The sequence below is a fragment of the Malus domestica genome, chromosome 05 (assembly GCF_042453785.1).
Source record: "Malus domestica chromosome 05, GDT2T_hap1".
Classification (NCBI taxonomy): Eukaryota; Viridiplantae; Streptophyta; class Magnoliopsida; order Rosales; family Rosaceae; genus Malus; species Malus domestica.
In genome coordinates this window covers 29477942-29617632 of record NC_091665.1, presented here as the reverse complement: position 1 = coordinate 29617632, position 139691 = coordinate 29477942, and the positions used below count along the sequence as shown (strand labels likewise).

General features: G+C 39.0%; 15 protein-coding genes and 4 long non-coding RNA genes across 31 annotated transcripts; 9 read left to right on the top strand and 10 right to left on the bottom strand.

The window, feature by feature from the left end:
* Positions 1-858: 858 nt before the first annotated feature.
* On the bottom strand, positions 859-2923 carry LOC103435833 (cytochrome b5). Its single transcript, XM_008374251.4, has 3 exons — positions 2575-2923; positions 1637-1703; positions 859-1502 (listed from the first exon to the last, which is right to left on the bottom strand). Exons 1-3 carry the CDS (start codon positions 2659-2661, stop codon positions 1246-1248), a joined length of 411 nt encoding a protein of 136 aa, XP_008372473.3. The 5' UTR covers positions 2662-2923; the 3' UTR covers positions 859-1245.
* A 30293-nt stretch (positions 2924-33216) lies between these two features.
* Positions 33217-33782, bottom strand: LOC108170349 (uncharacterized). The gene is made up of 2 exons (XR_011581025.1): positions 33584-33782; positions 33217-33467 (listed from the first exon to the last, which is right to left on the bottom strand). It is a non-coding gene; the product is annotated as an uncharacterized lncRNA (long non-coding RNA).
* A 3406-nt stretch (positions 33783-37188) lies between these two features.
* Positions 37189-40490, bottom strand: LOC103435836 (uncharacterized). Of its 2 annotated transcripts, none has more exons than XM_008374253.4 (10): positions 40103-40490; positions 39433-39777; positions 38970-39042; positions 38729-38841; positions 38547-38631; positions 38334-38406; positions 38062-38117; positions 37913-37978; positions 37465-37530; positions 37189-37383 (listed from the first exon to the last, which is right to left on the bottom strand). In XM_008374253.4, the coding sequence occupies exons 1-10, from the start codon at positions 40270-40272 to the stop codon at positions 37303-37305; spliced, it is 1128 nt and encodes a 375-aa protein (XP_008372475.2). In that variant the 5' UTR covers positions 40273-40490; the 3' UTR covers positions 37189-37302. The 2 variants fall into 2 exon arrangements, with proteins under 2 accessions (XP_008372475.2, XP_028958338.2); XM_029102505.2 differs by having other exon boundaries at positions 39433-39780; positions 40103-40412.
* Positions 40491-43225: 2735 nt separating this feature from the next.
* LOC103435834 (uncharacterized) lies at positions 43226-46860 on the top strand. Its single transcript, XM_029102504.2, has 3 exons — positions 43226-44525; positions 44758-46100; positions 46536-46860. The coding sequence occupies exons 1-2, from the start codon at positions 43880-43882 to the stop codon at positions 45858-45860; spliced, it is 1749 nt and encodes a 582-aa protein (XP_028958337.2). The 5' UTR covers positions 43226-43879; the 3' UTR covers positions 45861-46100; positions 46536-46860.
* A 3341-nt stretch (positions 46861-50201) lies between these two features.
* Positions 50202-54936, top strand: LOC103435837 (phosphatidylinositol/phosphatidylcholine transfer protein SFH9-like). Its single transcript, XM_008374254.4, has 17 exons — positions 50202-50608; positions 50847-50896; positions 51003-51303; positions 51396-51495; positions 51702-51968; positions 52076-52153; positions 52239-52340; positions 52412-52461; positions 52576-52675; positions 52772-52858; positions 52947-53045; positions 53260-53353; positions 53473-53538; positions 53658-54049; positions 54160-54234; positions 54403-54582; positions 54689-54936. Exons 2-16 carry the CDS (start codon positions 50890-50892, stop codon positions 54457-54459), a joined length of 1875 nt encoding a protein of 624 aa, XP_008372476.3. The 5' UTR covers positions 50202-50608; positions 50847-50889; the 3' UTR covers positions 54460-54582; positions 54689-54936.
* Positions 54937-55150: 214 nt separating this feature from the next.
* Positions 55151-57363, bottom strand: LOC108173411 (uncharacterized). The gene is made up of 3 exons (XR_011580589.1): positions 56645-57363; positions 55992-56549; positions 55151-55899 (listed from the first exon to the last, which is right to left on the bottom strand). It is a non-coding gene; the product is annotated as an uncharacterized lncRNA (long non-coding RNA).
* A 369-nt stretch (positions 57364-57732) lies between these two features.
* On the top strand, positions 57733-59249 carry LOC103435977 (trihelix transcription factor ENAP1-like). The gene has a single exon (XM_008374404.4). It carries the CDS (start codon positions 58201-58203, stop codon positions 59074-59076), a length of 876 nt encoding a protein of 291 aa, XP_008372626.4. The 5' UTR covers positions 57733-58200; the 3' UTR covers positions 59077-59249.
* A 631-nt stretch (positions 59250-59880) lies between these two features.
* On the bottom strand, positions 59881-73599 carry LOC103435838 (chromatin modification-related protein EAF1 B-like). 9 transcript variants are annotated; one of them, XM_029102503.2, is made up of 24 exons: positions 73127-73516; positions 71594-71795; positions 71450-71504; positions 71273-71370; positions 69705-71163; positions 69498-69617; positions 69117-69392; positions 68244-68435; positions 67688-67768; positions 67369-67426; positions 67190-67267; positions 66756-67084; positions 66585-66638; positions 66283-66343; positions 66004-66200; positions 65803-65856; positions 65619-65699; positions 65362-65499; positions 65106-65222; positions 64410-64510; positions 64057-64263; positions 63564-63939; positions 60944-62763; positions 59881-60408 (listed from the first exon to the last, which is right to left on the bottom strand). In XM_029102503.2, the coding sequence occupies exons 2-23, from the start codon at positions 71734-71736 to the stop codon at positions 61024-61026; spliced, it is 6015 nt and encodes a 2004-aa protein (XP_028958336.2). In that variant the 5' UTR covers positions 71737-71795; positions 73127-73516; the 3' UTR covers positions 59881-60408; positions 60944-61023. The 9 variants fall into 9 exon arrangements, with proteins under 9 accessions (XP_028958336.2, XP_070677189.1, XP_008372482.3 ...); XM_070821088.1 differs by having other exon boundaries at positions 66283-66340; XM_008374260.4 differs by having other exon boundaries at positions 66756-67267; positions 73127-73214; positions 73340-73496.
* Positions 73600-76809: 3210 nt separating this feature from the next.
* Positions 76810-78186, bottom strand: LOC103435839 (uncharacterized). 2 transcript variants are annotated; one of them, XR_011581465.1, is made up of 4 exons: positions 77993-78186; positions 77822-77883; positions 77466-77576; positions 76810-77209 (listed from the first exon to the last, which is right to left on the bottom strand). It is a non-coding gene; the product is annotated as an uncharacterized lncRNA (long non-coding RNA). The 2 variants fall into 2 exon arrangements; XR_011581466.1 differs by having other exon boundaries at positions 76810-77180.
* Positions 78187-81739: 3553 nt separating this feature from the next.
* LOC103409173 (uncharacterized) lies at positions 81740-83668 on the top strand. The gene has a single exon (XM_008347980.4). The coding sequence runs from the start codon at positions 82409-82411 to the stop codon at positions 83492-83494; it is 1086 nt and encodes a 361-aa protein (XP_008346202.3). The 5' UTR covers positions 81740-82408; the 3' UTR covers positions 83495-83668.
* Positions 83669-84911: 1243 nt separating this feature from the next.
* On the top strand, positions 84912-86236 carry LOC103409174 (uncharacterized). Of its 2 annotated transcripts, none has more exons than XR_011580587.1 (2): positions 84912-85203; positions 85296-86236. It is a non-coding gene; the product is annotated as an uncharacterized lncRNA (long non-coding RNA). The 2 variants fall into 2 exon arrangements; XR_011580588.1 differs by having other exon boundaries at positions 85056-85203; positions 85300-86164.
* Positions 86237-87245: 1009 nt separating this feature from the next.
* Positions 87246-90918, bottom strand: LOC103409175 (purple acid phosphatase 15-like). Its single transcript, XM_008347983.4, has 7 exons — positions 90510-90918; positions 89935-90126; positions 89435-89768; positions 89114-89331; positions 88808-88998; positions 88090-88380; positions 87246-87646 (listed from the first exon to the last, which is right to left on the bottom strand). The coding sequence occupies exons 1-7, from the start codon at positions 90793-90795 to the stop codon at positions 87503-87505; spliced, it is 1656 nt and encodes a 551-aa protein (XP_008346205.3). The 5' UTR covers positions 90796-90918; the 3' UTR covers positions 87246-87502.
* A 2161-nt stretch (positions 90919-93079) lies between these two features.
* Positions 93080-96794, bottom strand: LOC103435979 (protein XRI1). 2 transcript variants are annotated; one of them, XM_029102495.2, is made up of 9 exons: positions 96413-96794; positions 95464-95519; positions 95248-95370; positions 94987-95126; positions 94511-94574; positions 94324-94426; positions 94188-94228; positions 93996-94079; positions 93080-93750 (listed from the first exon to the last, which is right to left on the bottom strand). In XM_029102495.2, exons 1-9 carry the CDS (start codon positions 96430-96432, stop codon positions 93476-93478), a joined length of 906 nt encoding a protein of 301 aa, XP_028958328.1. In that variant the 5' UTR covers positions 96433-96794; the 3' UTR covers positions 93080-93475. The 2 variants fall into 2 exon arrangements, with proteins under 2 accessions (XP_028958328.1, XP_028958329.1); XM_029102496.2 differs by having other exon boundaries at positions 94324-94399; positions 96413-96780.
* A 2186-nt stretch (positions 96795-98980) lies between these two features.
* LOC103435841 (ER lumen protein-retaining receptor) lies at positions 98981-101929 on the top strand. The gene is made up of 6 exons (XM_008374263.4): positions 98981-99282; positions 99733-99998; positions 100145-100260; positions 100561-100634; positions 101477-101540; positions 101643-101929. Exons 1-6 carry the CDS (start codon positions 99192-99194, stop codon positions 101677-101679), a joined length of 648 nt encoding a protein of 215 aa, XP_008372485.3. The 5' UTR covers positions 98981-99191; the 3' UTR covers positions 101680-101929.
* Positions 101930-101991: 62 nt separating this feature from the next.
* Positions 101992-103027, bottom strand: LOC103435843 (small ubiquitin-related modifier 1-like). Its single transcript, XM_008374264.4, has 3 exons — positions 102736-103027; positions 102319-102468; positions 101992-102220 (listed from the first exon to the last, which is right to left on the bottom strand). The coding sequence occupies exons 1-3, from the start codon at positions 102838-102840 to the stop codon at positions 102164-102166; spliced, it is 312 nt and encodes a 103-aa protein (XP_008372486.1). The 5' UTR covers positions 102841-103027; the 3' UTR covers positions 101992-102163.
* A 2184-nt stretch (positions 103028-105211) lies between these two features.
* Positions 105212-108171, top strand: LOC103435980 (putative xyloglucan endotransglucosylase/hydrolase protein 1). Its single transcript, XM_070821864.1, has 6 exons — positions 105212-105227; positions 105965-106129; positions 106273-106373; positions 106586-106786; positions 107057-107255; positions 108008-108171. The coding sequence occupies exons 1-6, from the start codon at positions 105212-105214 to the stop codon at positions 108169-108171; spliced, it is 846 nt and encodes a 281-aa protein (XP_070677965.1).
* Positions 108172-109505: 1334 nt separating this feature from the next.
* Positions 109506-111278, top strand: LOC139195944 (xyloglucan endotransglucosylase/hydrolase protein 2-like). The gene is made up of 4 exons (XM_070821640.1): positions 109506-109734; positions 110179-110282; positions 110408-110607; positions 110730-111278. The coding sequence occupies exons 1-4, from the start codon at positions 109566-109568 to the stop codon at positions 111142-111144; spliced, it is 888 nt and encodes a 295-aa protein (XP_070677741.1). The 5' UTR covers positions 109506-109565; the 3' UTR covers positions 111145-111278.
* Positions 111279-118670: 7392 nt separating this feature from the next.
* On the top strand, positions 118671-122059 carry LOC103435981 (xyloglucan endotransglucosylase/hydrolase protein 2-like). The gene is made up of 4 exons (XM_029103653.2): positions 118671-118861; positions 120411-120514; positions 120642-120838; positions 121524-122059. Exons 1-4 carry the CDS (start codon positions 118690-118692, stop codon positions 121888-121890), a joined length of 840 nt encoding a protein of 279 aa, XP_028959486.2. The 5' UTR covers positions 118671-118689; the 3' UTR covers positions 121891-122059.
* A 1466-nt stretch (positions 122060-123525) lies between these two features.
* Positions 123526-125502, bottom strand: LOC103435844 (uncharacterized). Its single transcript, XM_008374265.4, has 4 exons — positions 125058-125502; positions 124756-124941; positions 124409-124513; positions 123526-123892 (listed from the first exon to the last, which is right to left on the bottom strand). The coding sequence occupies exons 1-4, from the start codon at positions 125356-125358 to the stop codon at positions 123843-123845; spliced, it is 642 nt and encodes a 213-aa protein (XP_008372487.1). The 5' UTR covers positions 125359-125502; the 3' UTR covers positions 123526-123842.
* Positions 125503-139691: the final 14189 nt, after the last annotated feature.

The following is a 139691-nucleotide window of genomic DNA, read 5'->3' as shown; positions in this document are numbered from 1 at the left end:
GTAAAGATAACCAGTTGGGGACTTGAGGATTATTGTGCTCAAAATATCTAGTGGTGCGCAGTCAAAGCAGAGCCTCAAGAGCAAGATATTTTTTCATGTGCCCCGAAACACTAGTTGATACATCATGTGTCATTATATAAATAATGTTTTGTACTAAAAAAATTAATTACATAAAAAATAAAATTTTCACTACTTATATAATAATATGTAGTGTACCATTATATAATAACATGTAGTATATCAATTGTCTTACGAAACAAAGAAAAATTTCTCCTCAAGAGCAGCATAAGATTGGACGAATTTAATAATGTGTGGCAAACAACATTATGATCCAATGGAGGTGCCTCGAGATCATCGGCACCCGTTGACACTGATCCTACTCTTTTATTGTTTCCTCTTCCATTATTCCACTAGTTCCAGTTAAATCAAACTTGTCTTGTTTTGCCTTCTGGCTTTTGCTACTTATTTCCTTTTTTTTTCTTTTTTTTTTTCTAGCTTTTTTCTACTTATTTAATCAACGGATTATCCAAAATTGGCCCTACCTAAACCAAATAGAAACTTTCCAAAAATGGATAGATATCAAACCAAGATTTTGGTCATAAACACTCAATCACCCAAACTTCAAAGAAAAAAATTGTAAGTTAGAAGAAAAACTGATAATTAAGTATTATAAAAAAACTCTTAAAACATAGTTTAATCGGGGGAAGGAGCTCATTGGCTATTCACCTTTTATATATCTAATTGATTCTTAATTGTGATATTTCTTTTGCAAAGTTAGCTCAATATCTTTCTAAGTACTTGTCTGAAATGTTTCTCTTTAAAGAGTAACGTAATAGATGACTAATATGCATAAAGAAAAAACAAAATAGAAGTCATGACTATTTGATAGCAAAAGCCTGAAGGAAAAACAAGAAACAAAACATGCCAGAAGCATAATTCCACTACTTCTACTTAAATCAAAGTTGTCTTGTTTTGCTTCTTGTTCTTCCCTTATGTGGGCCCCTGAATCAAGCCCCAACAACCAGTCACAATTTTGTGTGTATTGGGCCTTGATCAGTCCCACGACATGTATCAGCAACCACAACTCATAATTCAAGTGAAGTTTGAAAGCGAAGGCATAAACTCATTACCTCCTAACATCCCTTCATCAACAACATTTCCAAACCCAAAAACTAACAAAGGGTCTTTGCGACCCTGTCATAAACTTATTCGAAAGCATTCTCACTTCTCCTTCGGCTTCTACGTTTATGCCGTTGACGATTTGGTGTAGAAGCGAACGCCAAAGGCTAAGCCCAAAATTAGCAGAGGAACAATGAACTGGAGGAGTTTGATGACGAAATCAGTTGTCTTGTCCTGGTTGTAGTGAGGCTGCTTGGGAGGAGTGTACATCCTCTTCGCGGGGATGGATGCTGAATCAATGTCTCCAACGTAAAATTCGTCCATCATTGCTCTAGCAGTGGAACTGTGACCAACATCTTCGAAATCATTACTTGCGTCTTTTCCTGCAAACCAAAGATCATATTAGGACCACGAATCACATCGAATCAATAGGTTTCTGTTTCGGCCTATATATTGTGTTGTGTGCATATGAAAAGGGAAACAATTTTGTTTGTTTGAGAGTGTCACTGTGTTGTACCTGTGGCTGCCAATAAGACCTCATCACCACCAGGATGGTCCTCCAAGAATTTTGTTACATCATACACCTGTAACAACACGTTTATCACAATATAAATAATCTACCTTCACTTGACAGCAAATTTCTTCCAAATTGCTACTCCCTCCCCAAATGATTGGCAGTGAACACACACAAAGAGCAACACATTTTTCCTTGAGATACAAATAATTGACAAACGGAAGCATTATTACAGTCAAATTTTGTAATATAGAACTGAGGGCACGTCAGTTGGTAATGAACGTGAACACAGTGGACCGAACAGATAATCTACGCTTACTAAGAAGGGAACCTGAACTATGCCAAGTTAAATCAGCTACACTAATACTACTTCAACGAGGAATCAAAGAGGGCTAGCCGGCTAGGAATTGGCTTTGTAAAGTCCATCTGCAACATTTGCACCATTTTTTATTTGCTGTGCCTTCATGCAATAATTTCATTAGACTTAATCAATCATTTCACCCCCAACTAAAATCTTAATAATTAGCTATTCTCCACAAAGTATCACCCATTTTAAGAGAACCAATGCGCAGTATAAGCACAAGCTATCGCCTTTCGAGGCGATAAATTCACTAAAAAAACAAAAGAAATGCACATCCATCAGCAGTTGAATCATGCTCCTATAAGTTGAAATCTATATCTCAACCAATGTCTATCAATCTGACTCGTACCAATCTATAAACTTGTAATTTTCCTTGTTTTTATAGCAATCTCGAACACATTTCATCCTGATCTTAGTCCAACATGCAGTCAGAATATGAACCAATATTCAACTATACCAGTCAAAACCCACCAACAAACACTTCACCTAGATCCAATCAGAGCAAAACCCAAATTCAATCACACACACAAATCCCAAAATTTAACTGAAAACTGCAGCTCAGAAGAAGCAAGAACATTACCTTTCCATCGATGACAAGCCAGCAGTCCTTGCGATCACTGTGAGTGGAGACCTCAGCCAAAGTATAAACCTTTTTGTCTCCAGCCATTGTCGTCGGAGGAGAGTCAGAGGCCGGTCTGCTTCTTCACCTCTAAGACCTGTAAATGCAGAGATTTTGAAGATTTCACAGAGTTTGATTTGAAAGGGAAAGAAGGGAAAGGTGGGGTTGGTGGTTTGATTGTGCGGGAGTTGGGAAAGTAAAAGGGTGGGATGGCCTCGTCGTCCACCAACCACAAACTCCCTATATATTTGGTGGTTTTTTTATTTTTTTGCATAATCGCTTTGCGGAAAATGTTCATATTCCACGTAGTAAAGCTTGCTTGTTTGTTTATTTGTTTATTTATTTTTCTGAACAAAATAAAGCTTGTTTGTTAGTTTTATTTTCCTCCGTCTTGTGTTTTGATCAACTTGAGGGACATCAAAAGGTTGTGCAGGCTTGTAGCTCGAGTAGTAAATATCTTGTTCACACATTCATGCTTAATATTTGGTTGCGTAGGTAAAGTTTTCATTAGTGAGTCGACTCTACAACTTGTACAACGGTCATATCTTTTGTATTGCCTATTTGTGATCCTTTAGTATAGAAAGTTTATTCTACACAGTTGCTCGTATGCAGAAACTCTCACATCAATGGGATCACAAGATACCTTAGATGCTATGAAAACATAATGACTCTCTATTTGGTGAGTGGTTGCACATACTTATGATCTTTTGGTCACACACTAAAATTTCTCCTTAGACCGAGATGCATCTAAACTTTACACTACACTAAAAACACATCATATTGTTAAGGAAATGCTTGGTAACTTATCATCTAGCACTCACTTTCATATCTAAATCACTCCAAAAGAATTGTTGTGAGGAAATAGGATTTGGTTCACAAATTTTCTGTAGTGCACATCAAAAGAAAGTTCATTTCCGAACAATAGTGCAGTAGAGAAAACCTCTTGGTTCTACCATCCACAACAACAACAACAACAACAAAGCCTTTTCCCACTAAGTGGGGTCGGCTATATGAATCCTAGAACGCCATTGCGCTCGGTTTTGTGTCATGCCCTCCGTTAGATCCAAGTACTCTAAGTCTTTTCTTAGAGTCTCTTCCAAAGTTTTCCTAGGTCTTCCTCTACCCCTTCGGCCCTGAACCTCTGTCCCGTAGTCACATCTTCGAACCGGACCGTCAGTCGGCCTTCTTTGCACATGTCCAAATCACCAGAGCCGATTTTCTCTCATCTTTCCTACAATTTCGGCTACTCCTACTTTACCTCGGATATCCTCATTCCCAATCTTATCCTTTCTCGTGTGCCCACACATCCCACGAAGCATCCTCATCTCCGCTACACCCATTTTGTGTACGTGTTGATGCTTCACCACCCAACATTCTCTGCCATACAACATCGCTGGCCTTATTGCCGTCCTATAAAATTTTCCCTTGAGCTTCAGTGGCCTACGACGGTCACACAACACGCCGGATGCACTCTTTCCATCCAGCTCGTATTCTATGGTTGAGATCTCCATCTAATTCTCCGTTCTCTTGCAAGATAGATCCTAGGTAACGAAAACGGTCGCTTTTTGTGATCTTCGCTAGATTGCTCCGGTCATTAGTGTGGATAAGTATATAAATGGATAGAGATAGGAAAGCAAACACAAGATGTACGTGGTTCACCCAGATTGGCTACGCCCACGGAATAGAAGAGTTCTCATTAATTGTGAAGGGTTTACACAAGTACATAGGTTCAAGCTCTCCTTTAGTGAGTACGAGTGAATGATTTAGTACAAATGACATTAGGAAATATTGTGGGATAATGATCTCGTAATCACGAAACTTCTAAGTATCGGAGTGTGGTGTCGTCTTGACTTGCCTTATCTGTCTCATAGGTAGATGTGGCATCTTCTCTGGAAGTACTCTTCCTCCATCCAGGGGTGGTATCTTTAACTGGTGGAGATGCACAAGGTAATGTATCAATTTCACTTGAAGCTTACTTGTAGTTTCAGGCTTGGTCAAGCGCGATACAAACCATGTAGTAGGAGTCCCCCAAGTCGCCGAGCTAGGGGGTCTGCTGAAAGAGGTGACAGACAAGGTAAGCAATCAGAGCTCCGACTGATTGTTCACCTTCTCCCCATCTTGCAGCAGCATGAAGGATAAAGAGAAGAAAAATGAGAAGAGATGATATGAGATACTTTTGCTTTTGAAGAAGTAACTTTCCACAGGCTTATTCTTGAACTGAGCTGGAGGGTTTTCTGGTTTCCTCCAGAGTATAAGGCCGACTGAAGAATTTGAGGGTCAAAACAAGTCCATCAAATCTAGAGTACGTTCCACCCTGCTGATATGGGATACTTTTGCTTTTGACAGAGTAATGGATGTATCGGCACGTGTGCTGTTACGCTTGTCTCCACATGCTTCCTTGTATCCTTCGCACTTGCCCTATCTGTTCCTCAAGCAGATGCGGAATCTTCCCTGGAAACATAAGATGATGAAGATGAGTACTCGAGAGCAATGCCAGGTAAGTAATCAGGTAAGGGGTTCCAGGCAGTCAGTTCCTGGCTGGAAGCTTGATTCCAAGTACTGACTGATTGCTCTCTTTCTCCTTGTCTTGCAGGTAAAAACAAGGCCAAAAGAAAAAACAGGGAAAAAGCATGATATGGGATACTCTTGCTTTTAACCCTGATGATATGAGATATTCTTGCTCTAGTATAGCTTGTTTGCAGAGGTATTATCGGGGGGAAAGAAAGCTGAATATTTCGAAAGGCTTTGTTGGGAGTGCCCTCTCAGATATGATGAAGGGTTGAGCATTTTTGCAGGTCTGCCTGTCCGTTGGGGATGGAGGTCGACATATATAGGAGTCTCCCTAACAACAAGTAGTAATGCTATTCCTTTACCCTGCTTGGTCATAGCACGGTAGTGGGAGCTGCCAGTTTCACATGTTTTAACTCTGTCAGAGCACTTTGAAAAAGTGGTCTGTGGTATCTGGCTCTCGAGATTCGGAGAACGATGCCTCTTCGATTTTTGAGAAAGCAATCATGCTGGGGGTCTGACTCTCGAGATTCGGAGAGCAGTGTCTCTTCGATTTTTGAGGAAGTAATCATGTTGGGAGTCTGGCTCTCGAGATTCGGAAGGCGGTGCCTCTTCGATTTTGGAGCAAGCAATCTTGTTGGGAGTGTTGTCTCGAATGTGAGTAAAGGTTGGACATGTTTGCTAGTCTACCTTGCCACGAAGCACAAAGGTTGACACACAGGGACTTTCCAATTATCCAGCAATGGTACTGTTCCTTTACCCTCTCTTCGATTTTGAGAAAGTAGTCATGTTGGGAGTCTGGCTCTCGAGATTCGGAAGACGGTGCCTCTTCGATTTTGGAGCAAGCAATCTTGTTGGGACTGTTTTCTCGAATGTGAGTAAAGGTTGGGCATGTTTGCTAGTCTACCTTGCCACGAAGCACAGAGGTTGACACACAGGGACTTTCCAATTATCCAGCAGTGGTACTGTTCCTTTACCCTTGTGGGTAATAATATGGTAGCTAGACCTTCAAAATTTATGTGTCTAAACTTTGTTAGTGCTGTTTCTTTGCTATTCTTTTACCTTTCTTGGTCAGAGCGATGTAGTGGGAGCTGCAAGCTTCACGTGCTCAACTTTGGCAGAGAACTTTGGCAAAGTGATCTGTGGTACCCATGAGTTATTGTTGCGTGTGGGAAGTGGGTGATTGAACAGTAAGATTCATGTGCTTTCTACTTCACCAGAAGTCTTCGACAAAATGCCCATAATTTCTGCAAAGCTGAGTGTGCGTGTGACAGGTGCTGACAAGGCTAGAAAAGTAGGTGCCTCTTCGATTTCTGAGATCGGCCCTCGTGGTCTCTGAGCAGCCCAGCTTTTGAGAAAGCGAGCGCCTCTTCGATTGATTCGGAGAACGGTGCCTCACCGATTTTTGAGAAAGCAATCATGCTGGGGGTCTGGCTCTCGAGATTCGGGGAGCAGTGTCTCTTCGATTTTTGAGAAAGTAATCATGTTGGGAGAGTGGCTCTCGAGATTCGGAGGGTGGTGCCTCTTCGATTTTGGAGCAAGCAATCTTGTTGGGAGTGTTTTCTCGAATGTGAGTAAAGGTTGGGCATGTTTGCTAGTCTACCTTGCCACGAAGCACAGAGGTTGACACACAGGGAAGTGGGTGATTGAACAGTAAGATTCATGTGTTTTCTACTTCCCCAGAAGTCTTTGACAGAATGCCCATAATTTCCGCAAAGCTGAGTGTGCGTGTGACAGGTGCTGACAAGGCTGGAAAAGTAGGTGCCTCTTCGATTTCTGAGATCGGCCCTCGTGGTCTCTAGGGAGCCCAGCTTTTGAGAAAGCGAGCGCCTCTTCGATTTCTGAGATCGGCCTTCGTGGTCTTTGAGCAGCCCTACTTTTGAGAAAGCAAACGGCTCTTCGATTTCTGAGATCAACCCTCGTGATCTCTAAGCAGCCCAACTTTTGAGAAAGCAAACGCCTCTTCGATTTCTGAGCAGGCGCCTCTTTGATTTCTGAAGCTCCGTCGAGTGCAGATTTTTATAGAGGCTGGCATTAAGTTCCAAAGCACACTTGAATCTCCACCAGTAGAAGCTTCATTCTTGCACTTCTAATATCTTGATTTGTCCGACCTCTTCTCTCTTCAACACCTTTGAAAATGTCTGGCCCCTCCGACCGTCGTTTTGACTTGAACCTTGTTGAAGAGGCAGCCCCGCCTTCTCCAGACAACATATGGCGCCCATCCTTCGTCTCCCCAACTGGTCCTCTTACCGTTGGGGATTCCGTGATGAAGAATGATATGACCGCTGCGGTGGTGGCCAGGAACCTTCTCACTCCCAAAGATAACAGACTACTTTCCAAACGGTCTGATGAGTTAGCTGTTAAGGATTCGCTGGCTCTCAGTGTTCAGTGTGCAGGTTCTGTGTCTAATATGGCCCAACGCCTATTTGCTCGAACCCGCCAAGTTGAATCATTGGCGGCTGAAGTGATGAGTCTTAAACAGGAGATTAGAGGGCTCAAGCATGAGAATAAACAGTTGCACCGGCTCGCACATGACTATGCTACAAACATGAAGAGGAAGCTTGACCAGATGAAGGAAACTGATGGTCAGGTTTTACTTGATCATCAGAGATTTGTGGGTTTGTTCCAAAGGCATTTATTGCCTTCGTCTTCTGGGGCTGTACCGCGTAATGAAGCTCCAAATGATCAACCTCTGATGCCTCCTCCTCCTAGGGTTCTGTCCAGTACTGAGGCTCCAAATGATCCCCCTCCGGTGCCTTCTCTTTCTGGGGCTCTACCGACTGCTGAGACTTCTCCTAAGCAACCTTTGTGAAGGCTCCCTCTTGTGTGTTTATTTTGACTCATGTATATGTACATATTTGTAGCTTATCGGGGATATCAATAAATAAGCTTTCCTTCATTTCAACGTATTGTGTTAAATACACCAAAGCCTTCTTCGCTAAGTTCTTTGAATTTTCTTTTGTTGAAGCTTGTATGTTGAAGCTTTCTGAGTGGAGCATGTAGGTTGGGGTAGTGTTCCCTTAATTTCCCGAGTGAGGAAAACTTCTTGGTTGGAGACTTGGAAAATCCAAGTCACTGAGTGGGATCGGCTATATGAATCTTAGAACGCCATTGTGCTCGATCCTGTGTCATGTCCTTCGTTAGATCCAAGTACTCTAAGTCTTTTCTTAGAGTCTCTTCCAAAGTTTTCCTAGGTCTTCCTCTACCCCTTCGGCCCTGAACCTCTGTCCCATAGTCGCATCTTCTAATCGGAGCGTCAGTAGGCCTTCTTTGCACATGTCCAAACCACCGTAACCGATTTTCTCTCATCTTTCCTTCAATTTCGGCTACTCCTACTTTACCCCGGATATCCTCATTCCTAATCTTATCCTTTCTCGTGTGCCCACACATCCAACGAAGCATCCTCATCTCCGCTACACCCATTTTGTGTACGTGTTGATGTTTCACCGCCCAACATTCTGTGCCATACAGCATCGCCGGCCTTATTGCCGTCCTATAAAATTTTCCCTTGAGCTTCAGTGGCATACGGCGGTCACACAACACGCCGGATGCACTCTTCCACTTCATCCATCCAGCTTGTATTCTATGGTTGAGATCTCCATCTAATTCTCCGTTCTTTTGCAAGATAGATCCTAGGTAACGAAAACGGTCGCTCTTTGGTATTTCTTGATCTCCAATCCTCACCCCTAACTCGTTTTGGCCTCCATTTGCACTGAACTTGCACTCCATATATTCTGTCTTTGATCGGCTTAGGCGAAGACCTTTAGATTCCAACACTTCTCTCCAAAGGTTAAGCTTTGCATTTACCCCTTCCTGAGTTTCATCTATCAACACTATATCGTCTGCGAAAAGCATACACCAAGGAATATCATCTTGAATATGTCCTGTTAACTCATCCATTACCAACGCAAAAAGGTAAGGACTTAAGGATGAGCCTTGATGTAATCCTACAGTTATGGGAAAGCTTTCGGTTTGTCCTTCATGAGTTCTTACGGCAGTCTTTGCTCCTTCATACATATCCTTTATAGCTTGGATATATGCTACTCGTACTCCTTTCTTCTCTAAAATCCTCCAAAGAATGTCTCTTGGGACCCTATCATACGCTTTTTCCAAATCTATAAAGACCATGTGTAAATCCTTTTTCCCATCTCTATATCTTTCCATCAATCTTCGTAAGAGATAGATTGCCTCCATGGTTGAGCGCCCTGGCATGAACCCAATAAAAAGCCCAATTACTGGCTCAATTCAAAACATCATTAGAAATGTTCAAAGCCCAGTAGTTGGCCCAAAAAACAATGCAGGGCCCATGGTTAACAAAAACCCTAGCTGTGAGAGAGAAGCGAGTGGTGGTGACCAAGGACCTTCTCAACGGCCAGCCGACCGCAGTCGTGCGCTTAGCAGATCGCCATATCAGAAGGTTTGGTGAGGCAGAAGCTGAAGTACATGAAGTTCCTCAGGAAGCGCATGAACACCCAACCCTCTCCCGCCAAAATCTTCTGGTGCAACGTCCGAGGTTAATGCCGTAATTTCGTAATTCACACTCTGTTCCTCTGTGTCTCTGTTTCTCTACTTCAAAACTCACAAGTGAGCATGGTGGTGGTGTGACTTTTTACTTTTGTTTTTTAAGTGTTTGATGAATTGCTTCAGTGAATTGGGGTTTGTGATCAATTGTGAAATTAGGGATTTGAGGCTTCTGAAGGGCCACAAATACTGCTTGTTGGGTCAGCTTTCGTCTGAGGTCGGATGAAACCATTATGACACCATCGAGACAACATGAATTTCAACTCAAAAGATTTATGCTTTTTACAATTTGTGTTTAATGATGTTGAAATTTGTTAACATTGCCTTTTATTTGTTGTAAGTAATTTGAATGTAGATTGTATTTTCTTGTAATTTGAATGATGTAGATTGTTGTTAGCCACAGCAGAGTCGATACATTTGTTACCTTACGGAGTTATCTTCATACTTCACATTTTTCGCTCATTTCACTTTTTTTGTTGCGGATTACATCTCTGTGAGTTTCCTTGTGCTTTTATTCGAGATTACATCTTAGTGAACTTCTTGTCGGGCATCTCTTGTTTTGAGGAATCAGATCTTTTATTCTGATAATTTTAAATTAGGAACTTGTTTACCTGTCTTTTTCACAGTACAAATAGAGGACTGGACATCCTACAGCAAACTGCATGATAACAAATATCTTTGGAGTGTCGTCTCATTTACACGAGGGAATTTGAGCATTACCCTCATTTCCAACTCGGTGCTAAAAAAATGCAGACCTCGACTGTTTTTGTGGTGTTGATGTTTGCCTTTCGGACAAGCCTTGGTTAGCATATCAGACTTGTTCTTGTTGGAATGTAACTTTCCAGCTTCAACATTTTCCTTCATGCACATGTCGGATCTAGTGATGCCTGATTTTTTAGTGTATTTGAACTTGGAAGTGAAAACTTGGATTCGACTTGAATCTCGAAATCTTTAGATGATGACTTGACTCTAGAATGTACATTCTTAACTTGGAAGTAAGAAGTTGGATTGGTCTTGAATCTGGACGTTGGTGATCAAATGTAACACATAGAAGTTAGCAAGAAATGTAGAAAACAACCTGCAACTTGTTGAAATGATGGTAAAAGGTGTGGAAGTAAATATTTAAGACATAAAACTTGATGAATAATTTGGTTGGACAAGAAAGTACCTCTGACGTTTAGAATGCGAGAAATCTCAGGCCAATATTCAACCTTCATACTCATCTTAATCAACTAATTAACCAAAAAAGAGGTTTGTTCAATACTCATTACTGAAGACGAAGAAGAAAAGAAAAGGTGAAAGAAAAGGAACCCAATTCAAGATATTCTAGATTGATGAGGCGTTGCATAGCTTGGGCGGAAGGCATAGACTTGAGATTCTTGCAATCATAAATGTATAGTCGGTAGAGAGATGTAAGGTCACCCAACCACTCTGGAAGAGTTTCCAGTCCATCACAATTTCCTATAGTCAAGTATTTTACAGGACTAGTTGAGTGATGAATTACTTGAGGCAAAGACTTGAGCTTAGGCCACCCGAAGAATCCTAAGATCTTTGATGATGGAATTTCCGAAACCGGAAAAGAATCGAGCTTCTCCCACAACTCACCTATCCTCAATCTCTCCAGACGAGTCAAAGTGTGTAGACCCGTCGGCAAGTATTGTAATTTCTTACAATTACGTATTCTTAACATGGAAAGAGATTGCAAGCTAGTTACATCGGCATCTGCCAGAGATATCAAATTTTCACAGTTTCGAATTTCCAACCTGATAAGGGACGTGCAATTGCGTAAGGAAATCTCCTCAAGAGTACTGATATAGTAGATGTTCAATTCCGGTCCACCGTAACTTGCAATAACCAATTTTCGGAGGGCGGTCAGCCTCCTTCCCTCATTGGCAACTGAACTCCAACTTAACTCAGGATAATTCATTATACTCAACTCCTCAAGAGATCCATAATCACCTGACAGGCTTGATAGTTGAGCACAATCTTCCATGACAAATTGTCGAAGGGATGGGGGGAATACAATGATTGTAAGTTTCGACTACCTATTATTTTCAATCTCTCAAGTGCATTGCAATTTTTCAACTCACTCGGTAAACGCGAAAGCTTCTCACAACCCTCAATCACTAATCCTCGAAGACATGGAATGATTGGAATGAATGTTAGACTAGGACAATTCCTTATAGTCAACTCCTCAAGAATAGTGAGTGTGTCTAGCCCATCAACTGAAAAATGGCTCAGCCTTTCACAATTGTAGATACACATTGAACCAAGGGATGTACAATCCTGTAAATACAACTCCTCCACTATAGTACTGCTGCCGGTAGACAATTCTGATTCACAACTTGCAATAAGCATCAGTTTGCGGAGGGTCGTTAGACAGTGATTGGAAATGCATATTAGCTTAGGGCAGTTATAAATGGTCAGCTCCTCTATAAGAGATATGTCTACCCCATAAGCTGAATACTGCCCCAATTGTTGATAATCGTGGACACGCAGCGCACGGATAGAAGTACAAGATTCAAGCCCACGCCATACACAAGTTTTTAATCCATCACAATCTTCAACAGTCAATTCACAAAGGGATGTGCATCCATGTAAACCTAAAATTGACTCTACACTTCTGCACGACCTTAAAGACTACACCTTTAGAGGAATATAGCATTCTGGTAGACTTTGCAGGTCCATTGATCTTAATTCACCACATGAATTAATTTTCAATCCTCGAAGGGATGTTGCACCGTGAATTGAAATGGATATCAGACTAACGCAGCGGCTTGTTTCCATGGACAACTCCTCAAGAGATACTCGGGTGTACAGTTCTGATCCTCTATGTAGATTCGTTGATGTCAATCCACCACCACCACCACATGAACTAAACAACAATTTCCGGATGGATGTCAAACCAAAAAGGGAAAGGGATCTAAGTTTGTCACAGCTGCTTATTTCCAGATTCTGAAGAGAGGTACACTTTTCTACCAGACTTGTTAGGTCTGATAGCTCGTGACAAATACTCATCTTCAACTTACGGAGGGATGAAAACTGATTAGGAAAATTTCTCATTTGAGGACACTCCACGAGCTCCAACTCCTCAAGGCAAGGAAACACTGTTATTTGTTCCTCTTTCCTCACTGGTGGCTCAATCCATTCGATCATGTTTAGGAATGCACAAATTCTGAATGTCTTCAATGTTGGAAACAAAGCCTTTGTTTTTATTGCATCATCAACACCATTATAGCCATAAAACTCAACTCCCAAACGTTTTAGATTATGCATTGTATTAAACTCAAGATGCATAAGACTAGGTAGATGGCCAAGCATGGGCGCTTCTTCACATACGTCGCATTGAAGTAGTCGAATCTTTTTCAAGTTGTTGTATGGCTTCCACAATGGAAATTGAGCACCCATGAAATTGCAAATCTCCAAAATTTCCAAATTAAGGTGTGGCTGGAGGCCTTGGAGAATATCATCTTCACTGTTGTTGCATGGCCTCATTTCCTCACCCCATACAAGTGATAACTTATGTATGTTTCTCTTCCCAACTAAATTTGATTTCTTCGCTTCTTCTCCATCTCTCACATGTTCCAAATCATAAATAGCTAGTTCACCTTTCAAGTGGTTTAAGCCAGCCAATTCCTCAATACTACGATTAGTTTCATCAGGACTCACAACAAAATAAGGCCTCGTTCGAAGATTAATCAATTGCCCAACCCCAGCAAGAGATTCCCTATACCAACCAAAATTTGCAAGTTTCTTTTTTCGGACTGGACCAAAATAGACGTGTCTCAAATTGACCAAATTTCCCATTTCCTTAGGGAACACTTTCAGACGTCTATAATACTCCATTCTTAATGTCTGTAAGTTATGGAGCTTGCCGATAGATTTGGGGATTGCTTTGATCTCTGTTCCAGAAACGTTTAAATACCTCAACTGTTTCAGTTTCCCAATTGAAATCGGTAGCTCCTTAATATTTGCGTTGTAAAGATTCAAGACATGCAAACCTCTAAACCTTGGCAACATGGTCCTAGGAACTTCATTATTAGAAAACAATGAGCGCAATCCCCTTAAAGTTTTCTTTGGAATTGATTCCAAAACTGAAGTAGGAATGTGTGAAGCATGTCGAATCTTCAGTGTGCTGACCATCTCATTAGAACCCGAAGTCACGCTCTTAGATTTTGATACAAGTTCTGCAAAATCATGCACAATAGCATGCATCTTGCATTTGGCAACGACACCAAATTCATCCTTCGTAAGATCTTGAAGTAAGGAGTTTTGCAACAGAATATGAAAATACTCAATGCCTATATCCTCCATCCCTAGATCACTATTCTTGGAAGAAGGGTGAAGCAATCCTTGAGCCATCCACAATTGTATTAGGTCATCCCTTTCAATTTCAAAACCTTTATTGAACATTGAGCAATAAGTGAAGCATTGTTTCAAAAATGGGAGTTTCAAATTATCCAGACTCAACTTCAATTCCGACAATATAATCTTTTTTGCTTCTGGAGAGTCCCATATTTTACTTTGTAGAATTGCTGACCATTGATCTGCACCATTCTTAGAACGCAATATTCCTCTGAAAACCTGTTGGTTCATATATGGTTAGATTTCCTGTTAAATAATTCATATATGGTTCATGAGTACTATATATTTATTTTTGAATAGTGTCATTTGGAAGGCATGAAAAAAGAATGTTGTTACTTACTTTCTTAATTTTTTTGCGTTTTCCCTCTTTTTTTCTCTTTTCTACGAAACAAAATGGATTCCATTATTTGGTATCCAGAGCCTAGTAAAAGCTATTGGCAATATAGCTACTCAATGTCCAAGTGCATGATGTACAAAGCTCATGTTGCTCTAGGGTTTGGAAACAAGAAAATGGAATTGGTTTACAAAGCACAAACTCCACATGAGTGTCTAATCTTCCACTTGAGGCAGTCTTATCTTCCCGTGAGGAAATGAGAGTTTGGAAAGTCTACTCTATTATTGGATTGTCCAATGATGGCATCTCTATCATCCAAGATAATCATGTCTTATTTGACACCTGTAGTCTGGATATGAGCTAGCCAATATTATATGTAGCAAAGTCGTCCATGCACTGTGGGAGACCGAAAGACTTAAAGAAACCTTTACAGTGTTAGATGAGAACAAAATTTATGAAAGTATTCATGATACTAGACTTTGGCCATTCTATTTAAAGATAATTGTTTCATAGTCAAGGAACTCTTACGCTGTTTGGGCTTAAAATATTATGTTTGGGCTAAGAAGAGATAAGTAAAAATTGAAGGTCGTGGCTCTCAGCCCAATAGTGATCCTTAAGGCCATATGGCTTTCTCAACCCAAAAAATGATGATTCAACCAAGTTCTAATGGAAGTGGGATTGCTAAGGGATCAGACTTATACATGAATGGGTTGAGCTCGGTCGTGAGTTGGCACGCCCACATCCACAAGAAAGATATAGGTAGCATAGTAGTTACTCGGCATGCGGGTCACTTAGGCTTTGTAATTTTCAAGGTCAACATTTTGGCACGCTCAGTGAAACCAAGTGCTAAAAACTATGAAGTTCATGACGACTAAAAGTCACTTTGTCAAGAAGAAAACAACAATGGGGAAAGCATCGACAAATCAAACATCTACAAATCAGGCAATTGTGTCATCTGACATAAAAATTGCACATGATCTTCTCGTTGCCGTCAAGCCATACCCTACAGCACACCTAGAAATTGAGATAATCTCCACAACCAGAAGCTAGCGGCGATGATTATCGCGATGACTACTAAGCCCACCGATTTTGGGTCTTCATAACGGATGGTTGAGGAAGACAACGATGAGCCTCAGATGATGTACTTCCTAAAACTTTCATTTGATGTAGGCTCGCCAAACATACCAGACATTTAAATTTACCTTGGAGAGTGAGCTCGGCCAACTCAGTTTCAAACAAGATATAGTAAATCAATACCATGAGGAAGTATAATGATCTCATGAGGAAACGAACTTTTGTTAACATAATTGTTCACTAAAATTTGACAGTCCAAATGTCACTGTTAAAAAGCAAGAGCCAAGTGCAGTACCTTCCAAAAGAAAATTCTTAGTAGTATATCAACATTAATGCTGCTGGAATTATCATCGAAAAGCATTATGTATCGAAAAGCATTATGTGTGTAAGGCATTGTCCCAAACCAACAGGAAAGATGTCAAAACGCGAACAACTTCGGCCGAGACTGCAGTCAATACTGCAAAAGTTTGCACCTTTGAATCACCAGGGCTGATGTTATTTTTTATCAACTCTTTGCGAGAAAAATGATCAAGCTTTGTCTAGGCCATGTCATACTTAAGGCCGGATATTTGACGAGAAGTGTCTATTGAGTGCCACCACTCCAACATGTATGCCACCAATAACTGTGTAGTGTTTCAAGATGCTAATGGCTGAGGGCTAGTACCTAACCACTTTCCAGTGCCTCGACCACTGACATATTCTCTGTGAGGCACTTATTGGACTTGTAACAGTACTAGTAGAAATGAAGGTCTCATGTTCCCCTTGTTTGACAGGTTCATCATCTTTGCCAACAAAATTGGTGTTTAACGTGTTATAGTTGAGGAAGTTTTCTGCAAACTTGGCGATGTTTTCCTTCAGCCAATTTTTCTTACAGTCCTTGAGCTTTAAGACTCCTAGGCTTTCTCGTTAAAGATGGCCCTCAAGTCCAAGTTGTACTTGCGTGTTGACAAAATGAAGTCAACAGCGAGGTTGGTTAGAGATGTACCGAGGATGGTGGTGACATCCAGTATAGTAGGGCTCATAGGGCCGATGGGGAAAACCATCATGTTAATGGCTAGGTACCAAAAATTAAGGGTCGCCACTAAAAGTTCTCAATCCATGTTCATATCTACTATGAAGATCTTGATGGTGTCGAAAATGCCCAGATGTCACGCATTGCTAAAGTGGGGCACCATTTAGCGGACCCATGAAGCCCAAGCAGTAGAGGCTGAGGGCTAAACGATCTGGGGTTTGGCGACTCCCAACTTTGAAAAGTGATGTGAGTAGATTTTCCTTCACCGGTGAAATGACCGAGTCTAAGATAGTGTTCTTGATCAAATGACCAAAAACCTAAGACTTGGCTTATTGCTCATCAGGATATCTGAAGAGCTTGATGATAAGGCAGTCAATGAAGCTTTTAATGTTTTGAAGTGAGCTATTCACAGAAGCTTAGAGGTGTTTGAGTGCTGGCCATTTGAAAAGATGGGGTTTCGAGTTGGAGAAGTTAAAGCGGTTGGTAAGAAAATAGAGGAAGCTTGAGAATTCTAGGAAATTGAAGTTGCAGAGTTTCTAGAGGGTTTTGAAAGTGTGAATGAGATGAAGAAATTTCTGAGGGTTTTTATGGGCAACACATAAGAGAAAGAAATGATTGAGTTATTAATTTTGAATTTCAAAATAGAAAAATCTCGGATGTGTTTTTCACTCATTGCAGTTTTGGCAATTGAAGCGACTTGGGCCAATTTTCATGCCACCTAACCCAATATGAGAATTGATGCTTTGGTTTTTAAAACGAGTCAATCAAAATGGGACGTTCTAATGACTAGGCTGTCTAAAAGAGCGTGGCGCATGAAAGGCCAAATCTAGAGAGTTATGGTAAGAACTCAAAGTGTGGCAGAAGTAATTAGGTTGGGTCAGTCGATGCAGAGTTAGCGTGCACACCTGAGTAAAGACATTTATTACAAGCCAATGGAGGTGGTTGAAGAATATTCGCTTCTTCAAAACCCTCCGACTATATGTCTATGGTCAAAGATTTCACAAGCAAGGGGCAATGTTTGGGCCTGAAATATTGGGTTTGGGTTGAGAAGATAAGTCAAAATGGAAGGTTATGGCTCTCAGCCCAATAGTGATCTATCTGGCCAAATGGTTTTCTCAGCCCTGAAAATGATGATTCGACAAAGTCTTAATGAAAGTGGGATTGCTAAGGGATTAGACTTAGACGTGGCTGGGTTGAGTCATGTTTGAATTGAAATTGTTAAGGGTCCAAAAAGGTTTTGATAAGACTCGAATTATTCCAAGATGAAAACCTATGCCTAATCAGATAAGAGTGAATTAAGTGCATAAAAAGGCTAGGTTCAGAGTCCTAATTCAAGTCAAATAGGCCGAGACCTAGTAGAGATAGAGTCCCGGCATAATAGGAGGTTTGGTGAGATAATGTTAGGAATATCTGAATATGGTCCAAGAAGTCATAGTCCTATTAGGACTTTACTTCGACAGACTTGGCTATCACAAAACGTACCTCTATAAATAGAAGTGGTTTTGCAATGCAAACAGCCTATTTAACTCAACAAACAACTCAAAATGCTCTATGCGAAACCTTCTCACACCCTAAAAAAATACTAATTATCCTAACCATTTTCCAATGCACCTTTAATTTGGATTAACAACACTGTGTTGACAATCGACAACATATTTAGTTTGGATTAACATCACTGAGTTGTAGAATCAGGCGATCAAAAACATATTCAGTTTGGATTCACATTACTGCTTCTAGTTGGTTTGCTATCTATCCAAGTCTCAGCCAGCAAAGATTCTACGATTCTTTTGACAAACAAGGTCTCATCAGCTTCCCAGCAAAGTGAGTTGTTCTATGAGTGGTTATTCCTAGGTGGATTTCAGAGTTAAGCATTCAGTCGGCCTAACAACATTCATAGTAAAGACATTCATTCATTTGAGTATCTTTGCTCTTACAACCTAATACTGATTCGATGCACCTATATTTTCACAAATATAGTTGAAGCTACCGAATCTGGTGCGGAGAATTGAACTTCATAGCTGAAGGCATAACCTTGTCTTTAGATTCTAGAACCCTAGGTTGAGAGTGTTCCATCGCCGATCGTAGTCGCTTGGTGCATAAATTAATAGTACGTTCGACACCACATGATCACGTCTATTCTACTTGCCTGACCGAGCTCGGTCGCACGTTTGCACGCCGCATCCACAAGAAAGACGTAGTTAGCTCAACTATTAATGACTTGCGCATCACGTGGGCTTTGTAATTTCCAGAATCATTATACGTGTGACAGAAGTGATACAGTATTGTGATTATAATGCCAAATCGTCTGATTCCTCGCTACTTAATTCGAGAAGGCAAGATTATTATTGGATCAAGACAAAGTTTGTTGATACCTATATGCCGTATGTATCAAGGACTACAATACAATTGATGAATTGAACAACTTTTTGGGTCTTTGTTTAGTAGCATTATATGCATCAGCATCATGAAGGAAAAAGTTGTTCAGTTGGAGGCTAGTGTGCTTGTGGGATGCTAGGAGATTTGGAAATTTTGCATTTTCACCAAGGTTGTATTTGGGGAAATAATCAGCAACTAATGACAAGTTTGCACTTGTTTTGGTTGCAGCTACCATGCTAATATTTGAATATCCAATGGTTTGTAACTGGGTGAACAAGTTGAGACAACCCTTTTCATTTCTACATGACAGATTGCTTGGAAAGGGTGTTACTTGGACAAAAGCAGAGCATATTGGGTCTAACTTAGCATATCTAGTATTAGGGCACGGAGACATGCCTTTATTTAGGGGGTAGGGTTGGGATTATAAGGACCCTAACAATATTAATGAGGCAATATCTATAATAGGGTTAATGGGTCACTTAGACCCACTAAGGAGATTACCATATATTTAGTAATAGCCTCAATTGTAAGGCAAGAATTAAGCATATTATTATTATTTAATTTCTTAATTTTTTTTAGCATTTTCCCTTTCTTTCTTTTTTGGCGTTTTCCCTTTCTTTCTTCTTTATACGAAATTGGTTCCATTATAGAATCAAAGGACAAAATAAAGTAGAGACATACAAAAGATACAAAAGGTACAAAAGGTCAAAAGAATGTGCGGAAATTATAATGATAACAAATAAGATTCCAAACAAAATAGTATAAACTTCAAATAAATAATACTAAATTAACAGTCATTACCTTTGCCACAGATGGTAAACCTGCACACTTTTTGGCAATCTCTCTTCCAACTTCCTCTAGATCAGGATCTGTAAGAGCAGCAATATTATCTACAAATGCTCTTTCCTTCAATATGGACCAGCATTCGTCTTCAGATAGAAATCCCAAATCATAGCAAGGAAGTGTTTTTGTAATTATTGCAACTTTGGAACTGCGTGTAGTGACAAGTATGGTGCTCCCCCGTGCAAAATGGAGTTCTGACAAACAACTCATCAATTTGCTCCATTTTTCAGAATCTTCATTCCAAACATCATTGTAGACATCGAAATTTCGATGAAATAAATGTTGACCAATAGTTACAATTTCAACGCTCACGTGTCATATAAATTTTACACGTAGCATGTGACTAAACGTAAAATCAAAATAAATCGGAAAAGTCATCAAGCAGGACACGTGTCAACACCTGGCAGAAATGATTTATTTCATCTGAATATCATATTCAAAATTAGGCCTTGGAAAATTCTATAAATATAAGCCATTTCATTCATTTAAAGGGGAACCAAGTCATAACCAATTCACCTCACACCAAAACCTTGAAGCTTTGAAACTCCAAAGCTCCCAAGAAAATCACAAATGATCAAGAAAGCTCTCTTCGTTCTTCGTCAACCCAACCTTCAAGATCAAGCCCCAACTGCCCTTTGAAGGAACTTCCTCCAATTCAAGATCAAGCCCCGACGGTCCTTGAAGGAAGCGTGCATCGTTCATCATCCGTTCATCCTAAGATCAAGCCCCAACGGCCCTTTAGATCAACAACATCAACAAATCCACATATCTAACCGTTCTTCAAGATAAAGCCCAAAAACCCTTGAAGATCCATTCATCAACTGTTCATCAAGATCAAGCCCCAAAGGCCCTTGAAGATCCATTCATCAACAATTCTTCAAGATCAAGCCCAAAAGCCTTGAAGATCCGTTCATCCATCAACCTTCAAGATCAAGCCCAAAGGCCCTTAAAGAAACTTCCATCAACCTTCAAGATTAAGCCCCAACGGCCCTTGAAGAAAACTTTCGACCGTTCATCCAAGATCAAGCATCGACGGCCCTTGGATCAATCGCACATCCACAAATCAACACCTTACGGAGATCGAATCAGAGGATCAAATTTGGGAGAGATTGTAACCCCTAAATGATTAATACAAATATTATTTTGTACACGTGTTCTTGTCTCGTTTGTCGTAGGAAAATTTCGTGTTTACAAATTTGGCACGCCCGGTGGGACAATCTCTACCTCTCATCTCTTTGTCCGTTCAAGGAATCCAAACATACCTCAAAGTCAATGGCATCAAGCAAGGGACAAGCCGTTCTCGCAACCACCAAGGGAAGGATTCTGAGCACTTCTGCCGCGACTGGACAATCCATTGGCGCCACAACCATTCCTCAACATGCCACTTCAAAGTTGGTGCTGTTAAAGGAGCAAGGGGAGCATTAAAGGTGCGAGTCTGTCATCAACTTGACATCGTTGGGGGCACCGAAGCATGCTACTGAGGCACACAAGATGACATCCTAAAGCAGCCAACGACGTTCTTCGTCAGCATCCTGGATGTCTAAAGGAAAGTCACGTCTATTGGTTGCACATGTCATGACCATCGGCGTTACCTCCATCGAAGAACAACTGGCTCAAATGAATAAAGCGATCGCAAGGCTAACACGGATTGTTGAAGAAAAAGACTTGCAAATCGCTGTACTCGTCAACCGACTGGAGCCACAGGACGGCGAGAACCCTGACCCAGAGGATGATCCACTAAAGAGAGGAGCTGGCGAAGATGAGGAGCCTCCGGTGGAGAAGATCGATGTGAAGCCGGAGCCAGACAAAGCAGCGGTACTCATGGGATCTCTTTCTATCCAGCAGCTGCAGGAGATGATCACCAACACCATCAAGGCACAGTACGAAGGGAGCTCACATACCTCCTTGTTTTACTCGAAGCCATACTCCAAGAAGATTGATGCCCTGAAGATGCCAAGGGGTTATCAACCACCAAAGTTCATGCAGTTTTATGGAAAAGGAAACCTAAAGCAGCACATCGCACATTTCGTCGAAACTTGCAACAACGCGGGGACGGAGGGAGACTACCTCACCAAGCAGTTTGTGCGCTCGCTGAAAGGAAACGCCTTTTAGTGGTACACGGACCTAGAGCCTGAGTCCATCAACAACTAGGAGCAATTGGAAAGAGAATTCCTTAACCGCTTCTACAGCACCCGCCGCACTGTAAGCATGCTGGAGCTGACAAGTACAAAGCAATGGAAAGATGAGCCAGTCGTGGACTACATCAACCGATGGCGCACTTTAAGTCTTGACTGCAAAGACAGACTTTCGGAGACCTCCTCGATCGAGATATGTGTTTAAAGCATGCAGTGGGGATTACACTACATCCTTCAAAACATCAAACCATGGACCTTTGAGGAGTTAGCCACCCACGCCCATGACATGGAGTTGAGCATCGCCCATCATGGGGAGAAAGAACCGATCGCCGACTACAAGAGCGACAAAGTTCTTAGGACAAAGATGGAGAATGCTGCGTGGAAATCCACCAAATAAGCAATGACGGTCAACACAGCTCCCGTCAAAATCTCTACACGAGGTAAGGCGATTCAAGCCGAAGCTTTTCATGATCAAGAGATGCGTAGACGTACTTTGAAGGAGCTTGAGGAGAAGACTTATCCATTCCCCGACTCTGATGTGGTTGCCATTTTAAAAGACTTGTTTGACAAAAAGGTGATCGACTTACCTGAGTGCAAATGGCCAAAAGAGATGAATCATACTGACAATCCAAGGTACTTTAAATTCCACCGTTTCATAAGTCATCCAACGGAAGAGTGCTTCGTACTGAAAAATCTCATCATGAAGCTGGCTCAAAAATGAATCATTGAGCTAGATCTTGACGATGTGGTGAAGTCAAATTATACCACCATCACTTATAGCTCTGTCGACTCAAAATCTTCACCTCAATCGCTGGGGGTATGCTCCAAAACCATGCCAGTCAAGCAAAGTAAAGTTGAGTGATGGACGCATGTTACTCCAAAGAAACTGCACAATAAGCATACGTTTCCTCCACAAGTTCACCAATTGGAAAAGGGGCAAAGCAGCTATCGTCAACCTCCAAAGCTACACGAAAGTGTTGAGGATGATGAAATTGCGACACAAAAATTGTCTGTTGCCATCACGATGCTTGATTTCCTCCCCGAAGACTTCTTCAAACACTCGATCAAGACTCATTGCTATGAGGATTGCAAGGAATGCCTCTCCAAGATCTTTTGACAAATTCAAAAGCTCCTTGTTCACACGAGCCTAAAAGGGGACAACCAACGCTCCTGGTCCGCACGAGCATAAAAGGCGACAACAAACGCTCCTAGCTTGCATGAGTTGAAACTGGAAATGGCACCAAAAGTTCCTTGCCTGTACGAGTTGAAACTGCAAACGAAAACAAACGCTCCTTGCCTGCACGAGTTGAAACTACAAACGGCACCAAAAGCTCATTGCCTGCACGAGTTGAAAATGCCTATGGCACAAAAAAAAAAAGTATTTAAACTATGTTCTGACTTGATCTCTTTCTTTGGAAGGGTACGTAGGCAGCTCGAGCATTCAATTTCGAGTTCAGTCACATCAAAAAAAAAAAAAGGGGTTTGATTAAAGTTCATTGATGAAGGTCAATGTTATTACAAATTTATTTTGTTAAAAAAAAATTTGCAATTTTCTTTGTACAAAATTAAATTACAGTTTCTTCAAAAAAAAATGAATACATATGTTATTATGTATTTACAAAAAAAAAAGGGAAAGAAAAGAAAAAGAAACATACATATATATATATGTATGTCTTGGCCCAGTTACAAATCAGGCTTCCTTCATTTCACAAGCCCAGTCTGACCACCAAGCAGCAACAAGCCCATCCTCACTTGTGTCTCGGCTCAACAACAGAAAGCTCAATTCACAAGCCCAAGTCACTCACGGCCTTGGCGTTCGCTCCGTCACCATCCGTGTCTCCTGCACTCCCTCGGAGCACCTCCAACACCGTCTTCCACAACCACTCCGACATCGCCACCTGGGTCGACTCCCTCTTCTTTGAGTTCAACCGAAACGTCAAGCCCTGGCTCATCGTCCTCTCCCAAACCACTTGGTCTCCCTAAAAGACCACCGCACGTGTCCAAGTCTTAGACCCGCGACTTCACCTCCGACCCCTGCAACTCCGGCGAGTTTGGACCAAATCCATCAAGCTCCTTCTTTTCTCCTTCCCGCTGCCCTGTGATGGTTAGTGAAGAGGCTGACGTGGCGGATGAGACGAAGCCTGAACCGCAACCATTGTTGACGACTCTGCTTGCTACGAACCGTTTCATGTGCGAGATTTACAGCTTCGTCACCGACGAGACCAGAAAGGTCTTTAAAAGCTTCGACTCTAACGGCAATGGCAAGATCTCCGTAAAACAACGTCCTCACGACCCTCAAACTCAAAGTCAGGACTCTCACTCCATTTCATAGCTCATCCGCCAAAGGTCATGACAACAAGGAACCATCATCATCGTCGTTGAGTTCTACACGCCGTGGTGTGCCCACTGCAAGAAGCTCGCTCCCTAGACTATTCCAGCAGACGACGAAATATGGCACAGACGGCACCATGAATATGCTGAACGAGACTCGGACCGACAGGAAGAGGGGGTTCATCGAGGTCATCACCTACAAGGCATACCCAGCAAGCGACGAAGTGAAACTGAAAGTGAGGTTTTATGTTCCGCCATTTCTCTTCAGCTCCACTGCTTCCTCATTCCCCCATCAGCCTTACATGCTCTCTGTAAGCATCATATGCCCTCGTCCTCCTCACCGCAGGTAGACACCTGAGCTCTGCTGCTTTCTTGGTCTAACGCATAAAATGCCAGACCCTGTTGAATCAATGGTCAGCAGAAAGAAACACAGCGGGCCCATCATCCTCTGCGGCTAGCAGCACTTCCCTCACCGGTGCCTGATCCCTTGCTCATCCTCCGACCTTGCATCCATATCTTCTCCATCTTTTGCCTTCTACAGCTCATCGTCCGTCTTTTCCTCTGCAAGGCATAAAAAAATGCAGTGGCTGTGCAATGGCGGCGGTGTAAGGCAACAAGAATGCAGTAGCGGTGCAATGGTTGTGTAGTGGCAGTGGCAAACAACAACGGCGAAAGAACTTCAATAACTGCCGTCAAAGGACTAGCTAGTCATGAAGCCTCGAATGTAGCTATCTGTCTGTGGCAAACAGCAATGGCGAAGAACTTCAATAACCGCCGTCAAACGACTAGCCGGTCATGAAGCCTCGACTGTAGCTCTCCGTCCGTGGCAAACAGCAATGGCGAAGAACTTCAATAACCACCGTCAAACGACTAGTCGATCATGAAGCCTCGACTGCAGCTCTCCGTCTGTCTTCGTCCTTCCTTGCAAATTCCCCAACCCATCATAAAAATTTATACAAAAAAAAATATAATAAAAAATGAGATGGTGGAGTAAAGTGGTGTTGGCACATGAAAAAAAAAAAGGAAGATAATGATGGAAGCTTGCTGGATGCACGACATAGGAGGAAGAAAGAAAAGAGAAATGGAGGGTGCATCCAGCACCGAAAGTTAAAGAAAATAATATATATGTTTTAGGTGGTGCATCAGCACCAAAAGATAGCGGAGATTATAACTATATATGTATATATGTCTTGGGTGCATCCAGCACCGAAAAAAAAATAAAATAAAAAAAGGGAAGTGGTGGTGCATCTGGCACCATAAAAAATGGTGGAGCATCTGGCACCATGAGAAACATATGAAAAAAAAAATATATATATATATATATATATATATATATAATGCATTAATAGAAATAAAGTCCATCTTATTTATTTTTTCTGGAAATTTTACATAAATTTGCATTATACATACCTTAAAAAAAAGTCAAATCAAATTTACAGGAGGGGATCTTCAAGGATGATCAGGTGGCGCCTAATCACTCGGAGGAACTTTAGGAAGAAGATGAGCCGGAGGTTGATCATTTGGAGCTTCATTACGCGGTACAGCCCAAGAAGACGAAGGCAAATGCTGTTGGAACAAACCCACAAACCTCTGATGATCAAGTAAAATATGACCATCAGATTCCTGCATCTAGTCAATCTTCCTCTTCATGTTTGTAGCATAGTTATGTGTGAGCCTGTGCAACTGTTTATTCTCATACTTGAGCCCTATAATCTTCTGTTTGAGACTCATCACTTCAGCCGCCAATGATTCAACTTGACGGGTTCGAGCAAATAGGCGTTGGGCCATATTAGACACAGAACCTGTACACTGCACACTGAGAGCCAGAGAATCCTTAACACTCATCAGATAGTTTAGAAAGCAGTCTGTTATCTTTGGGAGTGACAAGGTTCCGGGCCACCACCGCAACGGTCATATCATTCTTCATCACCGAATCCCCAACGGTAAGAGGACCAGTAGGGGATGTGAAGGATGGGTGCCATATGTTGTCTAGAGAAGGCATGGCTGCCTCTTCACCAAGGTTCAAGTTAAAACGACAGTCGAAAGGGCCAAACATTTTCAAAGGTGTTGAAGAAAGATGAGGTCGGACAAGTCAAGATCGTAGAAGTGCAAGAAGGGAGTTTCTACAAGCAGAAATTCAAGTGTGCTTTGAAACGTACTGCGTGTCTCTATAAAAATCAGCACTCGACGAGATTTCAGATATCGAAGAGGCAAGCTCAGAAATCGAAGAGGCGCTAGCTTTCTCAAAAACTGGGCTTGCTCAGAAACCACATGCCAATCTTCTTTTCCGAATTTGTCTGCACTTGTCACATGCAACCTCTGCACTCGACGGAGCTCAGAACTCGAAAAGGCAAGATCAGAAATCGGAAAGGCATCTACTTTTCCAGACGTGTCAGCATCTGTCACATGCACACTCAGCTTTGCGGAAATCACGGGCAGTTTGTCGAAGCGCCGATTCCAGATATCGAATGGGTGCTTGCTTTTCCAAACGTGTCAGCGCCTGTCACATGCACACTCAGCCTTGCGAAAATTACGGGCAATCTGTCGAAGATTTCTTATGAAGTAGAAAGCATGTGAAGTTTACTGTTAAATCATCCAACGGTTGCCGACAAGAGTAAATGAATAGTGCCGTTACTGGTTGTTGAAAAAAAAAAGATCCTATATATGTCGACCTTCACCCTTCATAGCAAGGCAGACCTGCAAAAATGCCCAACCCTTCCTCATTTCCGAGAGTACACTCCCAGCAGAGCCTATTGAAATACCCAGTTTTCTTCCTCTCCTAGAATACCTCTGCAAACAAATGACACCAAAGCAAAAGTATCTCATATCATCAGGGTAGAAAGCAAGAGTATCTCATATCACACAATCTCTCTATCCTTTTCTTTGTCCTTGTTCTTACCTGCAAAGACAAGGATAAAGAAAGCAATATGTCAGAACCTCCACTAAAACTCGGGTAAGGAATCGACTACCTGGAACCTTTGCCTGGTTGCTTACATGGTATTGCTCTCGAGTACTCATCTTCCACTCCTGCTGTACTTCCAAAGAAGCTGCCACATCTGCCTGGAGAACAGATAAGGCAAGTGAAAATGATACCTTGCAGCATGTGGAGACAACGTGCAGAAGAAACAAGCAGAGAATAATGCAACCTGCACAATCAACTCAGCAGAATGAGTATGAGTTGAGGAACTCAAGAAGATGCCACATTTGCCTGAAGAACAGATAAGGCAAGTGAAAATGATACCTTGAAGCATGTGGAGACAACGTGCTGATTTCCTTCAAAATCAAGTTTCCCCTTCCCTGCACAATCGACCAACCTAGCAGAATGAGTCTGAGTTAAATCCAAGAACTCGAGAAGCTTCAACAACATATTGACGGCACCATCACCGAATAGCAAAGCCTCGCTGTGCAACGCTGTCAAATCGCCACCACTTCTTCGAAAGCAAGAGTATTTCATATCATGCTTTCTCCCTGTCCTTTTCTTTGTCATTGTTCTTACCTGCAGGACAAGGAGAAAGAAAGCAATCAGCCAGCACTTGGTATCAATCTTCCAATCTAGAACCGACTACCTGGAACCCTTCCCTGATTGCTTACCTAGCACTGTTCTCGAAGTACTTGTTGTTTCAACATTTTATGCTTCCACAGAAGATACCACATCTGCCCGAAGAACAGATAAGGCAAGGGAAAATGATACATTGAATCATATGGAGACAAGCACAACAAAGCACGTGCCGATTCATCTGCTACTTCTTCATAAGCAAAAGTATCTCATATCATCAGGGTTGTAATCACTCTGGGTAGTGGACTTGTTTTGACCCTCAAATTCTTAGGTCAACTTGCTAGGCGTTGTGGGCTGCACGTGCCGATTCACCACCCTTGAATCAAATCTTTAAAGATCAAGTCACCAACTGGAAGAAGAGCCCATCAATCTTGAAGATCATACCATTGACCAAACTGCTCAGGTGTGAATTAGAAAGATTGAACAAAGCAACAAGTCGTCACCTTCACCTCGTGCCTGCTTACCATGTGTTCGAGTCAACCTTCAAGAATCAAGCCTTAACGGCCCTTGAAGAAGCTTCCAGCCAAATTCAAGATCAAGCATCGACGGCCCTTGAGGAAATCACAAGTCCGATTCAAGATCAAGTGTCTACCACCCTTGAATCAAATCCAGTTCAAGAATAAGCTGTGGAAAGTCAACAATTGGAGGAAGCCAAAAGGTCCTCTAACCCAGTTCAAGAACAAGCTGTGGAAAGTCAACAATTGGAGGAATTCAAAAAATCCTCCAACCCAGTTCAAGATCAAAGCTGTGGAAAGACAACAAGCGCAACAAAATACGCGCCGATTCATCCATTACTAAAGCCAAAGATCATCTACCACGTGAAGCTTCTTGTGGTCCAATTTCAACCTTCAAGATCAAGCCTCGACGACCCTTGAAGAAACTTTCAACCCAATTCAAGATCAAGCCTCAACGGCCCTTGAAGAAATCTCCATCCTGATTCAAGATCAAGATCAGGCCTCAACGGCCCTTGAATAAATCTCCAACCCAATTCAAGATCAACCTTCAACGGCCTTTGGATCGACATCTACATTAAGGGACTTCAAAACGCATCTCCTACACGCGACAAGCACATGTATATGACGCGCCTTGAAGTGGGGGCATTTGTAGACATCGAAATTTCGGTGAAATAAATGTTGACCAATAGTTACAATTTCAATGCTCACGTGTCATATAAATTTTACACGTAGCGTGTGACTAAACGAAAAATCAAAATAAATCGGAACAGTCATCAAGTAAGACACGTGTCAACACCTGGCAGAAATGATTTCTTTCATCTGAATATCATATTCAAAATTAGGCCTTGGAAAATTCTATAAATAGAAACCATTTCATTCATTTAAAGGGGAACCAATTCATAACCAATTCACCTCACACCAAAACCTTGAAGCTTTGAAACTCCAAAGCTCCCAAGCAAATCCCGAAGGATCAAGAAAGCTCTCTTCGTTCTTCGTCAACCCAACCTTCAAGATCAAGCCCCAACGGCCTTTTGAAGGAACTTCTTCCAATTCAATATCAAGCCCCGACGGCCCTTGAAGAAAACGTTCATCGTTCATCATCCGTTCATCCTAAGATCAAGCCCCAATGGCCTTTTAGATCAACAAATCCACATATCCAACCGTTCTTCAAGATAAAGCCCAAAAACCCTTGAAGATCCATTCATCAACTGTTCATCAAGATTAAGCCCTAAAGGCCTTTGAAGATCCGTTCATCAATAATTCTTCAAGATCAAGCCCAAAAGCCTTGAAGATCCGTTCATCCATCAACCTTCAAGATCAAGCCCAAAGGCCCTTGAAGAAACTTCCCTCAACCTTCAAGATTAAGCCCCAACAGCCCTTGAAGAAACTTCCCTCAACCTTCAAGATTAAGTCCCAACGGCCCTTGAAGAAAACTTTTGACCGTTCATCCAAGATCAATCATCGACGGTCCTTGGATCATTCGCACGTCCACAAATCAACACCTTACGAAGATCGAATCAGAAGATCAAATTTGGCAGAGATTGTAACCCCTAAATCATTAATACAAATATTATTTTGTACATGTGTTCTTGTCTCATTTGTCGCAGGAAAATTTCGTGTTTACAATCATCGAGTACAAGAATACATCTTTTCTCCATCAACTGTTCTTGGAGGCTTTTAAGCACTGCCTCTTGACATTATGTATCAACCGTTGCACAGTCAACATATTTTAAGATTCGACCCAAAATTAAAGCGACATCAAATGTATTAGATACATGTATCCATATTTTCTTATCAAAGTGTTTACTTATCTCATCTTCATTATAAACTAACTTGGCCAAAGTAGTTTTTCCCAAACCTGGCATTCCCAGAATAACCGAAAGAGTTTCTTGGTTGACTTCGGAACTGGTCAAGTTTACAACTACATTTGACAAGACCTCATCTCTGCCAATGATGATTTCATTGCCAATTGATGAATTGGTTTCTCTAATCGATCTCATTGCTTAAGAAGTGGCATCTATATTTTTGGAAACTAGTCCCATAATAGACGCCTGATTCTTGAGATCCACCAACGATGCGTTGATGTTCTTAATTTTATATGCTGCTTTAAGACGAAATGCAACCGGATTAGAGAGTGAAATGAAGTTGAGTACCTTTCTCTTCAAATGGTTTTGTATCTGTAGCCTATGGTGTAGAACTTCATAGTCAATTTCCTCCAAAACATCATCGGCATCATTAGTTACGTCTTTAAGTTTCTGCGCCCACAACGCCACTGCCTCACGCGGATCTTATAGTTGCTCAGCAGCTTCACGCGTGATATCTTGAATCAGGGATAATGTTTGATGCAGGCCTGTCAGTTTTGCTTCAAGTCCCCAAGAACAGATGAGCGGTTCAGTGGCAAGTGAAGCCGCCTTTGCAAGTATTTGTAAAAAATTTACAAAGTGATGGTGGTGGAGAGTACATTAGCTCTCAATTTAAACATTTTCTCACTACAAATGGTATACTTCATCACAAATCATGCCCACACACTCCTGAACAGAACGGATTAGCTGAAAGAAAACATAGGCACATTGTAGAAACTGCCATTACTCTACTTCAAACTGCTAAGTTACCTAATCTCTTCTGGTTTCATGCTTGTGCCACTGCAGTATATCTCAACAATCGCTTGCCCTGTGTCATTCTTAAAATGAAGTCTCCTTATCAACTGTTATATGGTCATCTTCCACACATTAGTCATTTAAAAATCTTTGGATGTGCATGTTTTCCTCTCTTGAAACCATATAACACTTCCAAATTACAACCAAAAACAGCTACATGTGTTTTTCTGGGCTATGCAGGAGATTATAAAGGTTTTCTATGTTTAAATCTTGCTAAAAAAAAAAATGTACATATCAAAACATGTGCTTTTTGATGAATCCAACTTTCCTTATGCCAAGTTTTTTGTTTTTGTCAATACCTCACCTTTGGTAGTCTTACCTCCATCATTGCTTCCTTCTCCGTCATTACCATGCATTACATTGACTAATCAAGTCACATCATCACTTCATAATCATGCATCCTCATCTCATAACACAGATTCAATACGTTCAAATGCATCTAGTACTCCAAATTCCTTGCCTGCATCTAGTGCTTCAGATTCCTTGGCTACATCTAGTGCCTCTGATTCCTTGGAAACACATGCATCTGTCCCACATTTGAGTTCATCTCAACCTCCAAGTGTTGACATACCAATTACCACGCCTACACAGTATCTCATCCATGTGGATCCTGATTTCCAACATGATCATCTTAATGTTGTTCTCTCAATACCAATGAATGTGCATCCTATAGTAACACGTTCCAAGAATGGTATTGTCAAACGGAAGGCTTTCTCAGCTAGTATTGGCTCTCAGTCACTTGTCTCTAAGCTAAAAACATTCAAGGCCGCTTCTAAAGTTGTAGAATGGCAAAGTGCAATGCAGGAAGAGATCGATGCACTTCATTCTCAACAAACATGGTCCCTAGTTCATCTTCCAAGTGACAAAAACTTGGTTGGGTGTAAATGGGTGTATCGAATAAAGAAGAATGCAAATGGCACTGTGGCACGATATAAAGCACGGCTTGTAGCAAAAGGGTATAGTCAAGAAAAGGGTGTCGACTACGGTGAAACATTCAGTCTGGTGGTTAAACCTATAACCATTCGACTTATTCTTGCCTTGGCATCACAGTTCCACTGGCAACTCCGGCAACTTGATGTAAAAAATGCCTTCTTACATGGCATTTTACAAGAAGAAGTGTACATGGAACAGCCTCCAGGATTTCTCAGCACACAGTATCCATCTAATTATGTCTGTAAGATTCACAAGTCACTCTACGGGTTAAAACAGGCTCCAAGAGCGTGGAATGACAGATTTACAAGCTTTCTACCAGCCTTGGGATTCCAGTCTTCACATGCCGATCCATCGTTATTTGTTCAATCCTCTCAACAAGGCATTGTTGTCTTACTGCTTTATGTTGATGATGTTATTTTAACTGGAAGTTCTCCTCAGTTGATAGCTCAGGTCATCAAAGCTCTTACTACCGAATTTGAAATGAAGGATTTAGGTGATCTACATTACTTCTTGGGGCTGCAAATTAGTCACACTGCAGAAGGTTTATTTGTTTCACAATCCAAATACATCAGTGAGTTAGTTGCCAAGGTGGATTTACAGGAGTGTAAACCTTGTGCTACTCCTTGTTTACCATATCATCGACTCTTAAAAGATGATGGCAAGCCGTATCACAGTCCCGATCAATACAGAAGTGTCGTGGGAGCCCTTCAATATCTCACATTTACAAGGCCTGACATAGCCTTCTCCGTGAATCAAGCTTGCCAATTCATGCATAATCCTATGGAGTCCCATGTCATTGCAGTAAAACGGATCATCCGATATCTCAAGGGCACACCAGATTATGGGATACATTTTAAACTTGGACTGCTATCTCTTCAATCCTATAGTGATGCCGACTGGGCTGGGGATCCAAATGACAGACGATCCACCTACGGATTTATAGTTTTTCTTGGATCCAATCCTATTTCTTGGTCCTCAAAGAAGCAGCATACAGTATCACGGTCATCCACAGAAGCTGAGTATCGAGCTCTTGCTATCACAGCTGCTGAACTATCCTGGATTCGACAGTTGCTTTGTGATTTACATATTCCTCTCTCTCAAGCCCCAATGATTCACTGCGATAACATTTCAGCCATTGCCCTTTCAACAAATCTTGTGTTTCATGCGAAGTCCAAGCACATTGAGATTGACTATCATTTTGTTCGTGAAAAGGTGACAAGAGGAGATCTTCACGTTCAACATGTTTCTTCTGCTGATCAGTTCGCTGATATTTTCACAAAGGGTTTATCTGCACCCTTGTTTCAACATCACTGTGGCAATCTCATGCTCAATTCACTCAAGCATGAGATTGAGGGGGGATGTAAGAGTATAAACAAACACAAAGATGAAGATTAAGGACAACAAGCACAAAGAGCAAAATCCAAGTGAAAGCAATTCAAGGTCTAGATGAGGACAAGTGTCACAAGATCCAAAGGAAGTTACAAGGTTGTTAGGATATGGTGCTAAGGTTGTTAAATTGATAGAATTCATATCTTAGCTTATGGAGCAAGGAATGTAATAATATAAATACACATAGCTAAAGGTGTAATCACTGATGCAATATACAAGAAATACAAAAGAAAACTTCTCTCAAATCTCTCTATCTCTCTCTCTCTCTAAACCTCAGTTTCTTCATCTACCTCCATTGGAGCTACTGCTTCAATCTTCACAGTATTCCCTCAGTAGTGAAACTAAATATCTCTGGCATATCCTTCCTTTGGTACACAAAAGAAAGAGCAGATTAATACTCAGCTAGTTAAGGAAAGTAGATGAAGAAATCGAGACTAAGAATCTAAGAGCCTTCAACAACAATTTGTGATTTGGAACTAACCTGGGTTTATGATCTGAATTATTACACTTAACGTGAGGAAGGTCGGGGAGAGGCCTAACCAGGAGGCCTTGGACTCGTGGTTGTGGAGAAATAGATTGAGTTCTTGGCGAGAGAGAGAGAGAGAGAGAGAGAGAGAGAGAGAGAGAGAGAGAGAGAGAGAATTGACGTGTGGGAGTTGCAGAGAGAGGACAAGGAAGGTAATGAAAATGTTGGGAAATTTTCTTTGAAGTAAAGTTGGAGGAAAGAGAAAAGCAAAGGTCGTTACTCGTTAGTAGTTTGCATGGGAAAGGAAAGAATAAATTAAATTTGGAAAATGACCAATTTTTATTTCCCTTCCAACTCTTTTGTAATCTTATAAATCCAACCAAGAAAGAGGTCAAAAAGACTTAAATGACCTTAACACTTACTGCACAGAGATGCAATGCCAGATAGCCAATGTCCAGTTCGTGAATCGTGATGCATGGCTATTTTTACGAAGAGAGATTATATTCACACATCTTAAATTTCTTTTTTCATACTTTATTAATTTTTTAATATTTTTTACACATCACTAACCCTTGATAGAAAAATATTAAAAAAATAAAAAGGTGTGGGACAAGTAATTTAAGATGTATGAATATAATCTTCCTTTCCCGAAAACTCCTCCCCATACCAAGCACGTTTTATATTTCTATATTTCTATACGAACTCTCTTTTCCATTTGAACATTCCTTGACTTTTGGCAAATTTGTCCTTATTCAAACTTCAAGTTTTAATGAAATCGGAGTAATGATTTTAAGGAAAACTAACGAAAAGTCCAAAAAAACTTCCATTTTAATGAAAAGCCTTTTTTAAAGGTATAGTGAATAGTACTAGAAAAGGTATAAATGTGTTTTTTCGTTAAAAGTGAACAGTACCGAGAGTGTTTTGTTAAAACTCCCATGATTTTAATGTCAATCAATTTAGGTTTTTTAGCTAAAATAATTTTTGAGATTGGAATAACTTTTCACTTTAGTCCTGAAATTTGAAATCGATAAAAATGATCTTTGAGTTTGTCTACCGTCAATCATTTTAGATTAAAATTAATTTATGATTGTTTTTAATGTTATGGGTCTTGTTTTGTTCAAAAGAAGAGAACTAGTGTCATGCTCAGAAAAGTTGGTCAAAATTTCAGCAAGGAGCCCTGAAATTGGCTATATGCCAAAGGTAGAAAGAGAGTGAAAGAAACAGAGGAAAGGAAATAAAGGGAAAGAGACGAGAGGGAGGAAAGGAATACAGACACAAAATATAAGAAGAAAGAAGACAGAAGAGAGAAGGGAGAGGAGTGGGAGGAAAGAAAGAGATAAAGAAGAAAGAATAGAGAGGAGTGGGAGGAAAGGGAGGAAAGGGATAACGGAAATCAGCTCATGTTTTGATGACGGGGTTTCAAAGTTTCAAGGAATTTCATATTCATTTGTTAAACATTACTTTATAAAGATATTAATAATGAACTAATGACGACAAAGCGACGACTCAATTATTACAAAGACACAAGCCATTGATTAGATGGAGTGACTATAACAAAAGTCTAGATACTATACATTTCAGAGATCTTTCGAATGACACCGTGAAGTTTTTTTGGTTGAGGATTACATCTTGGTGAACTTCTTGCCGTTTTATTGGGGATTACGTCTCGTTTTGAGGAATTAGGTCCTTTATTTTAATAGTTTTCAATGAGGGACTTGTTTACCTGTCGGGCATCACCAAGGGGGTGTTTGTTGCGCCGGACTATCTTGGACTGGACTAGCTTCAATGACTAAGCTGGACTGGCTTAGACTCGACTAAGCTGGACTAACTTAGTGAAGCGTTTGGTACAGTGTTGGACTAAGAAGCTGGATAATAACAAATTCTAATATTATATTATTTAATATATAAATTATTAATATTTTATTATGATCTAGGTGACCGGAGATGACGAGGAGTCTATCGGGAGTGGTTGTTGAGCATGACGAGGACGAGAGATGATAGTCTTTACTAGTCCCATGGTTATTAGGGGGTCTCGCTAAGACCTCTTAGTGAAGGGTTTTGTCCATGCTAGTCCCCTTTAGTCTCATTAATGTTAGTCCCAGCATGGAACAAACACAGTATTGAACTAACAGCTAGTCCAATCCAGTCCCACTTAGTGAGGGCAAACAAACGCCCCCCAAATCTTTAGAGATAACTCGACTCTAGAACGTACATACTACTCATGCAGATAAATGCAGACCTCCTCATGTTCCGGGGTGTCATGTTTCCCCTTTGGTTCCGGACAACCCTTGCCAGTATATCAGGCTTGTTCTCGTCGGAACGAATCTTTCCAGCTTCAACATTTTCCTTCATGCACATCTCGAATCCGTTGATATCTGATATATCAGTGTATTTGGACTTGGAAGTGAGAACTTTGATTCGTCTTGAATCGCGACTCTGCCTGATCAAATGTAACTCAGATAGCTTAGCAAGAAGTGTTTAAAATAACCTCCAACTTCAAATGATGGTAAAAGGCTCGGAACTCATTATTCTTTGACACTCTGGTCCAGTATATCTGGCGCACCTTTCCTTCAGAATGGGACATCCATAAATCAATAACAAATCTAATTTGGTGAGGTGTTACATAGCTTGGGGGGAAGCCGGAGAATTGAGATTCTTGCAACTCCCGATCTTCAGTTTGGTCAGAGATGTAAGGTCATCCAACCACTCTGGAGAGTCGCCCTTCACAATAAGATATAGCCACCTCTGTTACAGGACTGGTCGAGTGACGAACTAGTGGAGGCAGAGACTTGAACTTAGGCCACCCGTAGAATTCTAAGACGTTTCATGATGGAATTTGAGAAACCGGGTAAGAATCCAGCTCCTCCCAGAACCAACAAATACACAATTTCTTCAAACGAGTTAATAGTGTGTAAACCTGTCGGCAAGTATTGTAATTTCTCACAAAACAGTATTCTTAACTCGACAAGAGATGTGCAGGATGAGAGCCCACTCAGCAGACTTGTCAGTCCATGACATTCTTCACTGGTCACAACACGGACGGGTGTGAGGTTGTCTAAACTCGGAATTGCCTCAAAATTATGGCACCAGGATGTCCTCAAAACTTCAGATAGAGGAGGTTTGGAGTGATAGATGCCTCAAAGTTTTACAGTCGTGCATTATCAGTTGGCGAAGGGATATGCAATCGTGTAAAGAAATGTCCTCAAGAGTGCTGATGGCGTAGAAGTCATTTCCGGTCCACAGCTTGTAATAACCAATTTCCAGAGGGCGGTCTGACTCTTCCCATGGTTTGCAACTGAACTCTTCCATAGCTTGGGGCAATTCGTTATACTCAACTCCTCAGGAGATGCATGACCGCCTTGCAGGCTTGATAATTCAGCACAATCTTCGATTACAAATTGGCAAAGGGATGGTGGGAATGCGTCTGAAATTGGAATCGATACTAAGCTGCGGCTACCAGTTACTTTCAATCCCTCAAGTGCGTTGCAATGTTTCAAGCTTGAAAGCTTCTCACAACCCTCAATCACCAATTCTCAGAGACATGGTGTGATTGGAATGGATGGTAGGTTGGGGCTACCACTTATTTTAAACCCTCTCAAGTGAGTTTGCACACTTGTCACTAATTCTCAGAGACATGGTGTATTGAATATTACTCCAAAAATAATCACAGTAATTTCTCTGTAAATACAAATATGTTATAACTTCTATCCTCTATTTCTGGGAATGTATTCTGACTAGGTAGAGTAGCGGTGTCTCAGGTAAAGGAATAATGCCGTTGATGCAGCCACAGCGTAAGGGAAGATGGTCCAAATGCCCTGGAAAGTTTTCAAGTTAGATTCATGAAATTACAAAAAAAAAGTGATAATTTCATTCATAGATTTAGAGTTCCTGCATACAATTGCTGTTGCAACAGTAGCGAGGGCAAAGACGGGGCGCTCCCTCAGGAAGAATCCTATTAACAACTGAGATCAGAAAGCAAAAGAGAGTAAGTTAGGCTAGTACTCGAACGAAGGTTGGATATCAATTTCTACACTTGTTTTTTCCAGCATCGAAAATATTACTCTTCAAAAGCCAAGAAAATCTGAAACTTCTAAAAAAAATTCACTCCTTTTGACAAGCATTGCAACGAGTGACGAATTGCGCTCAAACTGGCTGCATATCAATATAAGTTCTCTAGTTTTTCTTTGATCTTTTAAAAACAACAAGATTTTAATCATAGATCTACCAATTCCTTGCCCCAGCCCACCAAAGTGCAACTTTAGCTAGAGCGTGTCCCTGAGATGTGTCTTCTAGTTGTACCTAGTTAAGTATAGATTTAAGTGTTTTTAACAGAACTAAACTGACCTGGAGGGGAAGGGTGATCAAACCGCCACAACAAACTCCAGCAAAGAAACACTCTGAAGAAATGCCCTGCACTCGGGTAAAAGCGTGTCATTCCCAAGTCAATCGAAGCAAATACCAACAAAATGTACGATCAATTATATCAGACTAACCAAGGTCCCCGCTAGAAAAGCCGTTGGATTTCTCACTCCAAGCGAAAATCGTTCAACTGAAAGCCAAAATGCACTGAAACGTCACTATCTAATACCAGAATTCAAGCATAATGGATTGTTATAATCTTCTGATACAACACTACCTCAAAATTTTTACATATATTGGCCTATGGGAGTACGTCAACTCATGACTAAAACTTTGAATCATTCATAACTTTGCACATTCAAAACATAATAAAAAGGATATAAAACAAATAAGCTTTAGAGCTTACCGAAACCGATGAGGTTGCCATATTTTTGCACTGCAGAGGTTATGCTTAAAGCTTTCTCTTTTCCAATCCCTAACTGCATCCAGCATCAGGTTAAACTTCATTAAAACACAAAATTGGTGCTTACCACTTGCAGAAAATAGGTATGTGCATCATGGGAATGAGCACTGCAGATGTATAAGAACTCTGAAGCAAGAAGGTAGGAGTAAGATTAACCTTCGAGAAAACGTCATCAGAGGCCCTGGATTTTCTAAAAAGCTTCCCGAGATAAAATGGTATTAGATCACTGATGCACACTCCCCTGAAATATGAAAACATCAAAGTAATATTCCCATCGTCAATATTATAAGGCGTATAGACAGACAATGCTAGAAACTAAAATGGTGTGACCATATTACCAATACACCCAAAGAATTGTGGATATGATATATGGAGCATTTCTCGAAAAAGATTCAGCAAACATCTGCCATGTCCCGTCCAAAGACAGCATCCGAGCCAAAGATATGCCAACCTAAATTGTTTTCAAAAAGATTACTCACAACTTCAAACCGGCTTTGAAACCATGGATATAGAAACAGTGATAAATTCAAAGTTAAATATTTAAGCTTGTGAAATAGAATACCAGAAAAGAGGACAGACCCAAATATTTAGAGCTTCTTCACTAATGCAAAGTCCACAGCCTGCAGCCATAAGCAACCAAAAGTAGATCCACCTACAACCATGTATAGTCATGACTCATGCCCAATTCAGAAATAAATAAAGAAACCAACTACCCCATGAGGTGAAGCAAACTTCATTATGGAGTCCTATGCTATAACATCTAAAATAATCTCTTTCTATTTTGCTACAATGATCACGAATCACCACTTGTACTATGAAAAATCAGCAGTAACAAAGTACTATTCTATTTGTCTCAGCTGCTTTTAAAGGTAAAGAGAGTTTCCATTTGTACTATGAAAAATCAGCAGTAACAAAGTACCATGAAAAATCACCACTTGTACTAGAAATAACACAGCAATGTCTTTCAATTAACTGTAACCAAAAAAGAGTAAAGAGAGTTTCCATCAGGCATGTTTAAGAAAAAAAATGTTAAGAATATTACCCCGGTGCAAATGCTGGGAGAACAATGCTGTACCCAAAAGCTTTGATGGTGAAACTGACATTGGCTGAAGCCATTACTGAAGAGGATGAACTATCTGGAAAAATTTGAATTCCATTCGATGACCCAATAGCGGGTGCACCCTTGATGCCAACCGATATCAGAGTCACTGTTGCGGCAACGCCTAGTGCAATTGCTATTTTAGCAAGAAATGAATTTTCTGTACTAATTTCAGTATTCACAACATTTCCAAGCAGCTCATCCGAAATCCCATCTTCCCCATCCAGAATGTCTTTAGATATTTCAACCTCATTATTTCCTGCATCCTCCTCATAAAAGCTTCTGATCCTGCTAGTACAAAAATTAAATCAACAATGAAAAAACCGACTAAATACCGAAAAACCAGTCAACTAATACCATCAAATTTGAATATCTAGAACGTCAAGGATCAATTTCTGAGCTGGTAAGGATAGAAGCACTCGTGACAAAGAAAAAGCCTCAACCTTGCAGCTCCTACTTCAAATATTAGCTTATTCACGAGTTGGGTTTTCAGTTCCGACACCCTTTAACCATGTTTTCACATCTTTCAAAGTTTCCCTCTTTTTCCCTCAGATTTTCTCCGCAACCAAACACCAATACAACAACAAAAATTACCCAATAAAGTTTAACTTACCTGAAAGTCTTGGGAGTGAAGAGTTCGGAAACCTGCACGCATTCGTTCCCGTCCGTCAGCAATCTGCGTCTGACAATGATAGAGCTCGAATACCCAACAAGTTTCCGATTTGACGATTTGGGTGTCCGTGTGGGTGGGGGTAGATAAAACCCATGAGCCAAAACCGCCATTGGAGACGTCTGCCTTCTCCTCCTCCCTGTGTTTGTGGAGGCAATCAGCTAAGTGGCATTTGGAAGAAGGACTGGCGGCTCTTGTTCCATTTGCTTGGATGTGAGTGGTCAGTGGGGAACTAGAGTCTTCAGAGGTATACCGTATATGCTTGCTAAGAGGGGCTGAGATCCTCAGTGAGCCATGGTAAAAGACGAACTTGCTTGCGTTTAACAAAATTGGATCTTTTGGTCGTGGGCTAGGCTTTAGGCAAGGTAAAATTATCTTCTCAAGTTTGACCTACATCTTCTAAATTTAACCGTTGAATGACTTGATTTTGAAACTTGTGCAAAAGTAGTTTGAGTAAAACGTGAAATGCTAAGAAAATTCTTTCAAAAATAAATTTTTTTATTAATTTTTTATTATTTTATATTTTTAACATAATTCTTGTGTCAATATTATAAAATATTGTATTAAAAAAATAATAAAACAGATAATTTATAGAGAGTCTTACTTCGCATAAATTGCTAGCTCGATACTAATTTATTCTCCTATTTCTTATTCCTTAACGTAATATATGTTGTTTCAAAAAAAAAAAAAAAGTAAATAGATTAAATAACACTTGTCCAACTGCATAAGAGCATCTCTCATAGAGATTATAAATGGAGTCCCTACAACCATATAGTCTCTAAATATAGGGACAAATGACTTCCAATGGCCCAGAATTGAAGTCTTCAAAATATCTCAATACAGAGAGACTCGCCGGATACCTCAACAAAATTCTCAAATATAAGGACTACGTATAAGAACTCAAATAGTGGACTCCTTATTATTTTTGAGTGGGAATGGTGTACTCTTTATGTTTTTTTTCCTTGTTTTTTGAACCCACCCAAGTGAGTGAGGCAATTTCTCATATGCCTTTTTTTTTAATTCTTGAAAAATCAATGGTAGAGATAGTTTTTTATTTTTATCAATGGTTACAATACTTCAATGAAATGAATAATAATTTTTTAAATATTTTAGTCCCTACATTTAAGGATTATACTATAAGGAATTTCCATTGTAAACAATATTCTTTTAGGGACTCGAATATTCTTCTAAAGCTTCTAAATGAGTCCTTAAAAGTGGTGGCGAGAGTTTCTAAATAGGAACTTTTATTGAAGATGCTCTAATAATGTGATGGTAATAGTCATTAACACTTATAGTAGAGAGCAAAAATACACTCAACAACCAGCCACCTTAGTTTGATCCACAAGAAACACTTACAATTGGGCACTTTTGACCAAAAAAAAAAGAAAAAGCAGATCTGGGCCATTGAAAAAAGTCGGGAAAAACGTAGGCCCAAGCCTACCTGACGAAACAGTCAACCAATTTGTGCCCGGCCCATCCCCCGAGTGTGATTTGAAGTAAGGGCTGACATCCATGACCATGTGAAGTCAGCCATGTGTAAAACTTTTCTGCGTCAGGCGCGTGCAATACACATGATGGGTTTCCTACGGTCATATAATCTAACGGTGTTTATTAATTCAACCATTTTTGGGTTCGAAAAATTTTAAATATTCAAAGTGACTGTTGTGCCCACACGGCACAATCTGGTATGCTGAATTTAAATAATCAAACGATTCATATTAATTTGGTTAGAATTTTTTTTAAATTAACTTATACATATTAAAATTAATTTGGTTAGAAAATAATGTTAAAAATAAAAATACAAAAAAAAGGGAAAAATAAATAAATATGTCCTATAAATATTCAACCATACTATTGTAGAAAAATTGTAAATTTGGATAGGGGTGTGATATTCACACATACCATTTTAATTCTCACACACCTTTTTTATTTTCGATCGTCGAATCAGATGAATTGAAGAAGATCAACGAACATAAATTATCAAGAGGTGTGTGAGAAGTAAAATGAGGTGTGTGGATAGCACACCCCATTCGGATAATGACACATGACGTGACAAAATTGGTAATGCCAGTTGCTCATAAAATTTAGTTACAAAGTAAAATGCAATCGGATAGTTACTATTCACTAAGGCAATAATTGCCTATTGTCCTATAGGTGGAAGTGCTCTAGAAGAGTCAACTCTAAAACATTTGTCTTGATTCAAAACCCAAATTACGAGGGATGTTCGTGGCACCAAGGTTTTGCCTTCTTTCCTCTTTGGTGTACACTGACTTGTTCAAGAGTATGAATAACGATAGGTGATATTTTATTTTTAAAATAAACGATATTATCTAGGCTAAGAGGGAATGGTGGGCTTAGCCTCACAATGATCTAATAATAATGTGATTCAAATTCGTATTTACAAAGAATCGAACCTAAGACTTCTTACTTACAAATGAAAAGAAATATCACTAGACCCTAATAATTATCATGTTCCAACCATATCATAATGACTTTAATTATTAGGCGGATCATTCATTCATGTTCTTGTGAAACTATATGGTTGGTTTGGTTGGCTCACACTTCGTTCATGATTTAACAAAAAAAGCACACCCTTGCATTTTCTCATTTTATTTTAAGTCTTTGATTGTTCAATTTTCCTTAAAAGTTGGGTTAGATACTGGCTTTTCCTCCAAAAGTTAAATGAATCATTATGGTTTTTTTGCATCGCACTTTATTTTTACCGTCAAATTAATTAAGAATTCCTTTAAAATGTAGTACTACAACATTAATAATGTAATATTACAACATTAATGATGTAATAATATGATTATGTGAAAGCACGAACAATGTAATAATTCATTCATTAAAAAAAAAACAATGTGATAATTCATAAAATTAGATATATGTATTATAATTATAGATTGACAAAACCAAGTGACACTGTAGTAATCACATCAATAAATTATTCGTATGTATAGCTCAACATGCTTGCAAGCCCATAAACGACACTAAAAGGGATGTCGTAGTACCCTTGACCTTGAGGGGAATTTGGCGCGCAGCACATAACAATACAATACAGTTGCCAAAACATGTGCGAAATTTGGCGAATACCAGAAAGTAGCTGGCTTTATTATACGAAACAACAACTTAACAGATGACACCGTAATTGCCGACAGCAGCCAGCTACGAGCTATTTCCTCGCTTTCTTCCCCAACTGAAAAAGCCGTCTCTTTCCAAAACTCTGCGAACGAAGCTGCTCCTCCGACCTCGCGGCTCAAAAGTCCAAACCCATCACGATCTCCCCAAATCCTTGCTGGGGTTTCCCTTTCAGCTCTCCAAGTTACCAATTTCCTGTAAAAGTTGAGATTTTTACTTATTTATTTTTTCAGCTCTTTTTATATATTTTTATATTCACCTTCCTTATTTGCTAAGCTTTTTCGTGCTTCATTGACCTGTACCTAGTTGGTGTGTAGGCCATGATTATTAGCGCATAAATATTGGATTATTATTTTTTTTCCTTCAAGGGTGTTTATAATCATGATGCACTATTTTCAATTAGAAGCTTAGTTTTAGCTTTTTCTCTTTTGATATTTTAATGTGTCTCCAACTGAGTTGGTTTTGGTTTGGTGAATTCTTTGCGCCCATTTCAGCAAAATATTCTTAGTTTATTTGGTATGATTCTTCAGTTGCTTCCCACAATTCAGTGAAATCCCAGAATTTTGATTACTTTGAAAAGGGATGGCTTTTGCTTGCCGGGAAGTTCAGCCATGGACCTTTACTGTTCTTTTGGGAGCTTTTATCGACCTGGGTTTGGCTTATATCCTGCTATGCGTGTCTGCTTTCGTGTTTTTCGCTTCCAAGTTGTTGGGGATTTTCTGGGTTTGTTTTCCATGTCCATGTAATGGGGTTTTCGGGTATAGAAACCCTGATCTTTGCTTACATAAGTTGTTGCTTATTGATGGGCCTGTTGGGACGATCCGTGCTGTCCATAAGTTGGTGAATAGCAAGTTCCCGTTTGATGTTCTTTGGTCTAGGGATCAAAGGTGCAACTTGAATACGAAACTGATCAGAGATGTAAATTGTGAGAATAGAGTTCGTGAGTTGCAAGGTGAAGCAGATTCTAGTCCATTTTCGAGTCCCAGATTGCAAAACCTGGTTGATAGGGAAAGTGGGTACGACGCTAAGGGGAAGAGGGTTATGGTTCTGAAGAAAAGGACTGGAATTCGGTGCTCTAGGAGGGCGGCTCCTGAATATGGAAGGCTTCCTTCTTACTATCCAAGTGATAGTTCAAAGTTGGTTTCTCACATATTCCCCTTTCCTTGCGATGACAGAGATACAAGAGAGATGTCAGGTGAAAGCTCAATTGCCATAGCTGGTAGAGAAGGTGAGGAATATCTAAACTTGGTTGGTTGTTTTCAATACTTGATTTCATATTTTTCTATATTAGAGGAACCTTTTTTCTTTAATGTGTGGATTTATATATATAGTAGAATGTAGTGTCAATCAAATTTATTGCAATTTTTCGAAAATCTTTTAAACTAGAATTGCTTATGAACTTATATTTTTACTGTATTGGTAATGATTTGCTCAGTTTTGCGGATTTTCTTTCGTTTTAGATTATGTGAAAGCACCAACTGGAAATGATATGGCTGAGAGTATATGCCAAAGTTCTGAATTGAGTGGATCATTTGGTGAGAGTAAAGACGTGGACATTAGTTATACGCAAGAAAAGTCTCACGTTGTTGGAAAGGAAACTGATAAACTCAGGATGTTGCAAGAAGCACTGGAAAAAGAGAAAGCTGCTTGTGCTGCTCTTTATCTAGAGCTAGAGAAAGAGCGAGCTGCTGCTGCAAGTGCTGCTGATGAAGCGATGTCCATGATAGCACGTCTGCAAAAGGATAAAGCATCAATAGAAATGGAAGTGAGGCAGTATCAGAGGATGATGGAAGAAAAATTTGTTTATGATGAAGAGGAGATGGGTGTTCTGAAAGAGATTCTTCTTAGGAGGGAGATGGAGAACCATTTTTTGGAGAGGGAAGTTGAATCATATAGGCAAATGAGCTTCTTAGGAAATGAATGGTCTGATGCTGATTTGAGTGCTATGTTGTGTGAATCGGGAAAAAGGCCTTCACCTTCTGTTAAGTCAAATACAGATGCACTACTGACGCTGCAGCAGACTGCTGATAGTAAATCTAACTGTATGGAATTCGGAAATATTGCAAATAGTACTTCTCAATATGACGCTTCATTTGTTGAAAAACAAATTCATCCTAATGAACAGGATTCACTTGAGAAATGTGTACTTTCAGAAAGGGAAGAAAAAGTACACACGGATAATGTAATGTGCCAAGAAATAACTCCTGAAGCAGCCCAAGCTCATATTGGTACTGAGGAAAACTTACAATGTGATGGAGTGCGATGGCATGATGGGGATCTTCAGAGAAATTTGCATGGTTCAATGCTTGATATTGAGCCAGCTTTTTATGATGTTCATGTCGTTGATGGTAAAACTGAACTTTGGAAAGAAGAAAGTAGATCATCATTTTATACTGCATTGGATGGATCCCAAGATTTTGCTTCTACATTTGGAGCTACCGGGGTCAGGAGCAGTGAGTTATTACAAGGTTTTCCAAGTACAAGCCAGGTGGATACTGAACCTAAATTCATTGCAAGTTCTTTGGATATGCATTGTGGGTTACCATTGATGGATAACTCCTGATGCAAAACCTTGGTGATAGACTCAATCATTGTCCACAGTAAATAATGAAAGGTTGAAGATTGACACTGAGGATGATTTGCTAATGGAAAAGCTACAGATTCTAGAAGAGAGAAAAGAGAACCTGACTTCCTCTTCTGAACATGGGGAGAGGCAAGAAACCCCATCATGTTTGGAGGAGATCGGGAACCCACTTTGCAAGATTCAGCAGATAAGAAATCCTGCGCGCCATTGTCTTCTAAGGTGAATCATAGTGTTTCCTAATTGTCTTTTTACATTGTTAACTTCTTATTGCATGTTTTTGTCAGAATCATCCATGTCTTGTGCTGCTAGGATCATTGTTTGTACTGTAACTTTGATTTCGTCATCAAAGAAGCAACATGGTTTGCTTCTATTCTACCCTTATTAACATATATAAAGACAGAAACGCCACCTATCAAAAATAAAATGCAACGATGCAGTGGAGTCATTAGACTTGAGACAAAACCAATGAATGCTATCACTTTAGTTATAAACACAGTAACACACACAAGCGCACATGAGAACTCATACACAGAACCATGACAGAAGGGAAATACAGAAAGGTCCATGTTTTGGGCTCATAATCATATAATGCTTTCATTTCCATTGCTGTGTTCTCCGAATAACGAGTGCTGATTGTATTGATCTCATTTTCAGGTGAGTTTGAATAAAAGACGCTGCCTAAATACGCCCTCAGAGGCACTCGAATGTACAAGTTCCTAAAGCATGTACAATTGTACAGTAATTCCCGGACTAGTGATTTATCGGAATCTTGTTGCTTCAAGTCCTTTTAATCTGATCTATGGTTGGAAGGAATCTGTAAACCAATTTGTGTATTCCCACTACAAAAGCTCTGTAGTTAGATTGTAGCTGCCGATTGCCTACTCTTGATCACTTTTGTGCTGTGTGTATTAAATTTTGAATTTGGACAAAAAAAAAAAAAAACAAGTGGGGGTTCACCAGTCACAACCATGTTCCTCAACTGATCTGTCCCACCTTGTTTTTGCTTTTGTAAATGATATGAAAAGGAAAATGCCCCCCCAAATCATAGCCACCATAACTTATGGGCCTGAGGGTTGCAGATGGATGTACTGATTGTCCTTTTAGCTTCTCATGTTCTTCTCACTTTTCTCATTGCATTTTCATCATCTTAATAAGAAAGATTTCGCTACAGTTTCCGACTAACGGTGAATCTTTCTTTATTCAGAGAATATTTTCGGAGGCTTGTAACTCAAGTGGTAAAGAATGATTATTCCATGATCTTGGTCAGAGTTTGATTCTCGTCTTTTTCGAATTATTGAAATGAAATTTGTGAAGAGGGAATCTCTGATAGTTGGACCCGTGACAAATGGAAGTATTTCTAAAGAAACTAATGTAAACAAAGCTTGACAATCCAAAAGGACAACTCTTCCAGGTAGGTGAGGGATCAAGTATGAAGATTAAGTCTCATGTTTTGCCACCCTTGATTCCTTGACTTGACTCAAACTAGGTTAATAAAAACAGACAGAATCTTCGGAGCAATGATCCTGTCAAAGAACATGTTTGTTTAACAGGCAACTTGGGTTTGAATGAGAGAATATTTTTCAAAACAAAATATTGAGAGAAGGGGAAACCAAACACATCGTGGGTGCGGCGACAAAACTCTTAGCCGCTTGAAGTACATGTCCATGGTGATTTCGAGATATTAGAGATAATTGGAGTTGTAGTCTATGAACTTTCGTCTGAAGTTTGGTCCATAAACTAAAAATATGTGAGTATTGACAATCTTTCTTCAATATTTCGGACTACTCAGTAGTACGGAAAATAAACAATCAGGTTTGAATTGAGGAAATAATATTTTTACTTATTTGCTAATTTAATGGATATAAAGTGATTACCGAGTAATTCAAACTATTAAAGACTTACCTGAGTATTGGCCCATGAACTTGTTGCCATATGGAGCAACGATCTTTTTGGGTAACTCTGTTAAAACATTCATCCCTTTTTCAGCTCTCTAAACCCCTTATTTTGAATGAAATTTCTAACCGTGTTAAAGTTAATCTAAAAGACTATTACTCAACATTGTGACAAATTCAGATACCAAAACTTTAATAGGGTCAAATTCAGGAACCATTGTTTCAATTTTTTCTTAACAAAGAGAGAGATGATAAATAAGAAATATGACAAATATCATATGACTTTATTTGGTATCTAAACAAAAGGTATATATATTAAAATTTTGGCACCCTTTCATGTCACATGCATAAAAGCGGCCTCCTTTGGTTTGGGAATGGATTTTCTTCAGATCTTTTCCACTAAGTTCATCAAGTCTATAAATTCAGACCATTGAAATTTGATCAAACGATTACAAACATGGATTCACTTTAAAAATTGTAATAATTTTACCGTTGAATTAAATTTTTAGGATCTGAATTTATGGACTTGATGAACTTTGTGGAAGAGATCTGTAGATGATCTATTTCCCTTTGTTTCTACCCATGAAACTTGTGTGGCCGTGTACTCCTTGTCTCCATGTGCCACGTGACATCAACTCTATTAGGTCTTGCGGTTAGGTACTATTTGTTAGGATATACTAATCAGCTGGTTGATGTTAAACGTGTAAAAAGGGCGTTTCTAGATGTTCAAAAGTGGAAAGAAAAACTAATGATTCTTTCTTTCTTAACTTAGACAAAATAAAAAGGTTAACTTTTTTCTTCAAAAGATGCAATCTTAATTTTCATTAAATGTTGTGGATTATAAAATCATGAGTGAAAAAATGATATTTCCGCAAATCATCAATCATCAAGTACATGTATCACAACCATTCTAATCTATAATTTGTGTTCGTTTTTATTTACTTTGTTGTCACCTAATGGTCACATGACAAATGCGATAGTCCTTCTTCAATGCATTTTCATTATTGCACAGTATTACGATGTGTGATCGTATAAACTCCCTTAACCTACACCAAAGTTGACGCCAATTTGAGCGTAAGCTAATGGAATTAACGGTGTCAAACACCATAATCTCATGAACTGATGCAAATGTCATTGAAAAAGAACCCTCGTGCTTGTCACGTGATTACAAAAAGATGGATGAAATTGCACAAAGATGTAAAATAATCATTAAATCCAAGCTCGGATAAAGGAGGAAGAGGAAGACGTCAGTTAGTCAACAGCCGACACTTATTTTTACGTCAAATCTCTATAATAAAATTAAAACAACGTAAAGATTCAAATAGCATTTATGCAAATTCTCCAATAAAATAGAATAGAATTTTCATACGAGGAACTTTCTTACACAAATGACTCAACAAAAAGTTAAGATTTGAAAGGGAGGTGTGCGTTGTAGTAGGTACACGAGGGCCGACCTTTGCTTTGTTTCCCCTCCCGGTCCAAAGCGTGGCATCTTATTCTTTCGAATCAGCATCCAATTTTGAGAGATTGAGAGCACCGTCACATCACCGACGCCCCTCCACGTGTCACCTACCGTGTGGACGATGACGTGGCACCCACACAAATATTACGCACCGAAACTCCGTCTCCTCATGCGTAGCGTAAACTCTACAGCACCTAATCACCAATGAACCCCTCCTCCGTCTCCCGTTAACAAACGGCGCCAACCAACAATAAACTAAAGAGTAAATAAAATAAAGGTCAAAACATGTTTTTTGTTCTCGTAGTTCGACCCTACCAAAAATAAAATGTTCTACTTCGGCCCTTAAATTTTGATTGTCACGATTTGACCATTGTAGTTTATTAATTATAGAAATTTAAAAAATATAGCTCAATTGCATACCTGGATGTAATTATATTTGTTAAACTAAAAGCGCTCATCATATATGCTTAAGTTCGAACACTCTTTATACCGTTTATTATTAGGTTAAATTCAAAAAAAATCACTAGCAATAAGAAAACAATTTTTGGTCTCACAAATTGATCTGAAAAGTTTAGATACAATACGAAACGACACGAGAAATATAGAATTCGATTTAGCCCATAATGAGTCTTATTAATAAATGGATAGACATGTTAACTAACATATTGTGTACGTGTCGAACACGACTCTAAACACAAAAAACAGCTTGTTTGTTAAGTCTACTCATGAATGATATTTGGAAATTTCAAATTCTTTTAGGTGTAAAATTACTAAACATACCTTGGAAAATTGCATAATTAAACTATCCTTATTGCAACAACCTACAAAGTTTAAACTTTTGAGTCGAGACTGATATAGTGAGGTTAAGTTCAACTCTTTCTTTTTAGGGTAGATAATAGATAATACCCTTTGTTAATAAAATAAAAAATAAAATAAAAAAGACGACGGAGCTAAAGCGGCCGTTGTACGCTACGTCTTGTTCTAACGCTTTTGAAAACGACATGCCTCTCTCTCTTCCTCTCCGATTCGGCTACGTTCCTTCTGTCGTCTCTCTCTCTCTCTCTCTCTCTCTCTCTCTCTCTCTCTCTCTCTCTCCTCCCTCTGCCTCTTCGTCTTCAGAATCACAGTTCGCTGCTTAGAGAGAGAAACAATTAAGAAAAAAATGTCATCTTAATCCGAAAGCAACCTCCATTTCGCTTTCTCTTCCTCTCTCTCTCATCACCTGTTATTTCTCAGAGAGAGAGAAAGAGAAGCAGCATCAACAATTCAATTCTTTCCGAAATTCTCCGCCACGCCCGCGCTCGATTCCGGCGAATGTGCTTCGCCGGAAATTTGCAGTTGCGCTTGCGATTCAATCACCTGATCAGCTTATGGTACGAATGCAATTTTTTTTTTTTAAAGTTTTTTGTGGCTTTGAATTTTCGCTTCTGGATGCTGTTTTCGGATCCGTTTCCCGGTTTTATCGGAGATTGTGATAGAATCTTGGTAGATTTCGTCGTTTTCTTGAGCTATTGAGTATTTTCTAAGAAATTTAGGTTTTTATTCGTAAATTTGATGATTTATTTATTTGATTTTCTCTGTTTTTGCTGTTCTTAATCTTATTCGATGCAGATGTAATCTGAGCTCGAGCTGTAATCCGATTCGATTAGCAACAATGCCAGGTACATTAATCCGATTCCTCAGTAAAATTATATACAAAAATCGGATCTTAATATTTATGTTTGATCCAAAATTTTCATTTTTCTGCATTTCGATATGTAACTTTAGGAGAAGTAATTTCGTTGCAAGAAGACGAAAAGACTAGAACTTTTGATTTCGAAACCTCCGAGGACGAGAGGCGGAGACCTCGGAGCAGATCTCTTAAGAAAAGGACGACAAATGCTTCCTTGAGATTAACAAACACTCCTAGAAAGCGTGGCACGCGTGTGGCCAATTGTCGCTACGCATCGATTTCAATTGAAAATGCTCGGGATGCTGAGGAGGAAGAAGCTGTGATTACGTTTCGCGATGCATTGGTTGCTAAAGATATGCTCCCGGCTCAATTCGATGATTATCATACAATGCTGAGGTGATTGACTCACTGCAATGATAGTGTATATTTTTTATTGTCCTTTTAGCTTTTTGGATTTGGTTACTAATAGCTAAGCCGTGTTTATGCAGATTTTTGAAGGCGAGGAAGTTTGACATTGATAAATCTTTTCAAATGTGGGCAGAAATGCTCAACTGGAGGAGAGAGTATGGAGTAGAATCTATTGTGAAGGTATAATGCTATTAAGAGTATTTCGAAGGACGACTGATACATATATTTTTATATCTCATTTCTTTTGATAAAGAAAGACTCTTTTGTCTGTAATATGTAAAGATTACAGAATATCAAACACGAGGAACTTTTTAATGCCTGTTTTAGCGGAGATTTCATTTCATTCTCTAAGTTCTAATAGAGGTGTTACAATGATAAATTTGTAGGATTTTGTGTACAGTGAATATGAAGAGGTTCAGCGTTTCTATCCTCATGGTTATCATGGTGTAGACAAGGCAGGGCGACCTCTTTATATTGAAAGACTTGGAAAAGTTGAACCTAGCAAGCTAATGAATGTCACCACAGTGGAACGGTTTCTAAAATATCATGTCCAGGGTTTTGAGAAGGCTTTTGCTGAGAAATTCCCAGCATGTTCTATTGCGGCCAAAAAGCATATAGATTCTACAACCACTATTCTAGATGTCCAGGGGATGGTAACTTATTAAGTCTCAATTTCATTTGTTCAGTTCTATGTATCATACGTATTTTTTGCAATAACTATACTTTTTCCTAATTTACTATCATTATTATTATTATGCAGAACTGGATGAGTTTTGGCAAGGTTGCACATGACCTTGTTATGCGCATGCAGAAAATGGACGGTGATAACTATCCTGAGGTGGATTTAATATTATCTGAAACCAACTGATAACATTTTATGAAATCGTTTTTATTGATTTCTGATACTAGCTTGTTCTCCACAGACATTACATCAAATGTTTGTGGTAAATGCTGGTAATGGGTTCAAGCTACTTTGGAACACAGCAAAAGGCTTTCTTGACCCAAGGACTACTGGAAAGATACATGTATGTGGATATTTTTCATTTGATGCTTTCATTTTGAAGGTACTATTGACTACTAATAAGTGCTTCTGCAGGTCTTAGGCAACAGATTTCAAAACAAGCTTTTGGAAATCATAGACTTGAGGTTGGGATTTCTTACTATTTGATAAATTAGTTCGATTTTTTAATGAATATAATGGCTGTCGGAACTTTTGGTTCGTGTTTCGAAACTTATTTCAGCAACTTTCTCTTTAAACAGCCAACTTCCGGATTTCCTTGGGGGAACTTGCTCGTGTCCAAATGAAGGCGGGTGCCTTAGGTCTGGAAAGGGACCCTGGAATGATCCAGAAATAATGAAAGTATGATTCTAGTGGGTTAACAGTAGTTTGGGTTAATAGGCTGAATATTGGGGGTTTTCTTGCCAGTTTCCCTACTCATTTGACTTCTGTTTGCAGCTGGTACACGTTGGAGAAACAATGCACCTGAGGAAAATCAAAGGTTCTGATGGTGACGATGTCGGAATCAAGCTGCTTACCTCTAAGGTGACTTAAGCCAAACCTTCAATGGATACTGTTCTTATTACCTTGTACCCATGTATCATATTTCACATTGCTTGGGTTTACTTTGCAGATTACAGATAGTGAAATAGTATCTGCAGCTGAGTCAAGATCAGAAATGAGGTCAAGTACTTCTGCCTTCTTGCAGCTATCAAAGTCTAACTCTGACGAAGTAAATTTTCTGAAGTTCTCTTTTCTTGGGTGTCATCTCCTTTCACTTAACTACTGAATGCATCTCTAATAGCTACTTTATTATTAGCATCTATATACCTTACTAAAGTTAAAATTTTACTTACGATCGTGGCTAGGTTTATATCCAGTCACATGATAAAATATCAATCAGTTTCTAACTTTTCGTCCTCTATATTTCGTCTGATTTGTCTCAGGAGAGGGCAACTGAGTCTGCTGCATCTCCCTGCAGCCTAGTTGAATCAGGCAGTACTGCAGGAAGAATGGAAGTTGCTAACTCAAGTTTAAAAAGTAGGTGATCATTGGTCAATTATCAAGCTTCGTATATTTACTCGTGATGTAGTGCCTGGCAGTTTTCTTTTCATGCCTCAGACTTGGAAATTTCTAATTCAAGTTTTTGTTCTTGACAGGTGATTCACCCATTGAATCAGGCAGTACTGCAGGAAGAATGGAAGTTGCTAACTCAAGTTTAAAAAGTAGGTGATCATCGGTCAATTATCAAGCTTCGTATATTTACTCGTGATGTAGTGCCTGGCAGTTTTCTTTTCATGCCTCAGACTTGGAAATTTCTAATTCAAGTTTTTGTTCTTGACAGGTGATTCACCCATTAACTTCACCCCAAGAAGGTCGCTGAAGACATCCATTCCACATGTAGCGAGTTTAACCGTTCACCTCATACTCAAAATATTAACAGGCATATATCTCGTATTCCCAATGTTAGGGAGGATATTTGCAGCATGTTATTCAGATAGCTGCTTAAAAACACGATTCAAACCTCTGCCAGTTGAAAATCCAAGTTCTCAGGAACAACAGAATTCACAGGGAATAGATGTAGGCCCCCTCTGGCAGAGGCTGCAGCAGTTAGAAGGATTGGTTACCAATTTGACAAACAAACCTACTAAAATTCCTCAAGAGAAAGAAGACATGCTTCACGAATCTTTAAATCGCATTAAATCTATAGAGTACGACTTACAGAAGACAAAGAAAGTAAGTCAACCTTCTTTCTTGTAACCATGGGTTATTTTGAAGTATGTACCAGTAAGGTTTCTTTCTGTCGTATTAGAGTCGGCTACTAAATCCAAGAGCTTTTCTTTCAGGCATTGTTCGCAACTGCATCAAAGCAAGTGGAGCTTTCTAAGTCGCTGAAAAGTTTAAAAGACGACAGTTTAACCGTAAGTTCCTATCACCTTTAGAAATAAAGTTGAATGTAGTTTATTAACGTGGATTGGAATTTGTAACCTCCTTTTACCTGCATGCGGTTGGATAGGAATTCATACAACTCGTTTATGTCGCTGGCACAACTTGAATATACCGTTAACATCAGGCTTTCTCAATTGCAGGGATCAAACTCATGTTGGCCAAGAAGTTGCAGTTACGACCACGACCCAGGAAGATGAATGCCAGTTTCTTGGGACAAGAGTCCACTGATATTGCTGGCCAACAATGCCTGTTCACTCACAAATGCAAATATTACCACATCCGAGTTCACTGAGCCAATTTTAATGGGCTTGTCATTTAAGGTGACTTGTCTCTCCCGTCCAATATTATTGACTCTCTCACTCTCACGCTTGTCCTTGTGTGCACAAGCACACAAAATCTCGTTCTAATCTCTTTTTTCCGGTGCAGGTTTTTGGTAATTGGCAATTGATAGTAGCTATTGAGAGAATGAAGAGTAAAGAGAATAAAGCTGTTGATCGGGGTCACGGAACTCATCTTTACAGCGAAGAAAAGCGTGTTTATAACCTTCTTGGTGTTTATGTACATAGTATGACCATTTTTCTCTCTTTCTTTCCCCCTTTTCATTGTGATACAGTATAATACTTGACCCTTTTGAATTTTATACCAATAGAGAATTTACAAAAGCAGATTTTACATCTACAATGTCTATTGATTCTGTACATTATTTGCTAACCATCTAGGGGTGGGCGCTTTAGTGAGTTTACCGACCAACACAACTGAGGGTTGGGTTTTAAACATTCATTTTCGGGTACAAATCTGACCACTCGTTGAACAGGTTGGTTAGGTTGAAGTATTATTATTAACCTGATTGAAATTGATCCGCCCCGAATATCGAACAATTCTTAAACATACATGTACTAAAGATGGTCAATTCTTAAGCACACTTGTTTATTTATACTTCAGTCAAAATGATGCAATTTAAGTATCAAGTACCAAATAATGATCCTACAACACAAAATTCACATGATTTAAGCCTACTATGACATCTATTTTGGATTATTTGTCGTTCATATACACTTCAGTATAAGAAAAAAAGTAATAATTCCAACCCACAGAACTATCTACCCGTCATAAAATGGTTTGGGTGGGTTGGTTTGCCTATTTTCTTGGGTGAAAATGGATTTTAATAATGTCAACCCAAACCTATTGGGTTGGCGAACGGGCTGGAGAGACCAACCCAACCAACCCAGCCAATGCTCACCCCTCAAGAGCACCCAATTGTAAGTTTTCACTGTCGTTGAAGCTTGTAAGGGGCAACTACTGCAGAGTCATATGAACTCTTATTATCAGCTCTAGGATCTCCTCTGCATACAACAGTGCCAAAGTTTGGTGTCTGCAAACTTAATTCCCATGCGTAGCTGTTGAACCCATTCTCTTTTCAGAGCCCTCTCCGAATTTAATCGGAGTTCTGCACTAGGATGACACTAGTTAGTTAGCCCCTCGGAAAAGAGAACACTTTGAGTGCAGTTTGGTTGATTCGAATCACCTCGATTTTTGCTTTGTTATTTTGAATGTAGGCATCGGCCACTGCATTACCTTACACAGCTCAAAGAGAGAAATCCGAGCTTCTCCTTTCCTCGTGCTGATCGAAGCCATAGCTGTAAACAAGAATGATAGCATGTAAATGAAAATGGGAGAAAACAAGGGTAATCGTGAGCATCGTAATAAGTTGATTCAATCGTTCACTAACCAGGCAAATTGGGGATGCAGTGTTGTGACTGTAGACTTGGTTGGAATCAAAATTGGTCGGGGCAGGACTTGTTCTCGACTCTGCAGATGATGATTCGATTCGACTGATTGGCTCTGAAGAATGAACAACATCAGTCAGTTGGCTGCAGGGTTCAATCTGCATGACTTCGGAAGATAGCTCATCTATGTGGTCGGAATCAAGTTTTCTCCTTTTAGACAAGGAACGGCAACCCTGGAGCTCCTTCGAAAGTTGACGAGCTTCTTGCTGTTTAGCAGCTTTGCTGCTCCGATTGTACCTGCTCCCAACCAAAAGACCATCTTCCAGCTGCAAAGTCATTTCCACATGCTCCATTGAATCCTCTTTATTACAAGTTTCTTTCACAAAGTACCCAATAGAACCACATAACTTGCTCGATTCACGCAGCAGGTGTAATTGCAGAGTGGAAGGGGTCACGATCGGAGATAATAGTTATTTAAACACCCTCCATACTTTGTTAAGGTCGAGATTGCTGTCCATGTTTATTGCCCCTGCTATGCTTTCCACCATGTCCCCAAGAACCTGCAATAAACACTTCGTAGTTATTAACGTAACTTCAGATTAACACAAACAGCTAACTGTTTAGAGTTTAAGTCGCAAAGAACTAAGAGGTTTACTTTCGGGTCTTCGAGTAGGATGGTGGTGTTCAGAGCTTCAGCAGTACACAACTTCTCATACTCTTGCGATATGACTCAGAAGTAACCCGGAGCAATGTTGAAGATGCTGGTGAAGGCTTTTTCTCGCAGCAGCTCCGGTAAAGTTTTTATTACAAACAGCAGCTGATTGCAAGTCTGTCAACTGTCCCGGATAGCACATCCAACACCGAGTCGCCAAGAAACTGAAGCCTCTGTCAAAATATTCAACAGGTAAAAAATGACTAAAATCTGAAGAAAATATCAAGTGCAAACCTGGTAACAATATCTAGCACCTAGTTTTTGCTCAGAGGTTCACCGAAGATTGGTACCCAAGCTTCTTCTCCAAGACAGCAATTTCATCATTTTTTGGGCAGTAGGATCGGAGGGATGCCCTCGTAATGGCTTCAGTGGCTTATGTGGGTTCAAATTTAGAACCTTTACCAAGCCAATTCATCACATGTAGTGCAGCAAACAATCCTTCGCCAACATAGTAGGCTCCTATGAGGGCCTCAACATAATTCGCTATGGTCTTCGAGTTCATCCATCTGCGACCTCTGTCGCAGAATTTTTCGACCTTTACCGGTTCTACAGTTTGCAATCTGCTGTCCAAAGGCACTTCTGAGGTGTCGGCTCCGCATTTACACGGATTAGGGACTCTAGACCGCTGCCCTGGAGCTGCCCAACGGTGTGGTTCAAATGCTCTGTCACGTATGTATCCATGTCAAACACACATAAAATTATTGTTTTTGGGTGAGTACCTTGATGCCTAAGTTATAGACTTCAATGTAAGTTCTTGTATTTTAGGATCTTCCAACATTTTGATATATTAAGTACTATGAAAACAAATTATAGCTTGAAATATCGAAGACATCTGATACTTGTATCTTCCGTTTGATTCCTATTTTATGTGGGTAGGAGCTTATAGTATACTTGAGAACTGAATCTCCAAGTAACGACAAACATTCCAACGAGAAATCTTCACAACACCAAAGTGTTGTGTGTGCCTCCAGAATCTAATCACAAAATATTTGTATTATATGTAGTTATAGTTCTGAATAATTCAATTGAAATTGAATGAAGAACGGATTACGTAACACTATTAATCAAACACTTGGCTGTTTGTTTACAAAGCTGATTATTCTCACCACGCAACAGAAGCTATTTTTTTCTTGAAACATGGCAATACACAACTAGCTCTAAATTTTGTTTGCATTGCACAAGTCATAATACGCAATCTATTATCCAATCATTGAACATTGCAACTCCTTTCACTTGAGGCCGTACCGTACAAACTATTCAAAGCCCAACTATTTCCATATGCTTCTTCCAACTCTTTTAAACACCAAACCGGGTTCGGAACCTTTGACTAACCCACTGCTGGGCCCCATGCACAGATCCACCCCACAAATTCCATCGGTCCATCACCACCACCGTCACCGCCACCACCAACCTCCACAAATCTCAAACAAAAAACCCCAATCCCTCCCAAACCCTAACCCTAAAATTCCAAATTCTTAGCCCTAACCAACCCCAGAGCAATGTCCACACCACCACCGCCGTCGCCCACGGCCTCCCCCAAGGCCTCAGTCTCCGCCTCGCCCATGGCCACCGCTAAGAAGCCTCATCCTCTACCGTGGAGCCAAGAGGAGACGGTGCAGCTGATCCGGGCCTACCAGGAGAAGTGGTACGCGCTGAGAAGGGGCCAGCTGAAGTCGAACCAGTGGGAGGAGGTGGCGGTAACCGTGGCGGCGCGGTGCGGTTACGAATACGGCAAGCCGTCGAAATCCGCCACGCAGTGCCGCCACAAGATGGAGAAGCTCCGGCAGCGACACCGCGCCGTGAAGAAGCGCCTCGGCCAGAGAACCAAGTCCGGCTGGCCCTTCTTCGAGCTCATGGAGCAGATGGAACGCGGGCCCATGCCCATCTCTGCCATGCCCATGGCGGAGATGCCACATCAGCAAGAAGAAGAAGAAGAGCGTGATTATCACGGCGGCGGCGGCGGCGGCCATGAAGACGACGATGAGGAGAATTCCAACAAGGTCCGGAGCATCGACTTCATCCTGCGGAGGCCGACGTTTGTGAACAGATTTTCCGGGAAAGCGTCGTTTTTGCAGGGACCCGCTGCGGCAGCGGAGTTAAAGAGAGGGAGAGAGGCGGTGGGCGGGGGCGACGTGGTGGAGCCGCCGGAGCAGAGGGGTAGGGAAATGGTGGTGGAATTGGCGGACGAGATGAGGGCATTCGCCCAGCAGTTAATGGGGGTGGAGAAGAGGAGGATGAAGATGATGAAGGAAACAGAGAGGTATAGAGTGGAGATGGAGAAGAGGAGGATCAGCATGATCCTGCAGTCGCAGCAGAAGATCGTTGACTCCATTAATACCGCATTCGGGTCTTCCAACAAGCTGAGCAGCAGCTGATCTAAGGTTGGTTTTCAATTTTCGATTTGAGTAGGGATAATGTTATGGTTTTTGTGTTTCTTGTTGAAATGGATTTGTATAGTTGACAGCTGAAGCCCAGAATTTATGCTTGGTGTCATATAGTTCCAGGTGCAATTGTAATCTTTTAGTTGTAAAGTTAGGTTTCATGGTTTGATCTGAAACCTTACTTTAGGAAAACTAACGAAAGGTATAGTAAATAGTACCAGAGAAAAGGTATAAAAATGGTTTTTCGTTAAAAATGAACAGTACCGAAAGTGTTTTGTTAAAACTCCTTCTACTTTTGGATTATGCTCTCAATGTTTGGTAATAAGCCCCTTCTCTTCTCTGTTGGGGTTTGGATACAATGCCCGCGGCTTTTAAGTGCACTAGGATATTAATTGAAGTTGGTAAACTTGCTCTGATAAGCTCTTGGCACTGCCATCGTACTTATTTTCCTCCTGGTATCAATCCTTCACCATTTTTGAACGCATGGCCCTTCGGAGCAGCACTTGCACGCCTCGACGTATCCTCCACACACCCCGGGTATCTGATCGGGTTGAATATGAACTCCAGCCATTGTAATGGAACTGAGATACCAACTCAGAGGGGGTCTGAATTTACAACCATGACTAGTACAATGACTGTTCAACCACGTTTTAATTCAACTTACTTTTCCGGATCAAACATCAGTCAAACGTCGCCCGTTGACGGAAAGTAAAAATCTGAGGAGCTCCCAACACAACGTTCAAAGCAGAAAATTTTATGCAATACAGATGCCTGTTGGCCTTTAACAAACACCAGATGTGGATGAACAGCTATCAGGACTCTTTGCATTATAAACTGCGAATCGTTACAAGTTACGACATGGCATTGACAGATGATGATTGTTCTAATCCCATTCACCAATGTATACACCAGACATCTCTAATATTCACAAGATATTTGCAGAAGGCTTTTTTGCCCATAAAAATGATTGCAACGCCCTTTGATCTGAAAAGGGTAGTAATACATGCACTAATCTACTGGGCCAAAAAAGAAATAAGGTCCCTCGACAAATATGCTGGGAGACCATGAAAGAGAAAGAAAAAATTGGGAAAAAAAAACCCGACAGGTACTAGAAATGGAAAGACACGAGCCCTGTACACGTACCTCTATATTGATCTCTATCTTCCCAGAACTCTAGCCCCAGTGGTAATTTACATGGTTTCCAAAGACAAAAGCAAAATGCCTTGCAACATCACTTGGATAGTCCAGCTACATTTTTCACAAAACCTGCAAATGCCATGACCAACTCTCTTCCTGTCAATGCCCTTGTCGAATAATCAGCTTCATCTGGCATTAAACCCCAAACTGAAATCAGATTTGTTTTAAGATTGAAACACAGGACTCCGTTGACAAAAAAAAGTAGGGAGTTTTAACAAAACACTTCCTGTATTGTTCACTTTTAACGAAAAACCACATTTTTCACCTTTAACTTGCACTATTCACTATACCTTTAAAAAAGGCTTTTCGTTAAAAGAGAAGTTTTTTTTGGATTTTTCGTTAGTTTTCCTTAAAAAATATATATAAACTACCATTCGAGCATTAAAGCAATAATCAGCAATCATCAAGTGGAAGACAGATCCTACTACGGAGAAAGACAAAAAGAAGGCAACAAAAGGGGAAAAACAAAGCAATTTTATATGTAAGAAAGTAGAAGCAATGCATGCTTCATCAGTATAATTCACTTGATACGGAAAAGGTTTGCAAGTAATGGAAAACCAATAAGCCAAAGAATAATTTTGTGATGATGTTGGTGACACGTTTAAGTTTATGCAAAGCCCTATCATGTTATATCCATCTTATGGAATTAAAGAAAAGCAACTACCTGTACACCGCTGTACCAAGGGCATGTGGATCCAACCCTGGCAGGACCGGTTGCTGCAGCTGCTCATTCCTTAGAATCATTCATTCTGGTTTTGAATTACCAGACATCGTATACAAACTTCCTTGCCCTGCTTGCAGATGCTGCATTTGCTGCTGAGACTGCTGTTGCAGAGGCAGTTGATGTTGGGGTGACTCTTGTTCCTGCTGCTGCTGCTGTTGTTCTTGTTGCTGGTAATGTTGTTGAGATGGGGATGGCAGCGAAGGAGACCGTTGCAGTAGCTGCTGCTGCTGCCACTGTGCTCCAACATTAAGTCCATGAGAGAGCAAGTTTCCAGATAACCTTCTTGGGCCTAACCCTTGACTGATAGGTGGCCCAGGCTCATTCCCAGATGAATTTGTTAGTGGGGGGCTCCCAACTGGACCCACTTGAGCAGTTGAATTCGGCATGTTAGCATCATATACTGCTTCTGACGATTTCCACTGAGGAATGGCAGAAGGAACTGGAACTAGACTAGATGAATCAATACAGTACTGAGGAATCGCCGTGCTCACACCTACCGGCGAAGCACCATTCACAGGCTGCTCATCACCTTGAGTTAGATCATTTTGAGACTTATTTGGAATCTCCAAATTCACTTGGTGATTCTGCTGCAGCACTCTCTGAACATAAGGCTGAGTTTGATTAGCTTGCTTTTGTTGTTGCTGTGCCTGTGATTGCGGCTGCAGCTGCTGGTGGTTGGAAGCAATACCTGATGGAGAGCCAGTTTGATGTGAAGCAGATATCGTATGATTGGAAGGAACTGGTGGAACCTGGCCCTGGGTGATATTATCAGAATGAGAAGGCATTTGCTGGAGGTGCTTTGATGAATTGGTCGGTGCACTAGAAAGTAACTTTTGCTGCAACTGAGAATGGTTTGGTGATTGGGGGACCAATGGTTTCGATGTTGCTGGATTAAGGGCAGACCCAGAATATGCACCTTGACCTTGCATCAATTGCATGAATTGTTCTCCGTTCTCAAGAGATTGGCTTCCTGGAGGCACAAGTCCATTAAGTTGAGAAGAATCAATAGAGAGGTTTGCAGGATCAATGGAGAGGTTCTGATGCACCATTGAATTGGCTCTTCCCATTCCCTTTGAAAGTTTAGCCTGCTGCTGAGACTGCGTAAGTTGCCGCTGCTGAGGGTGGTGCCTACCAGATTGCTGAAGATGATGCTGCTGTGGTTGTCTTTGTCGTTGCTTCCCTATCTGATTGGTCATCCCACTAGCACCAGGATTCCGGCTAAAGCCATGGGATGGCAGATGATGTTTCTGCTGGTGCTGGGATGACATGGGAGTCCTTGGGGAAGAAGGTGTCATAGGGGACACAGATACTGGGTGAGGTGAAGTTTGTGACTGAAGTTGGGAACTATTTTGCAAAGTTGATGACATGGGAAGTTGGGCCTGCGGCTGGACCTGTGGCACCAAAGAATTAGATGTAGAAAACTGTTGCTGTTGTTGCTGCTGCTGCAAATACCGCTGTTGCAACTGCCTTTCTTTTGCGACGTGGAAGGCATAGGCTTGATGCTGCGACCCCGTAGCATGATTCGGGCCTTGAAGATGAGGGTGATGAGGGTTGCTGAGTGCATGGGACTGTTGTGGGGATATCTGACGCTGCTGCGGGCTATGGCCTGGATATGTTTGAGCAGATGGCGGAGTTTGCTGATTAGGAAAACCGGAACTCAACCCATTGAAGGGAGCAACTCCTTGGCCATTCCCTTGTGTGGCCTGCATTTGAAGTTCTGGAACCATAAGTTGCCTTTGATGCTCCGGATTATGGCCAGGCTATGACAAAAAAAAACTCAATAGTCAAGTAAACATAAAACCTTGGTGGACTTGGATAAATAAAGCGTAAAACATTGACTATTGAGAAAGGAAAGGAGATAATCAAATCTTCTCATCAAATGTGTCTGCCAAGAACGGCAACCTAGAAAAGCAGTGAAATGACAAGTGACTGTTCTAAGTGTAACAATAGATAATCAAACTTAAGTGTGAACAGAAGTTCCATTTCCAGCCTTGCCAATAGAAGTCAATGAGGGTGAAGTGAGGGCTAAGGTTTTAACTTTTGATCGATGAAGCTAAAACCTAAAGAATTAAATATATACATGCCACAATTTCAAACTTCAGGACGCATTTCAATACAAAACAAAAGCCTGACAGGAGGGAGGAAACCAACAGATCAAAAGTAACCAACATTAAATACCCCAAGGACATACCTCCCCCTTCCCCTCTTTCCACCCCCAAAGTGGTGGGAGGAAAAAACAAAATAAAACAATAAGATAAAACTAATGAAGATGGTTGACACCAAGCAACTAAGCACATTCAACTTTAGCCTTTCTTCTTCTACTTCGCACTCCCAGATTGGCAGGAGAAACTGGAAAAAAATAATCAAACTAAAAAAAATGAATGCAGTTTAACAAACTATTGCAACTTGCGAGTTGGGCACATTTAACCCCAACCTGCAAAAAATCAATCCTTGAGGACAAGGGAATCATAAGCTATGAACCATTTGATGCTTTCTCTAAAAGCTACCATCACAGAGTTAGATCTTAGTCTTAAACAATGTAGGTGCGTCAACAACTCACCCGCATCATATGCAAAGCATCGCGAGGTCTTAACATCAAGTTTCCCTGACCCGAACCAGCTCCAGAGTGCATATTTACAGGGCTTGGTATCCCCACCATACTGGATGAAAGCATATTCCCAGAATTAAGCATAGATGATGAAGCCATTCCCTGAAATCCTGGCCTTGACACTGGCATGCCTCTGTTCATCCCGCACATCATGCCCATACCATTTCCACCAGGAACCATACGAACTCCACGATCAGTTCCTGGAAGAGCTCCAGGCACAGACAAGCCAGACTGTTGAATGTTTCTACCAGACAACATTTGATTGTAGTGTCTTTGCTGCTCATCAACTGGCAAAGATGATGTTCTTGGACTACTGTATCTGCCATCTCTGTACCATGAATAATGGGATACATAGGATTAACAAATAAATTAAAAGCATGTACGAAGAATTTTATAAAAATAATGTACACCAAAGTGACAATAACAACCGATAGAAACACACTACCTGACGTTGGCACTAAGTGGACCAGACGAGGATGGCAAGTTGCTTCCAAGAACCATACCAGAAGATCCCTGTATTGAGGCATTTGGCCCAGAAGGAAGTAATGACGCCATGGCACCCTGATTTGACATTGCTAAACCACTAGCATGAGATCCTTGATACCCAAGGACATCTGAGCTTGATGAAGTGGTATCACACAGATCAAGAGGCCTTCACGCATAAATTTTGAATACTTATTACACAGAATCATAGAAGGAGAACAAGTAAACAAGATATCTTTAACATACTGACAAAGATGGACAGATGATTAACATGGAAGAGTAGACTATTGTTGGCATGCAAGGACAAGAACTTACGTTAGAACACCTCCATTCAAGTTATTTGGAGAGACTTGGGAAAGGGCCACCACATGAGAATTGTGGACAGTCGTTATTTGTTTCGGATCCTGGTTTTCATTCTTCATAAATACACAATCACAAGAAGTTATTGTTAGGATTCAAAAAGGAGTTCCAATAATACCGAAGCAAGTATAAGAGAAAAACAGGGTAATTAAATTGCTTCCAGATCCCAACCATCTACAGTCCATTCTCGTGAGAATCTAACCAATAATTTATTTCAGTTGAACTTGAACTCAACTATCTTTATCTCACATATATTTCGAGTTGGGTCGAACAATCCATTTAATTCGAACTGGTATCATTAACAGAAAATTGACAACACCCAGCTGTTTTGGGTTTAAGATGTAAGGTACTGCCGAATATTACAATTTACAAAAACCTTTATGATCCTATGGATCAAAATCGCCAGTTTAGATGATGACAATATTAAAAAACGCCAGTCAGATCACCGAACTAAAAGGATTGGCATCTCAAGTGTAGCATGTAATCCAACAATAAGGTCCAGCATTAGTCACTGTAAAATGATTCTTCCTTAGTGGAAAGGTCTAAACTTGTGATCATAAGGATGGTCTAGCTACAGAGAAATTGGCAACAATATCAATCAAAGTCGGGCCACTGCACTGATTGAGAAAATCTATACTTATTTTCACTAACCTGACTCCTCCGATAATGATGCTTCTGACCAATGTTAATTATTTTCTCAAAATGAGATTTGAGAACATCCTCTTCCATTGGCTCTTGCAAGCGTTGAAATAATTGTCGGGCACTGCCCTGCATGAAGTAAAGAAACACCAACCAACAAAAGTAAGTAGAATTGTACTGAATGATGCAGGTCTCTCATGCTGAAGATGAAACAGTGTGAGGTCAACTTAATAGTTTAAAAGAAGCAGTTTAAAGAACACACTCTTGCCTTCGGAATGCCTGGTATTGTAGATGGATAAGGTTGAGAAGATCCTGAATCTTCAGCACTATCAGCCCCATCACCAGAATTCATATCCATCAATATTTTGTGACGCTCCTTGCACTCTTTAGGCTTGCGAAAAATACACTGCATGGTAGAGTCATAAGAGCAAGACATAGACTATGAAAACCAACACTTCAAATGCACAGAGATCATCCTCGCAATAGACAGTAAGCATAAGAAGGTGCTCCAGAAATAACACTAACCTTCAAGTGCAGCGTGCTATTGATTGCATCACTTATGAATTCCCAATTTGGGCCCATGTCATGTACAAGAACAACAAGTGCCTAAGGTAAAAAAAAAAAAAACAGTAAATTTTGTTCAGTTATTGGCAACTGTATAACAACTGAAGAGAGAACAATTTGATAAAATTAATAATGACATATTAACCTGATCTTCAAAAAGGGACCATGGACCTCCTGAACCTGGCTGCCCAGTAGACATCTGCAAAAGGTTAAATTCACATTCACAGTACAAGATGTAAGCAAAAGGTTTTTTTTTTTTTTTTTTTTTTTTTTCCGGAATAACAGCACAATAAAGGGGGGGTCAAGTGTGAGCACACTGTCAAACAGGGTATCACCAAAGAGTTACCTTTAGTGATTTAGTTTTCCGTCCCCTGTCTCGACCACCAATCAACTTAATAAATTTACTGGTATTGGACATATTACTCATTTGGGATGCCACTGGAGAAGGATTGGATCCAGGCATTGGAGTAATACTGTCATAAGTATTATCTAGAGATTGCTTTAATATCTTTGGCTTCTTGGCTGTATGTTGCCCGTATAAACCTAAAACAAATACATAAATGAGAGAGTTCCACCACATTTTCAAATCAAAGCCCAAAACAAATATCCAAGTGAAGACAGTTACCAATTGTTCCATTGGATTCATAATGATGACCCTCCGATCTCTTTTTGGAATGATCCCTCTGCTAATTCATGACACCGTCAGTTATTTGATTAGCACTTCAAAATATAGTTCATAGGATTCATTGCAACACTTAATTGAGGGAGGATGAAATTTAAACTGCATAAACTAAAGATCAAGCTTGCAAAATAAGAAACTGCATAGAAATAGAAAACACAATCCAAAAGAATGATGCACAATTGTAAAAAAATAAAAAATATTAAGCATGGCAGACCCAGATCATATCTAACAATATTACTAATTACCTGTTCATTAAGTATAGCAGAATCCAGCTGCCATCCTTGATCATAGGCAGAACCCTGCAACCATAAAGAATACAAGAAACTTAGCCAGTAATTAAGGTACGAGAACTACAGAACCTTCCATATTATTCCATGGATAACTCAGTCCAGCTGAATTATGAGTACTTCATGTACCAGATGTTTGGCCTTCTTCTTCTTTTTAGGCTTCATTGATGTTTCTGCATAGTCATATGGTAACTGCTTTTCAAAGTCCCCAACAGATTCAACCTCCACACTTTTCTGGAACTGAGATCCACCATGTAAAGTACTTTGATCATCCTGAAAAGAATTAGTATCACCACTTGAAGCATCTGTCTTAATCGGACCCAGAACATTCCCATTAGCTCCAGCACCAAATGGACTAACGACCCTCTGCCTGGAAGCAGTGCGCATACGTTTCGTTGGAATTGAACCAACATTGAGACTAGCAGGCCTTTTCCCCATCAACATGGACTGGTGAGTTGCTGTTGTGCAGTTGCCGTAAGGCAAATCAGCTCCTTCATATGACCTAGAAGCATATAACTTCAAGTTCTTTTGTTTCTTCAGGTTAGATTTTAATGACTTGCTACCTTCAAATGCTCCAGGCAAATAATAGGTGCTTGTTTCTCCTTCATCCTCATCATATGCAGCCTCTTGAAAACCAAACTCTGAGATTGAATAGAACAACTTAATAAGCACAGGATTTGCTATACAAATAAAACAAACGTGAACTCAATTTAGCTATACAAAAATAGTTTTGAGTTTGTACCTGCTCCTGCATCATACATAGATGTCTCAACTTCCTCTTGCATGCTACTGCCAGTTCTCTGAAATTTTGCAAGTCGCTAAATCAGCAAGAATAAACCAAAATGAACCAAACAGTTACCAAATCAATTATGTAAGAAACCGTCTGCAAGAGACACAATATAAACAAGAAATTCCTTCCAATGATAACCAATACATATACGAGTAACCAATTCACAATGGAATTTGGTTCCCCATATTCTCCAAATAAAATGTGATAAATCCTTGGAGAAACCAGAAACAGGAAGCATCTAATCAACAACACTAGTGCACATTGCACTTACCTCAAACTGAACCAAATGAGATTCGATTAATTTTCTATAGGTTTCCATTGCACCAGAGGGAACTGCATAGAAGAGATTTTCCTGCAAAAACAAAATCTCAGTTTTTAAGAAACAAACAATAAAAAGCTCTGAATAGAATTCAGGTTGCCCAAGTGATTTGGATAGTTAGCTTGCCCCTACCAGATTCGAGGTATAAGCCCCTATAATTGCAAATGTATAAATTTTTATATACATATATAAAATTTATATTAAAAAGCAAATAAAGCATAAATGCATGCAAGAGTTATCCCTTAAAGATATAACACATGGGATTCTTAAGGGACCCCCAAATAATTTCCATGTTATAATAGATAATTAGCACCTTCGTGCGAGCGCGTGTATTTGAGAGAGACAGATAATATAAAAGACCGACAGAGAGAGAGAGAGAGAGAGAGAGAGAGAGAGAGAGAGAGAGAGAGAGAGATGAACAGAGGTTGGGTAGGATGGAGAGATGGGTGGCCAATGTCAACATAGATAGCTTCGCCAACAAAAATAATCATCAAGAACATGACCATACCTCTGTAAGATGATCCTCCCACGACATTTCTGTAATGCCTAAATCAGAAATTCTCTCAGGAGTAGCAGGTGCTTGTGCTTGAAGGTCAGGACCCAGAGATTTGTTATACTTCAAAAATCTCACTGCGTATTCCCGCACTGAAAGTGCAAGATCTTTTTGGGGATGCTGTGGTTCCAAATCTTTGCTTGGCTCCTGACCATTATTGATCAACGACATATAGCACGTACATGTTAGACAAAAGTTATGGCATCTTCTGGCCTATAAGCACAGTATCAATGGATACAAACAATGAACGCATGAAACAAGTTTTTCAGCCAATGAAAGCGTCTTTAAGCAAAACAACCAGGACGTGCATCTCAAAATTTAGAGAATTCATTCAAGCCTAAAATAGGCAAAAGAATATTACATTACTCAAATTCAAACATCCACGTGAGTACTTTTTCGTAGAGATTACTAAAGCATTTTGCGACCCTCTTTGAAACTATAAACTTAGCATAACTCTGATCATTTATTTAAAGGCACAATACATAAAGAAGAGAATTGTATGCATCCAGAACTCCTACAAGCCTCTCTAAGTTCTGCAAGTTCAAAATAACCTTAAGAATGGTAAATAATTAATCTGATTCATACTTAAGGCAACAGATTATTTTAATGGCTCTCTCTCTCTCTCTCTCTCTCTCTCTCTCTCTCTCTCTCTCTCTCTCTCTCTCTCTCTCTCTCTCTCTCTCTCTCTCTTATCAAGTAATCTAAAAGTTCGCACGAAAAAAGTAACCACCAAAGGGAAACTAACCACCTTCATAGTATGTGATTCCTATAACTAAATTGACCAAAAGTAACAACCATTGATAGAAAGGTAAGAAAAACGACCACTACCATATTGGGTTCCCCATTCTTGTCTTGAGAAGTTTTGTTCCTATCAATCCTCATTGATCCAACCAAATCGTAGTTACAGTCCCTTTGACAAGAACTTGAATCATCACCCTTCAAAAGGGTCTCAGCTGAAACCCAAAATTGGTTGACAGCCTTTGCCAGGTCATGAGCCACTTTTTTTAGCTCCCAATGTTGATGTTGGGATTCAATTCTCAACCGAGAAGTAAAAGCAGCGCGATGACAAATTTGAGCAGCAGCAGTAAGCTTCCAAAGACGCTCCTATAAACACAAAATAAATGAACAAAAATGTTTACAAAACTAATAAATATAGATATATTAATATTAGTTAGTTTCCACAATACGTGTATAATCACAATATCATGCCTGCGCAAAATCATTTGCCAACCAAGCCATTTCTTCAAGGACAAAATCCCACTGAGACTTTCGGCAATTCTCCGATGGTAAAGAACGAACAGATAATTCAGCAATCCTCTTACGCTTAGCCTGTTTATGGCAATTGAAGAAGTAAGTAAAAGCTCCTTCAAAGTTTGTAAAATTAGACATCATAAATTGCAGGAAAGTGGAAATAACCTCTATAATTCGTGCCTTTTCCAGAATAGAATCTTCATGTGCCTTGTCTACCACTTTCAAGTGAACTCTAGGAGTCTGGCAGTCAGAACCTGCAGCAGTATCTTTCCCTGACAAAACAGTCCCAGGAACCTCATGCATTGATGAGTCTTGAGGACCCTGGGATATGCCAGTGGAAAGGTTCTCTTTGTTGATGTTGGAACTACTATCCAGAGCTTCATCCACCTTCTTAACAGCTTCTGATATTAGAGGGTCACTTGGTTGTTCTCCCTCAACGTTTGAATGAAGCTTAACTTCATTATGCAACTCAGATCTACTTTGACTCATGTCTTCCTCAACTTTGACTTCGCTGTTGCCAGAGTTGTTTTGACAAACAGAAGCCTGGTTATCATTAACAATAGCACCACTGTCAACAGCGTTGGTTTCCTTATCTTCTTGTACCATTATGCCACCAGCTAGATTTCGTGTCCCATCCACATCTGATGATTCGATAATATTTCCATTATCAACGTTCCTCATAGTAGTACACATGTCACTGTCATTACTTACATCTAATCCTAAACTAGTTTGGGTGCAAGAAGACTCTGAATCTAAACCCTTTGGGCATAGAGCTGCACTGCTAATTTGACCTTCATGTGGCACACTTTTACTCTCCCTATTTAGATTGTTATACCCATTCATCTGAACCGAACTAAGTTCATTTTCAGTCTTTGTTGTAGCAGCACAAGGAGGACACTCAAGGACAGATGATGCTAGTGGTTCCCTGTCTGCAACAACATCAGATCTCTCAGAAACAACATCAATGGGGGTTTCCTGAGCATCAATCTGAGATGGTTGACTATGTTGGCTATCCGTCAAACTTTTAAGAGTTGTAACATCCAATTTGTTTTGAGATCCATCTTTCATTGGACCAGTAATTACTTCAGGGGCTTGCACCCCCTCCAAGTCCATATCGAACTGATTATCAGAAGTTACAATCTTGGGAACAATATCACCATTTGAACTCACATACTTTACGTTAGGGCCAGAAGGTATATTCTGGTCCTTTTGGTTGTTTGTTTCAGATATCGGCCTCTTAGGATCCTTTGACAGCCCACGAGAAGGTAAAGAAGAACCCTGACCTCCACGACCCTGCATATCTGTTGAATTTGATCGAGTGCCATCACGATTTGGTCTGGACCTGTTCCTTCGAGCATATGGACGGAATATAGCCGAGTCTTCTGATTCCTTGGGGTTTTGAGTCCCATCCATCTGGGAAGACTGTTCTGATGGACCATTGTTATTCCTTCTACTAAGATGCATAGAATTCCTTTCACCATCAGGAGCATCATTGTCGGCATCAAAGAGTAAGAGATTATCAGCACTATTGGGTTCACAAAGTGTAGGAACCTCTGGTCGACCGCTACTTTCAACAGAGTCCCCATGTGTTGATGCAGTCAATGCAAAACTACCTTTTGCTTCACTGAAATCAAAACCATGACATAAGGAAAGAAAATAGAAGAGCATTAGAAATTTAATGAAAAATCATGTGATCTACAACCCATTTATGAACAAGTGAATTAAAACTCTACCTGGTCACAAACTGTTCTGGTTGCTGATCAGTGAGTGAAGTAGACTGAACACTAACAGAAGCTCCATTCCCAACCTTGAAGTCCAAAGGATTGCCACCCTGAAAGTAATTAAATAGTGATAATCAGTACATGAAGAAGTCAAAAATAAATCAGCACCATAAGATTAAATTTCCATACTTTCTCAAGAAATTCTAGCTCCTTTCTTCTTTCCTCCCTCACATCATACTCCTGTCTGTTATCAGAAAATAACAGTTCATTGTATACTACATGCAGACATGAAAATATCAAAATATAAAAGTTAAAGAAGAAGGGAAAGCAAACCTAAGCTCTGCTTGGGCCTTCTCGATTGCTGCTCGGCGTGGAGAGGTTTTCAAACCAATACCAACTCCGCCGTCAACCACTCCACCCATGGAATCAACCTCTGCATTTACTAGGAGAGCAGATCCTGAGCTACATCCATGCATTCCGACCTTAATGCCCAGAGTCTTTAATCTCCCATCTTATCCAAAGTCTATAAAAATTACTGAAGGCACAGATATAAAAAAATCAAATCAGAATCAGGAACTTACTATCAGATATAAAAAAATCAAATCAGAATCAGGAACTTACTATGTAATTTTCTATTTATAAACAAAGGAGAAGAACCTGATAACACAGGTAATAAGAAAATAAACTTTAGTTCACTAAATTCGAATTGCTGCATCATAAGCAACCAGGAAAAAATGTCCCCATTTGACTAAAAAGCATCCGAACAGTCTTGAGTTTTAATGTTCTTTTAAACAGAACTAGAAACAGGTATAACATGATTTACAAGCACAAAAAGCTAGAAATCAAATTGAAACAGACATATACAAAGATATGCAGATTGTCAAACTCATATTGATCCCAACAAACAAACTTAGAAGGGTAAGACATGCAGCTAATGTATACACGAAACATCATATTATGGCTGCGGGTTCCATTCTTAGACCAAATCTAACTATAGTTCCTCTCCTCCCAGAAATCAACGAGTTGTTGGAGGAAATGCATATTAAAGCATTTAAAGAACTTCAAATAATAAAAATAAGAGGAAGGAAGAATGTGAATTCAACATGATCATAAACATCGCCAAAATTATGAGACATTCTCCAGCTCTCAGAAAATGATTTTCCACAATTTATATCAATGTATGGTAGTTTCAGTCTGCATAGCAGTTCACAATTTAAATCAAATCCACGAGATGCTAAATATTCAAGGGCAAAATTGAAAGACAATATAAAAGCCACATTGCATGAGTGGAAAATCATCAGGTTCAAACCAAGCACTAACCACTGTACAGGTGAAACCTAGTTCAAACAGCTAAGTACAGAAAAGGAAAAATGTGGTCTGCCAAAAAATAGGAACATGAAAAAGCAACGACCAAATTATGGTAAGTCATTACTTGCATAATATATACTGTACGTATTCGGTACTAATTACGCTACAATTTTGAGCAACAATTGCATGCAAGAGGCTTGCAGAGAATGATTTCCTTCGAATTCCCACCGGTGCACTTTCATATACACCCACTAAAGCTACAAAGCCACTGGCATACAACTCAAAGAAGGAACATACTCAATTCCCCCATGAGGGGGACTTCGAATTCCGGCATTCAATCCCATGTCAAAACAATAAGCGCACTGATAGCAAAACTTACCCTATAACCCCCAAGCATTCAATCACAATGCATTACAGAATCACAACGAAAGACACCTCCCCACAAATTGTCCTAACGAGCGAAACCCTAATTCCATTCAACCCCAAGCAAACGCCTAATTTCAAAAATTCTAGGGTTTACGTGACAAAAACCTAACACGAACAGAGCAGCAAAAATACCTGCAATTGGGAACAGGATAGCAAAATTGCGAGCTAGGGCACAACTGTGGTGCCACTGGGGACTTCAATTTCTGGAAATTTCTCTCTCCTAGGGTTTTGAACAAACACAAAAAAAAAAAAAAAAAAAAAAAAGGCTCAGAAATGGAACGGGACCAAGTTTGCCCTTGAACACAAGACCTCTCTCCAAATGTCAGCCATGAAATGGATGCTTACACTTGCTGAGAAACTCTCAATCTGCAATTGACTGATTTCTGGTTTGGGGAATTAGGTTTCCGGATTGATGTTCTCGTTGCGTATTTGGGGGTGAAGAGTTTGGGGAGTACGCGACCTCTGCGAATAGTGGGCTATGTGCGCATTGGGGAAGAAGACGAACACGAACGAAGAGGGCTTAGAGAAATTGGACGTACATTTTGGGCTTTTTATTATTACGTCCCTTAAAATTTTATTTTTTCGAGTTCGATTGGGGTTGGTTCGATGAGGAAGAAGAAACAGGCCAAAATTTAAATACATGAAATTTATTTTTTTATTTTTTTTATTTTTTGACTCTCATTTTGTTTTTTTTATCACTAAAAGGGAAATAGTCCGATTGATTATTATCATCTCTTGTAATACTTCAATTTCACATAAATTTGACTCGGCTTTCATTCTGTTTGTTTATTGATATCCACGTTCTGATTGTAATCTCACTGTTATAGTTATGCGGAATAAATCTTATACTATACCTTTATTTACGTACTGTAACTTACTTCAAATTCGTATTTAACTGATATTTCATTTCTTGATACGCATATTTTGATTGTGAGTTGATCGCTTATTGTCATTTGATATTTCTTCCTTTAAGATCACTAGCACTCGATGATGTGTCATTAGCATTAAATGGAACTCTAAATCCCTAATCGACCACTTTTAGCCAAATTAAAATCTAAATTTGCTTGATTACAAGGGGGTGAGTTTAAAGATTCAAAACTTCATAGATAATTGAGAGTTAAAACACTTCAAAATATGTTCACGTCATCATTTAACGCTAGTGTCTAGTAAAATAACAAATATTCAGTTTGTCCACGTCAAAATTTAATTCATCACTTATGCACCCTTTCTCGAACATCATTTTTTTTATATTTTAGAATAACGTAAACACCGAAACCCCGCCAAACTCTCTCGTTCTCTCTCTGACGATGATTTCCATGGCAGGGTCCGGAAAGGGGCAGTATCATGCCCCACTGTCGAAGGACATGGAGATGAGAATGCTAACCGTATACATGCTTTTTTTTAAAAAAAACATAAGTGAAAGATTTATTATACGTATGCATTTTCGGTTCTCGTTTGGTGTCGAGAATTGGATTGGAAAATGTATTTTGCGCATAGGATAGGATCCGCTAGCATTGGTACTAAACAATGATAAGGTATAGAAGCATGAAGCATTCCATCCTTCCATAAGCATTAACCAACCAGACAATTGTAAAACACAGTATCAAGCAAGCATCACGTCTCAGTTCTCCACGACATGTAAAACGCTATCAAGTTTTTCAGGTTTACCCGCAGCTAGACTATATACCTGACGAATTGCTGGTTTGGTATTGCTGTGTTTTGAAAAAAAACTGCTGTGAGAATAAGCGGCTGTGCTGTGAGAATAAGCGGCTGTGAAATAAAGCAGCAGAGCGTTTGGTAAACTTTTTTGTAAAAGTGCTTTTGGAAAAAAAAAAGCAGTCTGATAGTGTGTCTTTTCATTAAATGAGCATTGTAGCTCCATGTGCTTTGAAAAAAAGCCAGTTTTCCAAAGCTGCAAATAGCAGCTTCAGCTTTTTCCTTTGATTGCAGCTTATTCTCACAGCAGCTTCCAAAATAAGCTCTCTTTTTTCAGTTTACCAAACACCTAAAACCCTCACAGCTTTTTTTTTATAGGTGCTTTTTTTTTAAGCACCTCACTCCCAAACTAGGTCGAACGAGTGAGCATTATTTATCGTTTTAGCAATAAGATTTAATTATCCTTCCTGTTTTCTAATGTTTCAATATGTTTTAGGCTTCCCTTTCCAATTAGGAGGAGGAGAAGAATTGTTAGTTGAAAAGCAGAAAGTTGGTGACTCAATGGAACTGGACAACACAGATGGCTCAACTCGAACTGAACGTGCTGCTTTCAGTGTGACGCAGCTTGGCTTGATCCTCTCTGATCGCATTAGTCTAAACAGATACTCCATTTGTTTCAAATCCCCAGCCCTCCCAAATGCATCTATCACCACATTGTATGTCGTAATCGTCCACGAGTAATGATATTTCTGCATGTATTCCATCACAGCACTCATATTCTCATATTTCCCAGCTTTTCCATAGCAATCTAGGAGAATGTTGAAAGTCGCAATATTGGCTTGGATCCCAGCACTCTGAAACCTCTCAGAACACTTTTCCATTGTTTCTATTTGCCCGCTGTTGCCATAGGCAGATACAAGAGCAGTGTAAGATTCAGTGTTGACATCACAGCCTTCTTCAATCATAGCTTCAAAAAGCTCGCGGGCCTTTTCCGGTTGCTTACATTTTCCAGGATGACGATTAGCTTTAACGTATACAGCAGCGTTAGGTCGGTACCAGAGCAGCTCCGGTAGCAGTTCAAAAACCTGAAAGTATAAAGGATAAAACGACCACGAGAAGAGATGCTCATAATATGTTCATTCATCTCTCTATGAAAATATAAACAGTGAAAATAATCAAAATCAGCTACCAGGATTAACATTATTCTGATTTTCAAGGGTCCCCATAAGCTGAAAATCGAACCTTTTCTACGCATTCTACGCTAACAAAACGAAATTGAGTTGACCGAAACACCAAAATTCAAATAAAACTCAAGCTATCCAGCAAACTAATTGCTTGAAGGCAGCAGAGTAGACCCTTCAGCTACCCCATTCCGAACAAAACACCAAAATCCCAGTACTCAAAACGTAAATCTCTCTCCTTTCCAACATTTCTCAGCAACCAAGGAGAACAAGTACAAACCCGGATAGAATTTCCGAAAACCCAATTCATCCTGTCACTTCTCACACCAGATGAGTCTAATAATATTTGCAAACAGACCTAACGCAAAAATTCCTATGATTCTTATGCGAGCTGCCCTACGAATGACGTGATTGGTATGCTATATAAGTTTTTCTTCATCATTGTAAGCACGTTGAGTTGTCACAGAAGAGGAATAAAGGGTATTTGAGTTCGGTTCCTACCCTAAGAATTCTTCATTCCATCAATAAGTTATATAAGTAATCAAATGAGTTCAGTTCGACACCAACGTCGACAAAGCCAAGAACTGGCTAGTTTGTACAGGGTGAAGCAATATTCTCCACAAGCAAATCACTAACTATAGTAGGCGGTTCATTACACCAAGTACGTTCATCTCCACAATGGAGGGCAAACCGAGCTGGTCTGAAAGCCACCGAGTTAGCTTGGAAGCGGAAACCAACAAAATGGTTAATAACTATCATCGTCACCTTGATGCTGGTCCCAGGAAGATCCTCGCCGAATCCTTATTGTGAGAATCTCCTCAAATCTCATCATACATTGTGCAGTCAGAGATCATTGTACAATTTTTTATTTAAAATTGAATATAAACAGGACCTTACAAAAAACTGATTGTAATATGATTAGAAGATCCGGCGAGGATCCTCTCTTGCTGGTGTATATGATTGTTGAATGAAAAGTACTAAAGCAAACAAATTTAATGCTAGATTACGATTACAAGGGCTTATAAAGCTGAAAGCTTTTCAGAATCTAACAAGTACACATTAATGGCAGTTTCCAGAACCAAAACAAACACTTGAAATTTGATTGTTCATCTCGATTTTCAAATACTCAAACAGAGACAGACTCCAAATCCCAAACCAAAAACAAACCCACCTTCTAATTCCCACCCAACCATACAATTACAAAGCACACAATCACATTAATCCCTAATCTAGTCCCTAATCTTCACATTATCTCCATCCCATCTCATTTTTTGCCGCCGGCGTTGATCCCTCCGGCCTGCTGCGCCGCTGCTTTCTTCTTCGCCTTCTCCTGCAGCGCTTTCGCGTCCCTAAGCCGAAAAACAAACAGAATCCCCAGCTCAGAATTGAATCAAAAACAAAATCCCAATTCAGAACCGAAACACAAGCAAAATCCCAATTCAGAACTGAATCACAAACAGAATTCTAATTCATAATTGAATCACAAACAAAACCCCAATTCATGAGTGAATCACAAGCAAGATTCCAATTCAAAATTGAATCGTAAACACCAATCCAACTCAGAATTAAATCACAAGCAATGCATTGAACATGAAAGGCATGAAGTTCAGAGAAAAAGGGATCAAAATCGATACCTTTCGCGGCGTTGTTCAGGGGTTAATCCGTCATTTTTGGGCTTGGATTTGTTGCCGCCAGACCTGGCCTGAGCCCTTTCGCGGTCTCGATCCCTCTGGTTTCCGCGTTCGCTTCAGTTAAGACAAACAAAAAAAAACACTTCAAGCATCACAGACAACACGACTCTCAAATTACAATCCGTTTGGTTGCCGAGAAAACGCCGAACACAACATGAAGTCAAAGATCAGGAACAACAAAGATCTGATCTTCGTGATTTTCTCGACGTTTATCGGCAGCCAAACAGGGCATAAATCATTACAATTTAGAAAAAAATTAACAGGGGAAGAATCGGATCCGCTTGCAAAGGATATGGGACATTATTGAAGTGTGTGAGTGAAGCTGAAACAGCCAAACAGAATACAAATACAACAAAGACCCCTGAAATTCGAAAACAAATCAAAATTCAATTAACGATTTCATCGAATCAAAATCCCAAATTCCTAAACGAGAAAAAAAAATTAAAAAAAAGAGGTAAATTTGAATTTACCTGGTCGAGCAACCCGGAGAGATTGATGAAGAAGAAGAAGAAGAATGCTTGCCGGAGGCTTTGATGGTGTTGTGGTGGCTAAAAAGGGAAAGATGTTCGGAAGCGGACGATGTATGGAAGTCTCGAGAAGCCGCGCTTTTTTACACTTCCGCAAATAAATAATTTTTTAGTTGGGTGCTCATCTGGCATTATCTGTTTTTAATTATTTTTTGGCGAGTTATTTGTGCAATATCTATTTAATGTGCCAAATTAATTGGAAATGATTCTTTTCGAATCTCTTCTATTATAATTTGATTTAATTACATTTTCATACATCAGGTTTGGGTCTATTTTAATTTCTTACAATATTTTCAAAACATTTCATTTTCATACCTTAAGTACTATTTTATTTCAAAATAATACTTTCGTTACATTTTTCATCCATTGATCTGTTAAATGTTGACGTGGTTGCCACATATATGTCACGTGGTTGCCAAATGTCTACTACATGGCAAATAAAATATTTTTTTATTTAAAAAAAAAAAACCTGAATTTTCTCAAAAAAAATTTCCTAGTTCGTCCCACCCGAGCCACCCCTTTCTCCCATCCCTCATCACCCACCCCCAAAAATTCCACCCGAGATTAGGTGGATCTACCACAAAACCAGTCCAAAAATCATCTCAAACTCAAAGTATTTTCAAAACCCACCCATAATGAAAATCACAAGATCCTGACCCGTGGGGAAGGGGAAAGGGAGAAGGTCGCACGGCGTCGGGGAGGGGGGGGGGATGAATTGGGTTTGGGGTTTTTGTTTTCCTTCTTCTTCTTCCTCCTACTGTTGCTGCTGCAGTTTTTTTTTTTTTTTTCTTCTTCTTGCTGCTTTTGGATTCTGGGTTAGGGATAGGGATGTGGGTCGCTGGAGGGGGGAGGGATGGTGGGTTTCTTCTTTTTATGAGAAAATTCAGGTTTTTTTAAAAAAAAATTATTTTTTTTTATTTGCCACGTGGCAGACATTTAGCAGCCACGTGGCATATATGTGGTAGCCACGTCAGCATTTAACAGATCAATAGATGAAAAATGTAACGGATGTATTATTTTGAAATAAAATAGTACTTAAAGTATGAAAGTGAAATATTTTGAAGATATTATAAGGAATTTAAATAGATCACAAACCTGAGGTATGAAAGTGTAATTTACCCTTAAAATTATTATAACTTTTAAATAAACTTTCTATTTGTAGTTGTTTGATCAAATTTCAAGAACTCGGATTGATTGATTAGGTGAATGGAAGAGATCCGAAGAGGATCCCTTTCCAAATTAATTAATTAATTAATTAATTGACCTTTTGAAGAAAAATAATTGGGCTTCTTAAAAGGATGGGAAGACATAGCATTCAGGCAAGGCCCATATAAACGCGACAGTCATCAAACCATTGGGCTGATGTTTAAGTGCAGTTTGAAGTTATGCCTTTGTTGATTCAAAAAATTGGAATTTGAGACATTTTTTAATTTGGTGAAAAAAATATCACTAGACTAAAGACTAGCAGGTTTGATTGGTCCATACACGTCACCCCCTTTCCTCCAGTCACTGGCGGAGCTCTACAATTATTTTTGGGAGGAAAAACCAGCATAGTTTTGTCAACATTTTTAAATTACAAACATGTTAGTATCTCTCTCGTCTTGTTGTAAACAAAAAGAAATTACATGCACTTATGCATGTACGGTGGTAGGCATTCAAAAATCAATCACGCATTTTCATTGAAGTAATTAAAACACATGAAACTGCACCCTTTTCGTGTTATGGATGCATGCAAAACCCTAAAGAAAAACAACATTTGCAGCCCACGCCTTATATTAATTTCTTTGTTGAGATAGTGACAGTATTTAAAGTAACAATGGCAAGACATGTGAAGTCAACAAATTAAAGACAAAGATAACCTGCAATTCCACACCTACATTAAAAATATGTCCCACTCTTGCATTAGATCAAGATCTTTGAAAAGTCTATGAGATCCTCAACTTCTTTTACTAGTCATATATTATAATATTATTTTCAATACACCGGATTATGAAATACTCTGATATTTCGAACCATTTGATCTAATTTTAATGTATAATGTGGTACTTAAAATTGTTAAATTCAATATTGGATCAAACGGCTCTAAGCGTCGAAGTATGACATACTCTGGTGTATTGGTACCACCCCATTTATTACACATGGAAAAGAAAAATAAGAAGTGTAGTAGATGATGGGCATGTGGAACCAATATTAAGCTAGCAAAAACCTGCACATTCTGTACTTTGATTGCAACTAGTTAGTCGTTACCTCCAAATTCATAACAACCTAACATCTTCAACCACTCATCTTTGAAACAAACGAATCTCCCACCACAAAACCTTCAAATCAATACATATTAGTATATATATATTTTTCGATGTATTTATGTGTAGATCGTTATTATCCAATAATGACTATTCTTGCTTTGTAAATCTTACATACATGAATAATCTAATCAGATCAGGTCATGCCCGCACACACTACTCATCCTAACATCATTTTTAATTTTCACCACTTATCTTATGAACCAAAACAAAATGCTTGCCTATTGCTCTATGCTCCTCCTTCACTTGAGTTCTATACTTTGTCTTCCAACTTATGCCATACCCATCCTCCTTGTGTCTTCGACTCTCGATTCGCTTGTATATCTAATTTTCTTCCCCCTTCCGTTGTCTCTTTGGGAATTGTTTCTTTTTACAAGTTTGTTCCAATTTCATTACATCTATTTTCATTGATCACAGAACAAGTCCTAAAGAAATAACTAACCCATAAAACCCTAAACCATAATTAACCCATAAAAACGACAAAAACGTTATCCAGAAACTATTATTACTTTTCATCGCATTATGAGGAATAACATAACTATTAGGTTGATATGTATAGCAGCAGTAAATTTGATAAGCTGAAAAGATTGAAGTAAATGTATGACGGTGTTGTACTTGCCACAAACAAGCGGAAGTAGAGGGAACCTAGTACCTCCTCCTCCCACAAGACTCGCTCCCCTTGCCCAAATGCCCCAAAAATCCCTCTTTCCCTCCCCTACAATTTGAGAGCTAAAGTCGGAATAAAACCAGAAAAAAAAAAAGAAAAAAAAGAAAGAGATTAACCAACAACCACAAATACAATCAATCATCCACACAACCAATTACTAATTAGGCTTTAAGCGAAGAAAGAAAACAAACAAAAAAACAAACATACAGACCCACCATTGACAACTTGCTATCGATCCATCACTTAGCTTTTGCCTTTTGGTGCATCGACTCTCTCTCTCTCTCTCTCGTCTTTTTATCTAGATTACAATTCTTTTTTTGCTTCCATCATCATATGAATGTTTCTTTGTCTCTCTCGGGCTCTGGTAAATCTCAGCTTTATTCTTATTGTTTTTCAGAGAGATAAACACAATAACTAAATAATTGAAAGCTGGCGGAGCCATCGTATCTGCCGGTACCACCAGAAGCAACGGTCACGGGACGTAAGGTATCCCATGCATGTACCCACTTTCCGTTTCATTTTCCTCCACTATCAAAGTTCCGTATAACTGTAAACTTAAACGTCTTAGATTCAGACTTTTATTGTTTTACACCCAAATTTCTCCCATGAATGATGAAAATGTGTAAGTAATGTGTATTGTGATGTCGATTGACCGACACAACAAGAAATTTGATCGACTGGCACAAATAAGCTGATCAATTGAAGAAGGAAGCCAGTTGACCGATACATAAGAGTTCTACATTAATTGTGCAATTCTCATTTAGTGTTGGAGGATTTTAGGTGGTTAATGAGTTACTGTGAAATGTGGTGTCGAGATGACAGACGTTAATTAATCGGTTGATTGACACCACAAAATGGCGGCGGGTCGACATAACTGCATTGTGCATTTATTACGCAACACTCATTGTAGTAAGTTAGCAACGTAATATATATTTTTTAAGAAAAACTAACGAAAAAATTCAAAAAAATTTCTCTTTTAACAAAAAACTATTTTTAAAGGTATAGTAAATAATGGCAGTTAAAGGTAAGAACAGTACCAGAAGTGTTTTGTTAAAACTCTTTTTTTTTATACGCGTAAAAATTATAGTTCGTTACTGGTTTTTAACTGGAAACCGTAACTGATGCATGAACTACGTATTTAGTAACTAAAAAAATACATAAAAATGTACGTATTCTTGCGGTTTTTTGCTTAGATGCCCTCAGAAAACGAGTATATTACTCAACTGAAAGAAAAAAAAATTATAGATCCCCATTGTTAGTTCAGTTACATTTCCCAAGAAATCTCAGAATCCAAACAAATCGAACAGATACTTCCGATCCGCTGATTTCCTCATTCCTCCATTGTATTTTAAATTTGTTCATATAATATATTTTTGGTGAATTTGTGAAATGGAAGGTCGCCGGAGGCTAACGCTTCTCGATCAGATGTCAGCGAGTAGCAACGGGAGAGACTTAGCCGGATTGAGCCTACACGACGTGTTGCTGGCCCCTGCAGCCGCCAAACAGCCCCCTCCACCGCCCGCACTTCCCGCCATAATCTCGGGTCGGACCCTACTCGATATAATCCGCGACGAGGAGCCCAAGTCCTACCGGGCCCTGATTGGCAAGAAGGATAAGAAAGCCTGGAAGTCGTTCAAAGAACGCCTCCTACTCAAACGCGCCGGCTCCGCCTGGACCTCCTCCGTCCGTGTCCCCACCTCGGACATCCCTATCCGGAATACGACTAACTACGGTTCCAATCACCACCACCACCCGCGATCTCGCAACTCGCGTCGCAGCTCGGTCCGTTACGTCACTCCCGAGTCCGATCTCGACATGACTCAGCAGGTCGAGAGGCAAATTTCGCGGCGGGGCTCCACTCGATTCAGCGCCAACCCCTCGATTCCGCCCGACGAGGTGGATATAAACAACCCCCGCGCCTCGATGTTCTCGCGCCAGGGCTCTGTGCGGTTCGCGGCGGACGAGGTCGCGGCGGACTCTCCAAGACGGCGATTGTCGGCGGCGCTGGACGAGGAGAGATCGCTGTCGGCGAGGGAAGCTGTGGCGGCGCAAGAGGCTACCGAAGCTGCGGCGGCGGCATTGGCTGCGGCGGCGGCATTGGCTGCGGAAGAAGATACGAGAAATGACGTGTCGTCGGGAGAGACGGGTGCGGCGTCGGGGACGGCGGAGCCGGTGAGGATGTCGTTGATGGACTTGTTGGAGGAGACGGACAGGCAGATGGGGGTGGAGTCGAGGTACACGATGGACGAGGACGAGGATGAGCAGGTGTACGAGGAGGAGGAGGAGGTGGATGTGGCGGCGGAAGAAGGGAATGTGGAGTATAACTGCTGCGTGTGCATGGTGAGGCATAAGGGCGCGGCGTTTATCCCCTGCGGGCATACGTTCTGCAGGATGTGCTCCCGAGAGCTGTGGGTCCAGCGGGGCAATTGCCCCCTCTGCAACAATTTCATCTTGGAAATTCTCGATATTTTCTGAACCAGAAAAAAAGTAAAAGTAAAAGAAAATGCAAGTTTCAACTTTTAATTGGAGTTGTTAGAGGAAACCTTTTTTTATTTTATTATTTATTTTTCGTTTTTGTATTTTCCTCCTAATTACTTTCAGGTTTCAGTAAAAATGAATGAATGCCTTCTGTCCGGCCTCTTCTCTGTACATATATGTTTTCTTTCTCCAGGTTGAGGCTGTAACGGCTATAAAAGGTTCGGAGTCTTCCATCAATCTGTTCGACGTTAGGTCAGTGTGGAAGATACTATGATGGTTGCAATCACTCAAGTGTATTCTTTTTATGTGCGATGTCCGACCAACAACATTACCCATCGGCTAGCTCGGTTTGAAGGCCCACCTCCGGATCTCTTTCCACCAAGATCATAGATAAAAGTTATTATAACTTTTAAAGGAGATTTCTATTTTTAACCATTGAATCAAATTTTAAGAATCTATATCACTTGATCTAGTGACCTTAGTGGAAGAGATCCAGAGATGATATCTTTCCCTTCCGAGTAGTTGTTTTTGTTGTTAGTTTGAGAACCCCGAACTCATTTTTTATTTGTTAAAACGAGCAATGTTGTATCTAAGATCTTCTCTGTTAATGCAAGCTACCGTTGCATTTAAATAATAGAAAAACTAATGGAAGGGTACTGGGGAATTTTGGGTCCCATGATAACTTCTTACACGATAAGTTATCACGATCTCAAATAATACAAAAATAACATATTTCGGATCAAAACAGTAACTGATTGGGGCATTCTCAGGTCACACGCTAAGAATAACGGATTCTTAACAATTTATTCATCGTAACTCGTTTCAACCTGATAAGAAAAAAGTTTAGTTTAATCATTTTAAACTATTTAAAAACCCAACAACAATAGTCGTACTGTTTAATCTCACATGAGTGAGATTAATTTTTTTTAAAGCAAATTAAAAATACTAAAGCAGTTTAAAAATATCAAGGAACATTTAAAAATTTTATAATAATTAATTTACAAGTGTTGACGATGTGTAAATCATCTTTTAGATTTTTAAAACCCTTCGAACCATCATGAATAGTGCTTTTTTCTTAGAGCAAAATTAATAATAATTAATATAGAAGTGTAAAAAATATGCAATCACTTGTAATGACAAGCTTTATAAGTACTGTGATGGGGTCAAATTAAATATAACAAAATGTAATATTACCAACACTGAATGAATATATTTAGAGAAAATTAATTATAAAAATTTAAAAATATTAACATGTAAATATTTTATTATTAAAATAATAAAGTGGATAAAATCCAAAAGAATTTACATCAAAAATTAAAAAGAAATAAAGTTTCAATCAATAAAATAAAAACAAAATAAAGAATAAGAATCTAATTTCTCTATTAATAAATGAAAACAAATTTCAAATGTTACTGAGCTTGTCAGATTTTTTTGTTTCCACGTTCGTGCTTGTCAGATTTTTTTGTTTCCACGTTCGTGTTTACAAATGGATTATTTTGGACGAACACCACGTCCAAAATTGGACAAGATTTGTTGGTGAAAATTTTGTTTAACTCTTCCTTCGAAATCTCTGATGCAATCTAAGTGCATCGCGAAAGGGTAGTATACTCGCATCGCAAAATGGTGGTGCATCACGATCCGAGTACACTTTTGACAGTGTGTCCTCCATCATCATATGAATGTTTCGTCGTCTCTCTCGGGCTCTGGTAAATCTCCGCTTTTTCTTCTTTTTTCAGAGAGAATGTGTAATTGTGGAATCTTCTTATCTTCTTGTGTTGTTTTATGTGTGTACGTAAAGGAAGAAGGGTGAGGACGATACCTGACATTGCACAAATGACGAACACCGCATCCAAAATCGGACAAGATTTGTTGGTGAAAATTCTGTCAACTGTGCCTTCGAAATCTCTGATGCGATTCAATCGCGTCGCGAAATGGTGGTATGCTCTCATCAACGACCACAGCTTCGTACACAAGCACCTCTCCAAATCCTTGCACGACAATCAATTCACTCGTGTCTTTTTGAAGCGAATGTTAGTCCCTACGGAAGACCCCGATGATAACGAAACTCAATCCGTATTCTCAGTACTTACTTGTGACAATGTCGCTGTTGACGATGACGATGGCGGTGTGCAAAAGTATAGCACTCTTTCTGGGACGGAGGACTTCGATGTTCCTCTTGCTATGAGCCTAGAGATTGGGGATGATCAATCATTTCGCGTTGTAGGTCGTTGTGATGGCATCATTTGTCTAGCTGCTCGACCTAATTCTAGTAAGGTGATCTTGTGGAATCCAACAATTCAGGAATTCAGGGTCATTCCCTCGGAGACATTCATTCCGATAGAGTGTATATATCATTTGCCTGTAATGTATGTGAAGAGTATAGTTTCGGTCATGGAAGGCAGGCAACAACAATTTTGAGAGCTGAGAAAGTATCCTGGATGTCCTTTAGAAACTTGGTGTGGATGAAATTTGTCTACCGAATCCGCAGAACGACTGCAGCTTCATTGAATGAACTGGTGCCTATACTGCCTGCTAGGACTCTGTCTTCATGGATCTGGTGAGTGATTTCTTCAGCAAATCCTAATTTTTTTTCTTGAATGATCTGGGTGTATGTGCGCGTGTGGAAATATATATGTTAAATTTGAATGTGTATTTGGTTGAATAATATATTGATGTGTTGTTAAGAATACAAGATAAAGCCTCTCTTCTAGAGAAGTCGAGAAGGAGGCAAAGACGCAACCAATCTTGCCTTCAATCACTCCATAATTTAAGGAGAGAAAGTAGATGAAAGTAAAAGGAAAAGATACCATAAATTGCCCTTTAAGAATTTCATAAATTACAATTGAACAAAAAGAAGCTAGTTGCTAAAGTATTTAACCATATTTTTATTTTGAATGAATTTAATATTTAAAATTATAGAAAAAAAAACAGAAACAAAACCTCCCTTGTTAGTGGATGGTTTCACGTCTTTAAATTCATTTCTTCTCTTTTTTTTTAAATGTTTTTTTAAAATATGTAAATTAATTATTTAAATAAAAAATATATAAAAATGTCAATTGCCACATGCGTATACACGCATGTGGCAAGAGGCTAGTAATAAATGTATATGGCTTCTTCTAATATGTTGTTCTCAATGGATGTTATTTTTTTGTATATTTCAGAATTTCAATGTATAGAAGGAACAACCCTTAGAACTCCCTCTAAAGTCTCCCCAGAAAAGAAAGTGGAGGGGTCTATTACATGTAAACATATGCTTCAAATTTTTGCATTTCAATAAAAAAAAAATTCATGATTTTGTAAAATTCTTCGTATAATTTGCAATTGGTTTTGTTTTGTTTTTTTTTTTTTTTTTTTGTGCATTTTTAAGTGAATGTGGTTGTGAGTTTTGATCTTTGTCTATAAATTTTTGGGTAATTCATTTTCTGCGTTCTGATGTTTGTTTATAAAATGTTGGGCTATTTTGGTTGCATTTATATATACTTCATTCGATTCGGATTTAGGGTCTGTTTGGACCGCCATCTGCCTTGCTCTGATCATAGCTTAGCTTCCAGTTTTTCAGATAAAGTTCACTTTTTTCCTTCAACAAAACAGCCAAGATCCAAATTTATTCAACAATTTACTAATTTTATGTGTTTTTTTCTTTAGGCTTATTTTCTTAAAACATATGACCCAACTTTTTCTCTTGGAGAGAAGAGCATACAATTTGTCAACAACAATACGCCAATTAGTTTAGAATTGGTATCCGAAATTGCTCCAAAAACCAATTTTACACGCTTTTATTGTTGTATAAATTGATTGAGGGAGGATATCTTCAGAAACTGTTTCAAGTTACAATGAAGACGTATAAATCAGATTTTACCATTCACATACAACATTTGCCGAGTTGCTCTTCTTCTGCTCCTGCTTGCTCTCATTCTGCACCTTCCGTCCTATTCCTATCTGGATAATAATGGTCAACTGATTTAAGATGTTAAGAATAAATTTCCCAGCGGGAAGCAGTGAGAATTAGAGCTCAGCAATCCAACTCGTCAACATGTAGCGGGAGCGGCACTTATCTGGTTGCCTCACTATGTAAATTTGATCTCCAATTTTATCGTCAGAGTCCTGGTTCCGGTACCATGTCCATAAAGCCCAAGTCTCATTCTTCACCTGCAAGTTATGCACATTGAATCCCACGGTTAGAATGTAATCCAGGTGGTTAAACTGAGCTGTCATTCTAGTATATACATTCTCTGCAGACTGCAGCCTAGGCCTGTATGTTAGCTACACAAAACGCAACGAGGATATTCTAGTCAGTCACAGGATCTTCAAGAACTCAGGTTAAACTGAGCTGAGTGATTTGATCGTGACGTTGCAATTGAACGATAAAAAGAATTTCAACTTCCTATTTACTGAGTGAAGAGATCTTGAATGGCTAAGCAAAATTATATAATGTGTGGTTTTTATATACTCATTGACTGTCATATTTCTTTCCATACTTTCAAGTTGTATCATATGTAGGGTCATACAAATTAAAGCATGGCATTTATAGAAAATTGAATGCATTATTCAACTGCACTTTTCCCAAACAGAAACACCGAAAAAAGGAGTACCTCAAGGATTCCATGGCCAAAGCTGCTTTCTCTGAAAGCACTGTAATCCGGTTGCCGATCCCAACAAAATTTACCTGCCGCTGGGCCAGAGGTAAAGTTCATTGCACAAAAGGCACCCGCACCTAGGTGTTCATCAGGAGTAGTTAATGGCTCTGGGCAATGACCAGGTTCATCAGCATGATGAACTGCCATCTTCTCTCGATTACCCCCATCACCAACGGTGAGATATACAGGACCACAGGGATCTAAGTTGTAATCATAAACTCGATTCGACCTCTCGTAGGCATGAACCTGTTGTTTTATTCAAGAAAACAGAACAACATTCAGTGAACTTTAAAGCAAAAAGACATTTAGTTACAATGGGGAAAATTAATTCATCATTCATAGACACGAAGGACAACTTAATAAAAACATGCTTGGATCGGAACCAAATGGTAATGCGGTGAAACTAGTTTCAAGATAAGGTCATTGCTGGTCATTGCATTTAAAACAAGTTTGTTTTACATTTCAGTAACCTGGGAACCAATGACTGTTTAATTTCACATTAACTTTGTTTACACAAGCTAAAAGCATAAAATGCAGCTTTTTCCAACTTTCTATCACTATCTGGTATAAATGAAAGACTCAATGGAAGGGCCCTTAAACCACTTCTCACCAAAGTTTCGGACTATAAGAAAGAAACCTGTTACCAATCAAAGATTGTGGCAATAATACTTACATGTCCACTAAACACTATATCAACGCCATAGGAGTACAGTAGCTCTTCCATTTCCATCCTCATACATTCTGCCTCTCTATAATGGGCCTCATAGGTACTATACCAGGGTGGATGCCAAGTAGCTACCAGCCATGGAGTTATGGATCTGTCCACATTAGCCAAATCTTGCTCCAGCCACTTGTATTGCTTCCCTGCAGGGACAGAAACAATAAAACTAAGCTTCATAAAGGAAAAGAAAATGCAAAAAAAAAAAAAAAAGGGATGTTGAGGCAAAACATAAGCTCAAGTTATGCACACTTTTATTACCTGATTTGCTAAAATCAGTGTAGGCTCCAATCATTATAAAATGAATCCCCCCTGCATTAAATGAGTAGTAGAATGTGGACGAGGATCCGCTTTCTTCAGATGGGAATGCAAACCGAGAGCTATAAGCCTCAAATGTCTTATTTTCAGCCTGTTCTTCTATTTCATGGTTCCCTTCGACCACCATTATTGGAACTTTGGAAACTAAACTCTGCATATACCTACACAAATTACCCAGCAATGACAACATAAGAAAACAAGTTCTATGCCATACTTTGCAGCAGCTGCTGTGTGCAATAGAAATAAAGCAGTTTAAGTTTTTACCTTCCCCAGTAATCCCATCTAGGCTGATAGGTCTCATGTATCGGAGAGTTTGGAAATGAGCAAGAATAACAGTCAGATCCAGTTCCATTTGTCAGGTAGAGGTTTGCATATGTAACATCACCAATCAATAGAACAAGATCAGGGTTGTTACTTGTCAAGTGACGTATTGTGGCAGTTGTGTTGTAAGTAAGGCCAAGGTCTCCCACAACTGCTATTCTCTCCGGGTAGCTCCGAGGACCAGTAACTGGCATGGTCCTGAAATGGTGGATTTCACTCATTGCAGGTATAGAAGGATCCCCGCATTGATAAAAATACACTGTATTCGGTTTCAACCCTACATCGAAACAGGAATTAAATCACCAACTCATCAGAAGAATCACATTTCCATCACAACTTATGTTTGGGGAAGTTAAAAGTCCATTCATTTCAGTCGACCCCAACTTTTTAATTAATTCTCCATTGATACTTTGAAGCAAACGAAGAAGCGAATCAAATCAAACCTGTGAGACGAACATGGTGGATGATTCCGGAAGTGTAATTTTGGAGGCCTTCAAAAGGGTAGAGCTGATTGTAAACAAGAGAATATCCTGAGGCTTCATTTGTTGGTGGATACCCCATCTCCCCATATTGAACAACGCTTTGCACACTTTTGGGGTCCAATGGCATTATGTTGTCTCCAATCTGATACTCCCCTGCAACAACAATCCATGAAAAATCAAACCCAATAGGCCAAACCCAAAAAATGATAAACCCCAATTCTCAATTGCAAAAAAGCTTAACGCTTCAACTAATAAACCCGGGCCCTGTATGGGACTACTTCTATAGGAAGTACTTCTGCTCATAAGCGCTTTTATTAGAAAAACAACAACCCAGAAACTGCCTCTATCATCCAAAAACATTTCAAATTTTTATGTCAAATATCATCGGGAGCACTTTTAATTGCGCTTTCTTCCAGAAGCAGTTTCAAATAGGCCCCAATTAACCAAAACCAAAAACTGAAAAATCCCAATTCTCAAATCCTAAAATTCTATTTGCATAAAAGCTTTTAAACACCAACACCAAAAAAAAAAAAAACCTGTTATCCAGGAGATCCAAACGGAGTCGTAATCGGCGGAGAGGGAGACGGAAATCTGCTCGGGCTCAAACCCTTTAACCCGGCGACGGACCCGGTGATCATCATCAGGCAAATCGACGGCGTTGCCGCGCAAGCTGGGATCAAATGGGACGGTGAGGGGCTGGAACGGGCCGTCCAAGGTGGTCGGGATACGGGCCTCAACGGGACAATAACAACCAACAACCACCGCAATCAAACACGTTATCGCAGCAACTGCAGGAACGGAGGAGCACGGAGAAAATGCCATTTCTGTTGGGGAAGAAGACGCCTTGCTTTAGGTCTCATCCGCCTTTAGAGCGCGAAGATATAGAGGGGAAGGTATAAAGAATATGGAATAAAGGAATATTTCTGGATTCTCATGGTGACGTGGTGGGGAGGTTTCTGTCCCACGCAATCCCAGATGTCCTGGTTGGGACAATAGGGCGGCGGTTGTTACTTTGTGATGGGACATGTTGAGACGGGTTAAGTTGACAAGGAAGTTTTAATAGAGTTTTTTGATTTGGACAATTCTCGCCATGAATTTGATTCAAATGAACGGAAATTTTGCATTTTCTATGTTTTGTTTTTATGAATCAACAGTTGAAATTTTACTTTTCATACATCAATATCAATTTCTAACCGGTAGATTGAATAAATTAAAGAAAATCAGAGATAGAATGTATAAGAAATAAAAAAATGTGTATGTATAAAACCATCTTTTATATTTCGATGAGAAATACATGTGACATAAAACCTTAAAAACAGTCACGGAATTTTGTGAGATGTGCTAATAAATGTTGTCTTTAGATAAATCATCTATGTGATTTGAACCCAATGTATTTCAAGATAAAAAAAAATTCTAAATTATCAGTCACCATGTCTTTCTCTATGTAATTTTTTTGGTTGGACTCCATATAAATGTGTCGAAATTACCCAAAAAAAAAGTGTTTTTGTTGTTGAGAGCCACCAATTTTCTTTTTGGTTGGGAGAATATGCTTTCAAAAATTCAACTAAACTCAAAAAGGTTGAACACAATTTTGACATTTATGGATTGTGATATAGGGTTGGGCTTGAAGGTTGGTTATCAACATGGGCTGGAATTTATAGACTACGTTTCTTTTGTGTTGGGCTTAATTTGGTTACAGTTCTAATTAACGGCTTATACAAAATATATTAGTGGCGTGTTTACGTGAGGGGAATGAAATAAGAGAAATAGGAATTGTAGTCATTCAAAGTGGTTCAAGTGTAAATCAACACTTGGAGGATAAAAATATATATACGTCCCACCCAAAATGAGAAATCATATTTTAAACTTCCAAAATTAGATTCTTAAGATTGAGATTATATTGGATTCTTCGAAATGAAGCCCATAAAAAATCCAACTTTTGTACCAATATTTGATTAAATATTGTTAAATTATTTAATTAAATAACTATCTTTGTTGAAATTTATATTATGAGAATATGTGTAGCAAATAAAAACATTTATTAAAAAGAAGGCAATTTAGTAATTAAGTTGGTTTCAATTCCGATTCATGTAAATAAGTAAACATCTTACATGTCATTTGCATCATTCATACTCTAATTCTGGGTAAACAATTTCAACAGGAATTCAATTCTGATTCCACATCATTCCAACTCATTTTCAATTCAATCCCTCTGCAATTCAATTCTTCTCATTCTGATTGGGATTATTAAACAAGTCATAGAAGAGGAAAAAAATCGCACATATACACATAATATTCGACAACAATGTAAATGTTTTTAACAACTCGAGCTATATAAGATTACGAAATGTACTAGCCAATCACCATTTAGTTAAATTTGGCTTACTTTGTCATAACTAGATTATTAAGAGATATGCCAACATCAATGCATTTCCAATTGCAAAAGATTTGAGGTTAGATCTTACCTTGCATGCCTTTGAATCCAAGCCAGATCTCAAATCCAATGGTAATCATATCCATGGACTGATAACTTTTTTTCATTGACTGGTTTTGGTCAAAGTTAGGCAAAATTCCACCCTCATTTTCAAAAATTCACAAAAGTATCTGCCAGCATGTGGGTGCCAAGTGCTAACCACTTCTCTTTTTTTTCTTCCTTTATCCTTCTTTGCTTTTTGGCTAATTAAGTAGAGCAATTAGCCCTAATTGTAAAGTTAATCACCTGAAAGCTTTTAACCCATTTAAGCTTGTGAAGTTGATACAGCACACCACTGTGGTTGGATGCCTGCTTTCAAGGTTCAACTTTCAACAATGCCTTGCCTTTTCCCCTTCCCCTTCAAAGCCTGCCACAAGCAAGCATGCTCTACCCTCTTTGTTTTAATTCCCCAAGGAGACCAAGTGAGATGTCTCTGAGGCCCTTGTAAGCGGGATGTATATCTCCTTCTGTCTATCTCTCACATATCTCTCTTGTGACAAGGGGAGAGAAATATACAGACGGGGATAGAAGAATCTCCGCCTGTATACGCAAGGCATAAATACTATGAAAACTACAAAGAGAGGTTTAGGAGAAATGAACATGCAAACGAGATAGGTTTAGGAGAAATGAACATGCAAACCAGATAAAGTCTACATTTCTCATTTCATCTTAAATACACCTTTCAAATTCAGACATAAATCAAAATACACAAAGTTATGCATATTATGTTCCTGAAAGGATTACCAAGGTTTTTGAGAAACCGAAATAAACGAGTACCTAGTAGACTTTTGAGATTCTCAGTCATACAATGTATAGAACCGCTACTATTTGACAGCTAGAGACACTTGGAAACATAAACACTTTGCCGTGATTTATAATTTCCGAGAACAACTCCAAGAGAAAAAAAAATGAAGTTAACTTCTGTACCTGACTGCCCTAGAATATTACAGGAAAAATTCATCCCAAAAGATAGGGAAAACAGAAGGGCAGCGAGAAGGGAAGTTTGGAGTGCCGCTTCTGTACTGCCTCTTAGCCTTTGGTTCTCATAATTGTAATGCTGCCTTTCCCTCCTTCAGTGCGGATTTTAGTTTTTCCAACGACAGGCTTCCCTGAAAAGGCCGAAGTAGGGTAAGCTGCAGGTTCTTCCTGTTTTTGCTTTGCTTTTGAAGGTGGTGGAGTGCGGATCCGCTGGTTTATGTCCTTCAGAGTTACATCTCCATGGGCACCAGAGGGTTTAATGAAGGCAAATGGATATGCCACAGAAGTAGCCAACTTAGTGGGAGTCCGAATGTAAGACTTCCTACCTATGCATACAAACAGAGAACCTAGAGGATTGAATTTTCATTTCAAAAGTTTGAGAGCATAGTTTGTGATGATCCAGGCAAAGAATCCTGGTATGTGTGTGTGGATGGGTGGGTGGGGGTGTAGAGAGAGAGAGAGAGAGAGAGAGAGACATTTCTATAAGTAGGATAACTTTGAGGAAGGACGGGAAGCTGATAAAGAGAACATTGGATACAGGAAACAAAAAATGTCACGAACATGACAGTACCTTTAAAAATAACATTTTGAGGCGTTCGGGTAATTCGTTGTTGAACCACATTCACTTCATGCTCAGGTCGGAGGTCACATAACTCTGCAACAGAAAATTGAACTTGTATGCTTAGAATTAATTGAGGGATAAGGTTATAAAGGAACAAAGGCAAAAGTACAAATATAATGGAAAGAACCAAATGTAATTTACTTGTAATGTCAAGCTGAACATCTGATGCCCCAGCGAAATTCCTGAGTATCAAATAATAAAGCAATCAGATTATTGTACATTACTAAATGATTTTACAAAAAAAAAATATATATAGAGAGAGCTTCCAGAAGCATACAACTCATCAGGGCTGAAATGCATATCGGTATTGTTGAAGCATTCAGCAATCCACTCATCAGGTGACTGATCGAGGCCTTCAAAGCAAGATGAAGAAGAATTTCCTAACATAAATAATATGATTATCAGAAATCCTAGGCGTAAATGTTCAAGTAAATTTAGGAAGACATATTTTGGAAGAGACAAACCTGCAAACCCTGATACCCATTGCGATGCTTCAGAAAAAGCCTCTTCAATTGAATCCAACCTCTCCTAAATATAAAGCACAAAAATTAGGCTACGAAAAATACATGGCACATGTAATATGCTGTGTCTCCAAGGAAAAACTTAAGTTCCAAGTCTTTCAAATTCTGACTTCCAGGGCAAAAAATACAACTTGAAACTCCCTTATCAACACAAAACCCAGAGCTAGACTACTAGAGAAACTGCAACCCTGTAACATGTGCAGCACACCAATTTGACATGCCTACTTCAAATGGGTGGCAAATATAATGCAAAAGCCATCTTTCTACTGAACACCCAAATCACCATTGCAATGCAGTAGCATTGGGATAGAAAAGAATATGTACCGTCATGCCACAAATTGAATAGCAGTTTGGCACGCAGCCTAAGAACAATACAACGTTCCCAATAGATGTGATAATTCGGACAAGAAAGCACATACATTTGTATTCAAGAATGAAGATGACAACTCGTCACATGAAAGGGAAGGATCTAAATCTTGAGTGTCAAATTGTAGCATCCTGCGCCTCTTTATTTGCGAGAAGGACTGTTCTTCTGGTTCTGGTTCCTTGCTCCTATCATCTGAAATCCACTTGTTTGATATTAAACAACATAAAAGGGCAGTGTTCCTGAATTGCAGATACACGAAAAGCAAGAAAATGCCAAAGAACAATGAGGAGGGAAAATAACAAGGAAGCCTAACCTCTGAAGTTAACATGATATGCCAAATCTCCACAAGCCTTAACTGGTGTTGTTTCATCATCGAACATGTAGGAAATGTCTTCTTCGTTCTGTGGCACTCCCTTCCACATGCATTCAGACATGTCTGCTCAAAAGAATAGTACCAAGCAAGAAATCACTAACTTCATCCTTGTATAACAATATTATTAACAAATTACGAACTGCGGCGAGAACATACCATGGTTGGAGTCCTTTTGGGTAAGCTGATTATTCCTTCTCCAATTCCAGTGCTCACTATCGTCATTTCACACAGTAGAAAGGAAATTAAAATGATGTCAGAAATAAGTCCTAATATACTTCAGGTTACTGAAATGAAAACCACAAAACTGCAACCATCTCAAGAATGAGCCACAGTGGACATTTAAACAATGTAAATGATAAGCTCAGGCTCCAAGGCTGCATATGCAGCTTATATAGTTAATTTCTTCCAGAATTTACATTTTGAATATTTTCTTGTTTTTCAATTTCTCTTGACGCTGGTGGGTTCAACATAGCTGGAATGAAACAAATCAGTAACTAAAAGATCAATGTAACCAACGAAGCTGCCAATCGAAAACAAGCAGAATGGAATTGTACCCACACAATAAGCAGCATAACCTACAAGTAAAACCAAACAAATGTATCTTTCCCCAAGTGAGAAAAAGACCGTAAACACGAAAAAAAAGACTACTAAAGAAACAAATGATCCACTTCTAGGATGCTAAACTTGTATCAATAGAGGGATGCTTATGCAATAAGGATCTGGAAGTATAAAGACAGATATATATACTAGCAGAATCTGATAATCCGCATTTGGGGATTTTGCTTTAAGCCATACAGTACAAAAAATTAAGCTAAAAGCATAAAACAATGACCCACCAAGTAAAATCAGAGAGCCCACATCATCCTCAGCCATAAAGTCCCAAATAAATCACAACCTCTCCAAATAATTAAAAACCCAATCTGAAAAATTGAAGCAAACCCAATTCACAGAACCACCATCCAATCCCCCAAATCGAAATCCCCGCCTACATTGCCACAACAATCCCAAAACCCACAAAAAAAATCAACACTTTAATCACATAAAAACCCACATCCGAAAGAACCCAGAAGCCAAAACGACAGAAAGAAGGGGTATTTATATTTACTTATCATTATTGTAATCCATCTATGGAACAGCAACAGTAGCAGTAGCAGCAGCAGCAGCAACTCAACCGTCGTCGCCCAAATGCCAGACCCTCTTGCTTTCTCTCCACACACACACACACACACACACACTCTCTCTCTCTCTCTCTCTCTCTCTCTCTCTCTCTCTCTCTTTCTCTTCAACTTCTCTCACCAAAAGTAGCCGTTAAAGAGAGACCGATTTGCCGAGTATATATATTTGCATTATTCACTCTCTGTGACTGCTTGAGATGCGTGATTTCTGTCTGGGGGGACGAAGTAATAACCGGGCAAGCTTCTCTCTCTAGAGACTGTCTTTCTCTCTCCTCCTCCTCCTCTCTCTCTTGTATATGGAAGTTTTGATATATAGACATGGAAATATCACAGAGCACGCTTTTACTCTAGTGGACCCGCCAAGTCCGTTACTCGTGGGATTAGCCTTCCTAAATATTTATTTTCAGTTTTTTTCTTAATTTGCCTCATTGACTACTATTTTTCAGTATTTGTTTTAAATTATTATGGTCATTCACCTTAAGATTTGATCTAACGGTTTATGATTAAGCCACAATTATGCAGTAGTCGAATACATGTGATCGAGATTCCTTTTTTTGTTACGTTGGCTTATGAATTTCGTACCATAATAAGCATGTAGGTTTGTTAGGTTGTTATATCACGTATCTCTTTGAACGTACATTGGAGGACTTATCTTTATGATAAAATGATTACTTTGTAATCAAAACCATGTGATTGTGACTTGTATTTTTTTGTTTGTTTTATCTACTTATGGATTTCATACCATAATAAACATGTAGATTTATTAGGTTTTTCATCAACGTGCCTCTACACCGATTGCAACACACAACGATAAATCGAAAGGGAGAAAATGTACCTTATTTGGGTTGTTTTGAATAATGGGCTTGTAAGTGCGATTGAATTTCGTTATCAAATACAAATATCTTTTATCATGATATGACATAAAAATAATCAAAACTCTTATAGTAGAAATTATAGGCATAAAAGCTTTTCCTAAATTTTTAACCACCTAATAATGTAATTCATGGTGGACCCCGATATAAACATAAAACACACTTGCACCCTAATTTTTGGGATTATTTGGGTGTCTTGAGAGTTATTCTTTCACTATATATCATGTAAGTACAATGGCACGAAGCTTCACATTTTTTGTCCTTATTGTGTGTCCAACTTTTCACTTCGTCCCTGCAGTTTATTTCATCTTTGATATAATTTTGATTTTCATTTCATGGATTTTGATTCGCACTTTATGTCGTTTTAACCGTAAAAATGTTCAAAACAGTTTAAGGGCCACTCTAAACTTAAATTATTTTCATTATTAACCGTAAAAGGCTTGTTAACGATCAATCGACAATTAAAAGATACAAGTCTTATTTTTTTAAGAGAATTATTTTGTGGAAGTTGATTGATTAGTCCGTTTATAAAATGAGCATACTATTGATGTGTCATTCGTAATAGATCTAATCATTGTTGTAAACAAACCACTAGTTGGTGGTTTAGTGGTAAATAACGGACTGAGATGCTTATTTCAAACTAAAAACTAGATGTCTCGAGTTTGAAACTCGCTGTTGGTGTGGACACCATACTTGTGGCCAGGAGGAGGCTCGAATGCCTATGTGAGTATTCTCGGCCCCAAAAGAGGTGGATAATCATGACTTACCACTCGTTGTCCCCCTTTTAAAAAGAAAAAAAAAATCATTGTTGCAAACAAAATGCAATGGTGTTTTATCGATGCATTTTTTACAATATCCTACAAGGTTACGTTTTTAACACACTGTGTTCTTTAATGGACGTCTTGCACAAAAAAGTTAGGATCTGTTTGGTACTTTACTTGAACCCAACATTTTAAACTCAAAAACAATTTTCAAGTTTTAGGCCTTAAAAACTTGTTTGGTATGACTATTTAAAAAAAACTAAACTCAAGACTAACTCAAAAATATAATCTATTCTCTAAAAAACAAAAAGTGAGTTTTTAAACAAACTCACTCCTTTATTTTCTCTTCCTCGTCCCCTCTCACTCCAAATCTCTCTCTCTTTTCTTCTTTCTATCTTCCCCTTCTCTCTTTTTTAACCTTTTTCGTCTCTCCTCCAATCTGCTCTCTTCATTCTCTCGGTTCTTTCTCTCACTCATCTTCCTCTCTATCTCCTTCGATCATCTCTCTTCTTTCTCATTCCTCCAATCATGTCTTACTTTCTTTTCTCCTCTCTCAATCCGCCATAACCGTTGCCCATCCCTACCCTCGACCCCCTCTTTTCGGATCTCTTTATCCAGTTTAAGTTGTAAGATTTAAAATTTTTACATCGCATACCAAACAAGTTTTGAAGTCTTAAAGAAAATAATTTTCAAGAAAAGTGATAAAAAATTTCAAATATGATACCAAACAAACCCTATACCTTTTATTTGTTGGGTTGGGGGTTGGAAAAAGAAGGCCCAAAATACAAAAGGACCCATGGCTGTAGAAAAAGCTCGTTTAGGATTTAGGAGGCCCAAAGTCACAGCTGAAGCAGAAGAAAAAGAAGTGTACAAACAGATCTACCCGCCGAGATTTCGTCACTGAAACCCGAATCTTAAACTACGAATAAACCAGAGGAAAAAGATTTAACGCAGTTGCTGTATCTCTCTGTGCCTTTCGACACCGCTTGGTAGAGAAGCAAACAGTAAACCCATTACGTTTCACCAGCTAAACCAGAGAGATCCGAATTCATACAGGTCACTCGGATCCAGCAAAAATGAATATATTCAGATTAGCGGGCGACATGACCCACCTGGCCAGCGTCCTCGTCTTGCTCCTCAAGATCCACACTATCAAATCGTGCGCCGGTACCGCCATTTCCCATCTTTTCTCTCTCTGCATATTCATTTTGTAATTGAAATGCTTTGCAAGCAATGTTTTTTCGTGTTTAGCTGCATTTAAATTCTGTTTTGAATTGAACCCAGTTGAGATTTGAGGTTTTAATTCATTTAATCTTGTATTACATTGTATTTAATCATGTATTTAAGCATTTGAAGTTTGATTTTTGCTGAAAATAGCATTTGGGTTCTGAGTTATAACTGACAGTGGAAAATTCCAAAATGTTGGGGTTTTTGATAATTTAGAATGAGGGATAAAGTTGAATTTTTTTGTTGGCATTGAGTATTTGGGGTATGGGGGATTGGTTTATTGTTGCATTTTTCGCAATCCGAAATATTCAGAAATGGTCCCTTTTCGGGTCGTTTGTTTGGTTACAAGTACCGCAAGCATTGTTTTCTGATGTGTTTCGTTGTGTCCAGGTATTTCTTTGAAGACTCAAGAACTCTATGCCATTGTTTTCGCTACTCGCTACCTGGACATTTTCACCGACTTTATATCTCTGTATAATACCGTCATGAAGTTGGTATTCTTGGGGAGCTCATTTTCAATTGTTTGGTACATTAGGGAGCACAAGATTGTTCGCAGATCTTATGATAAAGACCAAGACACCTTCCGCCATGTGTTTCTTTTGCTGCCATGTGTGTTCTTAGCTCTAATAATCAATGAGAAATTCACCTTCAAGGAGGTCCGTTTGCATATTCTTTTAGTTTCTGTTTATTCATATTTGGTGCCTGTCACTGCTAAGCACTAATTGAAACTTTATGACTGGCTTTGCATCTTTTAGTTTAATCCTACTTAGTTCCTTACATGCTCTTTGATAATGTGGATCAGGTCTTGTGGACATTTTCATTATATTTAGAAGCCGTTGCTATACTTCCTCAGCTTGTGCTGTTGCAGAGAACGAGAAACATTGACAATTTGACAGGCCAATATGTGTTACTTCTTGGGTATATATTTTCAAAACAAACTTTTGATTTGTTATACCATATCAGATTTTTAGTTTCTTTCATTTCCTAATGCATAGCGGCTCAAATTGGCTCTTCTTCTTAGCTAAAGATTCTTTCTATAAGTTAATTCCTTTTTCTTTTGTTTTTTGTGAATATTTGGCATAGAAATATCCTCTGCTACAGTACCATTCGAAACTGTTTCTAATGCGATATGCTACCTACAAGATTTTATGTATGCTGATAGCGTCTTATGATATATTGTTTTGGTTCTTGAATTGATGTGCTTAAATACTTCTGCAGCGCATACCGAGCTTTATACATTCTCAACTGGATTTACCGCTACTTCACTGAACCACACTATGTTCATTGGATACGTATGACTCTCTCTCTCTCTCTCTCTCTCTCTCTCTCTCTCTCTCTCTCTCTCTCTCTCTGGTATTGTATTGATGCCCCTTGTTGTGCATGTGGTCTCGTATGCATTCACTTGCATATTTTCTGTTTCCATTATTTTGTAAAGATAGAGGTATTAGGTAGAGATGTTGTGATGTGATGCACACGTATTGTGCTTGATGATATGCTCAGTGGAGGCAGAACTATGAAGTATAATCTCGTGTGATATCTGCACGCATGTAGGCATCATTTGATGTTTAGTTGCCGGTGGTTATCTTGTGGAGTTTGCGTCTAAGGACTATAAATATACAGGACAAACATACATGCCACTATAACATTCATGTATTGAATTATTATTTATATGAATAACGTTCAATTTCTTTATATATATACATGTACACTTGTACTTGTTAGGGCGATTCATAGACCTATTGCTTTAATAAGTACTGCCTCTATTTCCTGTGAATTATCTGTTAAAATTAGGGCTTAGACCAATTTGTGCATATGTGGTACTTATATTAGCAACTGTTTACTCTTTAATTCGAAAGCACTTGTTCCCAACTTGTTTCTTCTACTTTTGTATGGTTTATCGAATTGTTAGAGTGTAAACTTAATTTTGTTCATTAGTGAATTTCGATAATTTTCTTGTTTTTAATGTGGGGAGTGTTATTTTGAGTGTAAGCCTTCACATTCTGAGTTCCTATACCACTTATTGAAACCAAAGTTGAGCTCATCAGCATCTTCCTGGAAGATTTGCCCTTTCTTGTTTGGGTACACTTTTCCTTTCCACCATAAACTATATGATTATGTTCTTTGGCCGTTGCAGCGTGGATTTCCGGGCTTGTTCAAACACTGCTGTATGCCGACTTCTTCTACTATTATTTCCACAGGTAAATATTCTTAGATGTTACAAAAATGTGTTTAGATTACGGTAATAGTTTGCATTCATCTGAGCCTTCCCTCTTATATATTTGTGTAATCGTGATCTGCAGCTGGAAAAACAACAAAAAGCTCCAGTTACCGGCTTGAGTTCAGCCACCCCTTACGCAGGCTTAGTTTTTCATCCATTGCCTTAGGATATTATGCAAAAGGATCACATACGTTGCTCGGGAAATGCTCATTATCATCGGACATTCAAAACTGTGTATTTTTTTTCCGTCTACCCTGTATTTTCCGTCTTACATGGTTTCTCGAAGCAACAACTGTTTTCGGTATCTAGGGACGTATACTTCTCAGAATATAATGTTTTCTGGATCATAATATATCATACTTCTCAGAATGTCTTATGCTTTGAGTCATGATATTCAATCGTTAACCCTCATTTGTGAACATTTTGAAGACTTTGTTTAACACAGTAGCTCTCGATCTCGCCCTCGAGAACACGTTTATTTCAAATATTCATCTCATCACAACTTCGTCACAATTATTACCAACAAACAGAAACTTAAGACTTAATAATTTTCTACAAAATATAGAAGTTATAAGAAAAAAAGGGTTTCAACAACTTTCATGATCACCCTCCAGTTTGGTGCAGCATGGCATCAATCTCATCGCCATCTTCCATCTCGAGCTAAAAAAAACACCAAAAGAAAGGAAAATGTGAACTGCAAACTCAATTAAAAATAAACAAATACTGAGTTCAGATTGAGAAACTGCTCAATATCTAACCTCCTCTGGAGTCTGCTCAGGCCGGAGTCTCCGGCCATCGAACAAGAAGGCAATCGAGTTCATGTCAACTGACTGCCGATCACAGTAGGCAGTCATGAGCTTCTTCAGCTGGGTCGTATGTTTAATTCTAAAATACACTTCATTACCATCCTATAAATTTAACAAAACTAGGAAGAATTATTATCAAAATTAGCAAATTAATCTTCAAAAATCACTAACAAGTAACAATCATGAAAATATTCACATGCAAACATGTGAATATGGAGAAGAACTTACCTATAACAGCATGTAACCATCACGATATTCCAAGTAAATCACTAACGCATGACAGTGTGTGATTGACTTGAGATATCGACTTAATAATATTCCATTATAGGTAAATTTCTTTTGTGAATATGTTGTATGTTGTATGTATACCTGCCCTTTGACTTTGAGGTTAATGTGGGCAGACTGATCCAGGGGTTTCTTCTGTGCCTCCCCCCCACCACCACTTCCACTGCCACCTCCACCTGTTGCTGACATCTTCCTACAATGTGGCCCTCTCTCTCTCTCTCTCTCTCTCTCTCTCTCTCTCTCTCTCTCTCACCCCTAAATTACTCTTTGGCACACATACACAAAGCCCTCTGATGCTTCAAACTTAAAAAGCAGGAGAGGAGTTCCTAAGCGTAATATAAACGCTACATAAGTGGATAGAGAGAGAGAGAGAGACGGAATCTTTGTTTGTAGCTGTAAAAGGTAAAAAGCTGTGTGATGTGAATCAGAATTGCCGGCTGAAATCGATTGAGAGGGAATCCGACGGGTGAGATTGCGCACGTGTAGGACTTTTGCAGTAGGATTGGATTCAAGAATCAATTTCATGCTTTTTCTTCCCTTTTTATGTAAAAACACGTGGTTTATGTATCATCTATATTTCCGTCACAACTAAAATTTTTTCTTCTTTATGGTGATGTGTATTTTCTATTAAAAAGAAGTTTTGGGGAGTTCTGATTGGATTTAATTCTTTGTAAATCTCATCCACTATTAAGTATAAAGTCAACCACAATTTGATTGTGCAGGTTGGTTTGAAGAAATTCTTCCGTGCACGCCTAAAACATTTAATGTCAGACCAAAGCCCTATTGTGGATGGAAGTAGAACCATGAGAAATTGGGTGAGCTTGAAATCTAGGGCGTGTGGTTCACATAGAATGTTATTGTGTCTCAGGCAAATGTATGAGGAGATATGGCAACTTGCACCTCAAAAATTTTTTGTTAGAGTATTTTTTGGACAAGATTAAACCATATGGATGGATTATTTAGGATCTTGATGGATGAGATTACTGAAGTTTTTAATTAGCTTTTGGCCCGACCCTAATTAATTGGATTGTTTTGCTACACATAACCCAACTTAAATTTGCTTTTTTCTTATTTATCAATTTGTCACTTGAACATCCAAGGTTATCACATTACTACCCTTCTTTCTTTTTTTCCCAACACATTACTACCCTTCTTTAAACCGAATCACTTTTTCCTTTGGACTGTCACTTTGTATTTCACTTTCTTTTTTATTATTAAGCCATTCTTTTTGTTTTATATTGGAAATATTCTTTTTATTAGGGCATTCTTTTGTTTTCATGTTTTTGAAGGGGAAATTTTATTTAAACCCATCTAACATATTTCTACACCTAATTTACTCTTCGCACCCATTTGATTTTTAACTAAACTATTAATATCTCTTTAAACCCAAATTTGATATCTAATAGACCCCAAAAACCCCAATTCAATATGTGGATTTATTTTTACACCCATTTGATTTTTAGAAGCTAAATTTGATGTGTTTAGGCCTAATTTCTTTGCATGGTTTTCCACAACTCAAAAGTTGATAATTCAATTGTTACTTGTAGAATATGCTTGCATGCTAAAAATCATTGTGAAAAGCGATGTGTATAGTTATGGGGTTGTCCTTTTGGAGATCATAACTGGGAAAAGGCCAGTGAACCCATCATTCACAGACAACCCCAACATCAGCACGCATGCCATATCATCCTCGTCAATGTCTCCATCCATTCTAGAGTCAACAACTTCAAGGATCATTCCTTTGCTATAAAGATCCCGCCGCCAATATACTATACTGTTGTTGTAGTTGGTCTGTTCGTTTTGAATACCAGGCCTTCGTCCACATACAACTTCTAGCATAAGAACACCAAATGCATAAACATCCATCTCAACATTAGCCATTCCAGTAAGAAATGTCTCCGGAGCCATATAGCCTGGCGTTCCTGCAATCTCATCTTCTAAACTCTAAAGAATTGAAATCAAACGAACAAAAAAAAATAATCATAAATTGAGTCATACCTTGGTTGGAGGATTCAAAACTTCAAAATCACCATCCATCAATAGAAAAACTTATTTTTCTCTATGAGAGCTATCAGGGTTTTAGCCGGAATGAAAGTATGATAAACAAATAATGATCGTAGGGTTTAATTATAATGTTTGGGTTTATTGATAAATTTGAGTTTTATTATTAATTTCATTTTGTATTTAATAGTAATTATGCAATAGGGTAAAATAGACAATTAACATTTAAAATTTTAAGTTGAGTGGTTGAATGGATTTAAATAAAATTTCTCTTTTGAAGTTTGAAATTTGTTCACAAACTCTGAAATGGGGTGTGTTTCTTTCAGCACTTGAATTCTCATTAGTGGATAGCCTTTCAGCTTGGACGTGCAACTAGTTTAACTAGCTGAGTTTGATTAAGATATAAATTTATCGGTTTCTTATAAATAAATAATCATTGAGCGATATACATACACACACATATATACATATATATTACACATATATACATATATATTACATATATATATATATGTTAATATATGTAATATATGTGTAAGGAATTGAATTCTCTGTGAAGATGCGGAGTACCAACGGTAAGACCCCATGGACTTCTATTCTAGTTTTGCATTGACAACCTTGATTAAATTTGTTAGATAGGTGGGAAGTAATGATACACAACGAATCCTGAACTAATAATATAATAATTCCAACCATCTAATTGTTGAATAAAGTGATCTACATATATTACTGTCAACTTAATGTTATTATGTTTGACTCTAAGCTCCAAATGATGCATATATGCCTCATCATCTTTATATATAAAAACTTCGACAGCTGCTAAATTTGTAAACACATGTTAAAAACGACAAATATAAAAACGTACGCCTGCCAGTGCCACCTGTGGTTGTGGATGCTTCTGTTTTGTGTGATCGCCTGCAGCCTCCCTCCTCTCTTTGACATGGTTGGTCTAGGTGTCTCTAGTTAACCCTAATTATATATATATATTATGTTAATTAAACATAATTAACATCGACTGGAGCAAGAAATTTTTATCTCCAATCTAAATTAAACATTTCAAAAGCTTGATTTAAACAAAATAATTATGAAATTAGAGGCCACACATTGCAAATATCTATCGAAGCTCTTAAACATGATCGAAGCTCTTAAACAATCTGTTTTATTACAAATAAAACTATATAGAGTTTTCATTAGAGCTTGTATGAAACAGAACCCTAGCTAGCTAGCTACTTCTTTAATATCTTTGCTTAATTACAACATTTTTCTTGATCAGTATTCATGATAACCTGGCATTCTCTGCTATTTTTGCTAGTACTAGTTGTACTAGTTGTACTAGTTGTCAGAAAGCATGATGTAGGCGAAGCAGCTGAGGACGACGTTAGTTTTGACCAAAACTACGTTGTCAGATATGGAAATGATCATTTCTTGAAACTAAACCAAGGAAGAGATGTTCAGATTTCTTTGGACCAAACTACGGGTTCTAATGTTTTCCCAAAAAAAAAAAAAAAACTACGGGTTCTAATTCTATCTAATTTCTTCACAGTACTTAGGGTAAATATATTATCTCCTTTTTCATGGTTTGGTAATTGTAATCTTATGTATAATATTAATGCATGCTAGGATCTGGATTTAATTCCAAGAACGGATATGGTTCGGGTTTCTTTGAAATGAAGCTGAAATTGCCATCAAGCCATTCTCCAGGAGTTGTCACAACATTTTATGTAAGCATATCGTATGACCTTACTTTTTGAAGGTGATTGGAAATCAAACAAACTTTGCAAGTTGCCCACCAACTACCCCCTAGCTAGGGTTTAATATCAAAGTTCCTTAATTTGTTGCATGCATAAAACTATGCATTAACTTCTTGCATGCATTATTTTGAAGATTAAATATTATTAAAACTGATTTTGGATTTGATGGATGGCATGCGCAGTTAACTTCACATCCAGATAATAAGCCTGGAAACCATGACGAGCTAGACTTCGAGTTCTTGGGTACCGATGGGCCAAATTATACCTTACAAACAAATATTTTTGCAAATGACAATGGGGAGAGAGAGCAGAGGCTTCATCTTCGGTTTGATCCCACCGAGGATTTTCATAATTATGGAATCCTATGGAACTATCGCCAAGTAGTGTAAGCAAACTCAGATACTACAAAAGACTGTAGCTTTCTTTATTGTTCCTTAATTGTTTAATCTTAATGTATATTCTTTGTTTACTTTTTCAGAAAATAGATAGCGGAATAAGAGTAAATACTAAAACGCGCATGCTAGATTAATTAATTTGTTGACCAACGTTTTAAAAGATGTGAAATTTACATATAGTTCGTGAAGCATGTTAATAAGTGAGAGATGTGGTATGATTAGTTTTATTGATATAATTCGTACATGCTTTTATGCTAGGTGTTTTGTGGATATAACATCCCAATTAGAGTGTTCAAGAACAATACAATGTTGGGAGCAAGGTACCCTGAACTGAAGATGTTTGTGGAAGGAAGCACATGGAATGGAGAATCTTGGGCATCACATGGCAGAAAAGTAAATTGGTCTCAGTCACCTTTCCAAGCACATTATCAAAAATTTAAGGAAAAATTAGTATCCGGTCCCTAGTTTTTACTGTTCATTAACTAAGACCTTATTAGTTCTCAAATTTTGATTCAAGTCCCTAGCATTAATGTGATAATGAATTTACATGTTTATTATATAGTTTTTTAATATAAATATTAGTAATTAATTTAGGGTTTAATACTCACACCTCTATTAAACTTCTAATTAATTTTCAATTCAAGCATTTTCAAAATAATAAAAAATTAAATTAAATTAAGTTTGTACCTATTAGTTATATATATATAAAGATTCACAATTTTTTAATCTTAAATGTACCCATTCTCAAATATATCAATTTGTTATATGTAAAATGTACCTTTTTTTTAATATAAAATCCATTCAAATTTTTTAATCCATGTTTAAATTTATATGGGTACATTCTTTTTCGTTGATTTGAGAATGTATCCATGTTTTCGTACAATAACTTTTTTTGTTAATTTTGGTAATGTACCCATACATATATGTATACACACACACACACAATATAATAGAGAGTATAATTTATATTTTATTATTTTTAATACCATAAATTATGGGTTTTATTTAAAATCTCATTAATATAAACAATTACAAATTTCAATTTTTAATTTTTAATTAAAAAAATATAGTAACTTACATTATTACATTAATGTCAGGGACCTCAATCAAAAACTAAAAACTAACAAAGTTTCAATCAAAGAATATTGATAGCTAGGGATCACATCCAAAGTGTCCCAAAATTTAATATAAATGGATGCCAATTTGGAGCCAAATGCTCTTCTCAATCCCATAACTATTGGTGGAACGACAAAGATTACTGGGAACTGACCGCAGAGCAGCAAAGATCTTATGAGAATGTGACTCAGAAATATCTGTTTTATGATTATTGTTCTCTCAGAAGAGAAAAATTCAAGGAATGCCAAGTGAAATAATTAAGCTGTAAATTGTCTATCTTTTTATTTTCAATATTATTCTTCTGTGTAACACTAGCTACTAATTCAATTCAATACAATAAAATCTAATCCGAATTCGATACTTATTTAATATTAAAATATTATGGAAAAATTTGTATTCTTGTTTGCAATATTCTTACGGCGGCCAATGTGAATACAAAAGTGGTACACAATGCATATAATTATTATGTAACATCCCACATCAACGGAGATGAGGTGATGTGCCTTATATGTACATGCCCACCTCCATATAGCACGAGACTTTTTGGGAACTCATCGGCTTCGGGTTCCATCGGAATTCCAAAGTTAAGCGAGTTCGGGCGAGAGCAATCCTAGGATGGGTGACCCACTGGGAAGTTATCATCTAAGTTTCCAGAAACAAAACCGTGAGGGCGTGGCCGGGGGCCAAAAGCGGACTATATCGTGCTACGGCGAAGTTAAGACTAGGATGTGATAGAATGGTATAAGAGCCATTCTGTCGTGCGGTGCGAGTGTTCCAGCTAGGACATCGGGCCCCTAAGGGGGTGGATTGTAACATCCCACATCGACCAACGGAGATGGGGTGATGTGCCTTATATGTACATGCCCACCTTCATATAGCATGAGGCCTTTTGGGAATGGGTGACCCACTGGGAAGTTCTCATGTGAGTTCCTAGAAACAAAATGGGAGGGCATGGCCAGGATCCAAAGCAGACAATATCGTGCTACGACGGAACCGGTCTGGGATGTGACATATTATGGCTGCTCATTGTAAGTTTAGTCCACTATCATATTCCAGTGTAGATAATATGTATTAAAGATAAAATTAACATTTTACTAATTAATGAGAGATGACCATTCTATGACTAGCTTGCTACATATGTTGTGTTACTCAAACATATTCCCCTTTTTACCTTTTGGCATTTTTCTTTCATTTAGGTTTCTACCTAGACATAGAGCTTTAAAGGATCAAAGTAATTTTCAACGCCAGTCTAAAAAAATCTACCTTTCACATTATACATTCCTTTTGTTCATACCAGTGAGAGTCAACCAACACCTACTACACGGTATTCTTCCCGTTTAACTTAGCTATCAAAGGCACACTGAAAGATCTCTTCAAAAGTTGAAATGAGAAGCGGGGCCATGGCCTTTTATCCAAGCAACACCAATAGGTGAAGTCAAAAGCATGCAAGTAACAAGTAACAAAGTTGGTGAAGACTCTCGATCATGATATATGACTCACACTCGTTTTTGGATTTTTTGTGTTGTTAGGAAAACCTTCAACGGCTTAAATCATCATCTATATATATTGCTTGCACCACCATAACCACACAGGCACCAGAACAACCTAAAACCTGATAGCAATCTCCCTCTACACGTTTAGCTTATAACTAATGGCTTTTTCAGTGATCTCTGTGTTTTTTCTTCTACTTGGTGAGATATTTGCAGCTGAAAATGATGACATTGCTTTCGATAAAAAATATGAGTTCATATGGGGAAATGATCACATCTTGTCTCTGAATCAAGGGAGAGAACTCCAGCTTACGTTGGATAATCGTTCCGGTTATCATCTTCATCTTCTTATTTTTGTTAGATATGCGAATGATATTTCATGATTAACTATCTTTTAATATTTTCATTTTGATAGTTATGATGATTATCACGTTTCTTTCTATCAAGTAAATGGCATGTGCCCTATAGGTATATATATCGACCTTGTGTGACATAATTTGGTCTCTATTTTGCATGATTTTTTGAAAAACATGTCCAACAAACCCTAGATGTTATGGAATGTACCTCTAGGAAATTAGAACACATGTGAGATGACTAAGGATTTTGTAAGTCTTCTTACTTGTGAGTCTTTCATGCTATAAAAAAACATTTATATAAAAGAGCTAGTAACAAAAAAGAAAAGAAAAAAGCAATTAGTGTTTTCGATTAATTACGTTTGGCTTTATGAACTCTTTCCTCTGTTCTAATATTTGAATAGCTACTTGGTCATTGCAGGGTGTAAATTTGCTTCGTACCTAAACTACAGTTCTGGGTTCTTCCATATGAGGATGAAGATACCAGGGAATAATAATACTGCAGGAGTTGTCACAAGTTTTTATGTGAGATATATTTTTCCATAATTCTCTTTATTATAATATAGATTTGTTTTCCTTTTTGTGATGTATCCTCATGTTGCCATGGAATCTAATTTTCTTAAATTAATATACATCATACACATATGCAGCTAATGTCAAAGGCTAGTGCTAGTCAGCATGATGAACTGGACTTTGAGTTCTTGGGTAACATAGAAGGCCAGCAAATCACATTGCAAACAAATGTGTTTGTAAATGGTGTGGGGGACAGAGAGCAAAGGATTAACCTATGGTTTGACCCAGCAGGAAATTTCCACGATTACAAAATTATTTGGAACCCTCATCAAGTTGTGTAAGAATCAATCTCCCATCTCTCCAATACCATGAAATATATCGTTCTCTTGTTAGACTATTCTTTACTTATCGATCATGTAAACGTGAGGTCCAAATTTACAGTCTCTTCTTTATTTGCAGATTTTTCATCGATGACACCCCAATTAGGGTTTTCAAAAATTACACAAACTATGGAGTTCCGTACCCGACGCAGCCAATGCGAATCGAAGCAGCCTTGTGGACTGCAGATTGGGCAACTTTCGGGCATAAGATAAATTGGACTTACGCACCATTTGTAGCTCACTGCCAAGGATTTGACATAAGTGGGTGCTCAGCACAGAACTCCGATGTTGAAGAATGTTATAGCTCCAATCATTGGTGGAACAACATGGAGTATTGGAACCTAAATTCTACCCAACAGAAGGCATATGAGAATGTGAGAAAGAAATACATGAACTACGACTACTGTGATGACAAGGCTAAGTACCCTTCCGGGCTTCCCCGAGAGTGCGTTATTCAGAAAAATGGTCGGCTACATAATGGTCAGAAATATTAGAATACAAATAAACAAGGGAAACAATTTACCAAAAGAATAAAGGGAGAAATAATACTTGTAATAAAGTACCAATTGGTGCTGTAGCTATCTCAGATGAAATTTATTGGTATTTTCTGAAGAACATGCTTTTTACTTATTAAATAGGATGGTTAGAAATTTGGGAAATTTTTATATGTATGTGATGCATGATTAATTGACTAATTAATTACTTTTATCATACTTAGGCAGCTATGCCATTGCAATTTGATGACTTGAATAACAAAGTACATTCATCTGCTGAACATGAATTACAGACAGCCAGTTTTTTGTTGAAACAAAAAGTTGTTGAAACAAAAAGCCGTCTTTTATCAGTTTTTTAATTAGTCTTCTATTGTTTTTATTTATTTATTTATTTTTTACAAATGATCAACGGGATAATTAAGTATCTTTGTAACTATCCATATCGTTTGTCAAAAGAGTTTAAGACAAACATGCACAAACTAGGTTTTTTTTTTTCTTTTTCTTTTGAACAGAACACAAACTAGTTAACTAAGGAAGGATTAGGCTTTTTGTTCAGATATGGTGTAAGGATTACTATGCCTTTTATGATTACGAATATATTTCTCTATTTATTTGTCTCAGAAATGAGACTTTAAGGAATGCTAAGTAAAATGGTTCAGTTGTTAATGTGGGTTTAGTAACCTTTATTGCCTAATTACAACAGTAGGACAGCCAAACCGCAATAAGTTGTGACGTCAGAACCTTTTTTTGTACGAAAACCCTATTATGCAACGTCCAAAAACTTCGATAAAAACTTGTACAAGATTGTTCTTGCTATTGAGTAACAAAATAATATTGTTAAAAGATACATATATACACCCTTTCTTTCAAGCAGGCCACTTATCGGAATGCAGTCCAGAATAATAGTGACGATGTATATATAAATATATCTTTGATGCTGCCACTTTGAAATGTCTACTTTCAACCGCTGTTTCACCTCTCAAAATGCAAAGTTGGCTTGACGAGCGCAGATGTCAGAGAACAATAAAACCAAATATCTCTTTCTTGTCCTTCTGCTTAAGGGGCAAAGAGAAGCACTTTTGCTACTGAGAAAGCGAACGGTCAACGAGAAGGTTCAAGATTTAGCCGAGTGTAAATGAAACGAGATTCTCATAGTGAGACGTTTCGCTAAATTTCAATATTAGGCCATTTTGGATTGCATTATTTTGTCACTTAACACGTCAAATGGCAAAAATTATAACTACATAATTTGGTCAAACTATGCATGAGCGTACCCTGGCTTGCTTTGCAAGCTTATACTTATTCGGTTGTTTTGATACAAACAACAATATTTAGTCCTCTTTAATTATTTCGGACGTCAAACTTTACTCAAAGCTAACCTGAATGGAGTCTTAAGTTTCTACATTTTTTTTGGACGAAAACCGAGTCTTTACATTTAGACTTTGAGCATTCGACCGTATTTCACAGCATCCAAACCGGTAAGTAATCTAACGATTTAAAATATAACACATCAGCAATAATTATGTTTAGTTTGTTTTTACTAGAAGCTAAATGATTTCCACGTTTAACTATTGCCGTCAGGGTTTGGGTTTCTTCGTCAGTTTTTGCATTGGTGCGTCTTCCTCAGTTTGTCGTGGTCTTAATTATTGAGAGAGCTAAACCAGTCACAAGTTCGTTACAACAGTAAATAGTTAATTGTGGTATTTGTGTAATTAGGTGTAGAAGATAAGGGTACTGATGTAATGAGCCTTTGTGGCTATATATATTCTTGTGTACTGTCAATTAAGTTTAATCAATGAAAATATCCCTTTTAACATTTTCTACATGGTTTCATCGCCAACCTCCTCCTGGCATTCCTCGATCCTCCATTTCTTCCGCTCAGTTTCTCAGATTTCTGTTCAATTTGATTGAAGTTCTTCGTTGATTTGGTATTCTGATCACTGTTCTTGATCGGTAATGACGTCTTTGAGTCGGTGATATCTGGATTTTCTTCTTCTCACCGCTTTCATTTCTCGATCGATTCCTCGCTCGATTTCTTGATCGATTTTGTGCTCTCCATCTTTGATCGATTTCTCGCTCGATTTCCTGATCGATTTCTCTTTTCTCAAATCTCGAATCTTGCTTCTGTATATCATGGCTTCCCCCTCTCACTCTTCGTCTCCGATTAACTCACCACTATTACCAAACCCTAATTTTTCTGCAAATTCTCTACCTCAGAACTCGTATATGTCTCTTACGATTCAAAATAGTGGTAGCATGATGCCAATCAAACTCAAACGCACCAATTATCTCCCATGGCGTGCGTTATTTGCTCATATTTTGCACTGGTACAAACTTCTTGGTCTCATCGATGGTACTGAGCCATGTCCGGCTCCACTTCTTCCTGATTGATCCTTGAATCCAGCATTTGAGCAGTGGTTTGAAAAAGATCAAAATCTCTTGATCTGGCTTAACTCGACCTTATCTGAAGATCTCATTCCCTTCACAGTAGGTGTTTCCACATCTCGAGAGCTTTGGCAGAAGCTTGAACAACGTTTTGGTGGAGTTTTTGAAGCTCATGTCCACCAGCTTCGCTCTCGTCTTCAATCAATTCAAAAAGGCTCTTAATCGATCTCGGAATATCTACAACAAATCAAGGAAATTTCAGATTCTCTCAATGCTGCTGGCGCAACTATATCTGATTGTGATCTAATTGCTGCAACACTTCACGGTTTTCCTGATGAATTCGAGTTCTTTATTGACTCCATCATGTTGCGTTTGTTTTCTACTTCTCTTGATGAATTGCATGGTCTGTTGCTGACAAAAGAGATCTCCATGGCTCGTCGCAGGCAAACTCTGTCCACCGCTGCTACTGAGCCCTTTCAGGCGTTCTCTGTTCAATCCCAGGCACCTTTACTGCCAACGCCTTCTCCACAGGCCTTTGCTGCATATAGTCAACCTTTTCAATCTTCTTTCCGTTACAATTCTAATCAAGGCAGAAACAATTGCAATGTTTCCAGATGTAATCACAATTTTCGTACTAATCGTGGACACTAAACTGGTACTTATCGTGAAGGTCAATCTCATGCATCTTATCCAGGCTCCCGGTCTACCAACCAAGGCTCTTCATCTACTCACAAGAACACATGTCAAATCTGTGGCTCTACCAGCCATGAAGCCATTGACTGTTTTGACATGATGAATCCTGAGATTTTTGGACGGGTGCTACTAGCCAAACTTGCAGCTCTTTGTGCTCACTACTCATCCAAACCATCCCCATCTTAGCTGTTAGACTCTGGCCCCACATCACATATCACAAATGACATTACCAATCTCTCAGTCGTCTCTCCCTACACTGGTGAAGACAAAGTCTATATAGGAGATGGTAAAGGTCTGTCTATTCACAATATTAGTACCCCTTCTTTAAATACATCTCATACTTCCTTTAAGTTGAGTAATGTATTACATGTAGCTGCTATGAAACACAACTTATTATCCGCCTACCAATTTTTAAAAGATAATAATTGTGCCTTGACTCTTGACCCTGATGGATCCACTGTAAAGGATCATGTTTTGGGGAAGACGCTTTTGCGGGGACAGGTTAAAGATGGTTTCTATCCTTTTTAAAGCTCTAGTCATCCCGCTTCTTCATCACCCTTGACTTTCATAAGTGTCAAAGCTACTGTACAGATTTGGCATCGAATGTTGGGTCATTCATCTCCTTCTATCTTTCGCAAGGTTCTTTCAGGCAATAAGCTTGGTGCAAGGCAGGACTACTAGTGATATTTTCTATTCAGATTGTGCTTTAGCTAAAAGTCACAAGCTTCCTTTTGGATCTGCTAGTTCTACAACTACTCAAAGCCTCCAATTGTTACACTGTGATCTTTGGGGTCCTGCCTCCATCACTTCACCTAGTGGTTTTAAGTACTACTAGTTGCTAGTAGATGATTACAGTAGATATAGTTGGTTATTTCCATTAAAGGCTAAATCTGATGCTTATTCTACTTTCGTTGTATTCAAACAATATATGGATAATCTACTTGGAAATAAAATCAAGGTTGTGCATTTAGATTCCGAGGGTGAATTCATTGGTGCTATGTTTCAGTCTTTTCTTCATACTTATGGCATTGTTCATCACTTAACATGTCTTCACACCCCTGAACAAAATGGCTGTGCTGAACGAAAGCACAAACACATTGTGGAAACTGCCAGAACATTACTTGTTGCTTTTAATATTCCACATCTCTATTAGGTGGAAGCTTTCTCCACAACTGTGTACTTTATTAACAGATTACCAATCTCTGGACTCTCTAAATCTCCTTGGGAATTGTTATTTTTCAGGCCACCAGATTACTCCCGACTTAAAGTCTTTGGTTGTAGATGTTTCCCGTGGCTCAAACCTTATACTCATTCCAAGTTGGACGCTAAAAGCAAAAACTGTGTTTTTTTGGGATACAGTTTATAACACAAGGTTTATCGATGCCTTGACCCAGTCACTAGTCGTATCTATATTTCTCGACATGTACAGTTTGATGAAGCAACATATCATTTTCAGTCTCCTCCCACCAGTCTAGTTATCTCTTCAGAATCTATTTCAGCTCCCATGGATCTGCAGTTCTCCGTTCGTAATAGAATTGGTGTTCCTTCTGGATCTTCAGTTCCAGATTTGAGATCCAATTCTGATTGTTCTTCTTTAGGTTCACACATTGGTCATTCTCAAGGTCCCATTCCAATACAGAATCTCCGCATGCTGCATCACTCTCTTCCAATGCACCAATTATTTCCTTACCCCCTACCAATACTCACCCTATGATCACTCGCTCTAAAGCTGGTATCTTCAAGCCCAAAGTATATGCAGCTACCAAACATCCTCTTCCATCTGGTATTGACTTTGTTCCAAATACATATTTGCAAGCATCTAAACATGCTCACCGGAAATCTACCATGCAAGATGAGTTCAACCCCTTACAATCAACAGGAACTTGGACACTTGTTCCTCCATCTTCCTCCTACAATGTTGTTGGTTGCAAGTGGGTTTTCCGAATAAAGAAGAAACCTGATGGTACTATCGAGAGATTTAAAGCTCGTCTGGTTGCAAAAGGGTATCATCAGGAAGAAGGAATTGATTTTCAAGAAACCTTCAGTCCTGTGGCTAAACCAGTCACAATTAGAGTCATTTTGTCACTTGTTGTGCAGTTCAATTGGTTTTTAAATCAATTAGACATAAGTAATGCCTTTCTTCATGGTGATTTAAAGGAAGATGTATACATGCAGCAGCCTCTAGGTTTCACTGATCTCAGTATGCCACATCATGTCTGCAAATTACGGAAATCCCTTTATGGTCTCAAACAAGCACCTTGAGCTTGGTTTGACAAACTGTTTCAAGCTCTTATTCAGCTTAGTTTTAAGCAATCTTCCTCAGATGCTTCCTTATTTGTTCTTCACAGTACAACTCCTGTCATGGTCATTGTATATGTCGATGACATATTAGTCACTGGACCTGACTCTTCCTTATGCAATCTATTTATTCAAAAACTCAGTGCTATTTTTCCAGTCAAAGATTTGGGTCCATTGCACTACTTCCTGGGATTAGAGGTTCAATGATCATCCACATGTCTCTTCCTTCATCAAACCAAGTATTTACTAGATCTTCTCAGAAAAACCAATATGGATGGTGCAAAGCCTTGCTGCACTCCACTTGGCTCTAATAAATTGGATCACACTGGTCCTCTTTTGTCCAATCCAACTGAGTATCGATCTATTGCAGGTGGTTTACAATATTTGACATGAACGCGTCTCGATATTTCTTTTACTGTGAATCAAATCTGTCAGTTCATGCATGCTCCTCGAGACCAACACATGCAAGCTGCAAAACGAGTTCTTCGTTATCTCAAGGGTACTGTGTTTGAAGGACTATGGTTCAAAAATGGTGCAACTAATCTTAACGCGTTCTCAGATGCAAACTGGGCTGGCTGTCTTTTTTATAGACGTTCCATTAGTTGTTACAATGTCTTTTTGGGATCCAACCTAATCAGTTGGAGTGCCAAGAAACAAGCTATTGTGACACGATCATCAACGGAAGCAGAATACCGTTCTCTTGCACACACTACCGCCGAACTGACTTGGATATGCAAAATCTTCCGTGACATTGGTTTCCCTCTCTCTTAGGTTCCTACCCTCTGGTGTGACAATATTTCAGCAATCTCCCTTGCTTTTAATCCGGTATTCCATGCCAGAACCAAACATGTGGAGATCGATTATCATTATATTCGAGAGTTGGTCTTGGCTAATCTCATCAAGGTTAACTTTGTTTGCAGTCAGGATCAGTTAGCTAACATTCACACAAAATCTTTTTCCAAAAGTCGATTTCAGCATCTTAAATCCAAGCTTCCTCAGTTGATCCCAAGCTCAACTTGAGGGGGTGTATTGAGAAAGCTAAACCAGTCACAAGTTAGTTACAACAGTAAATAGTTAATTGTGGTATTTGTGTAATTAGGTGTAGAAGATAAGGGTACTGATGTAATGAGCCTTTGTGGCTATATATATTCTTGTGTACTGTCAATTAAGTTTAATCACTGAAAATATCCCTTTTAACATTTTCTACATTAATTTCTCCTCCATCACGAGATTCACTACCAATCTTTGCCTTGTTTTTGGCTTAACAAGAGATGGAAATTGGCTTATGGTTTGAGGAATCTTCACATCCTATAAGCCAAAGATAATTTGTTCATTATTGGGGAAGAAGAAGGATTACATCTGTAATCGCTGCACAGAACCTCTTGACGAAGGTTACAGGGTTTTTGTTCATCATTTTAACGTACTGATTAGATTTGGAGATTCTTCCACACATGGTGAATTTCCATTGAAGGGAGAGGAGCACACCAGGAAAAATATTGATGATGTGTATATGTAAATGGTCAGATGTAGGGTTTATTATAACAGACCTCGGTGATTGTAGGGTCTAGGGTGAAATATACCATGTATAAGTTGTATTGTATTTTGTCATTGTGATACTCTATTCTCCAACATTAATAACAATACACAAAATTGATACTCTTCAACGAAGGTGGAACATACCAATTTATGTGAGACCTACATTTATTACAGGATGCTTCTAAATAACATAACTTATTTGCAAGAAGCATATAACATCTTAATTAATTAAAAGCGTTTACTCGTGCACCCGATGTTATTTGTTTGTTTCCTCCTCCTCTAGTATCGTTTGTATATATACAAACTTATGAACTAATTAATAAACATATATTACTCGTTTACAATTTTTGAATGGCCTCTTTTGATTATATATAAATTAATACGAGATGTAGTTTGTTATGGAGATAGAATATCCGGAGAAGTCAATAGCGTGTGGGAAACAGATCAGCTGTAAGGTAGAGAGAATGATGGTTCACACACTTTCTGCTTCTCTTTAATTTGGATTTTTTACAGGAAGACGTTTAAACCTCACACACGCAGAGAGAGAGACACACACACATATAAAAATAGACATATATGCTTTTATAGCTTGCACCACCACCACTATAGGGGCACTAGGGGTTTTGGATTAAAATGGATTTTCCAGTGTTGGGTTTCCTTGTGTTAATTCTCCAACTTGTTGGTGGGATGCTTGCACGTGACAATATTTTCTATGATGAGAACTATGAAGTCAACTGGGGATTTGATCATTTCAAATCTTTGTATCGAGGGAGAGAAGTCGAGCTTTCCTTGGATAATAGTTCGGGTTATCATCATATATCACAATTTAAATATTCAATTATTCATCCTCTTCTTGTCCTCTCTGTTTGAAATTTTGATGCTAACGATCCATGATCTCTTTCATGCATTCATTATTCAAACTCTGTTATTAATTTGCATAAATTTTGATCTCTTGATCACAATTTATATTTTTCAGATAGATTAATGACATGTGAGGAATATGACAATCTGTGAAACTGAGGACATAGTATATGTTAGTAACATCAAGTGGTGTGTGACTGTCACACCCAAAAAATTGACACTTACTCAACGGTGAAAATTGTCTATACCAAACAAAATTTTGACAATTAAGTGAAAAAATAAAGATAGAAAAAAAAAATTGCGAGGTGCACATATGAAATTTTTTGTTTGTGTTGCGCATATGAAATTTTTTGTTCTTTCCTAACTTATTTTAAAAATACGGAAATATCATAACTCATGAGTTTAATAAATCTAGTACATATATGGGCTTGGGGCAAAGGCTAGGGTTACATACCTTGACCATGCTCCTCACCATCATTATGTGATTTAAATGTAGATTATCTATCCATTGCCAAACGTGTAAACGCTGATGTAAGTAGTGGATAAGGTTTTCCTCTTCAATCCATTGTGTCTCAGATTCAAACTCTTTCTCCTTTCCACAGTCATATAATTTAAGGTAGATTATCTATCGTTTGTCAAAAATAAAAATAAAAATTTGAAAACACTGATTAGTAGTAGTTTCGGTTTTTTTTTTCCCTTCTAAAAATGGCTGTTTTTATTGATGCGTTTCTGTGCGTTTCTTCTACATGTTGCTCGGATACTTGCAAGAGTGTAACCAGCCATGACATTAGCTTTCGATATAAACTATAAACGCTCACATGGTAATGGTATATATCATGCTCATTTTTCCTCTTTGAATCAAGAGAGATAGAACTCCAGCATTTCAAGGAATTACTTCGGATTATTATCAAGGGCGACGTTATTGGCAATGCAAAAAAAGTCATCAGGAACTAATTTTGTTAAAAACACAAGGGATAAATGAAGAAGTGTATAATGACCTTAATTACAAAGTGCCAATAATATATCTCTCATTATCATTTCCATATTTTCTTCGACTAATGAAAATCTCTCCCCATGCATGATTAATCACCAACAAATACTTTTGTTTCCTTTTCATGAGCTGTTTTTGTTGATTTCTTTTCATTTCTTCACCAAAGTATGGTTAAATATGAAGTAAATTAAGACTGATAAATTAACTTTATGTGTTTACTGTGTCAACTTTAACATTTAGTATCAATTGCATGTTATGAGAAAGAAACCACAAAGCCAGTTATTTTGATTGATTCTTGACTACTGTAGTAGGTCCATCATACCCACCTTAATCAAGAAATTAAGAAAAACAAAGTTGAACATGTGAGATTTTACTCTCTTGAAGACTTTTATAGATCGAGGGTAACCATAAATAAGGATAATTATTTATCTCTCTCTTTCCTTTATTTATCTTAAATTAAATAGATAAATATTTGATTTATTAAGTACATTGCACATTTCAGGCGCAGGGTTTATATCCAAGCTAAGCTATGGTTCTGGGTTCTTTCACATGAGGATTAGATTACCAGAAGCCTGGAATACTGCTGATGTTTGCACAACTTTTTATGTGAATATTATTCCATCCATTCTCTTTTTTTTCTTCATGAATTAATATTATTGTCCCAAAATATGGCCGATCGAGGCAAAATATTCATTGGTAATGTGCATTAATAATTATATATATGTATATGCAGCTAACTTCAGGCGATGAACCTCATCAAGATGAGCTGGACTTTGAGCTTTTGGGAAGCAAACCAGGGGGGGAAAAATTCTTGCTGACAAATGTTTTTATAGATGGTCAGGGCGGTAGAGAGGAAACCATGACATTTTGGTTTGACCCCACTACTGAGTATCATGACTACCAAATTCTTTGGAACCACCATCAAATTGTGTAAGAATCACATCCTCCATGTCTTAGCTAGCCTCGCAATCATCAAATGTTATTTGCATTTGTCAGACTACACATAACTAATCTAAATTCGTGATTTTAATTCACAGATCTAGTTATTCGAGTAATGCTGTTTTGACACAGAAAACTAGCATATTTGCTGTGTCTAATATATGTGGTTTCACATGCAGTATTGTTTATGTTACCCCGATGTTTATGCTATCTCTATTATAGCATTATTCTTTCTTTTACCCCACTACTAATTATCACAACTACATGCAAGTGGTGAATTGTCTTGGTGGTTGAGTTTTCTCATTTAACTCATTACGTCTCAACTCTCCTCCTTTCCTTACTGTAAATTAGTGTAGAATGCCACTTATAATAATAATAAAACAAACCATCCCGAGTAGAAAGATTCATTAGATCCATCATTAAATATTGTGTAGAATAGTGTAAAATACTATTGGTAATAAAAAAAAAAATATCACGACTACAAAAATTCATTACAACCACCATGAAATTGTGTAATAGTCACATCCACATTGTTTTTCCCGTCATCATATGTCTTTTACATTATTAGACAGTTACTATATATGAATCAAAACTGTTAAAAATGGGTAATTTGATTCACGGTCTAACAACTTAACATTTCACTTATTTAACTTATTCTCTTTTATACGTTTTGTAGATTTTATGTTGACAAATTCCCAATTAGGATTTTCAAGAACAACAAAAAATTTGGAGTTCCCTACATATCAAAACCAATGAAAATACAAGCAAGCTTGTGGAACGCAGAGTGGGCAACTCGTGATGCAGATATAGATTGGAGATATGCACCTTTTAAAGCTCACTATGAAGGATTTGACGTAAACGGCTGCACACCACAGAACTCCATCAAAGACTGTTATGGGCACAGATATTGGTGGAACAGTAGGAAGCATTGGGAACTTGACTCCAACGAACGACAAAAATACGAGGATATTAGAAGATTTTTGGTGTATGACTACTGTTCAGCTGGTTTTCCAAGGAAACCAGAGTGCGATCTGAATGGATAGATTGAGGAAGTTTCACCCCTAGAAAAAGGGACAAAGGCCACGATCCATAGGCACAGTTTAATAACAGTAGGTTTTTCTTACATATATCGATATAACAAATAAAAAAATAAATTGTATTAATGGTTTCTCAACTTTAATTAAATTAGAGTAATGATCTTTTAACTAAAAATTCATTACAATTGATCCCTTAACTCATCAAAATGTCTAGCTATGGTCATTTTTGTCAATTTTGTTAGAATTTTGTCAAAATGAGTTATATTGGAATGACCATTGTTATAATTGGGGTCCCACAACTTATCAAAACATGTAGCTATGGTCATTCTCGTCAACTTCGTCATAATTTTGTCAAAATAAGTTATATTGAAGAACCATTGCTACAATTGGATTAAAGTTAACTGACCATTGCTCCAATTGAGTTAAAATTGAGAGACTATTTCTCCAATTGGATTAAAATTGAGGGACCAATGGTAATATATTTTTAGTTAAGAGACTATAGTCGAATGTTTTGGTGAGTTGAGGGACCAATGGTAATAAATTTTTAGTTGAGGAATCATTGTTCTAATTGAATTAAAGTTAAAGAACCACTTATGCTATTTACTCTAAATCAAAATAAACAAGAAATGTTTAATAGCACTCCGGCACATCATATTTCAAGAGTGATTAAATCGCAACCGTTTTTTGTTGTCTTTTGATGTTTAAGAGAGCAAAACTCATCATGTACTATTGTACTACCCCTTCATTCCCATTAGTAAGCTAATTACTCGTTTGGGTCCAATGCTCAATTAACAATTTATTTTTATGATTTGATTTTTTAACAAATAATATTATCTACATTAAGAAAGAAGATGTGGGCTTAATCTCACAATGAGCTAGTAATAATGTGGTTCAAATTCACTTTTAGCGAGAATTGAACCTAAAACTTTTTTTACTAGTGTGATTTGTTTTTAACAAACAATATTATCTACACTAAGGAAGATAATGTGAGCCCTCATAATAAGGTAGCAATAATGTGGTTCAAATTCGCTTTTAGCGAGAATTGAACTTAACCCTGTACCTACTAATGAAAATGAATACTAGTTTATTTTTTTCCCAAGCTGCCTTGGTTGGACAGGTTCAGAAGTCTCACATTAAGGAAATGGAATTATCTTTCACACAAGGCTGCTGGATATGATCACTAGAGTGGGTTTGATCCCATAGCAAGCAACTTTGCCTAGCATTCTGGAGTTGGGTTGTGGGCTGTCTTTGATTTCTCTCACTAACAGGTGGATGACTCTTGGAAGAATTTAACCCATGCTCTTTCGGTTTTGTGCATCAATCAACTTCTTGGAATCGTCTACGACATATTTTGGCCCTGAATGTTTGGGGGGGGGGGGGGGGGGGACCTATCGCCCGGTGCCAGGCAGTTTGAGGTATGGTACATTGCCCCGCAAGGCTGTTTACCGAGAAGCTAACTTTCTGGTTCAAGCTCCTGTGTAGAGATAAAGCTGGCTTTCTGCATTAACGGATAGACCATCTATGTACAAAGAATTTTATCATTCACAGCGTTTGCGCTTGGGCTGGTGAATTTGAATCAGAGGGGGTAGGCTCAGGAATTTCTCTTCAGCAAACACTTATAGTTGTTGTAGAACCCGATAGTTAGAGAACTGTTACGACTTATTCCCATGAAACAAAATTACATACAAGCTGGTCCTTGAATTCAAATTTTCAGGAGGAAGATCAGTGGAAGATGTGTGCTTACCACGTCACCTTCAGCTTGGAGACCAGTTGCTCAACTGGATCATTTGCAGAAAGAAAGTGAAATATCTAGTGCTCAGGAATCTGTCTTTGTGCTTGTTACTCAATTAACAGCTTCTGATGTTTGCTTGCAGTTGGAATGGTAACATCTTCATTCTGAGTCAGTTTTCCGTACCAACCTGATGAAGCTTGGCCGGAGAATCAGTGATCGCTTACATCTACACCACCGCTGCAGAGACCGTGAAACCCCGAAGCAAGTGTGGTAACCCTGGTTTCATAAGATATTTCATCCACCATGTCTATAGATGTTTGATATCTTTTAACTCAATTTGAAGGCTAATGAAAGTTTCAACCTAGAGTATGAATTTTATGTTTGATTTTCGCATCCGTTTTATTTTTACTTTAGGCTGAGTGAATGAAACCAATATATGACTTATTCTTGCATTATATTCTCATCATTTACAAGTAATATCAAACGCTTACAGGTAATATCAAGTGTATCTGGCCCAGAATAACAAAGGAAAATAGGGAACACAAAAGGGATCCGCCTCGAATCAAAACAATTTGTCCTTTCTTTTCTACGCTACGAGTTTTCTTCGCTTGTGAAATTTCTAGAGTGATCGAGGATTCTCCCCAATATGAGATAGGTTACTACTATAGTAAGAACCCCAACTGGGCTGAATGATCACGGGTAGCGCACGAGAACGAGACACCAGATAGATGGAAACTAAGAACAAACAAACATGAGAACCTCATCTAATTTTTTTGCAAGGAGAAGCCACACCTGCCTCATCTTCTGTCATCCTCTTCATACTCCCACTCATATAACTGCAACTGAAGTGGTTGCTCGCGATGCTCTTGCACAGTCCATTACTGCTTCCTTGAATATCTGAAAATATCCATCAAGTTGGTTGAATGGTTAACAAAGCCAGTTAAATAACATAAAGATGAACCAAAAACCACTCCAAAAAAATTCGGAAATATTCTCTCTTTGTATCGATATCATCTCAATAATGTCAATATTGTTAACTGTCATGATATGCAGTAACAGAGTATCAATACGCAAGCTTTCCGAAAACAAATTAAAACTTGATCCAGATTACAAAGTGCTTATCTATCGCTAACAAATACCTGGGTTGGTTTCACTAATTTTCAACTTTTTGAGCAACTTCACATCCTCCAACAATTGCTTCCTCTTGGAGCAAATTCCAACATTGCTAGTCGTCCTCATCTTTTTACTCTTCATCCCCAAAAATTCCCCATCTTCCAACTCTGCCTCTCTTCCTCTGCTATCATCAACAACGTCACACCCAACTCCTGCAAAACCAAAAAGATTCAATCTTTTTCAATCCTAAAGAAGAAACAATCGAATCCGACCCGACCCATTTGCCCAAAACGCATAAACAAGCAGTGGTTTAGTAGTATTTACTCACTCTTGGTGCCAGCTCTACAGAGCTTGCCGTCGACGACGATGGGGTTGGCGTCGTCTTCCCCCGTGGGGAGTCGTTTGGTGAAGAAGAAAGAGAGGAGGGACTTCCAGGTGACCGAGGAAGCGATGAGGTCGGAGCCTCTGCCGATGAAGTGTCCGTTGAGCTTCAGCGTTTGTGGGTCCACCCCGAATGCTCTGGCTATGGAGCCCAGGTCCAGCTTCTGCTCCTCCTGTGCAGCGAATGACGCCGTTTTCGCAGCCGATGGGCAGCGCAGCTTTATCGTCCTGACTCTGTTTTCTGACATCTCTCTCTAACAATTAGTTGCTTCCCTTTCTTATTTTCTCTGGTTCTTAGAGAGTTTTGTCAGTCGGAGAAAGTGTTAGAAGTTACTCACAGCGTTGGAGGTTTCCGGAAGTGTCTAAAGTTTCTTTTTTTTTTTGGCAAATCTAAAGTTTCTTTCTTTATTAGAGCGGGTCGGGGTCTAAATTTTCTTTCTACAGTCCGCTTAAGTGTATTTTCTTTCTAATTATAGAAAGTTTGGAGTGCTAAATAATATTTTTGGAATGTTACTAACAATTTCGTTTACTTGAAGGAAACAATAAGCAAACGCTAATTTTTTTATGCATTTATTCCAAAGCAAGTAAATTGCTCGAATCACCAGACTTTAGGTCTGCCACATGTGGCACATCCCAGTTGGGAGGCAACCCATTGGCCCAAAAAATATGGCTTCGGGCTTTGTATTTTGGAGGTGGTGCAAATATATTCCATTCTATTTTCCATCTGTGGTTTCATTTATGATCAACGTTATCTCAAATATCCTTAAAAATCAACGGCGTTCTTCCGATACGGGGTGAATATAAGGTCTCATAAATAGTAATTTAGTACCATTCATACAACGAGAAGTGTGCCAATGCTCTTAATTAGGTTGGATAGACCTGAAATTATTGCCAGATGTGTGATTTAGGTATAAAGTTTGTGTGCGTAGTATCTCATTCATCCAGACAACTATCTTTCTCACATTCATACCTAATCACATGTTTAATTGAATTTGGTCACATGTATTAAAAAAAACATGATTCAATTAACTCATATTCGAGGACAATATCGATAAGATTAACTATAGCTAAAACAAACACCAAACTTGAATCCAAAAACATAGAAAAATGTTCACGAACTAAGGTGGATTTGGTCAACATGGCCATTCATGTCAAAATTCTGCACTTCCAATGATGTTTGGTGGAGCAAAATTAGTCTCACATATTGAGTACGAGAATGGTACTCCTCAACGACATTGGTAAAGGCACGAACATGTGCTTAACCAATTATTTCTTTTATTACAAGAAAAGTAGATTTTGCAGAGTTAGGTTCGGGAACAATATTCCTTATTTTTGAAGTTTTAGGTCTTAGGTGCTAAGGATCACGCTTTGGGCATGATGCCACAACTTGGTAGGCTCTAATTGACACGCCCAACCCCGATTTCCACCAAATATCCTAGGTAGGCACGTACTGGCCGACACTCGAAGGTGACGAAGCCATACTAACATGCATACGAAGTAATGAACACAAATAAAACTTATAAATTTAAAATACAATGCTTATGCAATTGAGGAACGTGTTCAGAGCATACAACTAAATCGAAACACTAGAAGGGAAATAATATAAAAATTGAATGAACAAAAGGATGGGTCCTACACCGAGAGGACTCGAAGATGCCGATGCGGGAGTGCCTTGACGCGGGGATTGTACGCCTTAATTCTAAGTCCTGAGAGGGCGCAAAACAAAACATGAGTGGACCAAGTTGATATATAAGTAGTGATAAAACAGTTAATCTTTAACGTACTAACCCCCAAAATTTATGAAAACTCATATAGCATAATAAGTAGTAGGTTTTTCGAAAACCCTAGCATGTTATAAAACCTTTCATAAAACATATATCATATATGTTGTTTAGTAGTGGTATATATATAAGGTATAAACATATATATAATATTTCATTCGCCCGAAGGCATATAGAACACTTCTTCATTCATCTGAAGGTTCTACATCACGCGCCTGTAGACAGATCATTCGCCCGTAAACAGTACCATTTGCCCGTAGGCACTACATCTCCCGGTTGAAGCCAATATAAGTATCTTTCGACCCGTAGGCCCTTACATCACCTGATCGAAGCCAATATAAATATCAATCGCCTGTAGGCACCAACCAAACGCCCGGCCGTAGCCAGTCGCCTGTAGGCACCAACCAAACGCTCAACCGTAGCCAATATAAATATCTTCCGCTCGTAGGCACCAACCAACGCCTGGCTGTAGCCAATATAAATATCTCTTACCCGTAGGCTCCTACCAACGCCCGGCCGTAGCCAATATAAACATCTCTCGTCCGTAGGCTCTTACCAACGCCCGACTGTAGCCAATATAAATATCAATCGTCCGTAGGCACCCACAGCACCCACCCAAAAGCAAGTATCAATTGCCCATAGGCTCCCACAACACCCACCCGAAGGCATATAAGTATCATTCATCCATAGGCAGATCGTATGAATAACCGCTAAGTAAGTACATAAAAACATTAAACATTAACTTAAATTTCTAATATATATTAGATCGGAGCTTAGTAGCTAAAACGTCATATGGTAAAACCACATTCGTAAGTAGGTATATAGTCATCAATCATATATACCACAATGAACGTAAAGTCGATAAAGCATGAATATCTCATAAAAAATAAAATCTAATTTACTCATAAACGTTTTGTAAAACGTAACCATTAAATCATGCTTTTCATGTATGCATTTCTAATAGTAAAATGTGCAATTTAGAAAGGGTTCACTCACCTTACACCGTTGGCGAAGATCCGTGCAAACAAGGATGGATGGAAATGTCACAATAAGTGCACTTAAGCACATATATGGTCCAATTAATAAAACTCTAACATATTTATTACATTTCAGAAAACAGACGTCAAAAACGAATCTAGGACGTCGAAATTAGCCTAGAAGGTGTCCTGACTGAAATCCGAAAAAAAGTTAACAAAATGTCAACATTGACCGGTTAACGGTTAGTGTTAATTGGAAGTCAACAGTCAACGGGTCGGTCAATGTGGGTTTGAGTCGGGTCAACGAGTTGGGTTGGATCTGGTTAGGGTTTTGGGTTTCTAGGTTGGGACTAATAGGTTAAGGACTTGGGCCCGGTTCTTGGGTTGGGCCTGGTTTAGTAAATTGGGCTAGGTAATAGGTTAATGGTTTTGGGTTTTGGGTTTTGGGCCTAGGCTGGTGGATAGAGGGATTGGGCCAATGGGTTTGGGTCGAGTTCACATGGCCCAAAGTTTAGGCTGGGTTACTTAATTGGGCCTAGGTTCGTGGGTCACCGGACCTAAAGAAGAAGAAAGTCGAAAATCGGCCGGGGAGCTGTCGAGCTCCATTTCACAACTAGCCCTAGCATGCTATATACCAAAATGAAGCTAGGGAGACAAGGATTCGATTCATACCAATTCCAAGGCATGTAGTGGTCGGAGTTGGTCGGAAAGTGACTCGAAATTCGCCAGGTTCTCGCTGAAAACTAGAAAAGCTTTCAAGGCATCTCTATGCTATCTTATTGTTCCAAAAACCCATAATCTAGGTTAGAATTAAACCCCAAGAACAAAAATGGATAAGTTTAAAGTATTCCAAAGCTCACCCTAATCGAAAAATTGAGGAATCACGCCGGAGTCCTCTATCATACCGAAGCTCGATGATTCTTTCGTCTTCATCGAGTTTCAAAGATGCAGGAAAGAAGCTGGAGGATGGTGGTGGTTCGTGGTGTTTGCAGGAGCTGCGAAGTGTGTGTGGTGGTTCGAAAGGCTTGTCAGAGAGAGTGAGAGTGAGAGGTCCGAGGGAGAAGGCTCGGGGGAGTTTGAGAGGAAGAGAAAAAAATGAGCTGTGAGAGAGAGGGATCTGAGAGTGAGAGAGAAAAGAAGAATGCCACATGGCAGGCGAAGGATAAGGGTGATCGGAGGACAAAAATCAATGGTGGGCCTTCCTTGGGCACACCATTTAAAGCCCAAAAAAAATTCCCATCACAACATCTTTCAACCCCACTAAAAATATCAAAAGTACCACTTCGTTCCAAAACCTATAAAATTAATCAGGACGGGTTATCACAATCTACCCCCGTTAAATAAACTTTCATCCCGAAATTTGAAATAGCTTGCCAAACAAAACTCGAAGATAGGAAGAGGAAAAAAATATATATGTGTAGCGAAGAAATCAAGTTAGGGCGGTTGCATAAAAAAGAATATGCCACACCGTCATGATCGGGTTGCAATGATCCTCTTTCATGCCTCCAAGCTCATACCTTCTTCCCCCATCAATGTAAAAGTAGAAGCATATTTTATAAAGATACACGGTCGAAAATACATAATAATGTAAAGTCAAAAGTATGTATGTAAAATACGACAACGTCAAAATATATATGTATTAACATATAGGTCGAAAACTGGTATTGAACTTAAAACTGAAACTAGAAAAGATTCAATTGAACATTTGTAGCATCAAAAATACAAAATATAACTATAATAAGTAAGTTAAAATCCTTGTATTGAAAATTAAAATCGAAAATGAAAGTGGGTCTCGCCTAAGCGTTTGAAACGTCACGTACTCTGAGAACAGATGTGTGTCTTTGGGTCGAGCCCCAACAATAACTAAACAGTAACCACTATCATAGACGGGTCTACCTGCCCACTTGCTTAACGAACCCAACGAATATGTCATCGATATTACAGTCGGCCGCCCGCGATATCGACAACACATTGTTGTCTCGTTAAGCAAGTAGTAATTTCCTAAGGGTGCAAACATACCAACTTGTCCAAACACAAGTTGACAAAAACATAAGTACACAGTTTCCCATAACGAAAAGAAATCAAACATCCAAACACCAATTTGCAGGACTCCATTGTCCAACTAGTGTTGCTAATAGAATCTACCATACCAAGTATTGAATAGTGCCATACACAAATTGAAAATAAAAACTATCGTCATAACTACTCCAAAAGAGATTGATTCAAAATCTAATCATTTAGAAACCACAATTCAAAAGTACGCAACACGTCTTTCAAGATCTATATAGTTCGTTCAAGATTGTCTAATAGCCTGTAAATAAAAATGCGATACATGACAAACAACTTAGTACTCAAGACCTTTACAAAAACTTCACAAAACTTATAAGTGAAACGCGCATCATGATGAGATACAAAAGTGATGATGCACCGAGAACCAAAACAATGTAATTCATAGTGCCTAAGTGAGTTGATTCATTGAGAATTTCTCTCAGATTCAGCGAAAAGGCTATGTCAAAAAGGCTAAAAGAAAATTCAAGAATTTAAGGGTCAAATCAAGTCCATCAAGTCGAGGGTACAAGATAATGGTTGGAAACCATAAGTTTGATGTAAGAACACGTGTGAGTACAAAAATTGATTCTGTGGTGGCAAGTTAAGATGGTTGGGTGTGGACTTGACTCGGTGGTAGTATAAAGTAATCTGATAGACAGTAACACAAACTTTTTCCCATTCCAAAATTCACAACTTGTTACAACAATAACCTCATGGATATTCAATCATTAATGGTAATGATCCGCTCGATAGGGTAATAATGGATGATTGAATGAATGATGGTTCTGACTAAGACTTTTGGATATGAGTGGTCTTTTAGAACAATATGTCTTCTTTAGAAAAGATATGAAGTGTCGTAGGGTAAGCACGAATCCAAAGTTGACTAAAATGCTTTCTAGTACCATGAGGTGAAACTGGGATCACAGTCGAAATCGCTGATAATCAAGACGTCAGTCTAATGAAATCTAGAATGAAGAATTCTTCCAAGTGGTCAAAAGTATAGTCTTCGTGGACTGGTAGATAATACACTAAGTGAGTTGATCAACAAATATCAAAATGACATCATAGTCTCCACGTGTAGAAGATGGTTCGTACAGGAATTCTATGGTGACACTCACCCGCCTCCGTTCGCGTCCCTAATGGGTCCCCAATGAGAATTTCTTCCCATCTCCGAACATGAATAGAAAGAAATTGAGATAAGCCTGATGGTTTCCATCTCATTGCTTCCAATTCAAACTCAGCCATTTCTGTGTGAAACACATTACAACTTCTTTGGTAAAAAATGATGTAACATTTCTCGCTGTAAAGAAAACGTCTCCAGATTTTGCAATAAGGAAGGTCATTAACAGTTCTAGGTCAAGGATATAATGGTTCACATCGTGCGATTCTAATCGTCAAGAGGCACACACATGACTCAATCCTATTGCATCAGCGTGCAGCCAAACATTTAATAATACACCACCACATATTTTGAAATGTGTAAGAACCACGATTAGATGAGACAATACCCTGTTGTCAGAAACTTCGTTCGCCGTCATCATCGCAATAAGGTTGACCGGTTTCTTAGAAAAAAAGAGATAGGGCCAAGCACATGGAATAGTTACGAACTGCCGATAGGATTTGATAAGACCAAAGACAATTCGTATTTCACAACACCATGTAAGGATTTTCAATTTCCAACGGTCGTAACCCTTTTTGGAAATTGATGAAAATAATGTCTGTTACCAAAGAAATTCTCAAGAAAAGTGTCTACTTTAAACAAAAACAATGTTCGAAGAATTTGACGTATAGCTAACTGTCGATGTTTAGGGAACTTGACTTCGTGGTTGAAGTAAGCGAGAAGGTTATCGATAAAACAATCGCCGAGAATTGCTCTAAGGGTCCACACGAATTTCCCCAACGGGAACGAGTCCAAGAGCATAGATCTGATCCCACCAGACTACCACTTACTAAACTTCGTAACAACTAGTGTTTACTCGTCTCCAACACGAACTTCGAATGTTTCGAGTAATTTCCATATAAATGTGACTCTACCCACCATTCCTAGGGAACGCTTGTCGTAGAGTGACATTACCAGTTCAGATCTTCCAAATTCAAATATAGATACAACTATGCCAGTAATTCCTAAGGAACGCATGTTGCAGAGTATCGATCCGATGTTGAAAGTCGTCCAACAATCCATTTCGTCACTGAAAGGCACAATCCCGACCCGAAAATTTCTTATTCGTCAATAAGATGTGACTATTCATGCAGAATGAGGGTTGTATAGCTATGCCTAATGATAACAAATTCGGAAGTCGTGACATCCAAATGACGTCATAATCGACACACTACTACAGTAACAGAATATCTTAAGTATGCTTTGGACAACCATACTCTGATACCAAATCTGACACGCCTTGATCCCGATGTCAGGGGGACATCGAGATCGAGGCGTGTCACAAATTATACCAAATGTTGTAACAACAAACCTTAAAGTGGGTGAGAGAGACAGACGTGTTTGAAAGGTTTTAGTCGAAGCATAAGAGTATGTTCGGTACATCCATGTCGAAGTAGGGCTTACCGTTCGATAGGCTTTGATAAACTGGGTCTATATCATTCTCTCACATTTGTGGTAGTAATTAGATTCGAGAATTTGGTAAACTTCTGTTCTCTACATTGCTACTTTAGGAGCAAGTTAGAAACAACGAGAAAAGTATTCTCCAGTCAAAATTTGATCAGATTTTATAAACTTCAAAATTGTACTCATTCATGGATGTTATCATAGTGTGCTTCAGGCAATGTCTTTCATGATTAAACAGTCCAGATGAGCGAGCCAAAGAGTTGGAATCCTCGTTCGGGAAGTATTTATATTTGTCATGCTTCAAGCATAAGCCTTCGAGTGAAGATCATGACGGAGGCTTATTTAGCTATTCCATGCCATTGTTGGCCTCAATAATTACTCAGCTTCTTGGTAGTCAAGTGGAGATTCACGTCTTGTACCCACAAATCAGTGAAATCGAACTTGTTACGTTCGACAATCCACTTAATAGAGGGAACAAGATTGTGATTGGTGCTATATAAATAAGATATCCATAAGCATCAAAGTTAGAACATTCGGGTTCTAATACATGTTTTACATGGAAGAACATCGGGTTTTCATGGGCGTATTGTTTTATGAAAACATCGGGTTTCAAATGCACTAAATTTGAAACTATAAGTTCGAGTTCAGTTATGAACTTTCGATTTGTTTATACCATACTTGACCAATCCCGAAACTACTGAGCACCGGTCAACGTTATACCATCAAGGACCTAGAAGAGTTTCCTTTTAACCAGGAGGCCAATCACAGCGTGACACATGTCGACATCAAAAGCCAATCATAGTGCGACACATGTCAACACCAAAAGCTAATCATAACACGACACGTGTCAATGTCAGAATGAAACTAGAAACTCTCTTCTATAAATAGAGATCATTCTCTCACAATATTTTCTAATGTCATTTGTACTAAATCATTCACTTGTACTCACTAAAGGAGAGCTTGAACCTATGTACTTATGTAAACCCTTCACAATTAATGAGAACTTAATGAGAACTCATATACTTCGTGGACGTAGCCAATCTGGGTGAACCATGTACATCTTGTGTTTGCTTCCCTATCTCTATCCATTTACATACTTATCCATACTAGTGACTGGAGCAATCTAGCGAAGGTCACAAACTTAACACTTTCTGTTGTACCAAAGTCCTCACTGATTTTGTGCATCAACATTTGGCGCCATCTGTGGGAACGACACTTATTCCCACTCTCTTCAACTTTGTCAAGCTGGTTTCCACCATTCGTACACTCTCTTTTGACCAGGCATCCCTCTCCAACATGGGGAGCGAAGGAAGCCACAACACACAGAATGACACCCCTCTTGCACCTAGTGCGAAGCAACGAAAGAAGGAAAGAAAGAGGGTTACTCTTCAAGCTAAAGTCGATTAGCTAGAAGCTTAAAACAACAAGATAGCAATGAAGAATGAGGTCCTTCAGGAGTAGTATAAGAAGCTCTTTGAGACGTTCCATGAAACTATGCGTACTCAAACATGCGAGCTTGTTGCCCTTGTGGACATCAACCATCATCTGGGTGCCCCCCAACACGGAGGGTCACATTCCTTCGACATGGGTATCCCTGATGAGGAGCGAGCTAATCATCAAAACATTGATCAACATGAGACTTCTCTCAACCCAGCTGCTTCGACCCAAAGCAGGAGAAGTGGAGGAAGACACCTCATTGCAGAAAGGTTCGAAAGATCGAAAGTCGTTTATCGTGACTGCTGAGACTTCCTAAAGCAACGTCGAGAGAATCCCCTCCACATAAGCTCGAAGATCAATGACCCAAGGGTTTCTGAAAGACTCGGTCCCTTCCCACATCCCAGGCCGGCTACCAATTGGGGAATGGGCAATAAGTCCTAGAGAAACACGAAGGTATAGGGGACTCACAGATGTTTCGACAGACATACCTTGAAAGTCAGTACGGCGAGTCCAGGAAAAAATCACATGCTCTTGATCAAACCTTCCTACTTCCAAGAGAAGATGGAGATTTACGAAGGAAAGCTTAAGTGGTACATGACTCCACTCAGGACCCTCTTGTCCAACTTCTTAAGGAAGTAAACAAGTTGAAGGTCGAACGACAAGCTGAGATACCTGATTGGAACCAACCTAGGCCTGGCCATCTTACAAGGAGGATTCTCGACACCCCCCTCAAAGCAAAGATAAAGCAGAAGCTTGGCTTGTAACTCTATACCGGAAAGGAATACCCGATTGAACACCTTAACCTCTTTGAGTCCACCATGACATACCAGACACACCGATGAAGTGCGATGTCTTCTCTTCCCCTTCACCATCTCTGGCAGAGCTCTAAACTAGTATTGCCGTCTTTCACCTGAGACGATAGACTCATTTGAGGAATTGAGGAAATTGTTTGTTTCTCAACACATTTTCTGACCGATCACTTGCATTCTTCAGATGACTTGTACACTATTCGCCAGACGCCGGACGAGTCACTACGAGAGTATGCCGGTCGCTTCAGCCATGAGTATTCTCACTGCGCTGAGGTAGATGATAAGACCGCCCTCAAGGCCTTCACGGCAGGCTTACATGATTGTTTCTTCAAGTACATGATCAATGTTAACACTTGGAAGACTTACTCTGAGGTGATGGTATAGACTTACAACCATGCCTCTGCCGAGGCAAGGACATATCAAGGGAAACCCCCCACAGCCACCCCTTATCAGCAAGTAGGGAGTGGAAGCCAGATCCAACCAAATAAGAAGACCTCGACATTCCAAACGACAGCGGTGCCTCCCCTTACCTTAATTAATACTTTGCCAAGTCAACAGACATATCAATCTCAGGGCAAAAGGAAAGATTTCTATCCTCACTAATCTCATTTTAGTAAAAAGAGTAAGGGACACTACCGCGATAACCAAGGGTATCACCATGATAATCCCCGACCCCAGGCAGTCAACACAGTGGGTCAAGCACGTGTGAGGACAACCCCTACCCCGAGGTATGAGGCATACACACCTTCGAACGCCACATGCGTGGCCATTTACCCCAACGTAGCACACCTGATACCGAAGCCAAAGTCGAGGCACCCGGATTACAAGTCTACGAAGAACACAGACACGTTTTATTGCTACCACGAGTATAACGACCATGACGGCGAGAATTGTATCACCCTTCATGATCATATTGGCTTTGGCATGTGAAAGAAAAATTGATCAATTCCTCCTTCACCTTCCAAGGGGTAACCGTAACCAACGCCAGGTGAATGTGATATATTCAATAAGTGGTGGCACACCCATATCTAAATCTTCCAACAGGGCCATGAAAAATAGTGAACGAGCTTTAAGGTCTGGCCACCAAGTGTTTCACGTGGAAGACATTAGAGGAGGCAAGCATCAAAAGCCTAACTGCGATCCAATATGTTTCTACCCTGAGTAGGAAAGAGGTATCATCTACCCTCACAACGACCCACTGATCGTGGAAGCTCACATAGCCAACTTTGAAGTACGATGAATCCTGGTAGACAAGGGGGTCTTCGGTCAATATCATGTTTGCCAAAGCTTTCAAGGCACTTAATGTAGCTGAACACTTGCTCGATCGCTCGATTTCCCCTCTGATAAGGTTCTTCGGTGATATTGTACAGCCTTTGGGGAGCATACACTTACCTTTCACCATTGGTACAGGCCCTTACACAGCTACCATTACCACTAACTTCTTGGTGGTTGATTGCCCAACGGCATATAATGTTATCTTGGGACGCACAAGCATCAATGATCTTAAGGCCACGGTATCCACACATATGTTGTTGATGAAATTTCCAACCCCCTATGGCAATGGTTATATTAGAGGAGATCAACTTAGTGCACGATCATGTTACAACACTTCGGTCAAGAAACATCACCTGCCTGTGCCCAAGGAAACCCTTTCTATGCATGACCAAGTCATAAAGATCAGCCCAGACGGAGCCAACTTGGATCTTCACGGTGGCAACAGTCAACCCGACGATCCTCGAGATGACTCCTTCACCCAGCAAGCACAACCCGCTGAAGAGTTGGAAAACGTTTTTATCTCAAAAGATTATCCAGATTGCATGGTGAAGATTAGCACCACCTTGTCACCACCCATTCGGTTGGCATTGATCCCTTTTTTACAAGAGAACACTGAGGTCTTCGCCTGGTCATACGAGGACATGTCAGGCATCTCTCCCTATATCATCTGTCATCGTTTAAGTATTGACCCCAAGACTAAGCCAGTGAGACAGAAGCGAATATCCTATGACGCTGAATGGTACGAGGCAATGAAGGCAGAAGTTGAAAAACTCAAAGGCATAGGCTTCGTCCGCGAAGTAAATTATCCAAAGTGGGTAGCAATTGTTATCCTTGTTAAGAAGAATCCGACCAAGGAAAGTCTCCTGCTCCAAAAGGTCTTGTGGAGAATGTGTGTCGATTACACCGACCTAAACAAATGATGCCCGAAGGATAACTTTCCTCTTCCTCTCATAGACAGACTTATAGACTCTACAACAGGGTGTGAACTCCTGAGCTTCATGGATGCTTACTCAAGATACAACCAAATCCTCATGAACCCTCCGGATCAAGAACACACAACTTTCATTACTGACAGGGGATTGCTATAAAGTCATGCCCTTCCGCCTAAAGAATGCATGAGCGACTTATCAGAGACTGGTTAATTCAATGTTCGCCGAACAGATTGGGAAGAGCATGGAAGTTTACGTTGATGATATGCTAGTCAAGAGCAAACATGCTGACCAACACATCACCAACTTATCTGAAACTTTCACCATTCTGAAGAGGTATCGAATGAGGTTGAACCCCAACAAATGTGCCTTCGGCGTAGGCTCTGGCAAATTCTTAGGCTTCATGATAAGCCAACGAGGCATTGAGGCTAATCCCGAAAAGATCAAAGCAATCATCGACATAAAGGAACCGGTAACTTCAAAAGACATCCAAAGCCTTATTGGCAAGATTACTCTACGACAGAGTCCCGAGTGAATGAACACTTAATCCAAACTGGGATGGACCGTTTGAAGTTGTTGGCATCAGTCGCCCTGGCTCCTACAAGCTTAGAAGCTCCAATGGCAAGACCTTTGGCCATCCATGGAACGCTGATCACTTGAAGTACTATTACAAGTAAACTCACATTGTACAAGTGTTAAGCTTCAGCTGTTCGGCATCCTATGTAACGAAGACTATTTGGCATGAATTCAATAAAGAGGTGATTTAGACAACTCGGCCCTAATCCTCTTACATTCAAAGCAATGAAACACTTGGGTTCAAAGCTTCAACATGAATGCTTCCAACATGAAATAAAATCTAAGTATATGTCAACAAGATTATACAAATAAACGAACAGCTTCACGGTATATTCGTTCAATCATACATTCCAACACATTCATTCATAAGCCAACTGTGCTTTGAAAAGGTTCAACTTACTTTGTGTCATTCGACACTTGCTACAATGTGCCTAGACACCTTGCCTTTATTCTCACCAACCAGGTGATGAAATGTGAAGAAGGAACTCATCTTCATGCCACCAACCAGGTGATGAAATGTACAACCCGTACTCTAATATCATTTGGCAACTTGCCACTCATGCCACCAACCAGGTGAAGAAGGAACTCATCTTCATGTCACCAACCAGGTGATGAAATGTACAACCTTTACTTTCCTTCATGCCACCAACCAGGTGATGAAATGTACAACCCGTACTCTAATATCATTTGGCAACTTGCCACTCAAGCCACCAACCAGGTGAAGAAGGAACTCATCTTCATGCCACTAACCAGGTGATGAAATGTACAACCCGTACTCTCCTTCATGCCACCAACCAGGTGATGAAATGTACAACCCGTACTCTAATATCATTGGCAACTTGCCACTCATGCCACCAACCAGGTGAAAAATGAACTCATCTTCATGCCACCAACCAGGTGATGAAATGTACAACCCGTACTCTCCTTCATGCCACCAACTAGGTGATGAAATATACAACCCGTACTCTAATATCATTTGGCAACTTGCCACTCATGCCACCAACTAGGTGAAGAAGGAACAAATCTTCATGCCACCAACCAAGTGATAAAATGTACAACCCGTACTCTAATATCATTTGGCAAGTTGCCATTCATGCCACCAACCAGGTGATGAAATGTACAACTTATACTCTAATATCATTTGGCAACTTGCCACTCATGCCACCAACAAGGTGAAGAAGAAACTCATCTTCATGCCACCAACCAGGTGATGAAATGTATAACTCGTACTCTCCTTCATGCCACCAACCAGGTGATGAAATGTACAACCCGTACTTTAATATCATTTGGCAACTTGCCATTCATGCCACCAACCAGGGGAAGAAGAAACTCATCCCCGTGCTACCAACCAGGTGATGAAATGTGATGAAAGGTGATAAAGGAACTCATCATCATGCTACCAACCAGGTGATGAACTGTGATGAAAGGTGATGAAGGAGCTCACATTCGTACCACCAACCAAGTGATGAAAGCAACTTACCATTCATTCCATCTACCAGAAGACGAGTGGTACAACTTGTACATATGAACTCCTAGCATTCACAAATAATAAAAAATCCTCAAGCTTGACAACTCAACTAGGGGAGCACTTATGCCCAACAAGAGTTATAGTCACTAACAAAGTCTTATTGCAAGCCAACAACAACTTCAGTGCATGGCATACGAAGATCAAGCTATTCAGCCCTCTTTCATCTGCTTCAAACATTTCTCCTCTATAACAATGCAAACACCACAACTCGTAGAATGCTTCACACATTCTTGATTAAGACAGTATGAAGCAAAACCAATTTATGGTGCCAACAAAAGCTTCATCAATGGTGGGCAACCACAATTCTCAAAAGTTTCACACACTTTTGATCAAGACAGCGTGAAGCAAAACAATTTATGGTGCCAACAAGAGCTTCATCAAAGGAGTTCAACCCCAATTCTCAAAAGCTTCACACACTCTTGATCAAGACAGTGTGAAGCAAAATCAATTTATGGTGCCAACAAGAGCTTCATCAATGGAGGGCAACCATAATTCTCAAAAGCTTCACACACTCTTGATCAAGACAGTGTAAAGCAAAATCAATTTATGGTGCCAACAAGAGCTTCATCAATGGAGGGCAACCATAATTCTCAAAAGCTTTACACACTCTTAATCAAGATAGTGTGAAGCAAAACCAATTTATGGTGCCAACAACAA

What these genes read in the sequence shown, in the direction of transcription:
- LOC103435838 (XM_070821085.1), bottom strand. Translation starts at nt 71,736, where the DNA reads ATGCATGGATGTAGCTCAGGATCTGCTCTCCTAGTAAATGCAGAGGTT. An exon ending in TATGTATGATGCAGGAGCAG is followed by an intron (nt 67,268 to 67,368) that starts GTACAAACTCAA and finishes ATTCAATCTCAG; the next exon opens with AGTTTGGTTTTCAAGAGGCT. An exon ending in GGTCCCTTTTTGAAGATCAG is followed by an intron (nt 65,700 to 65,802) that starts GTTAATATGTCA and finishes TTTTTACCTTAG; the next exon opens with GCACTTGTTGTTCTTGTACA.
- LOC103435841 (XM_008374263.4), top strand. Translation starts at nt 99,192, where the DNA reads ATGAATATATTCAGATTAGCGGGCGACATGACCCACCTGGCCAGCGTC. An exon ending in AGAAATTCACCTTCAAGGAG is followed by an intron (nt 99,999 to 100,144) that starts GTCCGTTTGCAT and finishes AATGTGGATCAG; the next exon opens with GTCTTGTGGACATTTTCATT. An exon ending in TTCTACTATTATTTCCACAG is followed by an intron (nt 101,541 to 101,642) that starts GTAAATATTCTT and finishes CGTGATCTGCAG; the next exon opens with CTGGAAAAACAACAAAAAGC.
- LOC103435979 (XM_029102495.2), bottom strand. Translation starts at nt 96,432, where the DNA reads ATGGATTACAATAATGATAA. An exon ending in ATGGATTACAATAATGATAA is followed by an intron (nt 95,520 to 96,412) that starts GTAAATATAAAT and finishes AAATGACGATAG; the next exon opens with TGAGCACTGGAATTGGAGAA. An exon ending in ATATCATGTTAACTTCAGAG is followed by an intron (nt 95,127 to 95,247) that starts GTTAGGCTTCCT and finishes AGTGGATTTCAG; the next exon opens with ATGATAGGAGCAAGGAACCA.
- LOC103435833 (XM_008374251.4), bottom strand. Translation starts at nt 2,661, where the DNA reads ATGGCTGGAGACAAAAAGGTTTATACTTTGGCTGAGGTCTCCACTCAC. An exon ending in GGCTTGTCATCGATGGAAAG is followed by an intron (nt 1,704 to 2,574) that starts GTAATGTTCTTG and finishes GTGTTGTTACAG; the next exon opens with GTGTATGATGTAACAAAATT. An exon ending in GGTCTTATTGGCAGCCACAG is followed by an intron (nt 1,503 to 1,636) that starts GTACAACACAGT and finishes TTTGGTTTGCAG; the next exon opens with GAAAAGACGCAAGTAATGAT.
- LOC139195944 (XM_070821640.1), top strand. Translation starts at nt 109,566, where the DNA reads ATGGCTTTTTCAGTGATCTCTGTGTTTTTTCTTCTACTTGGTGAGATA. An exon ending in GAGTTGTCACAAGTTTTTAT is followed by an intron (nt 110,283 to 110,407) that starts GTGAGATATATT and finishes ACACATATGCAG; the next exon opens with CTAATGTCAAAGGCTAGTGC. An exon ending in TGGAACCCTCATCAAGTTGT is followed by an intron (nt 110,608 to 110,729) that starts GTAAGAATCAAT and finishes CTTTATTTGCAG; the next exon opens with ATTTTTCATCGATGACACCC.
- LOC103435980 (XM_070821864.1), top strand. An exon ending in TTCTTTGGACCAAACTACGG is followed by an intron (nt 106,130 to 106,272) that starts GTTCTAATGTTT and finishes AATGCATGCTAG; the next exon opens with GATCTGGATTTAATTCCAAG. An exon ending in TAAGGAAAAATTAGTATCCG is followed by an intron (nt 107,256 to 108,007) that starts GTCCCTAGTTTT and finishes GCCAATTTGGAG; the next exon opens with CCAAATGCTCTTCTCAATCC.
- LOC103435843 (XM_008374264.4), bottom strand. Translation starts at nt 102,840, where the DNA reads ATGTCAGCAACAGGTGGAGGTGGCAGTGGAAGTGGTGGTGGGGGGGAG. An exon ending in ACCTCAAAGTCAAAGGGCAG is followed by an intron (nt 102,469 to 102,735) that starts GTATACATACAA and finishes TTAAATTTATAG; the next exon opens with GATGGTAATGAAGTGTATTT. An exon ending in CTGAGCAGACTCCAGAGGAG is followed by an intron (nt 102,221 to 102,318) that starts GTTAGATATTGA and finishes TGTTTTTTTTAG; the next exon opens with CTCGAGATGGAAGATGGCGA.
- LOC103435981 (XM_029103653.2), top strand. Translation starts at nt 118,690, where the DNA reads ATGGATTTTCCAGTGTTGGGTTTCCTTGTGTTAATTCTCCAACTTGTT. An exon ending in ATGTTTGCACAACTTTTTAT is followed by an intron (nt 120,515 to 120,641) that starts GTGAATATTATT and finishes ATGTATATGCAG; the next exon opens with CTAACTTCAGGCGATGAACC. An exon ending in TGGAACCACCATCAAATTGT is followed by an intron (nt 120,839 to 121,523) that starts GTAAGAATCACA and finishes TACGTTTTGTAG; the next exon opens with ATTTTATGTTGACAAATTCC.
- LOC103435837 (XM_008374254.4), top strand. An exon ending in TTCTAGATGTCCAGGGGATG is followed by an intron (nt 51,969 to 52,075) that starts GTAACTTATTAA and finishes ATTATTATGCAG; the next exon opens with AACTGGATGAGTTTTGGCAA. An exon ending in CAAAGTCTAACTCTGACGAA is followed by an intron (nt 53,046 to 53,259) that starts GTAAATTTTCTG and finishes GATTTGTCTCAG; the next exon opens with GAGAGGGCAACTGAGTCTGC.
- LOC103435977 (XM_008374404.4), top strand. Translation starts at nt 58,201, where the DNA reads ATGTCCACACCACCACCGCCGTCGCCCACGGCCTCCCCCAAGGCCTCA.
- LOC103435844 (XM_008374265.4), bottom strand. Translation starts at nt 125,358, where the DNA reads ATGTCAGAAAACAGAGTCAGGACGATAAAGCTGCGCTGCCCATCGGCT. An exon ending in CTGTAGAGCTGGCACCAAGA is followed by an intron (nt 124,942 to 125,057) that starts GTGAGTAAATAC and finishes TTGGTTTTGCAG; the next exon opens with GAGTTGGGTGTGACGTTGTT. An exon ending in AATTAGTGAAACCAACCCAG is followed by an intron (nt 124,514 to 124,755) that starts GTATTTGTTAGC and finishes GGATATTTTCAG; the next exon opens with ATATTCAAGGAAGCAGTAAT.
- LOC103409173 (XM_008347980.4), top strand. Translation starts at nt 82,409, where the DNA reads ATGGAAGGTCGCCGGAGGCTAACGCTTCTCGATCAGATGTCAGCGAGT.
- LOC103435836 (XM_029102505.2), bottom strand. Translation starts at nt 40,272, where the DNA reads ATGGCGGTTTTGGCTCATGGGTTTTATCTACCCCCACCCACACGGACA. An exon ending in AAGAAGCTCTAAATATTTGG is followed by an intron (nt 38,842 to 38,969) that starts GTCTGTCCTCTT and finishes AAAACAATTTAG; the next exon opens with GTTGGCATATCTTTGGCTCG. An exon ending in TGATCACCCTTCCCCTCCAG is followed by an intron (nt 37,531 to 37,912) that starts GTCAGTTTAGTT and finishes TTCTGATCTCAG; the next exon opens with TTGTTAATAGGATTCTTCCT.
- LOC103409175 (XM_008347983.4), bottom strand. Translation starts at nt 90,795, where the DNA reads ATGGCATTTTCTCCGTGCTCCTCCGTTCCTGCAGTTGCTGCGATAACG. An exon ending in ATATAGTGTTTAGTGGACAT is followed by an intron (nt 88,381 to 88,807) that starts GTAAGTATTATT and finishes ATAAAACAACAG; the next exon opens with GTTCATGCCTACGAGAGGTC. An exon ending in TTGGCCATGGAATCCTTGAG is followed by an intron (nt 87,647 to 88,089) that starts GTACTCCTTTTT and finishes CATAACTTGCAG; the next exon opens with GTGAAGAATGAGACTTGGGC.
- LOC103435834 (XM_029102504.2), top strand. Translation starts at nt 43,880, where the DNA reads ATGGCTTTTGCTTGCCGGGAAGTTCAGCCATGGACCTTTACTGTTCTT. An exon ending in TGCCATAGCTGGTAGAGAAG is followed by an intron (nt 44,526 to 44,757) that starts GTGAGGAATATC and finishes CTTTCGTTTTAG; the next exon opens with ATTATGTGAAAGCACCAACT.